This window comes from Anabrus simplex, chromosome 1, assembly GCF_040414725.1.
Source record: "Anabrus simplex isolate iqAnaSimp1 chromosome 1, ASM4041472v1, whole genome shotgun sequence".
Taxonomy (NCBI): Eukaryota; Metazoa; Arthropoda; class Insecta; order Orthoptera; family Tettigoniidae; genus Anabrus; species Anabrus simplex.
This window is the reverse complement of record NC_090265.1, coordinates 881,032,672-881,176,850: the sequence shown is the minus strand read 5'-3', so window position 1 is coordinate 881,176,850 and position 144,179 is coordinate 881,032,672. Positions and strand designations below refer to the sequence as shown.

At 39.8% G+C, this 144,179-nt stretch overlaps 1 protein-coding gene across 2 annotated transcripts; it reads left to right on the top strand.

The window, feature by feature from the left end:
- Window positions 1-61,664: 61,664 nt before the first annotated feature.
- LOC136874376 (transmembrane ascorbate-dependent reductase CYB561) lies at window positions 61,665-140,957 on the top strand. Of its 2 annotated transcripts, none has more exons than XR_010860258.2 (4): window positions 61,665-61,797; window positions 83,211-83,425; window positions 129,988-130,163; window positions 140,755-140,957. XR_010860258.2 is itself a non-coding variant. In XM_067148015.2 (4 exons), exons 1-4 carry the CDS (start codon window positions 61,984-61,986, stop codon window positions 140,933-140,935), a joined length of 606 nt encoding a protein of 201 aa, XP_067004116.2. In that variant the 5' UTR covers window positions 61,957-61,983; the 3' UTR covers window positions 140,936-140,957. The 2 variants fall into 2 exon arrangements, 1 of the variants encoding a protein (XP_067004116.2); XM_067148015.2 differs by lacking the exon at window positions 61,665-61,797 and adding an exon at window positions 61,957-62,017.
- The last annotated feature ends 3,222 nt before the right edge of the window (window positions 140,958-144,179 follow it).

Below are 144,179 nucleotides of genomic sequence, written 5' to 3'. Positions count from 1 at the left end.
GAGAAAGATTTCCTCATAAGGGAAAATTACAGTTGGTTTTTACAATCATCTCTAAGGCAGGTAGTATACAAAGAACTATACAAGACAATAAAAGAAGGTGACTCTCCCTTGAAATGAGTACAGTTAAGCCAAACTCTGTGGCTGTCCATCGAAAGTGCAGTGACAAGAATAATGCAACAGTGGACTGAGTTAAAAACTCACTTTGAAATCCCTCGTCTTAAAGATCGCTGTTATACAGCCAATATTTTATATTTAATTTATAGAGACCCTCAGAATTACTTGTACTTGTCTTTTCTGAAGCCAATTTTGGGTGAAGCGCAGACTGTAAACAAAAAGTTTGAAAGTCGAAACCAAGGTCCTACAAAATTATTAGGTGACCTAATCCTTCTCATTAAGTCATTCCAAGGTTCCACTACCCAGTGTCAAAGTAGATGTCCCAAAAACAGAAATTAATAATCATCTGGACCCAAAGCCCTACTTAGGTTATGATTTTGAAACTAAAGTATCATCACCCTCCCTTTCTGAAGACCAACAGAAACAACTATGTGATAGGTGCATGCAAGTCATTGTTGAACTTATCCAACAATTGAGGCAAAGATTACCTGAAAATATAGGGATCCTTGAAAAAAATCTCTCTTTTCACCTGAAAATTATTTAAGGCCTTTTAAGTTGCAAATTATTGATATAGCACAACTCTTTTATGCTGACAATAATGTTATTGTGGCAGTAGAAAACCAGTGGAGAAATCTGCATCATATCCAGTGGACTGAAATTAAAGACACTGTGAAATTTTGGGCAGAACTTGATTTGTATAGGGATTCAACTGGAGAACTTGCAAATTTAGCTATATCGACTCTCGTACTTCCTCATTCTAATGCGGATGTAGAACGAGCATTCAGCCAAGTCAATATAACTAAAAATAAACTGAGAAATAGAATGTCAATTCAAACTCTCCATTCGGTCATGTGTGTAAAATTTGGATTGATGGGGCAGGGAAATCCCGGTCTAGAAAGCCAAGAATAACGGCCGAGGGGATTTGTCGTGCTGACCACACGTTACCTCGTAATCTGCAGGCCTTTGGGCTAAGCAGCAGTCGCTTGGTAAGCCATGGCCCTTTGGGGCTGTTGCGCCATGGGGTTTGGTTTTGGTTTAGGGCAGAGAAATGCTGTTATACATACGATCTACTGAAGGAAGTACTGCAGAAAATAGGCACATTGAAGTCATACAACTATCCAGGTCAAGTACCCTCAACTTCTACCAACAAGAAAACAGCTGCCAAACCAACTGCTAAGAACACCAATTGTGGCAAACAACGACGATGACGTCAAGAAACAGCTAAAACACAAGCACCGTGGTCCATAGATGGCCCTAACGAAATTAAAAAAAACAAATATAGTACAGCTTTTTAATTTGTGTATATAGTTTCCAATTAAATAGACTTATGTTAGGATTACAATAATTGATAAAACACAGTGAATATTATTATAATAGTGCTAGTGTTTTAGTGTGATTTGTTTTCAATTGATCATATGGCTATAATATAGCTAGACCTATCTTCACAAGATGACACCATTAGGGTTACTAAATTTCAGAGGCAGAACAGCACAACTGAAAGAAGGTAAGTGTAATTTTAATGTCGTATCTTACTAAATCTGGAGAATTTAGAGTTTTCAAATCCAGATCTGGTGATTTCTGGTGTTTTTCAAATCCATATCTGGTGATAATGGGTATCTAGGAGTTGGCAACCCTGGTTGCAACCTCCTGGTCAAAATACAGTATAGAACTCTGAGAATGGACATTATGACAAACTGTCACAGTTTTTATAAAAAAAAAAAAGCATTTAAAATTGGTAGATACTAACACAATTAATTTTCCCACAACCAACCCCTCACTATTTGGTTCATTACATGATTACCTAAACAACCAATAATTTTTAAGTTTTTATGCATGTTTTTAGACAATTTTAGAAAGGCTATGTCTTAATACATTTTATTGTTTTCACTTAAGCAAGGACACTTGTAGCTGATGATGTCTGTATAAAAATGAAACATAATATTGATAAGGTGGAATAAATATTTCATTTTAATTTATCAAATGTCTCCCTAGAAGGCAAAGGCTCTGGGGTAGCTAAGCCCAGCCCAGCCCTGTGTGTGTGTGTGTGTGTTTTTTTTTTTCAAGTTGAGTGTCTGCCATGAAGTTGTGTTCGGTCCCAAGTCTGCCTGCAGTCTGTGAGTGCCCTATGTCAGCATGGAGTCTGATGAAGAAATGAACATAAATTCCAAAGAATTCATTTAAATATTTCATAAATACAAGTGGGAACCACTTACAGAATATAAGTTACCCAAGTTTACGTCACAGAGAAATATCCTATTTTTGGAATGGAAAATCCCCAATAAACAAGATATTATTATTATTATTATTATTATTATTATTATTATTATTATTATTATTATTATTATTATTATTATTTTGCTAGTGGTTTAACATTGCACTAACACATCAAAAGTTTTTGGTGACACAAGAATGGGAAAGAGTTAGGATTGGAAAGGTAGTGGTCATTGCCTTAATTAAGGTACAGCCCCAGCTCCAGCATTTGCCTGGTGTGAAAATTGGGAAACTACAGAAAACTATCTTCAGGGCTGCTGGCATCAGATTCGAACTCACCATCTCCCGAATACAGGCTCACAACTATGTGACCCTAACCGCATGGTCAACTACCTCGGTATTATTATTATTTAGAAAATTCAGTAGCAAACAAGGACCAAGAACCAGATAACAAAGCTGATGAAATGAAATAAAGCTACTGCATATTACCTCACAGCAAGATAACATTACAGTCCAGCCCTAAAACAGTGATCCAATTGAAAATGGGAATGACATATCAAAGTTAGGTACTCAAGAGAACTTTAAAATATATAAAATTACATGATAGATTAAGCTTATACCACCGAGCTCGATAGCTGCAGTCGCTTAAGTGTGGCCAGTATCCAGTATTCGGGAGATATGGGTTTGAATCCCACTGTCGGCAGCCCTGAAGATGCTTTTCCATGGTTTCCCATTTTCACACCAGGCAAATGCTGGGGATGTACCTTAAAACAAGGCCACAGCTGCTTCCTTCCCAGTCCTAGCCCTTTCCTGTCCTATCGTCGCAATAAGACCTATCTGTGTCGGTGCGATGTAAAGCCAATAGAAAAAAAAAAGAAAGAAAGAAACTTATGCCAAGAGATAAAATGATATCCTGTATTTGCATCCCAAACTGAAATTTATGAATGTATCTCCTGAACCAGAGTAAACATAAAGAGCTAGGGCATGCAACACTGAACCACATCGATGAAGCTTACCTCCTCATGGGCTGCCTTCAAACTGTCTCTCACATGCAACCGATTGGAATAAACTTGTGAAGGGAAGTGTCTGCACCTAGAGTACCTTATGGGCGAGCAGACTCAGTGGTGCAATATGACCTGGACAGACATCCTGGATGACAACCTTGTAATAGTAAATTACTTCATAGAGGGTACAGAAAATTCAGATTGCCTTGTCCACATGGCAATATAATCAATTTTATTCCAGTGTGAGGGTACCCAAATACCAGCTTCAGCCAGGCTGAGTGGCTTAGGCAATAGAGTGCTGGCCCTCTGAGACCAAATTGATTTAGAAATTCTCTGCATTGGATTATAAAAAGGCATAATTAGTTCTATACCAGCTGTTTTCAAAATACCAATTAAATCTTATGCTTCTAGGAGAATATAGACAGTGACTTTCTCTAGTAATTCATTTTATTTGTGAGTTAAGAAGTTTATGAATGAAACTAATACCAAAGTGTTCACATCATTCTTGTAGAGATAGAAAGTTCAAAAAGTTATTCAATTTTTTTATATTCTACTTCCTATATTACCCAGTGCTGCCTGGGCACTTTATAGAATGTTTACTTGCCCTCCATGCCGATAGGGTCAGAACATAGACATAAATAGCAACCAGAGTGTCGCTATTCATCTCAGTGATTTAGAAAACTATGGATTTGATGTTAATATCGATTGTTTTTGATTAGTTTTGCATGTTACCCCCTCCCCACCCCTTCATCGAGGATTGTTTCACCCCCTCCCCACAGTATTTCTTCATGATAGTAAGTCGTATGTTTACCAAGTTTCATTGAGAGCTATGCTGGAGCATAACACAAATACATCCATCATATCAGTCATTTTGGACATTTTCTTTTCCATCTCTTCTCACCCCCATGCCAATGGGGGCTAAACTTGGACTTAAACAGCATCTGGATTGTCACTATTCATCTAAATGACCCCAAAAACTGTGGATTCAACACTGTATTGGTAGTATTTTTATTATTTTTACATATCACCCCCATCCCATCCCCTGAACCTAGAGGTGTCTTATCACCTCAGTACTTTTTTGGGATAGTAACTCATATGTGTAACAAGTTCGGTTGAGAGCTAAGCTGGAACATACACGTATACATCCACATTCTTGGTCATTTTGGATATTCCTTTTCACCCCTTCTAACCCCAATTTCATCTGGGGCTGAACTTGGATTTGAACAACATCCGGAATGTCACTGTTCATCTCAGTGATCCTGAAAGCTGTGGATTCAACACTAAATATTGGTTGTTTTTAGTTATTTTCATATTTAACCCCCTCCCCTTGGGGTTCTAGGGGTGTCTCAACCCCACATATATTTCTTCCAGATAGTTAGTCATGTGTGTACCAAGTTTCTGTGAGAGCAATTTCGGAACATACTTACATACATCCATAATCTTGGTCACTTAGGACATTTCCTTTTTTCATCCCTTCGCACCTCCATGCCAATTTGGGCTGAACTTAGACTTAAATGACATCCAGAGTGTCACTATTCATCTCAGCGACACCGAAAACTATGGATTCGACATTCTTTCTGATTGTTTTTATATCTCACCCCCTCCCACCCCACCCCTAGAGGTACCAGGAGTATCTTACCATTTCCTAAAATAAGAACAAACTGTGAAATTTTCAGCAAAATTGGTTGAGTAGTTTTTGAGTATATAAAGCCAGTCATGAGTGAGACAGTGGAGTGAGCAGATGTGCTGAGTAGAGTGCTGAACATGGGCGATTCACTAGTGCAGTACAGGGCAGCTATAGGAAGGTGAAATGGAGGAGTGAAATGTGAAAAAGTGAGAGGAGAGATGAAAAATGGGCAGCAAATGGGTGTATTGGTAACCTTGTTGGTAGCTGCAGTAATAGCAACCTTATTGGAAATAGGTGGAGTTGAGCTAAACCTGGGGCCTGGACCAGTTGGTGCAATCGGATGGGAAGAATTTGAAATAATTAACGAACTGATCAAAGAAGCATGTCAGGACGAGCAAATAAGAGACCTAATTAGAGAACAAGCCAAGGAAATAAATAAAGAAATGCAAGAGTTAAAACAGTGTGTTAAAGAGGAGATGAATGTGATAAAAGAGAGAGTGGCTCATAACACGGAAGAAGTAGAACGACTGAAGACCAAAATCAGGGATTTAGAGGAGGAACTGAGGTAAGTAAAGTGGTCTGAAAACAGGACAAACCAAGAGCTCAGGAGGAAAAACCTTTTTATTTATGGTGTAGCAGAAGGAGACAACGAAAGCAAGGTGGAAATAGTATTTAAAGTGGTAGAAGTGATACAAAGTAAAATGAAGATAAGCTTTAGTGAGGTGGACATAGATGATGCATATAGAGTGGGGAAAGTGAAGGGTAGGAGACCAATCAAGCTTAAGTTAATATCAACCCTGATGGCGGAAATAGTGTTGAGAAATACCAGCAACTTAAAAGGTGAGAAAATTTGGGTGAGAAGGGACATGGACAATGGCGTCATCAAGGAACAAACCATTTTACGCAGGCACCTAGGCAAAGCTAGATTTCAAGGCCTAAAGGCCTACATTAAAGGGCAGTGTTTGATCGTTGGAGACGGTCGCTGGTGGCACACGTGGACACCAGCTCAGCTACAGGAAATAGACGAAAAACACCAACATCAGCAGAGTGTAACGTGTGGAGAAGGAGCAGAAGTGAGCAAGGTAACGCTGACGGAAGTCAGTGATGACGTAGGTGGGAGCGATACGGCTGAAGGAAGAGGAGCGGATACAGGAGACGAGCAGACAGCAGCGCAAGAGGGAGCGGAGGGCAATGCACTGGAAGACAGCCCTATCAAGCAACGCCCAGGGGTCAGCAAGGGGATTGAAGAAAGAAGACGAGAGACAATGGTAAAGGGTAAAAACCTAAGTCTAAAAGATTTATGGGCAAAGAGAAATAAGTTACAGACTGATAAGGGGGGAAAAGAAAATGGCAAAATGCCTAAAACTCCAGAAGAGGATACGGTAGAAATAGAACAATGGAAATATCTAGAATGACCAGAAGTAAATCAGGGAATTTAGACTGTAAAAGTAAAAAATAACTAGAGTTAAAGGTATCATGTGTTAATATTGAAGGAATATGGAAAAAAATAGGTAACAAAGACTTTAAACAGCTACTGGAAGATATGGATATTCTTGGACTTTTAGAAACTTGGGCTGATTACAAGAAAGACTTAAAGATAGAAGGGTGTAGTGTATGGAGTCGATATGGATCAAGGAGATCCAATAGAGGAAGGATATCGGGAGGAATTTCGGTGGTAATCAAAAACAACTTAAAAGACAGGATACAGCTCTTAGAATCTGAGTTTAAGGAATTAATCTGGATAAGAATATTGGATAGGGTCAATAGGAGGAATGAAATATGTATAGCTTTTGTATATAATCCACCTTTGAGCTCCCCATTTGCACAGAATGAGTTTCTTGAGAATTTAGCGACAGAAATTAGACGAATGAGAAGTACGTATGGTCAAGCAAGCATTATTAGGTATTATGGGTGACCTTAACGCGAGGATAGGGGACAAGAAGCCAGTTTATAGTCAACATGAGGATGAGGTATTAGTAGTGTGCCCGTTCGCATCTCGTAGACCGATTGCAAAATGGCGGCGTAGGAAGGTATGGCCCATGCTATCTATCAGATACAATGAACTTCTCGGTAATGTAATGTTATAGAAGGCGATGTACGTCACGGAATGGACCATTTTGGAAGGCACTACGGGACAGTAGAGGGTCAACTGTATTGTTTGAAAAAAATGTAGCAGCGAGGTGATTGTTAAAAAACTTCACTCTTAAAAATTTGCATCGGTAAAGGAAGGACGCAACTGCAAGTCGAGCTTCGTATCGGAAGATAATATAAGGATTAAGAAGAGGATATCAAAGATTTACGATCGTAGTTCAGAAACTGACGAAATAATTCACCCCCAGACGATATAAGAAGAGCCGAGGAATTATTAAAAAAATACGGAGATCTACATCTTAACAGGGTCCCGTAAGCAACGTTTTGGCAAAGGGGGGCCAACTGTAAAAGAGGAGCGACAATTTCAATCGGGAACTAGATTATTCCTGCTCAATTTAAGAAGAACGAGAGTGAATTTGGAGTTCTACAGAGAACGGCAGATACTTAAATTCGCATATACGGAGAACTTAATTCCGACCAAAGCAAAAACTTCATCCCAAAGAACAAAGAAGAGTATATCAACTGAGAAATAAAATTATAAAAATGGAATTTATTATGACTGAATTCTTCGTCGAAATATATATCTTTGCTGCCTACAGAACTGAAGTCATGACTGTTTGCTAAATCTACAAGATGGACCGAACTGGGGAAAGGTACATCCTAACCAGATGACCAACCTATGGTGGAGGAAGGCAACGGCCAACCAGACGACCAGACGATGACGTGGAAGGCGATGTCCAGACCATGACGAGCGAGAATCGCAACCCACCAGGAGCCGATTCCAAACGCGTGGACGGAGGATGACCAGACCCGGATCTCAACCGCGGGTCTAACCACATCCAAGCACTGGAGCGATTACTGGACCACACACATATAACATCTAACGAGCTAAGTCCTTACATTTTTTTCTAGTTACGTAGTTTCTTTTTGATCTGCATCCGCACTCTAACTTCGGCATGTGTCGATTAATTGGAGATATTAACTACTTAATTATGAATGTGAGCGAATTATTCAAGTGAAGTGTGAGATATTTAAGGCTTTGATATAAGATGGCAGTGTAGAATAAGATCTATATTACATTATATACGTGCTACCGTACTTGGTCAGAAATGGTATAAAGTGACATGAGTAAATGAAAGAAGTGTTTTTCTAAGATCCGATAGCAATGAGTTAACACACGTTGTTGGAACTTAAATAGATCTCGTTTTAATTGTACAATGGTTACGTCACGTCTGACCCGTGCGGCAGATATGATTGTATTTGAGTTACGTATTCTTTGGTCTGTTGAATGAGGGCATTGAACTCTGTCTTATGTTAAAATATGCGAGGTTATTGAAATGCGTTTTATAAAAAGGCAATTCTGAGATGCTTAGTGTAGCGGTATAAAAGTAACCGGCAATATGTTTATGGTAAAGAGTATGCAAAGGAAGTGATAGCAGTACATTGAAATGAAGTTGTAATGTGATTATTCGACGGAGTCTAGTAAGGAATATTGAAACACGGATATTTATTTATGTGCTTCGGTGTTGATATGAATTGCTATTTGCTGAGGAAACGCTATGTTACGTTAATATGAGGAGAGATGCCGTGTTGAAATAAAAAGAGTACGTGAAAGAGAGTACATTGCGTGGATAACCTATCTGAGGTAAGATTGATATGTACCATAGTAGAATTGAGATTCGTGACAGTATTTATCTGACAGTTGTAGAGGTTGTGTATTAAATACAAGAGTTCATTGACATGTTATTTAAATGCGCTCATGACCAAGTGTAATTATGATTGATATTCTTTGATGTGGTGACATACTTCGAAACATGAATGCGTGTTACTTTCATTCTAACTGACCATATGAGTTTAGTAGCCCGTAAGGATAATAGATATTGTATAATGTGAGAAAAGGAAGGCACATTGAGCCTGGGGTAGATGTGTGTGTGGATCGGAAACTACGTAAATGGGTAGCTAGGTGATTTATTTCTTTTAAAACAGAGATTATTTTGAGGCGACGTTCGTAGAATATATAATGAGTAGGGAAATGGTAGGCTAGGAGCCGTGTCACACAGGCACTAGGAAGGTATTGCCTTAGCCCGTAAGCTGTTATTCAAGCGTATTAAAGAAGAAGGACTATATAATCAGAGTTCAGATTTATGAATGCCAACTTAGGAGAGCAATTTTATGAGTTCATACTCATGCTAGGGTTTATTTCAGAGGCATATGCCCAAAGATATGCTCGGTTTTATATTTGCAATCTGATTTTAATCTATTTAATTATTATTATTACGCTTCATTGTGGTGAACTATATGTTTTGATTCAGAAGTAATTGACTTGAGTGTGTTGAGAATAGATAATACAATTAACATGACAGTATTTACGTCAAGCTAAAGAAGTATTTTAAGCAAGTCTGTGATTCCTCAATAATCAAGTGTACATATTAAGGGTCATTTTGATCTCATTTCAGAATAATAATATCAAAATAATTATAAATATGGAACATAAAATAGAAATATTGAATATGAATGAACAAAAACATAAATATGAGTATGTGAGTGTATAAATAGTCTGAAATTCAAATTACATTTCTTTTATTTCGAGCCAGCGCTGACTCTGAACTCTTATGCATATATGATATCAAGATACTACTACCCAAATTCACATTAATTTTTTGGAGGCTGATATTTTATTTCAATAAATACTAATATATTATTTTTCTAGAATGTGTCTGTGTAATGAATTCTTCCTCTGAACGCTTAGTTCATAAGTTAGTTGTTAAGTTAAGTGGGCCTAAGCAATTGAATGGATTGACGAATGCTAAGAATTTTTTTCGAGGTTTTCGGTAGTCGGTACTCTCTCATACGAATTAATACTTCGGTGATACGTCTGCGATGGACTGATACTCTTCAGAGCTCACGTTAAGCGCGACCAAATGTAAGATCACAGATTTTACGAGAGACATGGGATACCCTGAGAAGAAATTGAGCTGCTGGGAAAATAATATGCTGACCGTGCTACCACGGGGCACAGTAGTTAATAGAAATAGCCAGGATAAAGAATGTAACAGAAATGGAAAAAACTACTGGAATTATGCGCGGTAGAGGAGCTATATATATTGAATGGATGGTGGTTCGGAGATGAAAGTGGAAAACTAACTTATATAGTAGAAAATGGGGGCAGTACAATTGACCTAGTTGTAGGAGTATATAAAGGACAAACAAACAAACAAACAAACAAACAAAGATTTTTATATAATTAGATGCAGTCAAATGGGATATTCTGCAGGAATAAATACTGTACATAAAAACATATACAGTAGAGTCGCGATTATCCGACGTAAACGGGACCTGGAGTACGTCGGATCACCGAAAATGTCGGATAATACAGAATAACTTTGAAAATGAACTGAAACAAACAGGAAGGTGTTTTACGGTGCTCTATTTATTAAATTACCAATTCAATTGTACAGTACATGCAGTATTAAACGAAAACATTCCAGATGTCTTACGAAAAGACACTTTTGTCCACAGATATTAAGCTACCTAATACCGTACCGTTTTTGCCACCGATCACGCCACCCAGCAATGGCAGGAATGGTGCCAGATATTGCCAGGCCCTTTTCCCGGTGTTGAGATACCAAAGAAATAGTGCTTCACTTACTTTTTCGTAATGACATTTTTCATTGTATTTCTCTGCTCTGGTAGAGCACAACTTTTCAACTTCCTCCCTCTGTTTTTTCCAGTCTCCTACTGTAACACGTCCAACACCATAATCTGAAGCCACATTTTGAAGAGTTTCCCCTTTGTCCAGTCTCTTTAATGCACTCAATTTGTGTTCCATAGAAACAGTCACTTTCTTCCGTTTACTCGCCATACTCACAGAGGATATGAACACTATAACATCCGCACCCAACCAATACTACACTGACTGAAGACTCACTGCACCTGTCCTTGAGAAAAACCCAGTCCTACCGCCGGCGTTCAGGCCAGTGCTTGTCCCATGGTCGCACCCTCCACAGCGGGTGTGTCTGAATTTAGTCTCCACCAAAAGTTGAAATTAAGTCTAACAGTGTCGGATAACACGGAATGTCGGATAAGCGAAGGTCGGATGAGCGAGACTCTACTGTATCTAGCATATGTTCACAGATTCAAACGTCCTCTTCCCTCAATCTTTATCTCTGAGGAATCATGTATTTTTTCTCATGCTATTTTATTACTGAGTGTTTTTCTCCTAAGCATTTATCCTACTGGTGTAGGGTCCGCTTGATGGATCAAGGAACTCCATTTTCCGCGATCGAATTCATCATTACTCTGTAGGTGGAGTGCTCTTATGTTGGCGTTAATAGTGTCTTGCCATCATTGTTTTGGCCTTCCAATTGGTCGAGTTCTGCTGACTTCAAGGTGGTAGGCAGTATTGGCGATGGTGTGAGATGCTGCACCCATGCCTTACCATTGGAGACGTCTCTGATGCATTTTCTCATTTAGTAGGACGTTGCCAATCTTCCTCCAAATAGTGTCATTTGTAATGTGGTCAGGGCGACAGATATCCATCGACCAATGAAACGTATGCATCTCCACAACATGAAGTTTGTGCTCTACTCATCTCATAACTGGCCAGCTCTTGGCGCCATAGATAGGGACTGGATAAACAACTGTACGGTATATTTTCAACTTCATGCATATCAGCATTCTCTTGTCACAGAGCACGGGTTACCTCCCGCCAACGCATCCATCTAGCATTTATCCCTGCTTGCACTTCAGCGTTAATTTTGGTTTTGCTACATAAATGAGATCCTACTTAAGAGAAAGTATCGGTTTTCGGTAGGATTTCACCGTTGACTTCAATATTACCATCACTCTGATTTGAAAGGTTTTCTGTCTTCTTGATGGTAAGATGAAGACAAAATCTGTTGAGGACAACATGCCAGACTAGGGCCTGTGTTGCAGATCATGTTTTGTGGTACTGGCAAGCATCACATCATCTGCAGAGAGTAAGTTCCATGAAATTTCATGCTGTAGGTCTCAAGAGATCCTTTTCCATTAAAAAAATAAAGAGTAGAGATACAAGGCTGAACCTTGATGAAAACCAACTTTGATTGGAAAACTGTCTAATATACTAGTGGCAAATCATACTCTACTACTACCGAGCTCGATAGCTGTAGTCGCTTAAGTGCGGCCAGTATCCAGTATTCGGGAGATAGTAGGTTTGAACCCCACTGTCGGCAGCCCTGAAAATGGTTTTCCGTGGTTTCCCATTTTCACACCAGGCAAATGCTGGGGCTGTACCTTAATCGAGGCCACAGCCGCTTCCTTTCCACTCCTAACCCTTCCCTGTCCCATCGTCGCCATAAGACCTATCTGTGTCGGTGCGACGTAAAGCAACTAGCAAAAAAAAACTCTACTACTGGTGTTAACATAGAGCAATTGAACCTGCTAGTATTTGAGATAAATTGGCTGTTTTTGAAGTAACATCAATTTAATTTGCTTGTTTGTTGACAGGAAGCGCTATGTGCCACCCCCCGTACCACTGGCCTGGGTGCCAAATGTTGAATATTATGTGATCATCATACCTGCTACATTGGCTTTTCTGGTGGCTTATATACATTTTGTTGGTATACTCAGCCTGCATTTTTATGGGATCTCTGATAAAGATTTGCATGATAAGCTCTATGGATCCGATGAACAAAAGCCAGCACAGCAGCAGCAGCAAGGACAGCCAGGACAGCCAGCACAGTCAGGACAGCAGCGATTACAGCAGCCAAGACAGCCACCGACACAGCCACCGCCACAGCCACCGCCACAGCCACCGCCACAGCCACAGCCACAGCCAGGACAGCCAGCATCTAAAGCCTCAAACCAAAATATTGAGTTTAGAGCATATTACACCAATTTACACCCACTCTTAAATGCTATGGTTCCTTTCTTCATTGGAAACGGTAAGTTAAATATAAAATTATCCAATCTATATATGATTGCTTTTGGTTCTTATTTGATAAATAACAATAGCCTACCTTATTTCAGTGTGCTTTCAAGCTGTAACAAGAAAGTGGCGTAAATTATGAATTTCAAATTACTTTTGTGTTTCATGAACTGTTATGAATAATAATAATAATAATAATAATAATAATAATAATAATAATAATAATAATAATAATAATAATAATAACAATAATGATTGTTACGGGATTACCCATGGAATGCAGAGGTGAAAGAAGGTGCGGGCTGGAATGGGTCTACCCACAAAGCCGAGATATGAATTAAAATTGCATTAAAGGTTATATTTTCGAAAATATCAAAACTTAACAATTTTCACATAAAATTTCACCAAATAACAAGAAGTCAAATCAGGTACAAGACCAGGAAAGCCAACATTTAGAGACAATTTAACAATCTGGGCCTCAAGCCTTAATTTTTACCATTTCTGAGCTCTCAGCTCACAACCACATATTTACCAAAGGGCAGAAAACCCCTAATAACATGGAGCACTTTCTCGAACCTTTGAATATCAAGCCTCTCTGAGGCACTTTTACCGCAAATAAAAGAGCTGACCCGCTGTCAATGTCCTAAGCCTATCAAAGGCCACAACAGGGTTTACCATTAACTGCCCTCAAGGCACACTTACAAAGAAACAGGGGTATGTTTTACCAAACCTACTGGGCTTCAGTAGACAAATAACAGGTTAAATTAATGGCCCAAAATGCAAAATGAATGGAGGCGTGAACTTGCACTCGTAAACACACATTTTAAAACCTAAAAGGCACTAGGCCGATGAAACAGGGGCTATTCCCAAGCTATGGAGGTGACTTGTATACAGAATAAATTTAACACCTGAAGGAAGAGTAGAAAAACGGTTACAATAACGTAGTCACCTCAAATCCAAAATGAAGGGGAGCTCGAGAGGGTAAAGCACTCTCTATCCCCGATTTACAGTTAAGATATATGAAGTTTTTACAGAATTCTACATGTTTAAGTTATAGATTACATGGTAAAGGTTTCGGACCTTCCCCGCGGGTTAAACTGCTGAGCTAGCAAGAAATAAAGATGTTACGCGGCCATTACCATACTGAAGACTGCTGCCTAAAGAAAGAGGCGCTTCCTGCCTCCTGCTACACGTCCAGACACGAAGTTAACTGTTGATGATGTGGCGGAGAGACAAGAAAATCAGCAGTTTTTATACCCTCGAGGGAAATTCGAGACCTTTCATGAATAAAACAGCCACACCCACAGGCTTTTATTGGCTGGCTAAAAGTTACACATCAAAATTGAAGAAGAAAGACACGATTGCTTGCTTGCTGATGCTTATGGGCTGTGTCTACGACATTTCACCCAGTCAATACTCGCTTACTCATGTAAACACACTAGTATAAATGAACAACTTCAGTTCAATAATTGATGCTTGAGCTTGCAAGTAGAAAAACACAAAACACTGATCTTCACTATATCACATAACAACCCTAGTTTGCTAGATCAGACTGTTTTCATATAGGAAACTTCCAATCTTGCAATCACACGGCGTCTAAAGCTTCACCCACACGAAGAATCCAAAATAGCACTCGCAAGTATTACACTAATGATATGAAGAATCACTCAAATGGAACCTTCAAAAGCATGAGCAATTCACACCCTATATTACAGACAGAATTATAACACGATATTAGCTTCATCTAGAAACAAATTTAGCACTCGAATAATCTCGACTGTAGGATTACAAAGCAAACAAGAAACACTGGTTGGAAAAACCTGCTTGAGTCGCTTGAGTTTTTTTACGGGGGTTAGCATAGAAAGAACATTCAAATAAAATGTGGTTGGAGTCGCCATTACGAATATTTGTACCACACAAACAGTTGGTATCCTGCGTTAAATGGAAACGTGATCTATATTGTGGTGTAAGGGCATGATTAAAGCGTAACCGAATGATGTTAATAATATGTCGTCTAGAATATGATCCTCGTATAAACCAAGGTTTAACCAAAAGTGTTGGTTGTAAATGATAATAGAAGTTACCTTTGACTTGTGCAGTCTCTCTCCAATAATTCTGCCAGTCCTGACGGCCATCCTGTCGGATAACAACTACATAATCAGAAGCAGGAACAATATTGTTAGTATTCGGAATAGGAAGACGAGAAGCTTGTTTTGCAAGACAATCTACTTTTTCATTGCCCTCAATACCCACATGACCTGGTACCCATACTAAAGTGATGTAAATACCGACGTTGTCAAGCATATAAAGGAGACTCTTGACATTGTATACATACCAATTATAGGATAACTCATACGAAACCAAAGATTGCAATGCACTCAGCGAATCCGTATAGATTGTAACTCGCGTATATTCCTGTCGCTGAACATAAAGTACAGCTTGCTGTATAGCGAATAACTCCGCCGTAAAAATCGAACAGTCAGTAGGCAAACCATATTGTTCTTTAACATTTAGAGAAGGGATATAATAAGCGGACCCAACGCCATTAATGTTCTTTGCCCCATCTGTAAAAATGTTTATGCTTCGTGGAATATTAGAAAATTTCACTCGTTTAACAGGACAAATCTCGGTCCCCTGCAGACAAGTAACGTTAGTAGAGCCATTACGGAGAGGCCATATTATGTGAGGCTTATAATAAGAAACCTGATAGGGTAAGGTATAGGGTATTAAATTAACACTGTGTATTAAGGTACACTGTTTCGACTTCAATGTAGCAAAAGCATGAAACAGTACTGGCAATCTGCGTAAACCCTGACGCCGTACAGAATAATACTCCGAAAGTAACTGTAACTTCGGAATTAAAGGATGACTTGTTAAAGACAACTTTTTAAGTAAATATTTCGTCGCAAGTATTTTTCTACGTACTTGTAAGGGAGCTTCGCAGGATTCGACTAAAAGTGCATTGGTAGGTGTAGACTTTAAAGCTGCAATACAGGAGCGTAATGCTTTATATTGACAAGTGTTAAGAATATTCAAGTTAGTATACGATGCCAAGTCAAAAATATGCGATCCGTAGTCCAATATCGATCGAATAGTGGTTTTGTACAAAGATAGCACCACAACGGGATCTGCCCCCCCATTGCCTACGGGTTACAGCTTGTAGTACCTGAATATACCGTTCACTCTTCGAACGCAAATATAAAAAATGATGTTTCCATGTAAGTTTTTGATCGATAAATAACCCAAGATATTTATGGTGACTAACCACTGGTATTTCATACTGATCAAAAACAAGTGGCGATCGGTCATATGTTCGGTGATGTGTAAATATCATCGCTCGACATTTCGCTATGGAAAGATTTAACCCATGGGCCTCTAACCATGTTCTAGCTTCATGAAGCGTGTAACTAATATGGTGTCTACAGAGCTGTAAATCTTCATGTGTATAATAAAGCAAAAAATCGTCAGCATACGCCTGTAGTCGAGCATGACGTAAAATGACCGTTTCGAAATCTTTCATGAAAAGAGCGAAAAGAATACCACTCAGAATATCTCCCTGTGGCAAACCATTACTTACCTGCCGGGGCTGGATTGTATAAGGTGTCGATTTAAATCTGAGTGTTCGATAAGTCAGAAGTTGTCTGAGAATGATAATCAATCCCGCAGGAATCTGAAGAGTTGCAAGTTTTTCCCATAATATGTTCAAAGGTACGGAATCATAAGCCCGTTGAATATCAAGGAAAACCGCTATGGTACTATGTTTTCGATGACGAGCTAATAATAAATCGATAACAAAACTATTAAATGCATCAGATGTACTGCGTCCCTTAAAAAAGGCATATTGATATCGAGGCGTCAAGTTATAGTATTCTAATACCCATATGATTCTTCGAAGTAAGATCTTTAGAAAGACTTTACGGAGGCACGAACCAAGTACGATACCGCGATAATTACTAACCTCAGTAGGTAACTGCTTATTTTTAAGAATGGGAATTAGAAAAAAGTCATTCCAACTAATAGGTGTAATATGATTGCGAAAAATATCATTATACCTGTGTAATAATGCCTTCTTTGCTCTAATAGGTAATAATTTGAGCATTTGATATGATACATTATCTGGACCTGGTGAGGAATTTGAGCACGATTGGAGTACTGCCTCTAATTCCTGATAATCGCAGGGTTGTAACAATACGGAAAAACGTGCGTCTATTGGGTCTGGGGAATGAACATACTGTGGAACAACAAAATCCGGCGTCTCTTTAACAATAAAATCAGATAATAACTGACCTGGGATGGTCTTGTCAGGGGAGTGCTGCGTAACTCGTGTGATTGCCCTGATGGCATTCCACAAGTCTGCAAGTGGAACCTGACGCGTGAAGGACGATATAAACTCCCTCCAAGCGACACGACGTTTTTGATGGAAAATGCGGCGAGTTTGTGCTATGTGTCGTTTGAGCCGGAAGTGATTTTCAGGTGTTGCGTGCTGCCTATATTGTCGAAAAAGTACTTTGCGGGTTTGAATCAGCAAATGACATTCCTCGTCCCACCATTTAACATGCACAGGTTTCCTAGAAGATAAAGGGGGTGAAACGAGGATGGGGTGGTGAAGATGAATATAATCTGTTAAAATCTGCAGTAAAGTGGGATATGAAAAATCATTTTCCGGTATTTTTTGTAACGCATCTTCAATGTAAGCGGTATATATTTGCGGTTTAAATCTCCTCAAAGATCGAATCATGATATTTTGAAATGTGTGCTGCGGTGGAGAAAAGGGTCTGCCGACACCATAAGAAATAACAATAGGGAAATGATCACTGGAATAAGTATCACTTAAAGTATGCCATGAAGTGATAGACACCATATTTCGCTTACACAGTGTTAAATCTACTGCACTAGGAGGGGCAGAAGGCGAAGTCAAACGCGTAGGAGAGCCATCATTCAAAATAGCAAGAGCATGGTTATTTACTGCATTAAGGAACTGTGTACCTTGAGGTGTATCCAAATTTCCTCCCCACAGTGTGTGATGAAGATTAAAGTCCCCAAAGATAAAAACATATGGCTCGGTAGTAAATTGTTGCAAGAATTGGTTCCATTGTCTCTCAGTAATGTAAATTTCAGGAGGACAGTAGATATTTACAAGTAAAATATGCATATAATATAATCCTATAACATATGTATGGGGTATGGCCTGAATATTCGAATGAGTGCAATATGTCACGGACGAGTGGACCAAAAAGGCAACCCCACCGTAACCGGGTCCATCATTACGTAAAACTTTGTAATTAGGATACTTAATGCGAGTCTCAAGATTAAACCAAGTTTCTTGTATAGCTAAAAAGTGAGGTACTGTTTCCTGAATTAATTTAAATAGTTCATGACGTTTGTTCATGAGACTTCTAGCATTCCATTGAGTGATTCTGATCATAGAATTGAATAAAACTGCAAACCCTGTCCCTTAACTGGAATACATTATGAGCTAACGCGGGGTGATCACCCAATAATTGTACCAATTGCTGAATAGATTGATAAAGACCACTTTGAAGATAATCTCTTTGCCTATGAAATGACGAAAGCGGTTGCGCCATTGAGGCGCTACTCGTGGCAACAGGTTCGTCCAAAGGTGCCCCCATCCGCCGGCTTGCGCCATTGGAAACCGGTGTAACTCTTGAAGCTGCCATCTCCATGCGGGGAATCTCTCGAACCAAATGTTGATAACCTTCCTTATCATAACCTGGGGCTGGTACTGGTCTCGGTGATTTTAAAATTACTTGTGTGAATTTTCGCTTACGGGGATTCGACTGTGTAGGAGTCTGCTCCTCCCCAGTTAAAGGGGGAAAATTCTGGGAATTGTCTACTGCATTATATTCACTAGGTTGGACTTTTTGTACAGCGTCCTTGAACGATAAGTTCTGATGGCTCATGATCTTTTTAATGTGGACTTGCTGTTGGTGAGTGGGACAGTCAACATGTCCAGTTGAATGGGTGCCGCGACAATGCACGCATTGCAGGAAAGTTTCCGTACAGTTCGCCGTAGTATGGTGCAATGCACATTTCCCACACCTGGGACTTGTCGCTCTACAATGCTTATCAACGTGACCGTTCCGTTGGCATTTTTTACAGATGATGGGAGCAAAAATATATGGCTCCACCTCTAAATGCACCTGATATAAGGACATAAACTGGGGAAGTTTCTGCGCACGAAAAACCACTTTTATAGATCCAGTAGGGACATACTGTGTTCCGTCTTCGTTAACAATTCTACGGTTCAAACGCTTTACAGATTTGATAGCAGCAGGAGACTTTAAGTGCTTTAAAATAGCATCCTCTTTCAAGGTCTTCTCTACTCCCCTGATAACTCCTACCCGCAATACATTAGAGCTAGGTATGTATGCCCGTAACTTTAGCTCAACTAATAAAGGGTGTTTCAAAAATAAATTTGCCTGTACGGCATATACAAATTCTATTTGTACCCTATTTCTTCCTTTGCGGGCCACTGATTTTATGCCTGGAATATTTTTCTCATAGAAAATTCTACCCAGGGTCATAGGATGTATGTTACCGACATTGCCTGTTGCTGTGGACTCCACAAAAATAATGAAAGGTCCATAATGAGTACTAGGATAAAGTTCCTGCGACTCAGTCTTCGAAATCGAAGCACCAGTCTCGTTATTCACCACCGCATTTGGTGTATTCGATTTATTCACTGTACCACTATTCTCACTTGGACTATCATCCTCATCCTGGTCCATTTGAACTGTCTCTTCCCTAGCAACTGTGAGGGTGGAAGGATCAGGAGACTCCTCACCACCACTTTGCTCCCCCATAACGTACGAATTACACTCGGAGAATCACTACTCAATACCGTCCACGCTACCTCTTCACAGCGACTGTCCACTCAACTGCACACTAGCACTGCTAAGAGGGAACTGAAGAAAGACACGATTAGTCAAAAATTAATTACATAAATTCTTCTTCTTCTTCTTTTCTTCTTCTTCTTTTGTGTTGTTGGGCGCTGCACACACGCAATTTACCCAGTCACCAAATATACACTCGCTTGAACACTGTAGTCTCTATTTTCTTTATTATATGAATGTTACATGTATGCGTATAGAACGATTAGTTATTATTATCAGAAGAATGTATGTTGAAATTACGAAGAACTAGATACATCACATTGAGTAATTTAAATTGTGTGAGAATATTCAAAGACAAATGTTACATTGATTTAAGTAGTCCGTGATGGCCAGCACAATTTCCGGTGTGAGATTGGATACTAGGCAAGAGACACATGTGGGAAAGGCAACTTGTTGTTCTATTAATCGTTGAAAGAGAATGTTTCGTTGTGAGTTAAATGTTTTACATTGTAGAGTAATGTGATTAGCATCCCCGATAGCGTTACCACAATTACATAGCGGTGAGTCATTTAACTGAAATCGAAATTTATAGGCTGCTGTGAGTGCATGGTTAAAACGAAGGCGAATGATAGTGGTAACATGCCGACGTGTGTATTTCCCTTTAGCAAACCATGGCCGTAAACAGATAGAAGGTTGCACATTAAAATAAAAACCACCCTTTAAAGTCGCAGATCCTTTCCAAATCGTCCTGCCATTCCTGACAAAGTGCATGTTTTATGAGAGGTTGAATAGCGGTAGCGGGAATAGCGGTGTTACAGTTGAACCCATTTCCTAAAGCAGCGTCTTTGGCAAGTAAATCAGCTTTAAAATTGCCATTAATATTAGAATGGCCTGGAATCCAGACCAACGTTATATCCTGATGGTTTTGGTCTAGGTTAAATAATAGTTTTTTAATATTGAGGACATACCACGAACTTGGGCTTTGAGTTGATTGTATGCATTTTAGAACAATCTGTGAATCAGAAAATATGATGGCTTTTGGTATAGCATGAAGTTTGACATATAATAGGGCCTGCCGAATGGCGAATGCTTCAGCAGTGAAGATAGAAGCATGTTTTGGTAGTGTGAATTTACCGGAGGTTTTAGATGAAGGTACACTGACTGACAGAGCAAATGCAACACCAAGAAGGAGTGGTCAGAACTTTATGCCAATTGCAGGGTAGACTGACGTCACTGAGGTATGCTCATGATGTGAAATGCGCCGCTGTGCTGCGCACGTAGCGAACGATAAATGGGACACGGCGTTGGCGAATGGCCCACTTCGTACCGTGATTTCTCAGCCGACAGTCATTGTAGAACGTGTTGTCGTGTGCCACAGGACACGTGTCTAGCTAATAATGCCAGGCCGCCGTCAACGGAGGCATTTCCAGCAGACAGACGACTTTACGAGGGGTATGGTGATCGGGCTGAGAAGGGCAGGTTGGTCGCTTCGTCAAATCGCAGCCGATACCCATAGGGATGTGTCTACGGTGCAGCGCCTGTGGCGAAGATGGTTGGCGCAGGGACATGTGGCACGTGCGAGGGGTCCAGGCGCAGCCCGAGTGACGTCAGCACGCGAGGATCGGCGCATCCGCCGCCAAGCGGTGGCAGCCCCGCACGCCACGTCAACCGCCATTCTTCAGCATGTGCAAGACACCCTGGCTGTTCCAATATCGACGAGAACAATTTCCCGTCGATTGGTTGAAGGAGGCCTGCACTCCCGGCGTCCGCTCAGAAGACTACCATTGACTCCACAGCATAGACGTGCACGCCTGGCATGGTGCCGGGCTAGAGCGACTTGGATGAGGGAATGGCGGAACGTCGTGTTCTCCGATGAGTCACGCTTCTGTTCTGTCAGTGATAATCACCGCAGACGAGTGTGGCGTCGGCGTGGAGAAAGGTCAAATCCGGCAGTAACTGTGGAGCGCCCTACCGCTAGACAACGCGGCATCATGGTTTGGGGCGCTATTGCGTGTGATTCCACGTCACCTCTAGTGCGTATTCAAGGCACGTTAAATGCCCACCGCTACGTGCAGCATGTGCTGCGGCCGGTGGCACTCCCGTACCTTCAGGGGCTGCCCAATGCGCTGTTTCAGCAGGATAATGCCCACCCACACACTGCTCGCATCTCCCAACAGGCTCTACGAGGTGTACAGATGCTTCCGTGGCCAGCGTACTCTCCGGATCTCTCACCAATCGAACACGTGTGGGATCTCATTGGACGCCGTTTGCAAACTCTGCCCCAGCCTCGTACGGACGACCAACTGTGGCAAATGGTTGACAGAGAATGGAGAACCATCCCTCAGGACACCATCCGCACTCTTATTGACTCTGTACCTCGACGTGTTTCTGCGTGCATCGCCGCTTGCGGTGGTCCTACATCCTACTGAGTCGATGCCGTGCGCATTGTGTAACCTGCATATCGGTTTGAAATAAACATCAATTATTCGTCCGTGCCGTCTCTGTTTTTTCCCCAACTTTCATCCCTTTCGAACTACTCCTCCTTGGTGTTGCATTGTCACTGTCAGTCAGTGTATATAGTAGGCTGCTCCGACACCTTGGTCATTTCGAGAACCATCCGTGTAAATACTTAATGTATCCTGATGAGGAGATAGGCATACTGGGAATGGAAAAGAAACAATATGAGAAGATGGTATGCTTTGTTTGATATTGAATCCGAATTGGGATATAATAAGTTGTGGTTTATACAATGATACAGAGTATGGGAAGGAATAATGAGGTAGAGAGGGACATTTAATGACTTGATTGTTATAATCTCTAATGTTTTAAAAGGCTGTTAAGAGGTCAGGCGGTTTTAATTTAGTATTAGGGTATTTTTGAAGATATTCCGAGAGAAGTTGTAATTTAGGAAATAACAAATAGGAGGTAAGCGAGATTTTTCTTAGTAAGAACTTGTTTGCTAGAAACTTTCTCCGTAAGAACAACGGCATTTCTCCAGTTTCAACCAGCAACGCATTAGTGGGGGTTGATTTCAATGCACCAATGCATAGTCGTATCGGTTTGTATTGAATAACGTCTAATTTATGGACAAGGGTGGCAGATGCCATGTTAAAAAAGAAGCATCCGTAATCTAACCTTGATCGTATGGTATTCTTATAGATTGTCAACGCCATGACTGGGTCCGCCCCCCAGTTCCTCCTTACGATAGCTTTGAGAATATTTGAAAAGTTATTTGTTTTATAGTGTAGGGATTCAAAATGATATTTCCAGGTTAACTTATTATCTAAATATATACCTAAATATTTATAGGTCGTACGAATCGGAATGATTAAAGTACTACTTTGTATTGGTGATTCGTTTATTGGTGAATACCATGGCAGCACACTTATTCTGCGAAACTTGGAATCCATGGTCATTGAACCAATTATTTGCGTTGTCTAGTACTTGTGAGATGGTTTGTCTGGCTTCCAATACTGCACTTTTAGTAACGTATATTAGGACATCATCCGCGTACGTAATTATGCGAGCATCACGAGTAATGAGTGTTTCTAGATCCTTGAGGTATAATGCAAATAATATACCACTTAGTACGTCACCTTGGGGTAAGCCCTTTGAACTATAACGAATGTTAGGAAGCTGCCATGCTGATTTAACGTGTAGGCATCGATAGTATAAAAGTTGCCCTATGATAGTGATAAAATTGGGAGGAAATTGCATATCCGTTAATTTTTGGAGTAATACATGAATATTAACATTATCATATGCCTGTTTGATGTCTATGAAAATGGCAAGAGTATCTTGTTTTCGAAATCTAGCAAGAGTAAGATCCGTTAAGAAAATGTTTATAGCGTCAAAAGTACTTCTTCCCTTGATAAAAGCAAATTGGTATTTTGGCAATAAATTATAATATTCCAAGCACCATAGTAGGCGACTGAGCAGTATACGTAGAAAAACCTTCCTAATACAGGATCCCAAGGTTATGCCTCGGTACCGTGGATATACATGTCCTTCAGTTGGTGGTTTTTCTAATGGCACAAGGAGAAATTAATTCCAATCCTGTGGAGTTGTGGCGGACGTTAAAACCGAATTGAAGTACGTGATTAAAATTTTTTGAGCTCTGTGTGGAAGATGTTGTATCATTTTGTAAGTAATGCAATCCGGACCCGGGGAAGTGGAAGTCTTACCTTCAACAGCGGTGAGGAATTCTATTAGGTTAATGGGTTGCATAAGTGTGTCAAATTGAACATTATGTACGGACGAAGACAGCGGAAATTGGGGTATCACGAAATCTGGAGTTAGTTCGTTATAAAATGTCTGTAGATTATCAGGATGAATGGTAACAGTATTGTGTAGTCGTTGAATGCGACCTAGGGATCGAATAGCAGACCAAATAATTTGTGGATTAGTATTTCGATGAATAGTAGAGATGAATTTTTTCCAGGATTCCTTTCGTTTATGATTAAAGGTGCGTTTCATAAGTGCAGTATACTTCTGGTAAAGGATATAGTGATAATGTGTGAAGTTAGTTCGAAGTTGTCGAAAAAGATTTTTGCGGCGTTTGACCATTGCATCACATTGTTTATCCCACCATCTTATTACAATTTGTTCAGGCTTGGACGTGAATGTTTTGGGGTGAATAGGATGATACATATTGAGATATTCGGTAATTGCAGTAAGTAAAGATGAATATTGCATGATAGGGGAAGAACTGAGTTTGAGCTTGGCATGTAAATAGCTATGAAACATATCAAAATCAAAATCATGGAGTGACCTGTCGAGCCGGTGTTGGTTATTTGTAGAAGAATCAAAATTTATAGTGACAATATTCCCACTAAGTGAAAGAAATATGGGAAAATGGTCACTGAGATGGGTATCTTTAATTATTTGCCAAAAACTACGGTGACCCAATGAGATACTACAAATAGAAAGATCGACAACACTTTTAGCTTGCCCCGGTGCTGTGAGTCGTGTAGGAGATCCATCATTTAATATTAGTAGGTCTAGGGTCTGCGGTACATTAAGAATTTTCCTACCCTTAGCAGAAATGTGCTGAGATCCCCATGCGGTGTGATGGGCATTCATATCTTCGGCAATTATAAAATGAGGATAAGGAGTAAACTGAGAGAAAAAATTATACCACTGTGTAGCTCTACCCTGTATACGAGGGGGACAATAAAGATTCACAATGACCAGTTCATTAATTTTCACTGCTACAAAAAGGTGCCTGTTATATGACGGGCAACCTCCAACCGTTGATATGTTATTCCAGTGGCAATAATTGTTAGTACGCCGCCATATCCACCACCATCCATTCGTTCCATTTTATAACCCGCAAATCGAAAAGTATACATGGGTTTCAACCAGGATTCTTGAATTAATATTATATGGGGATGATATTCATTAATAAGTTTAACTAATTCATGTCTCTTACCTAGTATGCTTTTACAATTCCACTGGAGAATCGAAATTGCCATGTTCGATGAGACTATTGACTTTGTCCTTTATACTCTTAACCAAGTGACTCCATTGTGGGTTACCCCCTAATAATTCCATGAGTATTAAAAACTCAGCACGTAGTGCCGATTGTAGTTTACTTGGGTTAAAGGATAATGAATTATCCTTCTGGAAACTACTTCCTGGTTCATTATTAGAGGATGACACTGCAGACCGAATCCCTGAACCACTCGGCGCGTGGGTAGTATTAGTTATGGGAGATGAACGATATTCTGTTCTGGTGGGTCCAAGTATTTGAAGGTAACCGTCCCTATCATAACCAGGGGGAGGTGTGATCCGAGGTTCACGATAGATAACTTCCGTAAATTTTCTTTTTTTAGGAAGCTCGACTGTTTGGTTTGATTCGGAAGAGTGTAATGGGGGAAATTGCTGCGTTACTGAAAGTGGGTTATATGCCTTTGGCTGTACTTGATTTTGTGCCTCTTCGAAAGATATATTTTGAATGCACATAATTTTTTTAATAGTAACTTGTTTGTTATGAACTTCGCATAAATGTGATCCCACTGAATGATTAAGATTGCAGTGTAGACATTTTAACATTGTTTGCTGACATTCCCGTGTTGAATGGGATAGAGAACATCTCCCACAACGAGAATTGCTGGCCCTACAATTTTTAGCAATGTGTCCATATCGCTGACAATTTTGACAGATAATAGGATTATAAATAAATACTTCAACCTCTAAGAGCACATTAAAAATAGATACATGATCCGGTAGGTTTTGAGATCGGAAGGTTACTTTCACGGAACCAGTAGGCACGTAATCTGTTTTATCACCAACACTAATCCTTCTGTTCATTCGCTGCACTTGTTTAACGGGTTCGGTAGAGTCAATGAATTGCATTATGTCTTCGTTGGATACATTTTTATCCACACCACGAATAATTCCGATACGATAAATACTGGATGATGGGATGTAGGCTTTTAGATTCTTTTCTGGTAAGATTGGATGGTGCAAAAAACTATTGGCGTGTTGACCAGACTTAAATGCAATTTGAATCCGGCGAGCACCCTTGCGACTAACAGTTTTTATGCCACTAATTTTATTGTCATAAAAAAGTCGACCTAAGGCCATAGGATGCAAATTGCCTGTATTATTATTACCCACAGGTTCAACATTAATCAAATAAGGACCCCTATGAGTACGTGGATACAATTCTGTAGGTGATGAGCTATTGTCGCTTTTTGAGAGATTTCTGTCAGCCGGAGGCCTTTCATCGTTAGAGTTCACTGCTACCTGTTCATTCTTTGCGGGAATTTCTTCTTCGTGGTCGACCTCCAAATCCATGTCCAGATTCGGGGGACGGTTGGTGCCACCGCCTCCAACTGCTTTCTCCATTTAACACACTCACTCCCTACTAACTATACTACACTGAAGCACACGTCAGCTGAGGAACGATGTTCGCTGCACCGCAGGTACTGACGAACACACCGAAATAATTGATTGGCTAACTTTAAAACTGGCGGAAAGAAAAGATTAATATTGCCAACCCACAAATGAAAGAACGAAATTTAGTTATAGGAAAACTTATGAGTACAAAATATCTTCAAGAAAAGTTCCTTCACTACGCACCAGGGTGCATGATCGTATTCTTTTAGTAGAGACATCTATAAGTGAATGTCCACATTTCTTGATCAATGGAAAACAAAACAAGTGGAACTCCACACAGTATTAACAACTTCGTAATTACAAAATTTACTGTAGTGACATCTTCTGAGACACTAATGAGTTGATCCAGTTTTTAAAGTTCAGAGTTTCTCCTGTAGAGGAGTACTTTAAGGCGGAAAATTCAAATGTGCGGCGTCGAGGTGTACCAGCCGGTACAATAATAATAATAATAATAATAATAATAATAATAATAATAATAATAATAATAATAATAATAATAATAATAATAATAATAATAATAATAATAATAATAATAATAATTGTCTGGGAAATTTTTACCTTTTCTTGTAAATATGTGTGTTGGTACATATATCAAACAGTTGAATGTTAATAAATATGGTGTTCGAAGATACATTCCCAATATTGGTCCTCCGGCCTCTATATGGATTTCAACAGCAAACTCCATGAACCTGGCAAGTTTTGGTATTTACAAGGTATCAAAGGATATAATCTAATGAAATACTATTACTTACTGCATCAATTTCGTGAAACATGTTGATTTTTGTGTGTTTTCAACGCATTGCCTTGGACATTTTGATTACGACATCTACCGCAGTGTTTACAAACTAACCTGTACCAAAGAGAATGAGTGACCTGTTCAAAACAACGGATTGCACATCGTTATAATGACAAGTAGCGTCATCTAGTGTGACATATGATAACTAATATCCATGGCTGGGAAATTCTAACACGGTTACATTCGTGCCGCATGATTTAGAAGGCGGAAATTAGACGGAATTGACACGTAAAGACGACACCAGTCATTCGTATTAATCTCTACAAATGCAACATGGATCCCGATACAAAGAGAGCTCTAATGAAGAAAAGATCCGTTCTTAAAGCCGGTTTAACACGCATACAAAGCTTTGTGAGCTCAGAACTTGATACGGCAGACACAACCAAGGATCATGTAAGAGAAATAGATCCGTCACTCCTGTATAATAAAGTACGCTGAGAAAACAGTTGATGGAAGCTATAGTGGCCTCTGTTTCTCCGCCAACATAAGGAAATAAATACCTACCACGATAGCACCTCGTAATTAACTTCATGACCGTTGTTACTTTATTAAAATTTTAATTGTGATAAGAGATAATGATTGCATTTCGGTAGGAAAGTTGTATCACGAGATTTTGTCGTGTATATTATTTGAAAAGTAAGTTGCAATTACCGTATTTGTATTTGGCAATCCTTTTATTACGCTAGCTTGTAATCGTCGTTTCACCGTTCGCATTTTAATGTAAATTTGCATCTATTAAACAATAAATGCAACATTGATTACTTAAAATGTTAGTGCAATTCATATAAAACCCGAAAACCACCATACTTACCTAAATCACGACATAACATAACCTCATTCTTTTGCTCGTTCGTTGAACCCTTCTTTTATGTATGGGGATGGAAAACAGGAGAAGGAAAGGAAGTAAAACACAGCATAACGCACACAGTTTATATTTTGAGTTTATTTATTCCAAACAACAGGTAAGAAGCACAAACACACACACACGTTTACTCACAACAGCTAGGTAGTTCAGTGTGAGGTATGTTCATGATCATAATACTATTTTTTCACACTAAAACGCGTATAATTCTAATTCACTCCATACTGTCAAAAAACAAGTAAAACTTGAAAAAACTAAACCTGGAATGAAATAAGTTCATCTTGCACAAGCAGTATACTCACATCACATAAAATCACAAAAATAACTCAAAATATATATAACAGCACCAACTGTAAATGTCTGCACTCTACGAACAAACTAGAAGGCGCAACAAACGGGATCAATGAAATGATACTTCAAAACTGAAAATATACAGTACCTAACCTCCATCGAGTTGCCAAATATTGGAAAACACGATAAGACCTCAATTTTTCGGGGAATGTTATATGGTGTTTGAAGTATTGTGTGGGAGTATGTGAAAAGGGGGTTCAATTAATTCCTAAACATCATGTGAGCAAAGCAAAAACTCTGGAGTTTGCCCTGTTTCAATAACCACACTCCAGGTGACACAAGACACAAGGTGATTAGAAGACTATTCAACGATGTATTCATACAACAATCATACGATTACAATACTAATCCTCGAGGTATTATTTTCCTTCTCTTTTTTAAAAGCTTTATAACATAGTGCTAATTATAATTTTACATTCCGCAGCCCAGTACTCACTACGTTCAGCAGCGCGTGGAACAACTGTCGTTTGTGTACATGCTCAGCCGCAAAGCGGCCCTAGGCCCCTAGTTTTGTGTGAAGACACGATTGGTCTGGACTGGTTCTTGCCGGACTGTTAGGATAAGACGTTGACAAGACCAATGGTCTAGACTGGTGCTTACCGTGCGGACGGTTAAGGCCGGTCTCCACTGTTTAACATTTAACACCAACATGTTTAATTTAACATGTTACAGTTGACATGTATATTGTGATTGTGTCTTCCAATTAACTTTGCATGTTAACTCAGAATGTTGAGTTAACACTTTTAACATGTTGGCGTGTTTTCCGCTCCAAGTGGAAAACATGTCAAGTCAATTCGTTGTTCGTGCGTTGTCGGCACAGCTTCGGCAACTTCCATGATGTTTCCATGCCAACACATAACCTAAACGATGCAAACGACGTGCTCCTCATGAAGCAGGATTATAATTACAACACTCCGCAATACTCGTTCTCTTTGTTATAAGCTACAAATACAGTACACGCACGTGTGTCGTTCTCTCTGCACTATACTAAAATGTCAGAAATGGGGTAGAGCAAGGAGATTACTCTGGACTTAATTAGAGATATAATAGAAAGGCCTTATTTGTGGGATGTCTCACCAGAGGAATACAGATATAAAGCGAAGAAAGCCGACAGTTTCCAGGAACTCGAAAATATCTATAATTGTTCCCGCGAGTAAATCGAAAAAAAAAAAACTAGCGTCCCTCCGCTCCCAGTACAGTCGAGAATTGCAGAAAGTTCAGAAAAGTCGGTAGTCGGGAGCGGACGAAGTTTATACCCTGTACTTCAAAGTGGTTTGCTTTTGAAGCTATGAGCAGAGTGAGGGGAGGAAATGTGCCTAATAAAACTGAATTTCTAAATCATAACAAGAAGCAACAGTGGCAATAACAAAGGCCAATTCCTCTTCATCTGATTCCATTGTCCTTATTTAAAAATACTAGACACCATCTAAATGTATTACCATAAATTGATATGATGAACTACCTGTATATAAACAAAGGATGTCAAGTTTAACATGTTTATTAAGTGTGGACACAATGTTAAATGAAACAGTTTTTGACATTTAACATTTAACATGCTGATGGTGTCACCAGTTAACATTTAACACTTTTATCATTTAACATGTTGTTGTTAAATGTTAATCAGTGGAGACCGGCCTTTAGGATAGGATCTGGACAAGACCATTGATCTGGACAGTTACAAGCCACATTGGTATTTTACATGGTGTTTTTTGTTTGTGGTTTTATTCAGCCAGGGTGGGTAACACAATGTATTTATCAGCACTGATGGCAATGACGTCACATTATGTTCACGTTGACCAATAGGAATACAAGAAGCTACTTTAGCCATGGCCGATGGCAGGTGCTGCTCTGTATTAGGTTATAAAAGTAGATGTACTTTTTGGGGCGGAATGGTGGGTTCCTAGACATCGCAATGAACACATCTCTCCTCTAAAAGATATTCCAAGTAAGAATTGCATTATTTTCGCTTCCTTATAATGTTTTAAACTATGGGTTGCGGAAGGTAAAATTATACCTAGTGCTACACTCGCACGTGTTATACTGGTCTACACGAACTTACGTCTGGCAACGATTACAAGATTGATCCTCAAGCTATTTATTCTTCTCCTTTTCAAGATTTAAAAACCTTTACAAAATAGTGCTAACATTCACAGGGGTTATACTCCTCCACATGAAGTTACGTCTGGTAACGATTCCCAGATTGCTTCCTGGAGATATTTATTCATCTCTTCAAGATTATAGAAACTTTTATAACACAGTGTCACAGTCACATACGTTATACTGCTCCACACGAACTTACGTCTGGTGAATAAACTATAGCCTATATTATTGGTTATTAATCTGTGCATTGTTTTTTCTGTTTTTAAGTGATGGGCTGATTATGACCCAGAATTTGGGTCGAAACCAGTACCGTCTATGATCAACTAGTGATGTAACCTTGCATTACTAAGCTTACATGTATTGAAAAGGTGGAACCATTACATAATCTTTATTCATTTTAATTCGCAGCACTGGCCAGACCTTTCTCCGCTTCATCCGTCCCTTGACTTGATCATCTGTAATAGAAACCAAGGAATAAGAATTAATGTTCAGTTTACCAACCCAAAAGACAAGTGTTAAAAAAAGACATACATTCATTTCGTGGTCATGAAGTGAGCCTAGAAATGTTAGTGCATGGATGATCCTTTGGTTATTCTGTTTAGAATTTGTTGATACACCATTATCTGACCTGTAGTGACCTAAGCATCTGTACACCTAGGATAGCAATATTATACAGAAAATGACCTCTGGTCTGGAGACAAATAAGAGCACAGACTCTCCCCGTCAAAAAATTATATAGAAATGGATATAATTAAGAAAAGTTCCAAGCAATAGAGAGTAAAAAGGTTTAGGATCATTATACCCAGTAAGATTTTCACAGGCATTTTGGAAGGGAAGGTGCAATCAGTGGCTGAGAGTAAGATAAACTGGCTTCGTTGGTGGGGTCATGTGAGGCGAATGGAGGATAGGTTACACAGGAGAATAATGGTCTCTGTCATGGAGAGTAAGAGAAGTAGAGGAAGATCGAGACGATTATGGTTACAGTCAGCTTTTTCTTTTTGCTAGTGGCTTTACGTCACACCGACACAGGTCTTATGGTGACGATGGGATAGAAAAGGCCTAGGAGTTGGAAGGAAGCAGCTATGGCCTTAATTAAGGGCAGCCCCATCATTTTCCTGGTGTGAAAGTGGGAAACCACAGAAAACCATCTTCAGGGCTGCCGACAGTGGGATTCAAACCAACTGTCTCATAGATGCAAGCTCACAGCTGTGCGTCTCTAACCCCACGGCCAACTCGAGCGGTGCAGTCAGTTTGTAATGATTTATAAGATGCATGGAAGTAAACGGGGCCACAAATAGAGGAATGTGGAGATGTTTTAAATTAACTGAGGCTTGCAGAATGAGCACTAAAAGGCATAACAGTCTTCTTTTTTTGCTAGAGGCTTTACGTCACACCCGACACAGATAGGTCTTATGGCGATGATGGGATACGAAAGGCCTAGGGGTTGGAAGGAAATGGCTGTTAACTGACAATGGTTCACCATGGTTGGCAGTATAACCAAGTGCAAAAAAGCACTAATCATGGTGTAGTCAAATATTACTGTTAAGTCACAATGTCTCCTAGGTGGCCATAGACCCCCTAATGCCCTCTCCCATGGTTACTGGTAGTGACAGGTGAGATTCTAGTTCATCGGAAATCACTTAATGACAATGTTGGTTTAGGTCGTGCAGCAGTGTACCCTACTCGTTGTCAGTATCAAAATTACTGATAGGGAGGGTTGGATTAATTAATGACAAAATTACTGAGAGTGGCAGGTTCCATTAAAGCACTACAGTCTGGAGCAACTAATGGGCCACACAGGGAGTATCATCACTTGTTGGCAGGGCATATGTTCAGTTAATGTGGCCTTTGTTTCAGCGCAGTGCCAAATTTTGAACTTGAGAACCGATCGTACAGCAGCGCATTCAATGCTGAACAGCGGTGAAAAGGTGAATTAATTTATCGTGCCGGCTAGTGACAAAGCCATTGGTCTGGATTGGTTAGGTCTGGCTAGCGACAAAACTACTGGTCTGGATTGGTTAGGTTACTGTTAGCGACCAAACCATTGGTCTGTGATGTAGTAAACAGGGTGTGAAGGCATAAGCCCCCAGCTGCAGAACAGCTGTCAGGCCTCTATCATTCCATAGGGTTTTACCAACACATTCTATGTTGGACAGTGGCGAAAAGCTGACACTGACATTTTAAAGCACGGCATGTATTCCATTACGAGATTTGGCAGGAAGAAAGCACACTTTGCAGGGTAATTGGCGGAATTCCTCTTCAAGGCATCCTTCCCTGCTAACACGACTGTGTACAAATTTTTCAAGGCTGTGAGTGTGCTATATCCTCCGCTACTGTTCTGTATTGTACATTATTTCGTTAGAGATTGCATTTAGTTTGTTTATATTGTGCGTGGGTTGGTAATGGAATGTATTTGACTTGACTGAATGGAATGATGCCATATCCTGTTGTATCTCAGCCAACGAAAATGGTACTGTGTGCTTGAGCTATGGAGAATCGAGTTTCTCAGTAATAGTCGTACGGTACACTACTCTCCTTGTGCGAGTTAGTGGTGCGCGGTAGTGGTAATCACTTGTGTTTGCGTTCAAGTGTAGTGCGGGAGTGACAAACAATGGAGACCGACAGTGGAGGAACGTCGGCGGTAACCGGGAATTCATTACGAGTGGAGCGTGAAATTGTCGTACCTATGGAAGAGGAACCCATAACCAATCCATCTAGTAATACGACACGACAGCAAGGTTCTCAGTCAACTGAGTCTGATGTACAGAGGCGTAATACAGAAGTGGTAGACCGTTCTAATTCCGAACAATCTAATAATCAATCCGAGGCGTCCCAAGCGGCTTCTACCCCGGAATATTATAATCGCTTTCATCATGGACCTTTCTTTGTATTTGTTGAATCTATAAACGAGCAAAACATCGGCAATTTACACCCTATGGCACTTGGTCGCCGATTTTATGAAACTAAACTCAATGTTAAATCAATCCAACGTAAAGGACGTAATCGACTACAAGTTACCTTCCACACGGCTTCTCAAGCAAACGCATTTTTGAGTAATCCTATGCTTGAAACCCTCAAAATCAAAGCTTACATTCCATCCTCACAAGTGTTAAGAATAGGCATTATTCGTGGAGTTGAAAAAGGTTTATCGAATGATGACATATTACAGTACTTGGAATCCGAGGCACCAGTTAAAAGCGTGCAACGACTTAATCGCCGTGCAATTCAGGATGGAGAAACCCAATACCTTCCTACGGGTTCAGTAAAAAATGTTTTCAGATCACAAACACTACCCTCCCATGTCGCCTTATATAAGGTGTACATGGAAGTTGAACCTTACATCTTTTCACCCATTCGCTGTCGCAAATGCCAGCGCTATGGACATACAATTCGGCAATGTCAAGCGAAAAACGCTCGTTGTGGGAAATGTGCTCAACAACATGAAACACAGGCGTGTACTGAGCAGTTTACACAATGTGCGCACTGTAAGAAAAACCATGTCACAGGTTCCTCAATTTGTCCTGAACATAAGTATCAGGTCACCATTAAAAAACTAATGAGTACTGAACACGTATCTTTTCCCGAAGCTAAAGCCCGAATCGCCCTTCCAATTTATCATTCCGAGCAACAAGAACTTCAGTTCCCTCCTCTATCGTCGAATCCCCCATCCCCTTCGACTCCAAACCCGCGTAAGCGTAAGTTCACCCAAGTAATCATGCCATCTCCCCCTCCTACACCAGAACCCGGTTTCGACCGACAAGCATACATGGCCATTCTACGAAACGAACCTTCCGTTCCAGTACATTCGATCCCGTCAATGAGTGCCATGCAACAACCTCTGCAACTACCATATCCCTCAAGTGCGCCCACATCTGCTAGGCAGCAACCCTCCACAACCCCTCAAGATATGCATTATCCTCCTTCCAAGGAACGCCTTCAACAAGAAATCCATCAATTGCTGGTAATGTTAATCCAAAGTATGGGTCACGAGCCTCAACTTCACCATGTATTATATAAACTACGAGACTCTATCATGAACATACTAGCATGATTACCTTACTCCAATGGAATTGTCGAAGTGCCGCCTCTAAAAGACATGAGTTACAAATATTGTTGAATGAAACACGAGCTAATTTTATCTGCTTGCAAGAAACGTGGTTTCAACCGCATTTCATCTTTCGATTACGAGGTTATCAAGTTTTCCGACATGATGGTAACGGCTTTGATGGAGTTGCCACATGTGTTCATACTTCCTTATCAGTTACACATTTCCCTTTACAATATATCATCCCGCACACTTATGCTGTAGGAATAGTACACCATAATACTTGTTTCATAAACATCTATTGCCCTCCCCACATTTACATTACTCAGAATCAATGGATGCATTTTTTTCAACAATTTGAGACATTTCCACATCTTTTCCTTCTTGGTGATTTTAATTGCCACCACACTGAATGGGGATGTATGGTCGATACAATCAAAGGTTCTAATTTACTTACTACTTCATCTCATCAGAATTTGTTCCTTTTAAATGAGGGCTCCCCGACCCGTTTAACCTCGCCTGGATCTCCACCCAGTGCAGAACACCTTACTTTCTGCCGCACAACTATGGCCCCTGTCACTACCTGGCATACATTATCTGATACTCACACTAGTGACCACTTCCCAATTCTCATCATATACGGTATTCATCCACCACATTCCCAGTTTCAGACACTCTCCTGTATAAGTAACGTCCGATCTTATAAAAATTTCAATGTCTCTAACTATCAATCATACCTCAATTATATTTTCAGCAGAAACACAAGTCCCCTCTTTCCTTTTCCCTCTTACTCCCCTATTTAACCCAATATTGAAACATATTTCATCCGTGTCGACCATTAAATGTGACGACCCATCCACAGTAATATGAACTAAAATGGTGGGACAAAGAATGTAACGACCTTATTCATAAGCGCAAACAATTATTCAAACAATATCGCCAATCAATGACGCAACAGCATTATTTACAATTGCGAAATCATATTGCGAAAACAAAGCTCGTCTTTAATGCAAAAAAACGAAAAGCTTGGCAATCTTTTATTTCTCAATTAACTCCACAACTTCCAGCAACGAAATTTTGGAATGCGATCCGAATGATCACGAGAACTTTCCAATACCAAACTTCTTCTGCTTATCCGCGACAAGTTCTAGAAGATTTTTTATACACCCTTGCCCCTGTTACACTAAATCCATTCTTTCTACCCAACTCACAGAATAATTTTTGTTCTTTTATTTCCCTTTTGAATCCCATTACATATAATGAATTACACTCTGTATTATGTTCCGTTAATAGCTCATCACCAGGACCTGATGCAATTACTTATCAAATGCTCAAGGCCTTACCCTCCCATGTCCAAATTTATTTACTCAAATATTATAATAGTATTTTAGAGACATTACATGTACCAGCATCATGGAACGAGTTTTTCATTACACCCATTTTGAAACCTACAAAACGACCCACCGAACCTGAAAATTTCCGATGCATAGTTCTGGGATCGTGTATACGCAATGTATTTTGTAAAATCCTTATGAAACGAATGCCGTGGGTATTGGAATATCACTCGCTATTACCCAAGTATCAGTTCGCCTTTCGACGTGGTTATAGTACACAAGACCCTATCATTATTTTCTTACTCGACATCTTATTAGCAAAATGGCGGAAACAATCTATCGTGGCAGTGTTTTTGGATATTAAAGGTGCCTATGATGCTGTGTTATTGCATATCCTCTGGGAGAAATTATTTACTGCTGGATTCCCCATCCAATTCCTTTCTGTTTTAAATCAACTATTTACTAACCGCCGGTTAACTATTAAAACCTCCCAACACACAATTGATAGCCGTTACACATCACAAGGTTTACCACAGGGTTCGATACTCAGTGGAATTTTGTTTGCCCTTTACATGAAAGAGCTTGAAACTCTTGTGATTCCACACGCTCGAATTCTAGCTTACGCGGATGATTATGTTATTTATTGTTCTGACTCCCACATTGACCGTTGTAGAGCCACAATATCTCGGGTTTTAAGTTTAGTCTTTCAGTGGCTAACGGCCCATGGACTTTCACTTTCTATACCTAAATGTGCAGCGATGATCTTAACACATAAACGAACCTTTGATAAAAGCCCTATTAACTTTGACACTTATAGCATTCCCTTGGTTTCACAACACTTATATTTAGGAATATATATCGATCAAAAACTCACATGGCAAACTCATATACGGCATCTTATTAGGAAATCTGATCGTTATATCACCATCTTACGAACGGTAACGAAACGTGCATGGGGTGCTGACCCCTTGTCAGCAATAATATCATGCAACCATTCGGTCCATACTTGATTATAGCGCCCACATTATTGATTTAACTTCTAAACATAGTTTATTAACTTTGGATCGTCTCCAATTTTCAGCACTACGTATCTGTGTGGGTGCTCTCCGCACAACACCAACTAACGTCTTATTAGTAGAAACTACGGAAGAACCACTGTATATTCGCAGGATAAAACTTTCCAAAAAATTCCTACTTAAACATATTAGTAGAACGAACTCCTTTATTGCCCCTAAATTACAATTATTATATGAATATTATCAACAGCGTCCTCCTCCCAATCAACGGTATCCCGCCATATATATGGCTTATACTGAAATCCACCATCTTACTGAGACTATACTTCGTACACCACGCGTTAATACGTATTCATACCACTATGATATTCAAACATTCCGTCCTTCTATTATCATTGCCCCTTCTGATGCATCAAACCAATCAATGTCTGCACCTTATCCCACATTATACGCTCATAAGAAATTTAAAAGTCCCATAACCTCATCAGATTATCACCTATTTACCGATGGGTCAAAATCAAATACTGGAGTCGGCGCAGCATTTTACGATCCACAACTACACACTAGCTTTAAATATCCGTTACCTCAAAATTTAACTATCTTTACAGCAGAATTATATGCCATATACCAAGCCCTCGTATATGTTCAACAGTTGCAATCCAAAAAAAAAAATATATTCAGCGATTCTCAAAGTGTTTTACAAGCTCTGCAATCACTCGCCCCTCATACAAATACATATGTCTACGAAGTTAAGTCTCTTCTATTTCGACTTGAAACATCCGGTTTTGTTATAACGCTAATATGGATTAAAGGGCATAATCGGCACGTAGGCAACGATATGGCCGATATAGCAGCGAAAGATGCCAGTGCAGATACCGCGAATATATTACAAATCAAAATTCCGATTCCCGACTTCTTTCCACATATCAAAACTGGAGCTCAACACGCATGGTGCACACAATGGCGATTATCTGCTCGTACGAAAGGCCAACATTATTATCAAATTCAACCGAGTATTCCCAAACTGCCGTGGTTTGCAAATGGTACGTATACACGACGTCACATTACCAATATCATCCGCCTACGTTTTAATCATGCCTTAACCCCAGCATATTTAACTCGATTTCACATTACGAACGACCCAACTTGTTCCTGTGGAGAATCTCAGGGCGATAGTGATCACTTGTTTTTTTCATTGCCCCCAGTATGCACATCACCAGGCCATTTTAATGCAGAAATTACTTAAAGTTCACGTACCTTTCCCTACACGACTTTCGGTTTTGTTACACCAACCTTCGCCTACAATCATTACTATTTTAAACGAATACCTTCATAACACTCACATCAAATTGTAATTATGATCTAGCTTTTCAGCTGTTTTGTTCCGACGTGTTTGTGAGGTAGCACTTCTATATGTTCCTGGTGAGTGGATACTGTATCAGGGTTTTTATTACTTTCCGATCTGGTACAGTGTAACACGTTAGTCCTATTCCAGCTTACTAAGTTATTTGATTCTCTGCTCAGTGTCGAATGTAATACTTCCACGAACCTACTTATACCCGATATAATATTGCTTTTTAAGTGCATCTATCTACGCGTGATCATGCTAAAATCGGGCATTAGTGATGTAATCGTGTGCTTTTGTGATATAAGTGTAATATATTAGTGGTCTCGTGACTGGGAAAGAATTTATTGAATCCCAAATAAATATCCGCAAGACAAGACAAGACAAGACAAGCTATGGAGAATGGCGCATTGTAAATTACATTAGGTTATAAAAGTAAATGTACTTAAGGGGGTTGGCAGGTGGGTCCCTGGCTGTTGCAGTAAACACATCCCTCCTCTACAAGGTATTCCACATAAAATTTGCACTACATATTTCAAATACATTATAATGCTATAAAACATAGGCCACACTTATTTCTACCATCGGCAGCCCTGACAACACTGTGTGCCAAAGGATACGGCGTGTGATGTCAAGGTGGTTACTGCACCAGTTACCGAGAGCAGTTCTATAATTTTTCAAATAGCATCAAGAGCATTACGGGTCAGTGGGTGTTCTATTCAAAAGAGCTCAAGAGGCATTATATGAAATAATGAAACATCTGAGTCATAAAGATGTTCTCTTACAAATAACAAGACTGTCTACTTGACTTTTAATACCTAGACCTGTGCCCTATCCTTTAAATTGAGAACCTCTTCAGGAACAGGTCCTTAAACTGATGCAAATGAAAGGACAACATTCATAATGCTGATTAATTACTTTGCAAATAGCCTAATTCATGTATGAAAAACTTGCAAAACCAGTCGCCACAGATTTGAAGAGAGAGAGGGATATTATAATAATATTATTGTTTTTACGTCCCACTAAGTACTTTTTGGTTTTTGGAGACATTGAGGTGTCGGAATATTGTCCCACAGGAGTTTTTTTACATGCCAGTGACACAAGGCTGACATATTTTAACACCTTGTAATACCAGCAGACTGAGCCAGGATCGAACCTGCCAAGTTGGGCTCAGAAGGCCAGCACTCTACTGTCTGAGCCACTGAGCCCAGCAGGGATATTATATTTTTATAGGGCTATATAAGTTATACAATTGCCCATTAAGTATTTGAAACCCCGGATTCAATTTTCCTCTTCTGATACAAAAAGTTACTCTTAAATACCCCAATGGACCACTGGATGCTGAATTCAATATTTGATATTAATGCAAGGAACTGAGTGGATTTACTTCAGAGAAAAGCCTATTGCTGCCCGTCTAACAGTTCATTTGAATCAAAAATACATTCAGGAATGAGAAAGCTAATCCTGTTAAAACAAAACATCCAGAGCAGTAACACAAGCATCAATAACCCACTAGTCATCTCAACAGTTTTAGACAAGGTACATTACATTCTGTCACCCTTAATAAAATGTTGTCCCTTTAAGTTAATACAGGAAATAACAGTATGGATAACAATCAAATGACCATAGTCCCTGCTCCTCCTGATGTACACTGAAACTTACTCTCAGTGGAAGATAGCTGGGAATCTTCTCCCTGTGTGAAACTGGCATCGAGGATAGCAAATCCAGTAAGATGTTAGACAGATAGGTCTTAAATAAAATAAAGATAACGTCGCATCAGACGAATTCAATACAAAAATAAAGAATCCAGATGTAATTACACTACTGAATTATACATACCCCGCAGCCTTTTCTGCATATCGGAGGGTCCTGGGGTCGATGAAACCACTTCATTGAATGATTTCTCCCTACATTCGGAAGAAAGTTGAAGATGACAATATTGTCCTCTGCTTTCCATAAAGCTTCTTCACAGGGAGCTGCAATAATTCCCTATTTCCACAATTTTGGACCCATGTGTGGCACCTAAGAAAAGTAGACTTCAAGATAGTACATATTGTCTTTAGACAACTTATCAGAATTATTTTCAATTCAATGTACGAAATAATTTGACCCCTGAGTATTGTAACTGACTTCAAAATTCTTCTTAAATAGTATCTTAAATAAAACTCGCTTACCTAGCAGAGTCCTTCGGAAATCTAAAAAGCGTTGTAGTTTTTAACCTGTCAGCGTATTCCTGACATCCTGGAGCAACACACCGTTTATGATGTGGCATACTGGATCAAAAATCTCGTTCAGTGCGAAAGAATCTCAACAATTTTTCGTCTAACAAGCACTGTGAGCACTATCACTTGCCGTACAACCAAGTTCCCAAGGATAACGGTGTTATGTTTTGAATTTCCTGTAGAGATCGGGCCAGCTAGGAAGACATCTGGGAGCGCGTGCGCACTTTGGACTATCTCGCATAGCGTATCCCCTCCTAACAGAGCTCCTGCTACAAGGACAGTTCAGTGCATAAGTTTACACTCAGCTGCCACGCTCTGCTTTCTAATTTCCCGTTGAGTAGTAACTGTGGTTAGTGGTGGTGTGCGTTAGGCCTATCTGTGACACTATGGAAGGCGTTAAATGTAGCCTGCATCGTAAGGTGCTAAAGAGTCAGACTCGTGCAGCAATCTTGAACGTTATAGACTTTATTGAAAGGGAGGCAATGGAAGAAAACTTCGTGATAGATTGTAAAAAAAGTGCAGGAAAGAGTAGCAGCAGCTGTTGGAGTGACAGAAAGTTATTTGGTACGGATTAAGAGCGAAAAACGAAAGAATTAGGAAAACCTATGGATAGTCTGTTTGAAACACCAAACAAAAACAGAATGCGCACAAAGAAAATTACTGGATGGATTGGACGACTTTGACGAAGGTGCCGTATGTCGTATTGTTAGCAAATTTAATTTAGATGAAAAATGTTTACCTACAGTTTCAAAAATTTGTGCAAAGTTAGGTAAAGACTTAAAGTTCAAAGGATCCATAACTAGTGTCAAGCGAATACTTCGATCATAAGGATATCATCAGAAAAAAACTAAGACTAACAAGCGCATCCTAATGGAAAAACATGACATAAAATACAAAAGTTTTGTTTATTAAAAATGCCCAGTATCGGGCTGAGGATAGTTGTACATGCTGGCGGTGAAATGGGTTTCATCGAGAACTGTCTGCTAATCTGGAAGTTTGGTAGCAAGTGTGGCGACTACCACGATGACATGAATAGTGACTTTTTTTAAGAGTAAGAAAGATAACTTCCACCTCGCAGTGCTCTCGTAATTGACTACGCGTCATATCACAACAAGGAAGTAGATCGTGCTCCAAACTCCAGCTCACGGAAAGTGACGATGATCTCCTGGCTAGTGAATAGGAACATTCCACGCCGTGAGACGATGTACAAACACGAGCTTTATGAGCTTATCAAATTGCACAAGCCGGCACACAAAACCTACGTCCTAGATGGACTCATGGAACAGTACGGACACTCGGTAATTCGATTGCCCCCATATCACCCTGAATTAAACAGTATTGAAATAATGTGGGCAAAAGTGAAAAACTGGGTAGCTTCTCACAACGTCACCTTCACTATTGACGACGTAGAGAAACTCACTTGACAGAAATTCGTGTCAATATCCGCCGAAGACTGGAACATATGGGATGGGGAACATTTTAAAGACATTATGGAGTCCTTTGCGATCCAGCTGGGAGCCGACGACACGTCATCCGGTGAGGACGACAGAAGTGATGACGGAGGACTCAGTGGAATTGAAGAGATGTAGTGGACATAATAAAACAAGAATGTGCTCATTTTGTGAATAATTATAGTGTCATTATTTTATTACTTATTACTTCTAGTGTCATTTAAGTTATCTTCGTATACATACGTTGTTACTCAGCATATGTAGACCCTTTATGGTGTTTCCTTTTATGAATTATATTTTGTTTCTGTACCTGAGAACAATTATATAATTATATATGTCATATCGTTAAGTCACATTTCTTATTTTACAACAAAACATTGGCATTAAGGAGCTAGGGACAAACGATCAAATAGCATAACACTGCTTTCTCACCTTAAAGCAAAAGTACTTTATTATTATTATTATTATTATTATTATTATTATTATTATTATTATTATTATTATTATTATTATTGTTGTTGTTGTTGTTGTTTCTTAATCTGCTTACTCTCCAGGGTCGGTTTTTCCCTCGGACTCAGCGAGGGATCCCACCTCTACCGCCTCAAGGGCAGTGTCCTGTAGCGCGAGACATTGGGTCGGGGGATACAACTGGGGAGAATGACTAGTACCTCGCCCAGGTGGCCTCACCTGCTATGCTGAACAGGGGGCTTGGTGGGGGATGGATAGATTGGAAAGGATAAACAAGGAAGAGGGAAGGAAGCAGTCCTGGCCTTATGTTAGGTACCATACCGGCATTTGCCTGGAGGAGAAGTCGGAAACCACGGAAAACCACTTCCAGGATGGCTCAGTTGACCTCCAGGCTGAGTGGACCCCGTTCCAGCCCTCGTACCACTTTTCAAATTTCGTGGCAGAGCCGGGAATCAAACCCGGGCCTCCAGGGGTGACACCTAATCACGCTAACTACTACACCACAGAGGGGGACATTTTATTATTATTATTATTATTATTATTATTATTATTATTATTATTATTATTATTATTATTATTATTATTTCGTTTCACCCTCTTTGGGGTTTGTTGAATCAATTCTTTCTCTGTGTGTTGTTCTTTTCTTAGAGCCCAGTATTTCTTCATTCTTTCTGATCTTCGTTTCTTCTCGTCTTCCGAGATAATAGACGTGTCTTTTAATGTAGATTTGTTTTGGAACGTTATGTTTTCTTCTTTAGTTATTACTTTAGCTGTTCGACCGAACAGTGAATTTTCTGTAATTTTTAATTCTAACAAGTCTTTTTCAGTTTCTTTAAACCAGTTCGGTTTTGTTTTGGGTTACGGAAGAAGTCAAGATTTCTTCGGTTAATCATAGAGTTCATTCCGAGGAGAAATTGACCGTAAAAATTTATCCTCTTTCTTCGCATAGTATCTGAGAGTTTTCAATTTTCTTGTAGCTTATTATTATTATTATTATTATTATTATTATTATTATTATTATTATTATTATTATTATTATTATTATTATTATTATTATTATTATTATCGAGTTATTTTACATGACGTGGCTTATGTTATGAAGCCTGGTGTTATAGCAAACCATATTCTACACTGTACATTTACAGCGTCGTAAAGTTAATTTTAAATCAAATTAGAATTTAAAAATAAGGACTACGCAAATTGATACACGGAAAGGATTTTGACAGCTAACGTAATAAGAGGTTAAATTATGTTCTAACTCCTTCAATCTATCTGTCATCTGTAACACTTCTAAATGCATTCATTTCGGTTAGGTATATCTGTTATTTTCAGCCGGAAGGGAATTCCACTGACTGAAAATCTGCGGAGTGTTACATGTCAGTTAATACAAATATTTCGGGTCAACTGTACGTCGCCACAACACTGAGCGAGAAGGAGAAGTCAGCGTTCTCGCTCCCACGGCTCTACTTTCTCACTCGCACACTTCGCCTCACCGGATGTCTTCCTAACTGGTCCGATCTCTACCGCGCTCAACTGCATGTGTAATGCCAACCACTGCCTTCTAAATTAACCCTCCAAAAGGGAATTTTATTTTTCACTGGTTGGCGGAGATTCAGGCACCCTTATCCGAACTGCTTTAGACGCTCCCTATGAAGTGTCACCACAACTTTAATCGAAGTAAAACTGAATAGGCTACTTTCTCTGAAGGAAGATTTCAAATAATTCAAACTGAACTCGAGCTAAATGATGTCGAAAATATCGATTCACATATCGATTACCACCAGGAATTCGAAAATAATAGCGATCTTCTGGCTGGAAGCTAAGCTTAGAATTTGGCTTAGAAAGGCTATCATTTCCCAGGCAGTTCCTACTTATTCTGTTTGGGCAGTTCGCGCTGGTTCCCGGTGGCGAGTGGACGTTTGACTATCGGTGCTAGTGTATTACTCAGTGTAGTGTGTTAGTAGGTTCGGATTTGGTAACGTGTTTCATCTTTCTTAGCTTCATTGGGAGTGGTACGAGAGTTTGTGAGTACTATATTTATTAATTTCCCAACTCACTCCTAACCTCATGGCGGAGTCGAGTGGGGGACAGAGTATGGAGGAGGAGTCTGTTGAAGTAGTCGTGGGTTCTCTATGGATAACACACTTGTGTTAAATGACCCAACCCCATCTGATAGTAACCGTGCTCCCTCTACTAATGTTGATGTGTATTCTCTAAAACCTGAAACGCAGACATACGATGATACACACACGGGCGCCTATATAGTATTTGTGGAGGCCATTGATGAAAATCAGAAATTGGGCGGCATACATCCCATGGCTTTGAGAAAAAAAAATTATGACCGTAAATTTGAGTGTGTTACTCAAATTGCTAGGCGTGGTCGCCATAGGATTCAAATCGAGTTTCAGACAAGATCAAAAGCTAATCTCTTTCTCACCAACCCTATCTTAAAGGAAAAACATCTTGAAGCGTTTATTCCTTCCGCGTCAATATATAAGATAGGCGTTATTCGAGGGGTTGATAAAGATTTGTCGGTAGATGAAATTTGTACGGTTGCTCGTCGGAGCTCAGAGAATGAAACGACGCTCCGTTCAGGATGGACGGGTCAGTTATATTCCAACTGGCACCATTAAACTCACGTTTCGCAGCCAGACTCTACCTGCCTTCATTTCTATTTATCGGGTTCGTACCCAGGTCGAACCCTTTGTCTTTCAACCGACGATCTGCCGGCGATGTCAACGATATGGCCATACTAGAAAAAAACTGTAGGGCTCAAATCCCTCGATGCGCCAATTGCGCCCACGATCATGAAACTACAGAATGTAAGAATTCTACCAAACTTTGTCTCAATTGTTCAGGGGAACATTCAGTAGGTTCTCTTCAATGCCCAGAACATAAACGACAACAGAAAATAAAAAAAAGCAGGCTTTGGAAGTTTCTTCTTTATCCTCCGAGTCCTTTCTTATTCCGGTAGCCAATCGATTCAACCCCCCTTTTGACCCTACAACAATTTCCTCCTCTTCCGAGTACTTCTCCGTTTACTCAGCCCGCGCCGCCGAGAAAACGAAAATTTACGGTGGTTGTTTCATCGCCTCCACCGAGTCCGAATCGGTCGCCAGGTTACGATGTCCAGGGATATCGTGCACTTCTAAAACAGCCTCCCTCTGTCAAACCTGCTATACATCCTATTCCTTCTGTATCTGGGAAGAACATACCGGACACTTCCAGACAGATAGATTCGACTGTATACTCGAAACAAGACAGTTCCCAGGCCTCGAACACGGCATTGACTAACATTGCAGCTATTGCAGACAAACTCTCTGCTTATGCCAGAGCCGCTGAAAATGATGATAAATTGTCAAAAATGCTCCTCACTATGCAGGAGGAAGTTAAGACTTGACTACACTCATTAACATCATTTATTTCCTTAAATGATAATTCTTCAGTGGAATACACGTAGCGTAGTTCATAACAGACATGAATTATTTTTACTTATTGATTCTTACAAACCTCAAATAATTTTAATTAGTGAAACTTGGTTGGCTCCGGCCAAACGTTTTCATATACCCCATTATACCGTTATTCGTCATGACAATTATGGTTTTGACGGGGCTTGTATTTTGGTAGATAACAGCCTACAATACTCGTCGGTATCTTTGACTTATAGAATACCTGGTACTCAGGCGGTCGCTATAGTGGTCGACAACATCCATTTTATTTCCATCTATTGCCCACCACGAATCCAAGGCACATATGCTGACTGGGCGAACATTTTCGCACAATTGCCGCACCCCTTTCTCCTCGGGGGCGATTTAAACGGGCACCATCAGCGTTGGGGATGTGACGTCTCGTGCCCTAAAGGCAATAAAATAGCTAAAATAGCGACATTACATCATTTTCGAATTTTGAATGATATTTCACCTACTCGCGTTACGCCCCCTTCTGCAAATAAAAGTGCAGTTGATTTAACCATATGTTCGAGCAATCTGGCGCACCGCGTGGAATGGGAGGTCGTTAATGACACTCATCCAGCGACCATTTCCCTATCTTCATTGGGTTGGCTGACAGTCGTCCAGCCGCTCCGACCTCCGTTAAAGCAAGTAGACGAATGCGCCCCTTCAATACCTCACAGTTTCAACAGTTTTTAGTCCACAAGTTTACTGCCTTAGCAGGTCAACCGGTGTCCTATATTTCCTTCACAGCTATTATCACTGAATATTTAGATTTCTACCATCCAATACAACCACATTTCCGACCCCAATCTATCCATTATGCACGTTGGTGGGACGCGGAATGCGCAGCCTTAATAGCACGCCGGAAAGCGGCTCTGCGCTCCTTTCGACGTTTGGGTACGTTTCAATCTTCTTTACACTATAAAGTCACAGTAGCACAATCGAAAAAGGTTTTTAATGATAAACGCCGACGAGCTTGGAAAAACTTTATTGCCTCGTTAAATAGACAGACACCGTCAAAATATATATGGAGAGCAATAGCCGGTCTATCCAACCGCCTAATTAATTCCCCGTCTACAATACATTTCAATATGGATGCGTTGATAACCTTTTTTCATCAACTAACGCTGGATTCGGTCGAACCTCAGCATAGTTTCGTTATCCCTCCTAGCTCTAATAAATTGTCGTCGCTCATGAGCCCAATTGACATCCAAGAATTAAATCTGGTCATCAACACATCACAAAATTCGACACCTGGACGGGATGCGATCTCGTATTCTGTATTAAAGCAGCTCCCTCTTTTAATTAGGCAGCATTTACTACAGATCTTCAATCTTCGCCTTGAGACGGCTCGAACCCCTTCCACTTGGAACGCATTCTATCTAGTCCCTCTGTTGAAACCAGGCAAAAATCCTGTCCTTCCTGATAGTTATAGGGGTATTTACCTGGGACAATGCCTTAGAAAACTCTTCCAAAAATTCTTCTGGAACGCCTAAAATGGTCTCTCGATTTCTATAACTTGCTACCAAAATATCATTTTGCCTTCCTACCGGGTCGTTCTGCCTCTGATGCCATTAACCTTTTGGTTACAGATATCAGTTTAGCACGATGTCGGAAGGAACCCTTGTTGGCAATTTTCTTTGCCTATGATCATGTTGACCTCAAAATTTTACTTCAAAAATTGCTCAATTACAATTTTCCGCCTCTCTTTATTAATCTTCTATTGAACATGCTAAGACACAGATCACTTCAACTCAAACACTTCCCACAGATCTCAGCACGTATGACTTCTACGGGGCTCCCTCAGGGAGATATCCTAAGTCCGATTTTATTCTCAATCTATTCGATGTCCCTCGAGAACGTTATTACACGCAGAGCACGGATGATCCAATTTGCTGACGATCTCGTGATATATTTCAGTCTTCCATCACTTGAAGAGGTTTATAAGTCATTATATATGACGCTTCTAGATTTTGGTATTGGCTCACTGATCATAACTTCGAAGTATCCTTCGACAAATGTCGTGCGGTTGTTTTCTCTTGGGCTCAGCGTACGGAACACCCCCTATTCGATTCCAAGGATTTTCGATCCCGATTGTCCAGTCTACTAAATATCTAGGTATTTACCTTGACCGGAAATTACTATGGCACACCCAAGTCAAATACCTGATGGATAAGTCCCTTCCCAAAAAAAAACAATCTTTCTTGCTCTACGCCAGAGATCTTTGGGATATGATCCCAGTACGATGCTTCTGTTATATCGTAACATTATTTGATCGTCCTTGGATTATGGCTCGGGGTTTATCGACACGGCGGTCAATCAAAAACTTAATCAATTGGATTCACTTCAAGTACAGTTTGTTAAACTTTGCATTGGGGCTCTACAGTCATCCCCCAACAATGCCACACTGGTTGAAGCTGCGGAATTTCCCTTAAAACTGCGACGAAAATTGCTAGCCACCAAGTTTCTTCTACGGACTCTATCTCTCAATTCACACTCTCACATCCCTAAATTATCTTTGCTCGTTCGTTATTATCAAGATATGGGTACACCTTTAAACAGATTCCCCACGCTGGCATGGGCTTTTTGGAAATTTAGTTATCTTCTTAACTCTATTCTTCGTAACCCGTCCACAGCTAACTACATTTTTCCCTTTCAGGCAAATTATTATGTCCCTGACATGATATTGCCAACATCAGGAGGTGTTCAACAATTTGGCCCGGCCCGGACACGAAGTGTTAGGAAATATGTCTATCGCATTTTGTCACAGGATGCTCACGCATTAGCACCAGTATTCTATACTGATGGGTCCAAAACTAACAATCCCCCAGGTATGGGGGCGGCCTTCTTCTCCCCGTTCTTGTTCTATGCAAACAATTCTCCCTCCCATCAGTGTCATCTATTTTTACGGCTGAAACTTTCGCAATCCGTCAAGCCCTACTATATGTTAAGTACTCACACCTCGATAATGTATACATTGCTTCTGATTCCTTGAGTGTGCTTCAGGCTTTAAAAAATCCCAGTTCCCGATCCCATTGGTACATTCAAAATCTTCGAGAAATTTGTTTCGATCTCCACCAACGAGGTAAAAAGATGGCATTAATCTGGGTTTCGGGTCAATCACATATCACTGGTAATGAAGAGGCTGATCTCTTAGCTCAAGCAGCTGCACATGGTCAGGGTGTGACGTTTTCTTTGATGTTACCATTCATGGAGGTTTGGAGCAGTTGTCGCGAGACGATACGACATATTTGGCAGACTGAGTGGAGTAACCCCGCGTGTCGTACAGGACGGCATTTATTCACACTCCTACCGAATGTCCCACGTTTTCCGTGGTTTACAAAACATCCTTATACTCGACGTCATATTACTAATCTTATACGTATGCGTACATATGAGCACGCCGGATCAATTATTTCGGATGAAGTTGGTAACGTCTAACCTCTGTAAGTGTAGTACGTCAATTGCTACCATTAATCATATACTTTTTCAGTGTCCGTTACTTGAAGTTAGCAGGCGTAAATGGTTACAACCTTTTTTTCGAACACAATTCGCGTTACCTACTCAATTGACGTGTTGGATACTCGATCCCACGCCTACTACGGTAGTTGCCCTCTCGAATTTCCTTTATGACACCAACTGTTTACTGCAGGTTATGTTCCTTTTCCTTTCCCTTATGTGTCGACCCGGTCATGTGTGTGATTGGTAGCAAGTCGCCAAGTATCGGTCACTATGGCGTGAAGTCTAGTACCTCGTGTCCTTGTGATTTCCTGTGTGGTAGATTTGTAGTTGAATTCATAACCCCCTGTTTTACGTTTTCTTTTTTGTGGCTCCGCCACCTCCATATTTTGTGTTTGATTATAGGATGCGTGGCTGGGTATACCGTTCCCAAACGAAGCCCATTAAATTATCCCATCAAGACAAGACAAGACGATCATTTCCCAGACTTCACATTTAGCTGACGAAGTACGTTCTCTTTCAACCAATGATGTAGGAAGGCAAATAAAATTGCCAGAAATCAAGCTCACTACATTTAACGGTACATTAACAACTTCACTTCAGGGACACCTTTCAGAACCTGATAGTTAATAACAGTGATCTGTCAAATGTTGAGAAGTTTCATTACATGTTATCCTCGCTTAAAGGAGAAGCCAAGGATGCTATTAGGAATATTGGCATTTCAGACTCCAATTTTACTGTAGATTATGACCTTCTCGTGAGCAGGTATCACTCGCCAAAATTAATAGCTGCTGAATATATTAAGCAGATCCTAGAATCACCGGGTAAAGTATGTTCAACCAAAACAGAGATACGCCAACTCGTAAATAAATTCCGAGGTAGTATTGATGCGCTGAACGCACTAGATACTAAGATAAGCATTCTAGATCTTCTCCTAAACGAGCTCTTACTATCGCGAGTGGATAAGAAACTGAGACTAGAATTCGAAAATAAACATTCTCATCTCATCTCGAAGCTGTAGAGTTTAAAGAACTTGTTAAGTTCTTGGAGAGACGTTGTCAGACATTGCAACTTTGTGCCTCCAACCCCTCTCCCAGTCTATCGCAAAACCATCAGACAAGTTCAAGGTCAAAAAGCGCAGCTCAACAGTCATACATTACAACGTCAAGACAATGTTGCATCTGTTCAGATGAACATCAGCTTTATAGGTGCCCAGATTTTCTTAAATTAGATTGTGATGAAAGGTTCAAAGTAGTAAAGGATAAAAATCTATGCAGCAATTGCCTGAGCTCATCCCACACTTGGAAAGCATGTACCGTACATCAAAAACATCATGTAGATTATGTAACAAATATCACCACACGTTGTTGCATCATGAGACTGACCATATATCATCTCCTGCAAATCAAAACAACAAACCACAACAATCATCTTATCATTCGCTGAGAAACACATCCAAGAATCAGATACTTTTGAGTACGGCTTTAGTAAAGATCAAGGACGGTCAGGGAAGATTCCATTTAGTTTGTGCCATACTCGACAATGGTTCGCAGAGTAACTTTATATCCGAATACATGGTGCAACAACTGAGACTGAAAAAGAAAAAGACCAGCGCCATAACACTGCAAGCTTTTGGTGAACTCTCATCCCAAGCAAACACAGCAGTGAGTATTGAGGTTCACTCAACAATCAACGATTATCACTTCAACATGGAATGTATTGTTCTTCCCAGAATAACTGGCAATATACCTGTCTCACATATCAATTGCAAGGACTGGAACATTCCACAAGACATCACTCTCGCTGATCCTGACTTTCACGTCCCTCAGGCTACCAATTTACTGATTGGCGCACATTTTTTTATAGCTCCTGCAACCCGGAAGAAAAAGCCGACAAGGGTACCCATGCCTACAGAACACACAGCTAGGATGGATTCTCAGCGGAGAATATTCACAACTCATTCGAGAAAGGGAAGAGGAGACACCAATCAAGTCGCTCTTTATCAGGTCTGACCTCAACTTAGAAATACAAATTCAAAAGTTCTGGAGCCTCCAGGAAGTGAACCATGTTACACACTCACCTGAAGAGAAGGAATGTGAAGCCCATTTCAAGGACACCACAAGAAGAGATGAAACTGGGAGATTCGTCGTAGAGTACCCCTTAAGAAAGAGTTGAAACTTGGAAACTCAATGCAGACTGCCAGCCGACGTTTTCATCTATTAGAACGGAAACTACAAACTCAAGACTACCTTCGTCAAAATTACATCACCTTCATGAGAGAGTACCAGACCCTTGGACACATGACGGAACTTCAGTCAGAACCCGTTGAAGGATAAAGATATTATATGCCTCATCACGCTGTTGTCGAGCATTCTAGCAGCACTACAAAAACAAGAGTCGTATTTGATGGATCAGCAAGGACTGACAACGGTACTGCCTTAAACGATATCTTAATGATAGGACCTACAATTCAAGAATATCTTTGCTCAATAGTTATGAGATTCCGCGCTCACAACATTGCTTTCACCGCTGATATTGAAAAGATGTACCGCCAGATAATGGTTCATCCTAAACATGGACACTTACAGTGCATCCTATGGAGAGACATCCTCAAGATAATCTAAAATCTTATGCTCTTAACACTGTCACATACGGCACGTCTGCAGCATTGTTTCTGTCCACAAGATGTCTCCAGCAATTAGCACTCGAAGAAGCGTCTGAATTCCCGAGAGCAGCCGCGATTCCCAAACGTGACTTCTATGTTGATGACTGTCTTTCTGGAGCAGATACCTTAGAATAAGCCCTGGAGCTGCGAATTGAGTTACACCAGCTTCTCAGTCGTGAGTAGTATAATAGGCGGGTTCTGCGGCCACCACCCCCACCGGCTCCCAGAGGCCTCCCAGAGGTCTCCTGCACCACCCGCGGGAAATTTGAATTTGTAAACAAAGCCACGTGCTTTTTGACAGCTATCATCGACAACAACGCATCGCTAACCTCAGTACTGCCATCTTGATGGGCCTAAACCTCAGTAGTACCAACTTAACCTAACTAGCGCGAGATTTGAATTGGTAAACAAATCCACGTGTTTTTTGACAGCCACGTGCTTTTCGACAGACAACAACGCATCGCTAACCTCAATACTGCCATCTTGACAGGCCTAAACCTCAGTAGTACCAACTTAACCTAACTAGCGCGAGATAAACAAAGCCACGTGTTTTTTGACAGCCACGTGCTTTTTTGACAGCTGTCATCCGCCATCTTTAAACTACAGAGCACCGTGCTGCCCTCTTTATTGCAGTAGCTGCAAATTCGTCACCTGTCATCCGCAGTGCTGCCATCTCAACGGGCCTAAACCTTAGTGCTACCAACTTAACCTCACTAGCGCGAGATTTGAATCGGTAAACAAATCCACGTGCTTTACTGACAGCTGTCATCCGCCATCTTTAATCAACAGAACACCATGCTGCCCTCTATATCTTTGAAATGTGGTGGCGGATAATTTGAAAAATGCCTTTTGATAGCAGCCATCTTTAATCAAGAGATTCTAAGTGCCCCTGTTTGGAAACAAACCACGTGCTTTTTTGACAGCTACATCCGCCATCTTTAATCAAGGGAGCACCGTGCCGCACTCTTTAGTTGAAATGTGGTGGCGGCAATTTGAAAAATGCCACGTGCTCTTGTTTGGAAACAATGCTACATGCTTATTTGACAGCTACCGTCCGCCATCTTTAATCCATAGAGCACAGCGCTGCCCTCTTTAGCTACTTACCTTTGAAATGTGGTGGCGGATAATTTGAAAAATGCTTTTTGACAGCAGCCATCTTTAATCTAGAGAGCACCGTGCTGCCCTCTTTAGCTAGATACCTTTGAAATGTAGTGGCAGGCAATTCCACATGACAGCAGCCATCTTTAATCAAGAGAGCACCGTGCTGCCCTCTATGTGGTGGCGGCAATTTAAAAAATTCTACATGCTCTTGTTTGGAAACAAACTCACGCGTTTTTTTGACAGCCGTCATCCGCCATCTTTAATCAACAGAGCACAGTGCTGCCCTCTAGCTAGATACCTTTGAAATGTGGTGGCGGCAAATTCCACGTGCTCTTGTTTGGAAACAAAGCCATGTGCTTTTTGACAGCTGCCATCCACCATCTTTAATCAATAGAGCACTGTGCTGCTATCATGCGGGCAATTTCGTCAGTTGTCATCCGCCATCTTTAATCCACAGAGCACCGTGCTGCCCTCTGTATGACATGTAGTAGCGGGTAATTTGAAAAGTTCTGTTAGCTGTCATCCGCCATCTTTAATCAAGAGAGTACCGTGCTGCCATCTTTAGCTAGATACCTTTGAAATGTGGTGGTGGCAATTTGAAAAATTCTATGTGCTCTTGTTTGGAAACAAAGCCACGTGCTTTTTTGGCAGCTGTCATACGCCATCTTTAATCAATAGAGCACTGTGCTGCTATCATGCGGGCAATTACGTCAGCTGTCATCCACCATCTTTAATCCACAGAGCACGGTGCTGCCCTCTGTAGTAGCGGGCAATTTGAAAAGTTCTGTTAGCTGTCATCCGCCATCTTTAATCAAGAGAGCACCGTGCTGCCATCTTTAGCTAGATACCTTTGAAATGTGGTGGCGGCAAATTGAAAAATTCCACGTGCTCTTGTTTAGTAAACAAACTCACGCGCTCTTTGTCAGCTGTCATCCGCCATCTTACATCGCAAACCTCAGTGCTACACTCTTTTGGTACATACCTTTGAAATATGGTGGCGGATAATTTATAAAGAAAAATTCTACAGCAGCCATCTCTCGACGCTAATTGCACAAGATGGTAGCTATACATGACTCCTTAAAGGTGCTTATGCAAGATGGCTACTGTACATAGGTTCTTATGTGGCCCCCTTGGGATGCTTGCGCAAGATAGCGGTTATACAAGGCTCCTTATGAGACGCCCTAGAGATGCTTGCGCAAGATGGCGGTTGCTCTTATGAGGCGGCTTAAGGGTCTTTGAACAAGATGGCTAGAGACGCCCTAAGGATGCTTGCGCAAGATGGCGGACGCAAGATGGCGGCTATACACGACTCCTTATGAGAAGCCTTAAGGGTGCTTGCGCAAGATGGCTGCTGCTCTTATGAAGAAAGCTGCTAACGTGTCGTGCTAGTTCGATTAATTAAATTTGGGTCTTAAATGCAAAATGTTAAATATCTCGAAAACGGTGCATCGTAGAGCAAAACGGACAAAATTTTTCTACCCAATACCTCGGTTCGCAGTATGGGGAACAAGTAAAACATAGTCTATTGATGAGATCAACGGTTCGGTTCCTACTTAGGCCTTTGGCATTCGCTCTGTTTTAGCTTGTATAGAAGCAAGTCTTCGCAACATGATCAAGTCTAGCTATGGTAGAGAGTATAATGTGCCGTGCAGGTTCGATTCATTAAATTTGGGGCTTAAATGCAAAATGTTAAATATCTCGAAAACGGACAAAATTTTTCTACCTAATACCTAGGTTTGCAGTATCAGGAACAAGAAAAACATAGTCTAATGATGAGATCGACGGTTCGATTCCTACTTAGGCCCCTTGGCATTGACAGCTATCTATTTCTACAAGATGGCTATACATAGCTTCTTTTGAGACAGCTTAAGAGCGCTTGCACAAGATGGCTGCTGCTCTTATGAGACGCCCTAGGGGTGCTTGCGCAAGGTAGCAGCGACAAGACGGTGAGTATACACAGCTGCTTATGATACGGCCTAGAGGTGCTCACACAAGATGTGGCTGCTCTGATGAAGAAAGCTAGCTTTGCATCGCGCAGGTATTTTTACAGCACTAAACCTCATACCTTTGAAATTTGGTGGCAGGCAATTTGAAAAATTCGACGTGCTTTTTCTTCACAGCAGCTATCTTTAGACAATAGCGGCTATACATAAGCTGTTAAGGCCTCCTCTTATGTCAAGGCATAGCTCTATCGAACAAGTTTAAACCTGCATCGGAATAGCTAGAGTAAGCACGTGCTGCAGTGATGACGTCATTATGCATGTTTAGACTTGCAAATCACTAAAGAAACATAACAAGACTAGAATCGAACACTGCACTCTATACCGTGATCATGTGATCGGAACATTGATTGAAGTGTTTAGAACACTAAATAAGTGATCAAGACTATAATAGAACACTGTACTCGATACAACATGTGTTTAGAACATGTCAGGGGATACCTTTGTTCTAAGAAGATTAGATTACCGCACATTCCTTGTAGGGCTAATAAGCTAAAGGGCTAATTGGCTAAAGGGCTAATGGGCTAAAGGGCTAAAGGAGCAACAACCTCATCGATCGCTATCAGCAAGAACGCTTGTACTTTGTTAAGTGTAGAAAATTAATCTTTATTTGTAAATGGTTTCATGTTCAGAACAAGGAATGGAACCTAGGGGTTACATCTTACCTAATAAAATCCCCGAGGTGCGATGAGTTACGTTTTTCGAACTAGTGTTTGGAACACTGAACTTTTCAAGATGATAGCAGAGAGTTTAGCAATGTTCTGTTGTTGGATTATAAATTCCGCGCTACAACATGCATAAGGTAGCAGCCTTGAGGTTTACCGCCGTAAAGATGACAAGAGTGAGGTTAGCAATGTTCTGTTGTTGGATTTTAAATTTCGCGCTATAACATGCATAAGGTGGCAGCCTTGAGGTTTACCGCCTTAAAGATGGCAGCAGTGAGGTTAGCGGCGCTCTATTGTCCTTCAAAGTGAGGTTAGGGTTCGTCAAGAAGACAGCTGTCAAAAAAGCACGTGGCTATGTTTACAAAACGACTATCATACTAAACTTTTCCTATTAGATTGTGCTAAAATCGTGTAAGTGTGCTGCTATCTTAGCATAAACTATCGATTTTACATGCATCGAGTATCGTACTAGGCTTCTTCCGCTAGAGCATGTAGCAATCGCTTTTGTGTATCCCTAACCCATCACCTATCGATAATGTATGTATCGACTATCGTACTAAACTTCTTCTGCTAGAGCGTACGACTATCGCTTGTGTGTGCACGAACTTAAAGCATAAATAATAGTAATGTATAAAAATCTTGTAAACATGACAGCAGCATTAAGTATAGCCATGTTTAAATGCGCGTACACATCATGTATCCATGATGCACGCAGTACTAAACTTATTCCACTAGAATGTACAAAGTTCGCATGTGTTTGTGCTGCTATCTTAGCATAGCCTGTGTGCATGAACTTAAAGTACAAAGAATAGCGATGTTTAAAAATCTTGTGAACATGGCAGCGGTAAGAATAGCAAGGTTTAAAAGCGTGTACACACCACCTTAAGATAATGCATGCAACTTCTACAAGAGCGTGTGACTTTCGCTTGTATCTGCTGCTATCTTAACATAACCTATGTACACGAACGTAAAGCATAAAGAATACTTATGTGTAAAAAATCTTGTGAACATAGCAGAGTGTAGACATTGATCTTTTCATGCTGACGCAGCATACCACGTGACCGTGACGTTTTCAAATTGCCGCTACCACATAGAGTGCAGCACGGTGCTCTCTTGATTAAAGGTGGCTGCTATCAAAAAGCACCACATTTCAAAGATATAGAGGGCAGCATGGTGTTCTGTTGATTAAAGATGGCGGATGACAGCTGTCAGAAAAGCACGTGGATTTGTTTACCGATTCAAATCTCGCGCTAGTGAGGTTAAGTTGGTAGCACTAAGGTTTAGGCCCGTTAAGATGGCAGCACTGCGGATGGCAGGTGACGAATTTGCAGCTACTGCAATAAAGAGGGCAGCACGGTGCTCTGTAGTTTAAAGATGGCGGATGACAGCTGTCAAAAAAGCACGTGGCTGTCAAAAAACACGTGGCTTTGTTTATCTCGCGCTAGTTAGGTTAAGTTGGTACTACTGAGGTTTAGGCCTGTCAAGATGGCAGTACTGAGGTTAGCGATGCGTTGTTGTCTGTCAAAAAGCACGTGGCTGTCAAAATACACGTGGATTTGTTTACCAATTCAAATCTCGCGCTAGTTAGGTTAAGTTGGTACTACTGAGGTTTAGGCCCGTCAAGATGGCAGTACTGAGGTTAGCGATGCGTTGTTGTCGATGATAGCTGTCAAAAAACACGTGGCTTTGTTTACAAATTCAAATTTCCCGCGGGTGGTGGAGGAGACCTCTGGGAGGCAAGCGCATGGGTTTGTTTCCAAACAGGAGCATAAAGAATTTTTCAAATTGCCGCCACTACATTTCAAAGGTATCTAGCTAAAGAGTGCAGCACTGAGGTTTGCGATGCAAGATGGCGGATGACAGCTGTGACATACCACATTTCAAAGGTAAGTAGCTAAAGAGGGCAGCACGGTGCTCTCTGGATTAAAGATGGCGGATGACAGCTGTCAAAAAAGCACGTGGCTTTGTTTCCAAACAAGAGCATAAAGAATTTCTCAAATTACCGCCACTACATTTCAAAGGTATCTAGCTAAAGAGTGCAGCACTGAGGTTTGCGATGCAAGATGGCGGATGACAGCTGTGACGTACCACATTTCAAAGGTAAGTAGCTAAAGAGGGCAGCACTGTGCTCTCTGGATTAAAGATGGCGGATGACAGCTGTCAAAAAAGCACGTGGCTTTGTTTCCAAACAAGAGCATAAAGAATTTTCCAAATCGCCACCACTACATTTCAAAGGTATCTAGCTAAAGAGTGCAGCACTGAGGTTTCGGATGCAAGATGGCGGATGACAGCTGTGACGTACCACATTTCAAAGGTAAGTAGCTAAAGAGGGCAGCACTGTGCTCTATGGATTAAAGATGGCGGATGACAGCTGCACGTGGATTTGTTTATCTCACGCTAGTGAGGTTAAGTTGGTAGCACTAAGGTTTAGGCCCGCCAAGATGGCAGCACTGCGGATGACAGGTGACGAATTTGCAGCTACTGCGATAAAGAGGGCAGCACGGTGCTCTGTAGTTTAAAGATGGCGGATGACAGCTGTCAAAAAAGCACGTGGCTTTGTTTACCACGCGCTAGTTAGGTTAAGTTGGTACTACTGAGGTTTAGGCCTGTCAAGATTGCAGTACTGAGGTTAGCGATGCGTTGTTGTCTGTCAAAAAGCACGTGGCTGTCAAAAACACGTGGATTTGTTTACCTCGCGCTAGTTAATTTAAGTTGGTACTACTGAGGTTTAGGCCCGTCAAGATGGCAGTACTGAGGTTAGCGGTGCGTTGTTGTCGATGATAGCTGTCAAAAGGCACGTGGCTTTGTTTACAAATTCAAATTTCCCGCGGGTGGTGGAGGAGACCTCTGGGAGGCCTCTGGCGGTGGTGGTGGTGGTGGTGGAGGAGGCCTCTGGCTGTGGTGGTGTTGGAGGAGGCATCTGGGAGCCGGTGGGGGTGGTGGCCGCAGAACCCGCCTATTATACTACTGTCGTGCAGGGTTTCCTTTGCGAAAATGGTGTTCCAATAGTCCTGAATTACTGAACTCCATCCCAGAAGGCTTACGAGAAACTAAGCACTCATTAACCGACAACGTTAGTGACATGGTAAAGACCCTCTCTACAACTGCCATTCACTAAGATACAGCTTTGGACTGACTCGACAATTGTACTAGCATGGTTAAATGCGTGCCCCACTAAATGGAAGACGTTCGTAGCAAATAGGGTTGCAGAAATTCAAGAAATTGATTCCTCGAATCACTGGTCTCATGTTAAATCACAGGATAACCCAGCAGATCTCGTCTCGCGAGGCATTGAATCAACAGACATGAAGAACAATATGCTGTGGTGGCACGGTCCAGCCTGGCTATGCTTAGATCCCTCAGCTTGGCCGAAACGAGAAACTATCTCCGACCCTAACAAGATACCAGACAAAAGAATATTAACTTCACTTGTTATTGTGCAACATAACGACTCATTTCTAAACACATTCTCTTCGTTAAACCGACTACTCAGGACGATTAGGTATTGCCTCAGATTTGCTTCAAACTGCAGGAGAAACCCTGATGATCGCGACATGTCCCCATTAAGGCCTCAAGAAATAAGTAATGCCCTCAATGTATGTATCAAGATTGTTCAAGCAATATCCTATTATGAAGAAATTCGTTGCCTCGAGCAAGGAAAGAACATTCACTCAGCTAGCAAAATTAGGAATTTAAGCCCGACTCTGGACCAACATGGCTATCTTCGTGTTGGTGGAAGACTGTACAATGCATCATCCATCTCTTACGAAGCTAAACATCAACTTATATTACCTCCCAAGCATCACCTCACGAAACGTATTATTTTAAGCGAACATCAAAGATTACTCCACGCTGGACCCCAACTCCTAATATCATCATTACGTGAGAGATATTGGATTCCAAGAATTCAACAAGTCGTTAAAGGGTGCATTCATTCATGCTTGCCATGCTACAAATTAAAATTAACAACAAATCAACAGAAGATGGAAAATCTTCCCAAAGAAAGAATCACCCCTGCAAGACCATTCCTGAACGTGGGAGTAGACTATGCTAGTCCATTTTTTATAAGAATTGGAACACTGCGAAGCAAACGAACGGGCAAGGCCTACGTCACCATCTTCACTTGCCTTGCCACAAGAGCTGTACATTTGGAAGTTGTCTCAGACCTTACAACGGATGCATTCATGGCCGCACTGCGACATTTCACGTCACGCAGAGGATGTCCATCAAATATCTATAGCGACAATGGCACTAACTTCATCGGTGCTGCAAAGGAGCTGAAAGAACTGCAAGAATTTCTCCAAGATTCTGATCAAAACAGAAATATTGTCGAAGCTGCAACTACAAAGGGGATCGCCTGGCATTTCATCCCTCCATCAGCACCGCATTTCGGCGGAGTTTGGGAGTCCATGGTGAAATCTTTCAAGTACTATCTGCGAAGAACTATGGGTAGCACGGTGCTTACCTTTGAAGAATTAACTACCCTTTCTTCCCAAATAGAGTCCTGCCTGAATTCTCGTCCTCTAACAAGACTCGGCGATGATCCTACAGACTTATCTTGTTTAACCCCATCTCATTTCCTAATTGGGGAACAAATTACTGCACTTCCTGATCATGACCTTGTTCACTGTTCCATAAACAGACTTTACAGATGCCAACCTCTTCAAAAGATGACCCAGGACTTCTGGAAACAATGGCACAGGGAATATCTTAACACTCTGCAGCAGCGCCACAAGTGGACTGAGAAACATCCTAATCTTCGAATTGGAGATCTTGTGTTCATCAAAGATGACAACCTACCACCTCTGCAATGGTGAATGAGCGTAATAGAGTCGGTTCATCCTGGTGAAGGCAACCTCGTACGGGTCGCCACTGTGAGAACAAACTCCGGTATCATAAAACGACCCATCAAGAAGTTGTGTGTTTTGCCTGAGAATGAGAAAGAATACTAAAAGTTTCGAGTTACACAGTGATGTGATTTATACCTTTATGAACTCCCTGACTATCTGTGTTATGTGTTTATTCCTGGCCTTTTGGTGGCCGGTATGTTTGGGAAATGTTTACCTTTTCTTGTAAATATGTGTGTTGGAACATATATCAAACTGTTGAATGTTAATAAATATGGTGTTCGAAGATACATTCCCAATAATAATAATAATAATAATAATAATAATAATAATAATAATAATAATAATAATAATAATAATAATAATAATAATAATAATAATAATAATAATAATAATAATAATAATAATAATAATAATAATAATAATAATAATAATAATAATAATAATAATAATAATAATAATAATAATAATAATAATAATAATAATAATAATAATAATAATAATAATAATAATAATAATAATAATAATAATAATAATAATAATAATAATAATAATAATAATAATAATAATAATAATAATAATAATAATAATAATAATATTAATAATAATAATAATAATAATAATAATAATAATAATAATAATAATAATAATAATAATAATGTAATCGATTAATCAAACCGATCAAAATTATAGTGTGGTGGAGGAAAAATAACTGTTTCTCGAGGCACAAAACCTGTGTATTGCATTATTATTTGAATGTAATCAATTAATCAAACCGATTAATCAAACCAATTAAAACTGTAGTGTGGCGGAGGAAAAATAACTGATTCTCATGGCATAAAACCTGTGTATTGCATTATTATTTGCCATTTATCTTAGCTACTGTTTGATTGACAGGTCATTAAAGTAAGGTGATGTTCATATCTTTTGTTTAGAAAGTTAAACGCAATAATACCTCCTTAACTGCTTTCTTCTCAGACAAGGTATATGATGATGGCTTTTGCAAACTATTGGAAAGGAAATACCGGACAAGCTATTGTAGTATATTTCCAGACCTTTATAAAACATGGTCAGGTGGCGGTAGGTGTGGGAATGGTACAAGGGACTGTCATTAAGGAATTTCCAGGTATTGTGTAAATGGACAGATACCAATTGCTAGAAAGACACAATAGAAAAAGTGACAACTTAAACATCAGACAGTATATTCACATTCAGTGTTAGTGAATTCCAGTTACAAGTATGGCTTTTGAACTGATGGTAGGGAAAACTTGGTGAAAGTTTTTGGTTTAAACCAGTCGGTGGTATGGTAACAGTCAGAAACAGTGTATTTTTTTTTAAGAGATGCAGAAAATAATTCAGTTATACTGAATGTACAAGTAATCTTCAGAATCATCTTAAACATATTAATCCTTTCCAGAGTGTTTCTGCACCTATCAATGTTGCCAATAGTTCATCATTTCAGTCAACATTGGACCCCCTAATAGTGAAGCCTGTGTCCTCTAATAAAGAAACTGAAATTACTAATAACCTAGTGAAGTGGATTATGCAGGATAGTATGCCGGTCAACATTGCCTCTGATCATGGTCTTGAAGAGGTTTTACTAGAAGATCACAATTCTTAAATTGTCATCTTCCCTCTAGAGACACAGTCACAAAAGATTTTTTTAACAAGTTGTATGGGACAGAAAGATCAAAATGATTAGATGACCTGAACCAAGTAGAATTTGTTAGTCTCGTGGGGGACTTTTGGTTGCTCTTCCACACCTCACCGTAACTACTTGGGGGTTACAGCTTACTGGATAGATTCTCACTGGGATTATTATAATTAAATATTACAAGTTAAACATGTTACAGGAAACCACAGAGCCGTTAAGTGAACAGAAGAGATTGAAGATTTAGTTTGTGAATGGGGGCTGGAAGATAAATTTGTCACTGCTTGCATTGAAAATGCAAGAAATATCGTTCTAGGAGTTGAAAGACCAATGTACGACAATTTTCACTATGCAGCCGACACACTCCAATTAAGTTTAAGTAAAGCTATCAAGGATGTTGCTATCGAAACCTTATTTACAAAATGCAGCGAAATAGTGTGATATTTTAAACACAGCTCATGTATAGAAAATCAGATGGATAAAATCTTAAAGAACAAGGCCTTGATGCATGTAAATTAGAACAGGACATAGTTACTCTATGGAATAGCACATACTTCATGTTCGAAAATCTTATGAAAACTAAAAGGGGTATTATAGATGTCATATCGACCCACTCTTACAATATCAGACCTCTTAACATCAAGTGAATAGATAATAGATAATAGAAAGAAAATGATTGTGTCCCTTAATCCATATTTAGAAATATCAGACCTCCATGGTATTAGCAAATATGTGACAGGTAGTGCTGTATTGTCTGCAGTAACACACTTGAAATTATCTTTACATTGCTCCGATGTAGATTCAGGCTACATAGCTAGTTTTAAAAGGAATCATCATCATAAATGTCCCACTCCAGTTGCCCAAGTGTGGTTAACAAGCCTCCTCCACTCCTTTCTCTCCTTCCACTTTTCCTGCTCCATTACTTCCGCCACATCCAATCCAGGTTCTCTAATGTCCTTCCAGATCTGATCCATCCACCTTCTTCTCGGTCTTCCAACTGGTCTCTTTCCCTTAACTTCTCTTACCAATTTCCTTCTTGCTACCCGTTCCTTTCCCATTCTTTTTACATGTCCGAACGATCCCAGTCTTGCTTTCTGTATGTTCTGTACTAACGGTTCTATATTTAGCTCTTCTCGGATTTTAATATTTTGAATTCTATCTCTTCTTGTCTTTTTAACTGATGTCATAATCTATAAGTTTCATGTCCGTATTGATTTTTGATATTCACAAATATGAAGTTTTGAAGCTTCCACCTAATTTTACAGTGGCGGTTTCTTTTTTTCTTTTTTTCTTTTGCTAGCAGCTTTACATCGCACCAATACAGATAGGTCTTATTGCGACGATGGGATAGGAAAGGCCTAGGAGTTGGAACGAAGCGGCCCTGGCCTTAATTAAGGTACAGCTCCAGCATTTACCTGGTGTGAAATTGGGAAACCAAGGAATACCATCTTCAGGGCTGCCGACAGTGGGATTCGAACCCACTATTTCCCGGTTGCAAGCTCACAACCGCATGCACCTAACCGCATGGCCAACTCGTCCGGTAGTACTGCTTTCGATCTTGTGAAGGTCTTCTTCAGCTGACTAACATACCATGTAATTAAAACATCACTGATGCAATAAGAATGTCACATAGTATAGGTAAAACTTTGTCAATTTGCAAATATTCTTCATCCTAGTTTAAGCAGTTATCTACGCTGAATGATATGAGAGTTAAAACTTAACATTACTGCTATGTACATCGATGATATATGCTTAAAATACAATGTTCTTAAATTATAAATGTTCACTATTCCACATTATAACTTATAGCTAGATTGAATAAAATAGTTTGAGGCACAACTAAGTTCATATGGTGTATAGTACTTAGGTAACTATGTTATATCATGTGATCAGCCGTGCTTGTCTACTGATGGTATAATGGTGTAAGTTTCTTGAAGTAATGAAAACACTTATGCTGAAGTCAAGGTTGTTGTCTGGTATTTGATGATGTGGAACTTCATCGATCTATATTCGAATGCTTGCAGTTCATGTTAAAACATTATTATTTTACCATAAAACTTAGTAGAATTTGTGTAAAATTGTGGATAGGTCGTTAATCTTTTGATGTGCTTCCCTTGAACTTTATGTTATCTAATTTGTAAAAATATCATTATGTGTTGCTTGATTTTGGCATATCACATGTTATATGATTAGTGTGAAAGCTCATTCTTCACTTTGTGTTGTTGGGCGTATTTAGTATTGCTGTTATCAATCAATCAATCAATCAATACTGATCTGCATTTAGGGCAGTCGCACAGGTGGCAGATGCCCTATCTGTTGTTTTCCTAGCCTTTTCCTAAATGATTTCAAAGAAATTGGAAATTTATTGAACATCTCCCTTGGCAAGTTATTCCAATCCCTAACTCCCCTTCCTATAAATTAATATTTGCCCCAGTTTGTCCTCTTGAATTCCAACTTTATCTTCATATTGTGATCTTTCCTACTTTTATAAACGCCATTCAAACTTATTCGTCTACTAATGTCATTCCACGCCATCTCTCCGCTGACAGCTCGGAACATACCACTTAGTCGAGCAGCTCTTCTTCTTTCTCCCAATTCTCCCCAGCCCAAACTTTGCAAAATTTTTGCAATGTTACTCTTTTGTCGAAAATCACCCAGAACAAATCAAGCTGCTTTTCTTTGGATTTTTTCCAGTTCTTGAATCAGGTAATCCTGGTGAGGGTCCCATACACTGGAACCATACTCTAGTTGGGGTCTTACCAGAGACTTATATGCCCTCTCCTTTACATCCTTACTACAACCCCTAAACACCCTCATAACCATGTACAGAGATCTGTACCCTTTATTTACAATCCATTTATGTGATTACCCCAATGAAGATCTTTCCTTACCGGGTGAGTTGGCCGTGCGCGCAGAGGCGCGCGGCTGTGAGCTTGCATCCGGGAGATAGTAGGTTCGAATCCCACTATCGGCAGCCCTGAAGATGGTTTTCCGTGGTTTCCCATTTTCACACCTTAATTAAGGCCACGGCCGCTTCCTTCCAACTCCTAGGCCTTTCCTATCCCATCGTCGTCATAAGACCTATCTGTGTCGGTGCGACGTAAAGCCCCTAGCAAGAAAGATCTTTCCTTATATTAACACCTAGATACTTACAATGATCCCCAAAAGGAACTTTCACTCCATCAACGCAGTAATTAAAACTCGGAGGACTTTTCCTATTTGTGAAACTCATAACCTGACTTTTAACCCCATTTATCAACATACCATTGCCTGCTGTCCATCTCACAACATTATCAAGGTCACGTTGCAGTTGCTCACAATCTTGTAACTTATTTATTACTCTATAGAGAATAACATCATCCGCAAAAAGCCTTACCTCCGATTCCACTTCCTCACTCACATCATTTATATATATATAAGAAAACATAAAGGTCCGATCATACTGCCTTGGGGATTTCTCCTCTTAATTATTACAGGGTCAGATAAAGCTTCCCCTACTCTAATTCTCTGAGATCTATTTTCTAGAAATATAGCACTCTTGGTGTGTGCTACTCGGAAGCACACACGAAACAGTGCATGACGTAAACTCTGTCCTCTACAGTAGGTGAGCCTCACAAGAAGTCGCGGCAGCTTGTAGGTACAGCATGAGTAACAGTTACTACACTCTAAGCTACAAACATTAGTTGAAACTGATGCAAGTTCATTTTCCCATTCATGAACCAATATTTGAGATTTATGTTCTAGCATGGCTCCACAAATATATTCATGCTGACACTTCCACTGGAAAGAACATAATTATATTTGTATTAATTAGGGAATTCTAATTCAGGAATTTAAAAGACAACATTTTTAACATAGTGCCTGATATAACTAAGCTTACTTTTGTCAGTTAAACATTTAAATATGCATCGACATGATTTTAACAGCATTTACAATTTTAAAATTAACCAATTTAAAATCCTTTTATAAAACTGTTAGCTTACCTGGCTTACAGAGGGGTGAATGCAGCAGCAAATGTGGTCATATCTTCAGTGTCACTCTCATCACTGCCACTACCATCACTAATACCACTCCTGTCAGTTTCATTACTGTTTATAATCAGATTGTCTATAATGTCCTCCATAATGCCAACATTTTCCCAGTAGAAAGATTCTATTTCAGTGACCTTATGTCAAAATACAGCCCAGTCATTCAGAGTCATGCTTTGTATACCTTTCTGGACCAGCTCCTGCAGTCTTTTCAATGACATATCACCATTGGTGTTTGTAACCTCTTTTGTTACACACAAACACAATTGAACAAAATGATAATAATAATAATTAAGGCAGACTAAAAATGTTTAGACACAATCAAAAATATTGAAAACAAACACACGTTTTGCACAATAAAACAACAAACAGTAACAATCAGGTTGAGCGACATGACGACTAAGGAAAGGAGGTGGAAAGCAGCTAGGACCATACTTAGGTGGTGAAAGGTATTGGCAGTGCTGATGAAGCGAAATCAATGGTGATTCAAATTAAATACAGTTTACTTAATAATTTTGATGGAAATGACAAAATTTGCAAAGGTGACCAAAATAATATTACACTATGAAATCACAAAATAATAATAACAATGATAATGAAAAATTACACAAAATGTACAAATTTCAGTGATGCTGATTTACATTACTTTAGGAAAGAACATCACACTGAATGTTCAAGTTTCATGGTGCAAAATTTAAGTAACATTACATTGCAAAGAAAGAAAACACACACACACAAGGAAGGGAAAACTCAACATTTAAAATATATCTTAGTACAGAGCTCTTTTAGGAGGCAGCCACATCAAAAAACGCTTCTGAAAAAAGGTGCTTGATCTAAATGAGAATATCCTAAGATGAAGTGGATCTACGAGAGACAGCCCCAAGGGGGGAAATTTACGATTTACATTTAAAGCTAAAAAAGGAATTGAACATTTTACATTTTAACACAATTTAAGAACACTAAAGAAAAAGGTAACTGCCTCTTAACATGATATGACTTGCCGCAAGCACTAAGTCATTTTAAGTTAAATTTGGCAACTGAGAGTAAAGCGGGTAAGCTCCGGCGTTAAAGAGAAATTAAACTGAACACTACATTTGAAGATTATTACCAGAAAAATGAAAAAGCCAAGTGCTTACCTTACAGGGGGGTCAAGAGACCCGTCACCTGGAGAAGGCAACCCCTCCCTTTGGTGGTCAAACAATCAAGACGGCTTGGATGCGCTCGGCTCTCACGAAGAGTGCCACTGCCGGAAATGGTGAAATCGTGAAACAACCAATGAGTGCCCCACATATCTCGAGTTTGCTAATAGCAAGTAGTTTTATTATGGCCAACGACGGCCCAGAAAAATAATGCTTACAAAATACCTCGTGTAGCATCGAGAAATTTCCAAACTGATGCAAACTGATGCAACCAGAAATTCGTCGAAGCATCCTACCCAAACTGGCACGTGTGCAACCATATGACCCACAAGATTTTCATCTTACCTTTAATGTTTCTAAGAAGAATTTCTCACAATAATTACATAATTTTGAAGTAGTGTCACAACCAAATAATTCTAGATATCTTTACACACAGAAAGTATATTTTAAAAAACAATAAATAAACATACGAACATACAAAATTTCCCACGGATTTTTCAAGTTCAAATAAATATTTTACAATCACTACATCCTCCCTGCCCTAAAAATCATGCTCGATTAAAAAAAAAAAAAAAAAGGTTTTATTACACTTTATTTAGCAGTCCATTTTCTGCATTAGGTTTAAAAAAATTAAAATGTCATTTTTGAGTCTACTGAAAAAAAAAAAGAAATGCAACACTGAAAAAGATAATAATGAATTTTAAAAAAATTAAATTTTCACTTTTATGTCCCCTGAAAATAAAATACAACATTGTGGAAAACAAAAATAAAAGTGTCTTCTGCATTGGATTTTCATTCGTACTTTATTTACACACTAGGACCACTAGTTATTTCTGACCATGTGACTGACGACTCGGCCGATGTTGCCAGCCTCCACATTAATTCAGTGCAAACTGTGTTCACAAACAAGTAGTTACGTGGTTCATCCATACTTTGAACCAACAAAATGGCAAAATAGGGCACAGTCTAGCACGACTGGCGTTATTAGGACATTTCGCTACTGGGTAGTGGTGTCGGTTGACATGTCCAAAACATATGATGATGTGCCCCACCAATAGGCACGTCAGGTATTGTCAGGTAAATATGCATCAGTGTTATCTGGATATTTGGTATGGGATGGTGGTCACCAAAATGTAGAAGATGCCCCACAACTAGGCACGTCCGGTTGTCAGGCAGGGAACGGTTGTCGTCACCTGGACATCTGGCAACTGGGTTGCGGAGTAGAATGGCGGAGCCCAAGACATCAAGTACCTCTCCCATAGGCACGACAGGAAAAAACGGGGATTGCAGCCCCCTCTGGCCACTGCAGCATAAATTTACACACAGCAGACAGGGATTTCCAAAAGCTACATCCACCCTGGGGGACAAAAGCCTTGAGGCACCTAACTGGTGTCTCCACAACCTCCATTGGGAGATTCTACCCACACACACACTTGGGACTACCTTAGCCTCACCCCTGAGGCAAGCACTATAAATAATTTCAAATAAGAAAATGGTGAAAAACCAAGGAAAATTATACTGGAGTTTACCCTTATTCCAGAATTTTTAAATTTTTTTTTTACCACAGTCCCTAGTTATGAATATCTTAACTCTACCCAAAAGAAATACTACATTATACCTAACATGATTATAAATGACCATTCTCATTACAACTAAGGCAACACTTAGTTAAATTATTAACTATAAAACCCAGATGATGGCTGGCCAGCCCATTAACTAAAATTTTGCTTACAATTAATTCCTTATAACTACCTAAATGCCCTAAATAGTTTCTAATGTATCATCTCATAACTAGGGGATTTTTACTTGAGACTAATGAACACAACTGATCCTCTTTCTTTCAGGATCACTGACTAACAATGACACAGGGGTTAAAAATTTCAAAATCATGCAGGGACCTCAAAATCTGGGGGATAACTTAGACTATTAATCACATGGTCCGCAGCATTACTAATGGGATGAGTCTTTACATAGACCTGGTCACCCACAGACAGATTGTGCGGTCTTTAATCGTGATTTTAGTTACGTTGAACTTTAGCATAATAAAGCTTCAAATTTTTATGCGCACAGCACCAAGCAGCACAGATCGTTTCTGGATTAGCGACATCAGGCAGAAGATCATTAATGGACCACATATTAGAAAGTGGAGAATTAGGGGCGAACGTGAGCTTCAACGAAGCAGGAGTTTGCTTTTCACTTTCATGAATGGCAGTGTTGAAAGCAAATGATAGCCAATTAAGTGATGGAGTGGTCAAAAGTATGGTAGGCAATAAGAGCAGATCATAGATTCCGATTGACTCTTTCAGCATAATAATAAGAGGTAGTAGTTACATGAGAAACAGATAGGTCAAAACAGAAATTACAGAATTGCACAGATGTAAAAGCTCTAGCATTATCACTAACCAAAAAATTACAAGGTCCAAATGAAGCAACGATCTGTTTCAAGCAAGAAATAGTATTACTAGCATTGGCCATACAAATTGGGAACAGCCTCGTAAAACGCGTGAAAGCATCAACACACACACGTACGAAACAATGGCCGGTCCGTGATCTTGGCAAAAGACCAATGAAATCTATAAACAGTCTCTCCATCAAGTGAGAAGCTTGCTCAAATGACAACAGACCTAGGTGGGTATTAGGAGCAAGTTTACTAATATTACAGGTTTTACAAGATTTGACCATGGTGCAGATTTCACCATCCGTGGATTTCCAAATGAAATGTTTGAGAATTTTCTCTCTAGTTTTGAACACACCAAGGTGTCCACCAGCAGGGGATGCATGGAAATATTTGAAAAGAGCAGGAACTAAATTAGCCGGAACAACAATTTTGGGGTCTCTGCAGCCATGAGCAAGACAACACAGAACACCATTCTTAATGACATATGGTTTGACATGTTCACCATAATCCTGTCAATAATAGCCTTCAATTCAGGATCATCTTCCTGATGATTAGAAATGTCTTTGAAAAGGAAAGAGGAATTGGTCAAAACTACATTAACAAAGGCCGAAACTTGTTCAGGAGAGGGATCTGCAGGCTCTGACTGAGGATCAGAACTGCCAGGATAGAACATCCTACTAAGACTGTCAGCAACAACATTTTGAGTTCCACGAATGTGACGAGCTTCAAATTGAAAAGCCGAAGTATGCACTGCCCAGTGCACAAGACGACCAGTTCTTCTTGGCTTGGACAGTACCCAACTCAACACCTGATTATCTGTTTCAAGATCGAAAGGTAGATGTTCAAGATATATTCTAAATTTTTCCAAAGATAAAGCAACAGCTAAGGCTTCTAACTCATAGACTGAATAGTTGCATTCAGCAGGATTTAGACTACAGGAAGCATGGACGATGTCCATCTTCAAATTCCTGAAGGAGCACACCAGATATACCTGTAGATGAGGCATCGGTTTGAAGAATGAAATGTTTAGAAAAATCTGGCATCGCGAGCACAGGAGCATTACATGAGGTAGATTTCAAGTCATAGAAAGCTCCAAGTTGAGCATCGCCCCACTCAAATTTAGCATTTTTTCTCCTCAAGGCATTTAATGGGGCTGCTCTTTCAGCGATTTGGGGATGAATTTATGGAAGAAATTAACCATGCCAACGAAACTAGCTACAGCCTTGACATCTTTAGGGATTGGAAAATTTTGAATAGCTGCAGTACGAGATTGGTAAATAGAGTCACCTTTCTCTGACACAATATGCCTTAAGAAGGACATCTGGGGCTGTACAAAAATAACTTTGCTAGCCTTAAGGGTTAGTCCTTCTTTACAGAGTCTTTCAAGGACTTCATTGAGAAGAACAAGGTGCTCTTCAAAGGTTTCACTGAAATTAATCAAATTGTCCAAATAATTATAGACAAATTTGAATTTAATGTCTGACAAACCATTATCTAGCAGCCGAGTTAGGACCGCAGCACCTGTGGCCAATACAAACGGCACTCTTTCAAATTCATAGAGGTTCCAATCAGTAGCAAAAGCAGTGAGCTGCTTGGATTCCTCAGCAAGAGGTATCTGATAATACATCTGATTCAAATCGAAAGTGGTAAAAATTTTGGCATTAGCAAACCAAGAGAAACAAGTGTGTAAGTCCCAAAGAGGAACAGATTGAAGCACAACTCTCTTATTCAACATCTGATGATTGATAACAGGCCTAAAGACACCCTGAGGTTTAGGGACGAGAAATATGGGAGAAGAGTAAGCAGATTTAGAGGGACGTATTACACCATCAGCAAGCATTTTGTCGATGATAGCCTTAAGGGCTTTCATCTTGGAAGGCGACAACCAGTACGGAGGAGAACGAACAGGTACATTATCAGTCACTTCAATTTTATACTCCAAAACATTGGTTATACCTAACTTATCTGTAAACACATCAGAAAATTTATCACAAAGATTCCTAAGTTGGTTGGCCTGATCATCATGCAAATGATTAAAGTCAAATTCTTTGGGTTCACCAGTGTTCTCAAAGACAGCATTAACATGATAAGGAAGAATAGGGGAACGATTACACAATGTAAAGATCCTAACAGAAAATTTAAACTGGAACTCATTGTACTGAAGGTCCAATACCATACCAGTTTTGGCAATAAAATTTGCACCCAAAATGAAAGGACAAGATAAATCTTTCGCCACTAACACGGGCATTTTCCACGTAAAATTACGAATTCTAATTTTGACTTTCAGACATCCAATCACATTCAAGGAATCAGAATTAGCCGTATGGCAGGTTAAAGACACAGGTTTTAAGGAAGGGAACTTACAAACAGATTTCATGGAGTTATACCAGTTTTCACTCATCAAGGTGAGGCTACTTCCAGAATCAACTAAAACACAGGCGAGTTCATTGTTCACCTCTAAGCATATGTAAGGTAATTTTCAAGGAGGAATAGCAGAAATATCACAAGATTGTGAGAAATTAACCCTAGGGTCAGACTGAGGCTTACCAACAACTACAGGATTGGGTAAGTCATCATATAACTGACAGCTATAACAGATAAAACATGAAGCTACACTATGAGTTTTGGCACAAGAATTGGTGGTTAGTCATCTGGAATTGCCATTACCAGAACGCCCAGACCTGGAAGAATTGCGAGGACACTGTCTATAAAAATGTCTACTTGACCCACAGTATCTGCAAGAATAAGTGGAGGCGAAACTCTACCTACATTAGGATTTGAAATGCCTAAGGCCCCAGTCTTAGGCCAATTCCTCTGGATATTTTCAAGTTGACCACCCACGGTAGGTTTTGAATTGCCTAAGGGCCCAGTCTTAGGACAATTCTGCTGGAAATGATCAATGGAGCCACAACAATAGCATGCACGCTAATTACATGGCTTGGAAGAAGTAGAAACAGTACTAGTCACCTGAGAAGATATTCTTATAGGAGGAGGAGCTAACGCAATGTGTAGCTGGTCGGCATACCTAATGCCTTCGGCAGAAACAGTGATAGCTTCCAACTGAGTGAACATAGCTGGTCACAGTGACAGAGCAAGATACGACTGATAATTAGGTGCAAGACCCTCAACAATGCTAGCAACCATTTGAGATTCAGAATAGTTGAGCATAAAAAATCCTAGCATTGAACTTAATGTCCTGAATATATTCAGACAATGTTTCATTCAAATGCTGCACACAGAAATAATACCATCACCTGGAGAAGGCAACCTCTCCCTTTGGTGGTCAAACAATCAAGACGGCCTGGATGCGCTCAGCTCTCGCCAAGAGTGTCGCTATGATATACTAACAATTTGTTGGTTATTTTGATCCACCTTTTCAATACAAATTACAGTTTGTGTTGCTAAGTTGTAATGTTACAACAGTAATTTACCGGGACATGTTTCGCTTTTATTCATAAGCATCATCAGCCTATACTATTGCCTCAAGGTTTGTCATTTTTGGGTTGTTGTTGTTACAAATTTCATTACATTGAATGTAAATCTGATTTCAGTGATAACAATATTTAAAACAAGAATAATATACACATTAAAAATTATGACAATATGATTTGAAATGTTGAAATGGATTAACTCTTAATTCTAAAACACATTGACGTCCAAAACACAGTTTTTAATTTGGCTAAAAATTGTTTGCAATGTTAAAATAAAATTTATTCAACTATAATTTGGCATTAAAATTTGAGTCATAAATATAAATATTGGATATTAATATATAGGAGCCATAGTTTCTGAAGTGCGTTGGTTTCTAGATTACAGTAACATTTCAGTATTGAGAATTATAGTTAAGAATTGTGCTCTCTAAATAATGTTATTTAAAAAGACTGTAATTTTGCATTATGCGTGATTAGTCATGATGATAATCTAGAATTGAAGTCTTGAGTTCGTTGGAAAACGGCTTCTAGATTTGATGAGGCTTGCTGCTGCAGTTTGGCTATTTGATCAGAGGAAGTATTGACAATTTAATTCTTGTTTGTAGCGACTTACATCAAAACAATCAACTTCCAACGGAGAGTCTGGTCGCTACAAACAAGAATTAAATTGTCAATACTTCCTCTGATCAAATAGCCAAACTGCAGCAGCAAGCCTCATCAAATCTAGAAGCCGTTTTCCAACGAACTCAAGACTTCAATTCTAGATTATCATCATGACTAATCACGCATAATGCAAAATTACAGTCTTTTTAAATAACATTATTTAGAGAGCACAATTCTTAACTATAATTCTCAATACTGAAATGTTACTGTAATCTAGAAACCAACGCACTTCAGAAACTATGGCTCCTATATATTAACATCCAATATTTATATTTATGACTCAAATTTTAATGCCAAATTATAGTTGAATAAATTTTATTTTAACATTGCAAACAATTTTTAGCCAAATTAAAAACTGTGTTTTGGACGTCAATGTGTTTTAGAATTAAGAGTTAATTCATTTCAACATTTCAAATCATATTGTCATAATTTTTAATGTGTATATTATTCTTGTTTTAAATATTGTTATCACTGAAATCAGATTTACATTCAATGTAATGAAATTTGTAACAACAACAACCCAAAAATGACAAACCTTGAGGCAATAGTATAGGCTGATGATGCTTATAAATAAAAGCGAAACATGTCCTGGTAAATTAGTGTTGTAACATTACAACTTAGCAACACAAACTGTAATTTGTATTGAAAAGGTGGATCAAAATAACCAACAAATTGTTAGTATATCATAGCATAGATCAATACGGGTCTAATAATGAGATTAGTTACATGTAAAGAGTGTCGCTGCCGGAAATGGTGAAATCGTGAAACAAATAATATCTTGAGTTTGCCAATAGCAAATAGTCTTATTATGGCCAATGAGGGCCCAGAAAAATAATGCTTACAAAATACCTCACATAACATCGAGAAATTTCCGAACTGATGCAAAATGATGCAACCAGAAATTCGTCGAAGCATCCTACCCAATCTGGCACGTGTGCCACCGTATGTCCCACAAATTTTTCATCTTACCTTTAACGTTCCTAAGAATAATTTTTCACAATAATTAAATAATTTTGAAGTAGTGTCACAACCAAATAATTCTAGATATCTTTATACACAGAAGATATAAAAAAACAAACCAATAAATAAACACATGAATGTACAAAATTCCTCACAGATTTTTCAAGTTCAAATAAATATTTTACAGTCACTACAGTGTTGTGTGATCACACATAATGCTTAACTTGGAACCAGGCAAGCTCGATTGGAAAGTTCACACATATGTGGTGACTATCTGAATACTGTGTTTGTGTCTAGTGAAGAATGTGTCAATACAATAAACCTTTTACTTCGGACTGATTTGATCTACCAGGGAGAAACATGTGTTTCTAATTTTTCTTGTGACAAAGCACACCATGTCTCCTTAAACAGTCCATCATCTCAACCTTCAGCAATCTTCTTGTTGGTGGTTAGACAGCCTGCTTCCCGTAGTATGGAGCATTATCCATAACCACAACACATGGTTTCTGCAGCTTGGCTAAGCTAGGAATAACTTTCTCCTGAACCCATCTCTGAAAATTTTCAGCATTCATCTGACTGTGGTAGTCACCTGAAGCAGTCCCCACCCTATAAATTGACATCCTTCAACAAGGCCATTATCTCCCCTGAGATGTGCGACAATCAACCTGTTGCTAGCATTTACAGTTGTTGTTACACCCACAACTTCTTTGTGTTGCCAGCACTTCCAAAGTGTTAAGTTTCCATCCACCCAAGTTTCATCCAGAAAAACAGTCAGCCTACATTGATCCCATAATTTCCACATTTTCTGTAGGTAGGCACATCCCCAATGTACAATATTTCCCCCCCCCCTCTATTAAGAGCCTCCTTCCCAAAGCGCATCTTTTCCAATGAAACCCCATCACATCTAGAATATGCCTTAATGTCACCACTCCCCACTGAAAGTTAATTCACTTTTTCAAAACAAGCAGTCCAGTCCTACATGTGGACACTAAATTCTGTTGAACATAAAATTCTTCAATAATATTTTATTATACAACGATCAAAATTGTCATCATTTGCATTTTGCACTACAGGCCGTCTTCTCTTCCTCCAGGTGTCGATAATGAGCCCCATCTTCACACAAGTACATTCCTTCCTAATTTGCTGTATCATCTTTACAGAAATGTCACAGTATTTTCCTGCCCTGCTAGGTGAATTGCTTAGAGGGAAGTTAAGATGTTTCTCAGTGGTTCCTTGTCACAGCACTTAATAACTCGACAATTACATTTCTTTCCCCACTATGTATTGTCTTCCCATGAGCCATTTTTGTCGGCATTATGCAGTAATTACTAACTGGATAACTAAAACACAATTGTGCTACCACTTTTAAACTTCACAACCACGTCAATTCGCAAGTCACTGTGGGCGGAACAGATGTTTACCATCAGGCCTTGATACGTGAGATGGGAGCATGCACGACAGCCACGCTTACTCGTCGCATTCTTTTTCCTGCAAACACACAACTTCTTGTCAGACAACCGTAGTAGCACTTTATATGTTCCTAGTCTTCTTCTTCTTTATGATGAGGTCTGCTAGAGACCAAATGTCAATTTTGATTCATCCTTCCTAGTCTGCTATAGAACTTTACATTGTACACAGTGAGAGTCATCGTTAGTTCCATTTTGTAAAAATGGTTTTCATGATGTCTTCCATGGATTCACAGAAGCTGTTATAATAGCAGCTAGGTTGGCCAAAAAGACAAAACAAGTTCCTGGTGGTGAATAAGTGGACAATATAAAACGATGGTCCACCTCCGTAGCGTAACGGTTAGTGTTATTAGCTGCCGTCCTCGGGGGCCCAGGTTCGATTCCCGGTACTGCCAGAAATTTAAGAATGGCAGGAGGGCTGGTATGTGGTTGAAATGGTACATGCAGTTCACCTCCAATCGGAGTGTGCTTGAAAAGAGCTGCACCACCTCAGGATGAGGACACGAGTTTACTACTTTGAGGGGCTGCCTGGCCGAGGCGGTAAAGGCGTGCTTGGTTCGCCCGGAAGGACGTGGGTTCGAATCTCCATCAGGAAGTCGTAAAATTTAAGAAACGAGATCTCCACTTCCGGAGGCACATATGGCCCTGAGGTTCACTCAGCCTACACCAAAAATGAGTACCAGGTTAATTCCTGGGGGCAAAGGCAGCCGGGCGTAGAGCTCATCACTCTACCCCATCACGTGCCGAGGTTAACAATGGTGGAAGCCTTTACCTTCCACTCTTCCAAGGGCCTTCATGGCCTGTACGGAGATGACTTTTTTTTTTATAAAACGATGACTTGATTGTGACATGTGTGAACCGGTCATTGAGATGCCAAGTGATGGTGACATTGTGCAGCGGCTTTTTGGCAGCAGAGAGGGGAGGGGAGTGTTAATGGTAGCGACAGTGAAGGGGAGGATGAAACTACAGTACCATGAAAAAGGTTTCACATGGAACAGTCCTTAATTATCTTAAGGGCTTGTTAGATTATTTACAAGAGGAAGAAGAGAGTTTAGGTTAAATGATCGGTTGGTTTTACCCAGACTCTGTTCTGATATCCATAAGAAAGAGAACACTGCCAAAAAACCAAAAAAGTGTTAATGTACTATTTTGGAAAATTTTAAAAATCTTTGACAGGGACAAAATAAAATTGTTAGTTTAATGTTTTATAGTTGTGATAAAAAGTTCAAAACATCTCATAGTGAATGATTCTGGAGCTGCAGGGAATTTTCATTGATGTAAGTTTAAATAACCTTCATCATATTTATGACTAATTTTGTATGAACTGTCTTTTGATTTATTCATAGGGTGTTTACTACCCACTACCACAGATAATTGCAAGTTGACTTGTGCTTATTTGGTACATGCATTCAATGAAGGTGGCTGAGTATAATCAATGGACTCTCCACGGGGATGAACAGAATGATAATTCTCAATATAACATTGTGTAACGAGAAGGGAGCATCCAAGTATATCAACATACTTTAGCCGTAAAAGTGACGTGTTGTGATGACAAAGGAAAAGTTTCAATTTTAAGTTCTATTAATATTTAATCAATGCTATTATTCCTGTCATTTGTAATTAATATTGACCTCTTACAGTGAATTATTTAAAGATTATCTGTGGTTGATTTCTGTAAATTAATGAATGCCATTGATGGAAAAAAATTTACATTAAAGAAAATATTGAACAGAAACAATTGTTCAAAAAAATAGTGTTGTTTATTCTCCTGTGCATTTTCTATTATTTATTCTACATCAGAACAAGCCATATACAGACAGATAAGAACATTAAAACGAACACATAATGGGACAAACATAATGGCAGGTCAATATGGAAAAGAGGGAACACATTTTGATAGAGAGGTAAAAGTTCACAGTCTGCCAACTTAAGTCCGCTAATAATAGATTATTTTTGAGATTTTGATTCGATACTATGTATAAGATAAAACATTCACTAAAGGAACAATATTACACATGTATTTCAATTAAATAGAAGTACAGCATGATTATACAATAGAAAAATCCATTTAGTATTTGACTACATACTAACAAAGTAACAGACACTACGTAGAATTACACAGACACATTGACTGAGTGAGTCCTCTTAAAACAACAATCACCACCACCACCTGCCAGACTGAGGAATTTATAGTACGTGAACCTTTTTCTGAAACCCAGTTTTACGGGGGTGTAGAGTAAGGAGGGGGCTTTGCCGGTTCCGGTTATACTGCCAACTGAATGGAAATTAAATCTGAATTGAATCGATAATGTGATTGATTGATATGATTTTACTAAACTTTTATTATCTTAAGCTAACAACTGTGTCACACACACACACGTTATATAACATTTCTCAATGCGAATCTTGTTCCTCGCATAAATTCTATAGTTTGGCTTTGCTGTGTAAACAACAACAGTACTAGTATGTAAAGGGTACGCCAGATGTCTCACGAGGATGCATAAGTGATTCACAGTTTGTGTTCCAAAGGTTGCCAATACGAATCTCGAAGATAACCAAGGTCGATCGATTCAGCACTAGGGAGCTCAGGTATCAAGAAAAGGTTGACGTACTATATGTGGCAAGCAGGTGAGTCATGCCTCAGTGTCCATGACCTTGGCAAAAATGTACCCCTGCTACCCTTTCTCACAGGACATACTACTCATTGCTGCACGAGTCTCCACTGCTTTCTATTGCACTATACAAATTGATTAGTCGCAACAAACTACATTTTGTGCATATTTCCCTCTTTCTTAATTCTTATAGAAATTAAAGCAAAGAATTAGCTGATAAGACAACAGGGTTTATGCAAATTCCTTTTTTAAAAATTATTTCCATAATCCCTACTTTCAGGCAGCAAAAATGAAATAAAAATGTAATGGGGAGGGGGGTTGACTGCCCCCACTAATCACCAACACTGATTGGTAAGAGACCAATTAGAGTATGCCTCCAATGTATGGGACTCTCACCAAGATTACTTTATTCAAGAACTGGAGAAGATCCAAAGGAAAGCAGCATGATTAGTACTGGGTGAATTCAGGCAAATGAGTAGTGTTACAAAAATGTTACAGTCTATTGGCTGGGAAGATCTGGAAGTAAGGAGAAGACCTGTCAGTGGTGAGATGGTGTGAAATGACATTACATAGCTTGAGTGGAGTTTTTAAAAGTAGGGAAGATTGTAATATGAAGATAAAGATGGAACTGAAGAGGACTAATTGGTGCAAGTATTCATTCATAGGAAGAGGAATTAGGGTTTGGAATAATTTACCAAGGTAGATATTCTATAAATTTCCAACCACTGGGTGAGTTGGCCATGCAGTTAGGGGTGCACAGCTGTGAGCTTGCATCCGGGAGATAATGGGTTCGAACCCCTTTGTCGGCACCCCTGAAGATGGTTTTCCGTGGTTTCCCATTTTCACACCAAGCAAATGCTGGGGCTGTACCTTAATTAAGGCCATGGCTGCTTCCTTCCCACTTCTAGGCCTTTCCTTTCCCATTGTCACCATAAGACCTATGTGTGTCGGTGTGACGTAAAACAAATAGCAAAAAAAAAAACAAAAAAAATTTTTCCAACTTCTTTGAAAAGAAAAGGCTAGTTTAAACAATTGATAGAGAATCTGCCACCAAGGAGACAGCCCTAAATGTAGATCAGTAGTAAATTCAATGAAATGAATGGAATGCTCTCAGCCTTAGATTGCCCCACAGAGATTCATTTCTCTACCATTTGGTACTGTAAAACAGAATGTCAAAATTGACATTCAGGCAGCCTAGATGGCATCAAATCAAAATGCACTGCATGGTAATGGAGTTGTTGTTATTATTATTATTATTATTATTATTATTATTATTATTATTATTATTAGTATTATTATTATTATTATTATTTTAAGCCCACTAAGGAGTGCTGATGACTAGTTCTTCCTCGATGCTCTTCTTCATTCCCAATACCTTTTGAGCCCTGCTGATTTCTTCTCTCTCTCCTGTAAAATGGGCTTCCGTCCGACTTCTAGGGACTCTAGGTGGTGGGGTCCAAGAATGTACCATAGCACAAAATGTGGAATGATATTCTATATCAGTGTCTGAAATTCCAGCCGAATCCAAGTCCTTCATTAAGCCACAAGCTTCCAGTCTTAAGATCTTCTTGGTAAGCCTGTTGCTGTCCATTCATGGTAGGTGTCCGTAGAACTTAAGCCTCCTATGTCGCATGCTGATATAGGATGATTATTATCGTGATTATTATTATTATTATTATTATTATTATTATTATTATTATTATTATTATTATTACTAACAACAACAACTTTCCTGTGGAACACAGAGGGAAGAAAGTGTGGGGGGTGAATGGCTGGACATAGCATAAGTCAAAGTTTGAGAAAACCATATAAAATTTGATGAATTTATATTTTCATTCTTTCAACAGCATGAACTCTTAAACAGTAATAAAACTGGTGAATAGACAACATGGAAGCAGAGCAGGAAGCTCAGACAACAAGAAGTTGAGCATTAAGTTTCAGAAATTTTACGATATTGTGACTATAAATCACCAAAAGGAGAGCTCGTCAGCTATGAATTGGTTGCGCCAAAGGAGCTTGAAAGCTAAAGATTATTTACAAGAAAGAGCTTGGAGGCTCAGGATAATTAACACTAGATGAGCACAGAAGCTCAGACACCTTACAATTTATAATCAGAGTTTTCAGACTCTTACAAGTCATTACACATGGGGTCAGGCAATCCTGTACAGTTTGACATAGATAAACCTAATATCACTCACTAGAGGAGCTGTAGCTTCTGATACAATTTATAAATCAGGTCTTGTAACCAGGAGTTACATTTTCAAATTATACGTTCTCGAATCCAGGAATACAGTTTATACGACTCTATAAGATGCCCTCTAATGGGCCAGTAGATCATATTAACATGTGGAAAAAGCAACAACATGTAGCTTGAAAAGCAGTATGTACAGTTATTATTTATATGATAAGGGAGTACACAAGAAAAGGAATCTACAGATCAATGGTAAACAAGGGCAGAAGACCCACACTACTCAGCCACAAAAGAGAAGAAAGAACTAAAAGATTAAATCTGTAAAAGGCTGAAAATCAAAAATGAATGGAGACAAAACCCAAGCATTCCAGAAAGAAAATTACATTACCTAACTGGGCATAAGGCCTAGTGAGGCTAATCCATACCACTCAGTGAGAAAAAATTTAAAAATTTAAAGGCCAAAGGGAAGAGGTTCAAATTTAACTTTGAGAGGAAATTTAACAAAGGCACATCACTCATGCTCCCTTACATTTTACAAAATCCCATTAGGACAAATTTATAAGTCCTTAAGACAAAGAATGGAGGCCTACATTAAGATCACAAGAGAAAACCCTACATTTACATTTAAAGAGACCTCAAACTAAAAATTACACATTAAAACGGGTGTATAAATCTTCCCTAAGTACACACGCAGATAGTTCACATTGTTGGTATTCTGCGTACCTCATAGCCGCTTTCCCACACCGTCCGCTACCCCACCTCCAGCATAATCCCCCTTCAGAGGAACTCTTCTTCCGGTAATACTATTTAGACTCGACTGCTGCAATACAAGACATTAATTTCAGAAAAATCCATTATTATTGTTATTATTATTATTATTATTATTATTATTATTATTATTATTATTATTGTTGTTGTTGTTGTTGTTGTTGTTGTAGAGTTGTAGAGTGTCACCCTTGAAATCTCAAGACTGCAGGTAAAACCCAGCAGAGGTAGTTGGAGTTTTGAAGAGTGGAAGGAAAAATCCATTAGTCACTCCATGCTGTACGATGTTGCCATATAAATGATCTTTGGTGACAAATTTTGTGTTTACCTGACAAAATTATTTAAAAACTCTGGATCACCCATTAGAGGTCTAGTTTACCATGCTATTTGGTAGAGTAAAACAGAATGTGAAATTGATGTGCATGCAGCCTAGATGATGTCAAATCAAAATGGCTGGATATGGTAGCTGAGGCAATACATCTGTTTGTTAGGTTATCAGCCCAGAGGCTGGTTGGATCCTCAAATAGCACCACCAAAGGCAGTTATAGGGAAACCGCAAAAACCAATGGCAGAGCCCAAATGAGGTTACTAGGCAAGATGAGGAATGAGGTAGTTTGCCATTGCTTTCGTCAATGGACCAGAAGGTGCTACTGCAGCACGACTGATCCTATGAGCAACACCTTTCATAACACTCGACACTATTTGCGCTCCAAATGTGATTATTCAGCACCACTCATACCCCCAGCAGCTTCCATATTGTCACAGCCATATATGAGACTGGGACTTCGGTGGAAGCTACACTTTGCTCTGGTGTGTGCCAAGAGGCGGATACAAAAATACTGCATCCATCAAGAAATGGCAACAGGCAGTGACAATACATCATCATAATTTTATAATCTAAAGTTGTTTCAGTTGAATGGAACATCTGATCTATTTATTGTGACTTTTATGGTATCTTCTATCAAATTAGAACACAGCTGTTACATATTAGAATAACTTCTTCTTGTTCTTGCAGGTATCCTCATTTTTCGAGTGGCGTGCTGTTACAACCGCACTGTACTGAAGATATTGCATACCATACTATTGGTACTTCCCATCCCTCAGGTGTTGATGAGCGTGCCATTCATCATGCAGTGGACGAAATATGTGGACAATCCTCTCAAAGATAAACACTTTTGGTCTCTACATTGCTGGATGGGATTCATCTTCATTCTTCTCTTCTTCGTAACGGTACTCAATAACACTACATCTGATAGCCAGGATAGACCCAAGGACAGGGTGATCATATTTTATGTTGTCCCACCCGTCTTGTTGGTTTTCCATATTGTCCTGTTTTCCAAATTATTTTACAATATGTAAATGCACCATATTTGCTCAAATATAAGACCCCTTAGATTGTAAGACCCTCCAAGTTTTGAGGCAGATTTTAGAAAGATAAATATTATGTACATATGATGGACCCATAAATGTACTTATGGGGTGAGCTGTAATTCCTTTACCTGTTGGCAGAGGACAAATTCACCGGGCGAGTTGGTCGTGTGGTTAGGAGTGCGCAGCTGTGAGCTCGCATCCGGGAGATAGTGGGTTCGAACCCCACTGTCGGCAGCCCTGAAGATGGTTTTCCATGGTTTACCATTTTCACAGGAGGCAAATTCTGGGGCTGTACCTTAATTAAGGCCACGGCAGGTTCCTTCTCATTCCTAGGCATTTCCTGTCCCATCGTTGCCGTAAGATCTATCTGTGTCGGTGCGACATAAAGAAAAAAAAAAAAAGGACAAATTCCCTCCTTTCAGGTGTTGCCAAAGGAATGTCATTAGCAGAGAGGGGCTGGGAATATGACCTTCATATATTAGCAGTTTCTACCTTTCTGCCTACAACCTGCTTTATTCTTACTATGAGTAGTAAAGCAAACCCTTCTGGTTAGAACAGCAGCATCTTCATTTGAGTTAGTGTTTCTTTATTTTACCATATTTGTCAATGTTCCCATTAAAATGAAATCATGAAAGAGTTTCACTATTGAGTTTAGGCCAAACATTTTGGAATTTGCTGAACAAATGGTGTGCAGGCTGCAAGCTGAGAGTATCTGGTACAACTGAACATGGTACATTACTGGGGAAAAAAAGAGATAAACTTAAAGCTGCAGCTGAGGCCATGCAATAATAACAGTAATGATATTATTTTTTTTATTTTTTTTATTTTTTTTGCGTTTGTCCCGCCTGGTGGCAGGGTCCGCTGTGTGGATTTGTTGTCTCCATTTAATTCGGTCATGAGCCACGTCAGGATGTAGTCTTACAGCTTTCAGGTCGTTGTGCACTGTATCGATCCATCGCTGTCTTGGTCGTCCCTTGGGCCTCTTTCCAGCGACTTCCAATGTATACGCTGATTTTGCCAGTGTATTGTCTTCTGCACGCAGCACATGTCCAAACCAGCGCAGACGGTTTTCCTGCATTTTCTTCTGGATCGGTGGAACGCCAAAGCATTTCCTAATACTGTCGTTTGAAATATGATCCAGTCTAGTGATGCCAGCTGTCCACCTAAGCATCTTTGTCTCCATGACGCTTAGTCAACGTTCTACCTCCTTCATAGCAGGCCAACACTCAGTGCCGTAGAGAGCGACGGGACGGATAACAGTCCGGTAGATCTTAGATTTCAGATGGTCTTCATCCGACGGTCGCAAGTGACTCCCGTTGTCATTCGCCACTTCAGCCAAGCTGCGTGTATCCTTGTGTTGACCTCATCAGTAAGTCTGCCATCGTTAGAGAGTGTGGAGCCAAGATATTTAAATTTCTCTACTCGTGGTAGATCTTCACCATCAACGTGGATGGTTCCAACTTCTCGAGGATCTAATGTCATGTACTCTGTCTTCTTTTTGTTGAGGCGCAGGCCGTATTGCGCTAGTCGGTTGTTCCACTCTTTTGTATGGCGCTGGAGAACAGACTTATTCTCAGCAGCCAAAATGACATCATCAGCATAGAGAAGTGTCCATGGTATTGGCTTGTGCAGGTCTGATGTAACAGTGTCCATCACAAGAATGAACAGCAGTGGCGATAAGGCAGAGCCTTGATGTACTCCTACAGTGATGCGGAAATCATCGGACGCTCCTGCGGCAGCTTGAACATAACTCCTTGGTTCTACGTAGAGCATCTGTACCCACTTAACAAGGTGCTCTGGAATGCTATGTTCTCGTAGCGCTAACCAGATTAGGTCATGTGGCACGCGATCAAAGGCCTTATCAAGATCCAGAAAAGCGAGATGAAGAGGCTTATGTTTTTCATGGTGTTTCTCAACTAACAGCCCTGCAGCGTGGATTGCATCTGTTGTGCCACAAGTTTTCACGAATCCAGCTTGGTTCATTGTAAGTTTGGGTATCTGGCGAATCCTTTTGTCAAGAATACGTTCGAAGATCTTCATCGCGTGGCTCAGAAGTCTGATCGGGCGATAATTAGAACAATCGGCAGGACTTCCCTTCTTCTTGAAGATTGGTACAGTAATGCTCCGTCGCCAATCTGATGGTATTTGACTTTCTTTGATGATCTGATTGATAAGCTGTGTTAGCCACATTGCCGCATCCCACCGTTCAGAGCACCAGAACTCTGCCGGAAGATCATCGGGGCTGGTGGCTTTCCCTGGTTTCATCTCCTTCAGAACAGCCTTCAATATCAGGCACTGTGGTTTCAAACGCCAAAGTAAAATGGAGAATATACTTACTTTCCCGCAACCAAGGAAAATAACTGGATCGTTAAGATGTGTTGCGCTGATCACCAGGAGCTGGCAAGTTGCTTCAATGAATCTGCTCGTCTTCAACTCCTACACGACCTTCGTATGTGTTTGATTGTGATGTGACTTTATGCCTGACAGTGTTTAAATAACTGGCTTTGAACAGTTCTCCGCTATTCGTAATCATTGTGGGACTTGCCTAGCGCTGCGTGTGCCTTGCTACCGCTAAGAGATTTGCGCACTGTTTTTGTTTTGAATGATTTGTATTTTACTTCTAAGTTTTACAGTGTCTACCCCCGTTCACTTCCTTTTCATATTGCCTCTTCTACTGATCCTATGCATTGTTTTCCATTTCTTAATCGTCTGATGATGACCTGGACTAGGGTCGAAACCGGTACCATTTCTAATTATTATTAAATGAGAATGTAATTCACTACACTTCTTATTCTTTGGTATTGAATAGGTGGAATCTCCTTATCAATTATTTCAATTTTAATTGTGATATTCTTCAATACGGAACAATGAAATTTTTAAACTTTAAACAGACATAGTCCCGACGTTCAGTGATGCTATAGAGAATGTGGTGGCTCGCTTGTTTAGCCGTCGCCGCCCGTGCGACGGTAACCCTTGCATACTTTTCATGCTGGCTGGACCCTGCCATCACGTGTCGCTTTTAGCGGGAGAAGCCCTAGCCGTGGTTCCGATTCTATGAGACAACATTTCCATAAAGATGCGACGATATGTTTTTACAGCCGGCTTGTCACGGAGCCTGTCACCAAGCATTTTAGAGCTGCTGCCAGCAGGTAGTTAGGCCGCTCCTGACCTGGAGAACAGACGCCTTTTGTAGCCACTCCTCTGGAGAACAAATGCTACGTTCCTCTCTGCATTAACTCCCAGAAAGATAGAGTGCCTCATCTGCCAACTACACCGTACCGATGGTCTCCATCTCCGCCGGAGTTGCCATTAAGGACTTTGACACTCTTCCATCACTGATGAAAGTTATTTCTAGTGTGGCCCGAAGACCACGAAAATACAACCAGGATTGTGAGTCCTGGAGGCAGCTCTTCTGCTCTCTCCGCCGTTGGGAATCTGAAACTCCTCTTCCGTCTTTGAGACCGTTGGCCAGGTTTCACCTAGTAACCCTAGGCAGGGGCCCTTACAGGGTACTACCATCCGGAGCCAGATGGACCCAGGTTTTTTAACGAGGTGTTACTCCTCCCCCTCCTCCTACCCCATCACTTGCGAGATGGGGCCCAGGACTTGGGACCGGCAATGGTGGAGTTTTATTATTATTATTATTATTATTATGGAGATACCCGTGGACCAGCAGAGGCGAAAGAAGGTGCCGGGATGAATGGGTCTAACTACAAAATCAAAGTTAAATTAAAATTTTAACAAAGGTTATATTAAAAAAAAAAAACAAAATTTTAACAATTTTTCACTAGGTGACATAACAATGACATACCAGGTACCATGACAAAGTTTATACAAAGCAAATACATCCAAAATTTAGTGACAGTTTAGTAATCCGGGCTTCCAGCCCCTCGCTTTACATTTCCTGAGCTCTTAGCTCGACCTTACAAAAGATTACTATTTTACACAAGGGCAGAAAACCCCTAGTCCCTGCAGCACTTGCTCCCAACTTCAAATATCAAGCCTCCCAAAGGTACAGTTACCACACTTGAAAAGAGCTGACACGCTCTCAATCAATCAGACTACTGATCTGCATTTAGGGCAGTCACCCAGGTGGCAGATTTCCTACTGTTGTTTTCCTAGCCTTTTCTTAAATGATTTCAAAGAAAATTATATTTTTAGAAAAGTAGGTTACATGGTAAAAGTTTAAGATCATTCCCTTGGGTTAAACTGCGGAGCTAGCAAAAGATGAAGATGTTAAGTGGCCATACCTTGTCGGAGTACTGCTGCCTGATGAAAAGAGGCATATCTCTCTCTCTCTCTCTCTCTTAGTTAGTTTTTCAAGCCTATTAAAGGCAATATCAGACTGTACAATTACTTGCCATCAAGGCACAACTTACAAAAATGAAACAGGGATATCTTGTACCCAACCTACTGGGCCTTAGCAGAAAAGAACAGGTTAAGTAAATGGTCCGAAACACCAAATTGAATGGAGGCGTGTACTTGCACTCCTAAATATGCATTCTTAAAACCTAAAAGGCACCAGGCCAATGAAACAGGGACTATTCCCAAACTATGGAGGTGACTCGTATAATAAAGAAATTTAAAACATTACCGGAAGGAAGAAAATCAGTTACAGAACGTAGTCAGCTCAAACCAAAATGAAGAGGAGCTCGAGAGGGTGCATCACTCTCTATCCCCGATTTACAGTTAAAGATTTTATGAAGTTTTAACATAAGCCGGCAGAAAATTACATTTTTAGAAAAGTAGGTTACATGATAAAAGTTTCAGATCCTTCCCTCGGGTTAAACTGCTGAGCTAGCAAAAAGTGAAGATGTTAAGTGGTCATACCTTGTCGGAGTACTGCTGCCTGATGAAAAGAGGCACCTCCCGCCTCCTGCTTCACACACAAACAAACAAACAAACAAACAAACAAACAAACAAACAAACACACACACACACACACACACACACACACACACACACACACACACACACACACACACACACACACACACACACACACACACACACACACACACACACACACACACACACACACACACACACACACACACACACACACACACACACACACACACACACACACACACACACACACACACACACACACACACACACACACACACACACACACACACACACACACACACACACACACACACACACACACACACACACACACACACACACACACACACACACACACACACTTAGTTAGATGTTGATCAAATGGCCAAGAGACTTGAAAATCTGCAGTTTATAAACCCTTGGGGAAAGTTCGAGACCTTTCATGAATAATCAAGACACACCCACAGAAGTTTATTGGTTAAAATCAAAAGTTACATCCAAAATCGAAGAAGAAATATGGGATTGGTTGAAAATAAATTACAGAAATTCTTGATTGGTTGGGTTCAAAACAGGCGGAAAGGAAAGATAAATATTGCCAACCCAAAAATGATGAACGAAATTTAGTAAGGAAAAAACTTATGAATAAAAAATTTCTTCAAAAAAGTTATTTCACTTCGCACCAGGGTGCGTGTGCATAGTTTTTTAGCAGTGACATCTATGAGAGAATGTCCACACTTCTTGATCAATGGAAAACAAAACAGGTTGAAATTCACACAGTATTGGCAACTTCACAATTACAAAATTACGGTAGTGACATCTTCTGAGGAAAAGTTTAAGTAGGTCTAGTTCCAAGTTCAGTGTTTTTCCTGTAGAGGAGTTCTTATTGGCGCAAGATTTAAATGTGCGACGTAGAGGTGTACCTCCCGGTACTATTATTATTATTATTATTATTATTATTATTATTATTATTATTATTATTATTATTATTATTATTATTATTATTATTATTCCGTGGATTCTGTGGAACGCAGAAGGGTAAGAAGGTGTGGGCATGAATGGGTGGATAGAGAAAAGATTGAAGCATAATTTAAAACACTAAAATTTAAAATTTTATTTCTTTCCTTTCTTTTTTTCTAACTTTAAACTCGATAAACCAATAACAGTTGGATAGAATAATGGTGAGTTTGTCAGCTCTTGTAAAAATAGTGATTTGAAAACCTAAAACAATCAGGTACTATGGACATAATAATTCCAAGGAGATAAGTTTTGTCCCTCAAAAGTTACACAATTACACTCTAGGAGACTGAGCTCCAACATTTACAATATGCCAGCCTCTCAAAAACACAGGTTTCTAATCCAAATTTTATATTAGAACCCTTTGACAGCAATGTTGACTGTAATTTCAGCTCAACAATTAGATCCACAATAGACTAGGAGTAATTAAAAATTAACAGAGGCAATAAGTGCCCATTCTAAATGGCCTTAGCGATCAAAAGAAAAGGTATAAAAAAGCGGCCGTAAACAAAATGCTAGGAGGTGAAACACTTGCACTCCTTTTGAAATATAACTTGAAACACTTAAGATCCTATATGGGCTTATGGTCTTAAGTTACAGAGGACAAGCTTATACTAAAGAGGCTGTCTAGATGGAGAGAAATATTAATGTAAATTTCTAAGGTTTAATGTCATCTTTTAAATATCAATTTTCAAGCAAGTGTAAACACTTTATTCAAAATCCTGCTGAGAAATATGAAAGTTAGGGAATAAAGAGTGTTTGTCCTCTTTTAATTCCCATTCAACTTGGTATTGGGATGACTATGATTTTTAAATTTTACCCTTCTTTTGGAACTTGAATTACTTTCCTCAGGTTTTATTGGCTTGTATGTCACGTCTTGTTCTCTACCTTCTCAATGTTCATATAGTACAGACGGTAAAGGAAATCAAAGAGGAATTTGGAAAAGGAACTACAATCCAAGGGGAGCAAATCAAAACTCTGAGATATTTGCTGATGAAATTGTTTTTTTTGTTTTTTATCTGAGTCTGCAGAAAATCTGGAGACATTGCTGAATGGTATGGACACAACAAAACAAAAGAAGTGCAACTGAAGAAAGTCAGGTGATGCAGGAAATAATAGATTAGGAAACAACGTCTTAAAGAATGTAGAAGAATGTAGATGAATATTGTTACTTGGTTAGAAGAATAACTAATGACGACAGAAGTAGGGGGGGGGGGGGGGGGTGGAATAAAATACAGATTAACATGAGCAAGAAAGGCCTTTCTTGTGTTGTTCTTTGAGTCATCAGTCCCTAGACTTGTTTGATGCAGCTCTCCATAAGAAAAGAAATTTGCTCACTTGGGACATTGATATAGGAAATAGAAAGACGTTTTTGAAGAATTTTGTCTGGAGTGTTGCTTTGCATGGAAGTGAATCGTGAACAATAACTAGCTCAGAAAAAATGAGACTAGCATCTTTTGAAATGTGATTTTACAGAAGAATGCAGAAGGTGAAGTCGATAGGTCGAATCATGAATGAAGAAATACTGAATTGGTGAGAGGAGAACGATTTGGCGAAATTTCATGAGAAGAAGAAATATGATAGGATAAGGTACCCAGGATTTGTTTAGTTGGTTTTTGAGGGAAGTGTAGGTGGTAAAAATGGCAGGGGTAGACCAAGGTATGAATAACTAACAGATTAGAGTAGATGTAAGATGTAATAGTTATTTAGAAATGTTTAGCACAGGCGTCTTTCAACATGGCAGAATGTCGTAGCAGCCGGATGTCGCCTGTTGGGATATCATTCCTGGTACAGATGTAATGCCTTCCATGCGTTTTGTCTTGCTTTCCCATAAATGAGGAGCATGTCAATGTACTGCATCAAAACAGTCTATGGACTAATGACCCAAACTACAAAATATTTGCATGTGATTTTACAACATTGTGATAGAAGTTGGCAATTAAAGTTTAATAGCCTTATGTACCGTGTGATTCAGCCACCCCTTCCAATGTAGTTTTATGCAACCTGCAATATCAATTCTGTCCTAAAAACATCTGCCCTTCTGGTATGCTTAGACAACACAACCAGATATCTTGGTATTTACCATCTCACCACGATAGGACGTCATAATATTATGCTCATATCACTGGAATGTATACGTGTGCCATCTAGATCAAATGAACCTTACATGCCGGCGAAACACTAAATTGATATTGTGACCGCAGTAAACCTAATACATGCTATAAGCTGCACAGTGCGCCGTACGGAACCGTAGCGTATCAGTAGTTAGTAAAGGCACAGCAGAGAGGGCTTACGTGTGAGGTGGGAGGTTCGAGTCCAAAGCAAAGATTCCATATATTTTAAATATTTGCTTAATACGTACCATACGTAATGTAAGCTCAATACCCACTTTCATACAAATTGTGTGTAAATGAATGTGTTTGTGGCCCTAAGAAGAGCCAATTAGTTAGCAGGCCGGACATATATGGACCGGAAATAATAGGAACACAACTGCCCTGACAATGTTTTATCACAGCAAATGCTCGATGTGATGACTGTTTTGGTTGATACACATTCGGGCCCAGTCACTAATAGATCGTCTTACGCGTTGAAGCATTCCAGGTGTAATTGCTCGGCAGGCATCTGTGATGAGTTGCTGGAGCTGGTTGGGGTTTTCCGGCGCTTGAGTGTAAACAACGTTCTTCAAATGTCCCCACAAGAAGAAATCTAAAGGCATGAAATTTGGAGATGTGGCAGGGCAAGAAACAGGGCCTCCTCGTCCCATTTCTCTGGCAGTTGAATCTGGCAGAGATCTATCCTGTTGCAACCACATCGTCAAGCGATCATGCAAGGCCACGTCCTCCAGCAGCAGTGGGAGTTCTTGACGTAGAAAGTTCAGGTAGCGTAGGCCCTGTCCAATGGCCCTCAAAGAAATAAGGTCCACTCAGGCGATCCCCCAAGATTCCATACCACACATTCACTCCCAATCGTACTTGATGGGCCGCCTGTCGCACCCAGTGGGGATTGTCTGGACTCCAATAGTTCATATTGTGGCAATTGACGTTCTTATTATTGAGGAAGTGTGATTCATCCGAGAACAAGATGTGTGATACGAATGCTGCATCATTGTCTAGCCTGCCTAACAGCCACTGACAGAACTCCATTCGAGCTTCAAAATCCCGCCCATGGAGCTCTTGGTGTAGCTCAAGATGGTATGGGTGAAATTTATATTCATGCAGGAATTGCCAGATGGATGGCTGGCTGGTTTTTACCTGTTGTGCAATTGCCCTTGTACTGATGTGTGTATTATTACAAGCTGCCTCCAGAATGGCCTCTTCTGTTTCATCTGATGTAATGGGCCTATCGCAGACGGGTGGCTGCTTGGAAATGACGGCTGTTGTCCTTAGGCATCTTTCAACATGGCAGATGTCATAGCAGCCGGATGTCGCCTGTCGGAATATCATTCCTGGTACAGATGTAGTTCATCGCGTGCATTTTGTCTTACTTCCCCATAAATGAGGAGCAAGTCAATGTACTCCTCTGTGGAAAACATGCCGAATGGCAGCAGAGATTACAGTCAGGCCCTAACTAGCAGTGTATGCGCAGGGAACAAGATGAATAAGAGCGTCGCTCTACTGTTTGAATGTGGCAAATGTGGGCTTGTGTTTATGAATTCAAACATCATACCAATGCAAAAATATTTGAACGATGCAGGATTCGAATTGCCGATGACACATTCAGTTGATTGCTAGCCTAACGCCTAACCACATCCGCTATGCTACACTGCTGGGAGCATGCTGGTAGTACAACTAGTGAAGAGTACATACATTATCTGGTTCAGAGTTTAAGATATTAATTACCGCACTGTTACCTAGTTTTATGCATTAATTCCCCTCTTTATTACACCCGGTCATGAGATATGACACATTAACATAGTTACATGGTCAAAGGATGTAGCTACATGATATCAAGGTGTCATGCTTTGTGAGCGGATGATATAACCTGTCGGTAGCATTCAGAATCGTGTGCAAAATGTGCTCACTGGACATTAGTTCATACAGTATGCCTGCAGGGGAATAGCCACCTTATAACCATGATGCACGTTAATTTGGTTGCATAAAACTCCATTGTAAGGGGCGACTGAATCACACAGTATGTAAACTGTGACCAACGTTTGAACTGCCATGAAATTCTTGTCATGTAATATGTTATTTAATTTTGGCCTTGTCATAATTTTAAAATGTTTATGTAAAAGAGCTGTTTGTGAAAACAAAAGGAACATTTAAAGACTTAATCCTGAAGAGCTTTAGGAAAAAAATTTATGTTCTGAAAATTTAGGTTGATTGGAAAATTTTAATTAAAATAAGGTTTTTTGGACTCTCAACAAAATACATTACTGAAGAATATATTGACATTTAAAAAAAATTATTATAGTTGATGTGTTTGAAGAAGAAAAATATTTTGAATCAATGAACTCTTGGAAAACAGAATTGATTAGGTCAGGAGAAACTTTTATAATATTGTATAAAGGTATGTTCATTTTGACATATAACTTTTGAGGCAGCTTGTACTGGCACGTGTAGATTTCTAATAATGAAATTTCTGTTTCACAATGAAACATCCAGAAACTTGCCCATGTAAGGAAGTATATTTTAATTGGTTGGAATAACGACATTTTTCCACTGGTGAATACGGAGATCTGGGGAAATTCCATGTTTTCATTGGTTTACTTGTGATCGCTCAATTTCTGGTTTTGAGCTCCTCGTGAGAGCGAGGCAACTGTCCACGTCTTTTGAATACTGATTACCTAAGCGGGCGGATGCACTGTGTGTCCGTTCTGCCTCCTGACTCGAGCCCCCTAGGTAAGCGCTAAGTTCTTTGGTTTGATTTAATTTTCATTCTTTCTTGTGTCTTGGCCATTTCTTATTTAGTGTAACTTTGGCGATAATGTAAATTTTGTTTTGCATATTGGAGTTTCCTCTAGACTTCCACATTCACCAATTTTGAGTTTTCTGAATGACTGTGCATCAACAGACAGTCATAGCATCTGGTTTTGGAGGCAAATCTCTTTTCTTATTCTGAATTTTTAACCTGTGTAAATTGTAATTAATGTAAATTTAACTGTCTTTGAGTTTACCTCCTGTAATCCAGAGTCAACTTCTATGTTAAAGGTTTATCTTCTATTATCTGAAGAACTGGATTAGACGACGGTTTATTTAAACATCCTTTGGTTTAAGTGTTCTTAATTGTCATCCACTATGTTATTTGTTTTTATTTTATTTGATTTTGAATCCTTTCCTTTTGTTATTAATTAATAGATTGAGGGTGATTATCGAGAACCTTTTCTTCCCCATAACATTATTCATTCCCATGGACTTCAATAGGGCTCCCACCACTTCCACGTCCTTTCTGTAGTTGTCGTTTGAACTACCTGCAAGTTAAGTTTTGTCTCACATATGGTTTTGAATTGCATATGTTTCGTTTGGATTTTCATATATTTATAAAGTTAACTGTTTTATATCCATTATTTTATGTTACCCTATCCTCCTGCCACCACATAAACTAGTACGGAAAAGTGAAGAAATGAGTCGTTCTTAATCTCCGCAGCATCCACTATAAATAGGTCAGATAATGTGCTTCGATATGAAATTGCTCCAAGCGTTACCCAGGTACTACTCTTGTATATTTACTTTTAGGATTTATAATACATGTTAATTTTGAGTGAAGTGAATTTTTATAGATTTCTTTATTGCGACATTGATTGAGAATTTACACACTATTTTATAGTTTTATAGTTATTGCTGTATGTTTAATTTTAAGTTTTAGATTTTTTCACATGGAATTTTGTTCTTGTTGCAGCCCATATTGCCTAAGAAGTAGTTGCTCCTTTAAAATAAGTAACACAAATATGTGGTAATTGTACATATTTATGTGATGCACTATAGGTATGATGTACATGATTAAAACTGTCGTTGGGACTGTCACCAATTAGCATAGTGAACCCAAAAACTGTGGATTCGACACTAATCTTGGTCAGTTTGGGCGTTTCCTTTTTAACCCTTCTGATCCTCATGCTTATAGAGGCTGAACATCAACTTAAACAATTCATCTCAGCAACTCGGAAAAGTATGGATCTGACACTAATATTGGTCATTTCCAATGGATTTTAAATGTCTCTTCTTCCTAACCCCCCAACCCATAGGGGTTCTGTGGTTGTTTTAACCCCCACAGTATTTTTCTCCATATAGTCACAACAGTGACTGTTCAAGATTTGCACCAATGACAAATAGCTTTTCCTCTGTTAAAACTGTTCGTGTGCAAGCATATTTTATATTAAGCATTGAACCAGTGGTTTCAAATTTATTTACAACTAGCTGACCCGACAGACGTCGTTCTGTCAAAAGTAAATGACAATGGAACAAACTGAAATTCAGTCTGTACTGCACGCAAAAATCAGAATAATGCAAATGACTATATTATTAACATCAAATTAGTTAATTTTCTACAGCTACCAAAAGTTAGTAATAAACTACTGGAAAAAAGTGTTTTCATTACCTGCAATATTAATATCTTGATTGTGAATAAGGAAATGCTCAAATAGGTCACAGCATATCACTACCCAGAAATAATCCTGATTGACTGTAATGTAGATGGGAACTGTTCAGCAGGTCTTTAAATCCCTCACAGAGCCATAATCATCCCCTGTTGCAAATCAAGTAATTTGATAAGTTGATGGCATGAAGATAATGTGGCAAAAGTTACTCCTCTTTCTTCGTAGGAAATAACTATCGTAGAAAACACTGATTCCAATGAACACTATGAAGTTATTGTTCATTGTAAAGCTTTAAGGTTCACGATATTTTTTTGTTTGTTTACCTGGCGCGTAAACAAACAAAGTTGATGGTTTTCCAACGCGGGAACAGGCAACATACAATTGGCCATGCGAGAAACATGGGTTTTCAAGATTAATGCTGCAAACACTCTATGAATGCCCCTGGGATTTACCGGTATTTATGGTCATAGCAAAAGCGACCCGCACTGGAAACTGCAGTGGTTTAAATTCAAATGGTATGTCAGTCGGAGTCATAGAGATGCGTGGTATCAAAACGTCTTCTCCTTTATACTTCCCTGTTAGAATGGTTGCTTCGATCACGTTGTTCAGTAATGTTTTCACCGCTAGCCGTGTGCCATCACAAAGACACGGTTGGTTGATATTTTGTAACATTATGACCACTGATCTGACCTTTAATTGAAGAATGTGAGGCGGCAATCCTGGCAAATCCAGTGAGTTCAAAAATCTGTTAATTAAGAAGGACAGGTTTATTATTTTTGTCACAAAAACTATAAAACAAAATAAAATAAACAAAGCAATATGGGGGATAAGTCCCTTTGTTATATGTTAAAAGAAAGCAATGATATATGTTAACTTGAAAGTTGGCATGGAATTGTCCCGAAGTACATTTGTTGCCCCAAATGAAGTAATCTGAAAGCAGTTGTTATATTTTTGGATATTTGTAAGGAAATGTATGGAATCTGTTCCTGAAACCAATGAGTACAATGAATCTGGTGGTGGAATCAATGGCACTAATTTCACTTTGCCATTTGCGCAACACAAGCCAGCTGCTTCATTTTTGTATTTCAATGCCTTACAATTTTGGCGAACTGAGTGCATAGATCCAATAGAAACACATTGGTAGCTACTGTAGTCAATTGAGATATTGTAACTGAAAGCAGCTCGATTCAAACTTGCAAGATTATTAGCTGAACGACGCGCTGCACAGGTTTGTGATATTCGAACTCTTTCAGTTTCATTTCTCTCTTCACGTTGTTGTGTAGTCCAATTAGACTGAAGATTAGCTTGGCTTGTAGTATTTCAAGTTCTCAGACCGAAGTTGCTCCGTGTGCATCTTATAGACGGCATGAGTCTTGAAATGAGTATACTGTATATGGAAGCACACACAAAATAAACCAATCAACCAAAGAAATCGATGAACTTTTGTTGAGAAGCGTTTGTTGAAAAGCGAAGATTTAAAAACAATCAGGGTAGACAAAGGTCTCCAACTATAACAAAACACGACACTGCATGCGACTGTCTGGAGAGCGTATGTTTGGAAGATTTGTACCGGCAGTCGAGGCAGGCAGACAGCCAGCCAGCCAGCCAGTCCGCACGAAACCAAAACCCAAGGAGACATTATTCCTGTCACAAACTGAGAACTAAATGAGATAAGAACTTGGGGTTTGTTTTAAAAATAACTTCCATATCTGAAGACCATTTGACTCACTTTGACCCCCCATGCAAATTCAATAGCAAAGAAGTCTGAAATGAAACACAAATAGTGCATGTTCTTATCACTGAAATTTAAAAACAAACTTATCTCCATTGAGCTGAAATGTTCCTTTACCAGCAGTGAAAAAATTACAAATATAGTGAATATAAAATAGGAGTTATGACATGATAAGTTCTATGCAATGAAGATTTTGCATTTGAGGTAACATTCCATTATATTAACATTTTCACACTCAATTATTTTGTAAACCTTTTTTTGTTAATGGCATCAAATCCAGCTTGAAATTTTGTACATAATCCGATATTCACCCATTTTAACCGATAACACTGAGATTTACGAACATTTGGCAAACGCGCTGGATTAGAGGAGGACAGTGCTAAGCGCAAACGTGGGAGAAGGAAAGAGGGACGAACGGTTTGAATGGAAAAAGAGAAATGGGGCTTTTACATTTTTCCAGTTTTTCTCTTCGTAAAAACCTTACTCGGACTTCGACAAATATTTGAAAAAAAGAATTAACCAAATTGGTCCAGCCGTTGCCGAGTTTTGCACTTAGCAACACATATAGCAATTCATTTTTATTGATATAGATTACATGAATCTGTGCTTGTGAAGATGGCGCTTCACCAGGAAATTGCTGAACAAATGCACCGTGTACCCATCGAGCCGATTCATACTTAAAATAACTTTTACATACGAAAGTACGGTGTTGCAATGAAAACTGTCCCACAATGTTAACAGGTGAGATTCAGACTGGTGACTGATGCTTGCAAGGTCAAGAACTATGCGCGCACCTCCAATACTGAAGCTTATGTATTAGGGAGTAAAAAATGCCACTTGGACGTTCATAGTTTATGTGCGAGACCCTGTATATGCACCAAGTTTGGCTGAGAGCTATGCTGAAACATATACATCCATAATCTCGGTCATTTTGGATGGGTTTTTTTTCATCCCTTTTCACTGCCAATGCCAGTGTTGATTTAAATAGCATCTGGAATATCACTATTCATCTCAGTGACCCCAAAATATATAGATTCAGTACTAATATTGGTTGTATTTGATGTATGTTTTTTATGTCATTCCCACCCAGCTCCCAAACATGTGAGTGCTAGGGTTGTCCTAGGCCCACAGTATTTTCATCCAGACAGTAAATCATATGTGTACCAAGTTTGACTGAGATCTATGCTGAAACATACATCCATATTCCCATTCATTTCGGACATTTTCTTTCTTATCCCTTTTCACCCCAATGCCGATGGAGACTTACACAGCATCCGGAATGTCACTATTCATTGCAGCAACCCTAGAAAGTAAGGGTTCAACACTAATAATTTTCATTTTTTTATTTATTCAGTCCACCTCTCTGGTGTAGTGGTTAGTGTGATTAGTTGCCACCCCCGGAGGCCCGGGTTCCATTCCCGGCTCTGCCATGAAATTTGAAAAGTGTTACGAGGGTTGTAATGGGGTCCACTCAGCCTCGGGAGGTCAACTGAGTAGAGGTGGGTTCGATTCTCACCTCAGCCATCCTGAAAGTGGTTTTCTGTGGTTTCCTACTTCTCCTTCAGGCAAATGCCGGGATGGTCCCTAACATAAGGTCACGGCTGCTTCCTTCCCTCTTCCTTGTCTATCCGTTCCCATCTTCCCATCCCCTCCGCCAGGCTCCTGTTCAGCATAGCAAGTAAGGCCATCTGGGTGAGGTACTGTTCATCCTCCCCAGTTGTATCCCCAACCCAGAGTCTGAAGCTCCAGGACAATGCCCTTGTGACAATACAGGTGGAATCCCTCACTGAGTCCGAGGGGAAAACCAACCTTGGAGGGTAAACAGATTAAAAAGAAGAAAAAGAAAGATTACTTTTTCATGTCACTCCCTCCCAAACCCCAACTGTAGAGGTGATAAGGGTGCCTTACCCCATATAATTTTTTTCCAGATAGTAAATCAAATGTGTACTATGTTTGGTTGAAAGCTACGCTGGAACATATAGTACACATGTACATCCATAGTCTCAGTTATGTAGGACATTTTCTATTTTACCACTTCTCACCCCCCCCCCCTCCCCACCCAAGTTGATGGTGGCTGAACTTGGACTTAAATGTCATCTGGACTGTCATTACTCATCTCAGCAACCTCAAAACTAAGGATTCAACACTAATATAGATCATTTTTAATTATTTCTACATACGACACTCTCTCAACATGTCACCCCTAGGGGTGCTAGGCGTGTCTTACCCGTGCACAGTATTTCTCTCCAGATACTAAATCATATGTGTATAGATGCGAGCTGAAGAGAAGACTAGCGGGACGTGAGGTGGGACACAGGGGAGCAGCTTTCTCTCTCTGTCGTATCGGCTATGGCTCTTCCTAAAAGTATCGTCAGCCAGCAGCCAGTCTCCCTTTGATGATACAAGTACCCAGTCGAACAGTTCGGTAGTGTTGATCTTGTCTTTGTGTTGTAAGTGTTGAACAGCGATTTATATATTGAGGCTTACATAACTGTGGTATAAAACATTTATGTTACATGTGCGAGTTTAATGCCCTTGAACTGGCTTGGGCGAAGGCAAAGAGGATTGTACGGGAAAGCAGTGTTACCGGTGACATTTTCATGACAAAGCTCGAAGCCGTAACGAGAACTGCAATTTCTTCTATTAGCAAAGAAGACTGAAAAAGATATTGTTCCCACGTTCTTAACAGTGAGGAAGAGTACTGGCAGAACGATGGACTGATGGAAGACGCGCTCGAAGAATTCATCACATCTCTGGACAGTGACTCTAATGAATCAAGTGATGACCAGTTTTCTTCGTCCGAATCCGAACTTGCTCATCCCCTAACAGACAGTGAGTGACCCATCGAAGAAACTCTTCAAACACTTCTTCGTAGAGTTTCTGGTAATTCGTTCGTGTAGAAACGTAAATTTAAGTCCGTCTCATCCTTAGGAAATATTGCTTTTAACGTTATTATTATTCATTATTTTGTGTATCATCAAGAAAAGTGGCATAGGGACACAAGGATTGATGAGGCTAATTAGGCCTACTGTCTATTGCATTAAATATTATTTCATTTCATAGTTTTGTGTATCATCAAGAAAAGTGACATAGGGACACAAGGATTGATGAGGCTAATTTAGGCCAACAGTCTATTGTTTTAAATTTTATTTTATTTCATGGTTTTGTGTATCATCAAGAAAAGTGGCATAGGGACACAAGGATTGATGAAGCTAATTAGGTCTACTGTCTATTGCATTAAATATTATTTTATTTCATGGTTTTGTGTATCATCAAGAAAAGTGACATAGGGACACAAGGATTGATGAGGCTAACTTAGGCCTAGAGTCTATTGTTTCAAATGTTATTTTATTTCATAGTTTTGTGTATCAAGAAAATTGACATAGGGACACAAGGATGGATAAAGCTAATTTAGCCCTACACTCTATTGTTTTAAATGTTACTTTATTTCATGGTTTTGTGTATCATCAAGAAAAGTGACATAGGGACACAAGGATTGATGAAGCTAATTAGGCCTACTGTCTATTGCATTAAATATTATTTTATTTCATGGTTTTGTGTATCATCAAGAAAAGTGGCATAGGGACACAAGGATTGGTGAAGCTAATTAGGCCTACAGTATTTTTAAATATTTTGCGATTAAATAAAATTCTTTAAAATTGAGTTCTTCAGTAAACTAACTCGTCGAATAATGAATAAATTCCCTCCTCTCTCACCCTTTTCAGACGGTACAGCACTGGTTTTCTGAGCTCAAGTTGGTGGGTTCGATCTCGGCTAAGTGCAATGGTATTTGAAGGTGCTGAACTACGTCAGCGTCGTGTCGACAGCTTTATCGACATGTAAAATAACCCTTGCGGCATGGAATTCGTGACGCACAAGCGAGATCATTGTTATACAGAATAGTACAATAGAATACTCCCATCCCAGAGTTCCGGATCGCCTGGAACTAGGGACAGAGTAATCATTTATTGCTATTTTTGATATGAATGCTTTTCTTGTATCTATTACTACATTAAACATTATTGAAGCACTCTCTATCCCCGCTTTACAGTAAAAGAGATTTGAAGTTTTTACCTACACAGAAAAGTTAATTTACATTTTAAAGGAATTGGTTACATATTAAAGGTTTTGAACCCTCCCCGAGAGTAAAACTGCTGAGCTAGCAAGAAATACAGATGTTAAAAGGCCATTACCTTGTTGGAGATTTGTTGCCTGAAGAAAGAGGCACTTCCCGCCCCCTGCTACATATCCACACACTAAGAAAGATGTTACTGAAGTGGCCTGGAGACAAGAAAATCAGCAGTTTTTATACCCTTGCGGAAAATTCGAGACGTTTCATGAATGATTATGGCCCGCCCACAAAATTTTATTGGATAACAGCAAAAACTAATACACAAGACGAGGAAAAAAATACCTTATTGGTGGAAAATTAATTACAGAAATTCCTGATTGGCTACATTCAAAACAGGCGGAAAGAAAGGATTAATGTTGCCAACCCACAAACCATAGAACAAAATTTAGTAAAGACAAAACTTATGAATACAAAATTTCTTCAGGAAAGTTCATTCCACTGCACCAATAGTGCGTACTCATAGTTTTTAGTAGAGACATCAGGTAGAGAACGCCCACACTTCTTGATCAATTATAAACAAAAACACATCAAAATTCACACAGAGCCCTCTTCGGAGAAACTGCTGACTTAATACAGTTTTTAAAGTTCAGGCTTTCTCCTGTAGAGGAGTTTCAATTGGCGCACAATTTAAATTTGCGGGGTCGGGGTGTACCAACCGGTACAGACCTCCCCCCTAAAAAGACCTTCCAAGGGTGACACATAAAACAGTTGAAGAAAATTATTTTCCAAAACGAAGTCCCAGATGGTTGTAGATAATGTGACATTAATTAAATTTCAGCCGCATTTGAAATAGATTTGTATAAGAATTTTGGAGGAGACCTTAAGAATTTTCAAAGTCTTTAGTAGAATTTAAGCAAAAACCATTTAAAGCATCAAAAACTCCTTCTTTTTTTTCCCTTTGTTTTGAAGTAATTAGTCAGGAGTAAGTTGAATTCCGGGTTGAGAGTGTCTCTGTTGTAGTTATTCAAATTTTCAAAGTGGTAGTATGCGGAAACCAAAAACATTAATTCTTACAAAGGATATATTGTAAGTCCATCATGGTTGATCTGCAGCTGAAATGCGTTAAATGCAGATATATAATGTCCCTGTAACTTGTTGCATGCTGCTTGATCTTGACGGTAAGTCCTGCCGCCACTGCCGATGAATCACTGAGGCCGCTCGGACCCCTCAAATACTCAGAGATACGCCTCTCCCGCTACTATGAGAGGGGTACTCGTGGCGAAGCACGCCGCACACGCGACGATTGTTCGAGCAGTTTGCAGGTGGTGCGCCGCACATCAGCCTTGGCCGGGAGGGGGACTCCGGCTCGCCGTACACAGGTTGACCTCACTGGAGTGGAGTGGGCCCGTACCCCACCTCAGTGGTGGTACAGCGCCGCACGGCTGCGGGGGCACTGAAACATTAAGATCTCGGCGGCAGAATTTTTGTAGAAGTATAATGTTTTAGGGTATGGTCTTGGAGTTGAGGCTGAGGGGCCAGCGGCGTGGAACTTTTATTTCATTATGCCACTGGTGTGGTTTAGCAGGAGACGGGAGCGTGGTAATGGCCGGATGGAGAGGACAGCAGTGTACCCTAGGAGGGGGTTTTACAAAATTGATACAAAGCAGATTCAACCAAATGAAAAAAATATAAGTGGCAGAAGGCCTTAAAATGAAACCAAAAATATAACCTTCAGAATTCTTACAAAATTTTAAAGACAAGGTTAGCACGGAAATTACACAGGTTTCACCTGCGACAGGTGAACCCTAAATATCCTCTCGGTGGCTGGATTGCTTAGTAACAACGTCACTGGGGTAAGGAAATCTAAAATGATGCACGGCCCATGAAATCTGGGGGCAAGCTTGCCCGCGGGAACAAAATTCTTGACCATAACCTGGTCGCCTACCTTCAAATGGGTGGGTCTCCGTCCACGATCATATCTTTTCCTAACTTTTTCATGAGAAACTTTAAGATTGGCCTTAGCCTTCTTCCAAAGATCTCTAATATTATCTGGATCTATTGTCTCTGGCAGAATGTCACTAAGAGACCAAAGGTTAGAGAGCGGCATGTTGGGTACAAACTTAAACATCAAGGAAGCTGGAGTAAACTTATGAGATTCATGAACTGCCGAATTCAAGGCGAAAGCTAACCAATGCAGGGACATGTCCCACCTAGAATGATCTTCATGATGATAGGCAATAAGAGCCGACCTGAGATTACGATTGACCCGTTCAGCTAGAGATGGTTGAGGATAGTACGCAGAAGTAGTTACATGCGAGATGGCTAGATCAAAACAAAATTTACGGAAAAGATTTGAAGTGAAAGCCTTAGCGTTGTCGGACAAGATATATTGACAAGGACCAAAAGAAGCAAAGATAGAATTTAAACAGGAAATGGTGGACTGAGCGGTAGGCAGCTTAGTCGGAAATAACCATGAGAATCTAGTGAAGCCATCTACACACACAAGGATGAACTTGTTGGCATTCCCCTTTGACTGGGGGAAGGGTCCGACGTAGTTGATATAGAGACGTTCCATTGGGCGCGATGCTTGATGAGACAATAGGCCTACCTTGGTGGAAATGGTGGGTTTACTAAGCAAGCAAGATTTACAAGCCTTTACTAGTTCACGAATTTCACCATCCATACCTTTCCAGATGAACATTTCACGGATCTTTTCACGAGTTTTGAAGATGCCTAAATGCCCCCCCAATGGAGTCTCATGATAGTACTTGAAGATCATGGGCACAAGAACGGCTGGAACCACCACTTTCATCTTATTATCATGCCGCGACGGGCAAGATAAAACACCATTCCTCAGTACATAAGGGACGACATGTTCCCCAGAAGAAAGGGTTTCCATGATTGGGGCCAGCGTTGGATCTTCATGTTGATATTTTTCAAGATCCCTAAACAACATGGGAGCATCTGTTAGAATGGCATTAACCACAGGTAGTATGGACTCGGGAGGTGAAGAACTATCAACCTGTTCGGGGGTCTCTACATCATTAGAAAACATATGGCTTAGTCCGTCAGCAACCACGTTTTCAGTTCCTCTAATATGCCTAACGTCAAACTGGAAGGCAGAAATTCGGATGGCCCACCGGGCTATACAACCAGTACGACGCGGCCTAGCTAGGACCCAGCTTAAGGCTTGGTTATCCGTTTCCAAGTCGAACTTGACATGTTCCAGATAGAGGCGGAACTTTTCTAGAGCAAACAAGACAGCCAAACCCTCAAGTTCATAGACGGAATACTTGGCTTCTTGAGCCGAAAGTGTCCTAGATGCGTAGGCGATGGGTCGCCTCCCTAGTTCAGTCTCTTGAAGAAGAACTGCTGCCACCGCCGCCGCCGACGTGTCGGTTTGGACGATGAATTTCTTAGAGAAATCGGGCATAGCGAGGACAGGGGCATTACAGAGAGCTAATTTGAGGTCTTCGAAAGCGGCTTGTTGAGAAGGCCCCCACTCAAATTTGACACCTTTCCTACGAAGAAGGTTCAAGGGTGCCGCTCTATTAGCGAAGTTAGGAATAAATTTCCTGAAGAAATTCACCATGCCAATGAATCTGGCAATACCTTTTATAACGTGCTCCAAATTTTTCTACTATTCTACGTGATTCTACGTCTGCTACGCTCGACATGCTGCTACTAACCTCTGTGTGTGTGCTCTCTTCGCCCGTCCAGTTCGTACTGTTCCTGCTGTTGCCCTCCCTCCTTTCCTCCCCTACCGCCTCGCTGTGTAATGTGTACCTTCTGCTCTCGTCTTTTCTGGACGTTTCCATCGTAATATAAATAAAGCCTGCTCTGGGCTCGAGCGGCGAGTTGGATGAAGAACACGACTTGTGTGGAGGGAGGACTTTCTTTTATTTACGCTAGCGGCTGGTCCGTGTGCAATATTTCTTTTTAAATGGTGTTTATTGTTCATGATTGAAGCTCAAGGACTGCTGGACGGGTGAGCGAACTTTAAATTTATATTCCCTTTGCCATACTTGAATTTCTTTTTAAAGTTGCACTTCTTTATTTCATCATGCCGAAACGGCTGCTGATGACTGTTCACGCTAAAAATATTGCTAGTCTGAGCTGTTGACAGTGGTGTTTTTCTTGGAACTGCATTACGATCCTTTTTCAAAATTTGGCTTTCTATTACGTGAATAATTACTGTGATATGAACCATTGGATTCTAAAAGACTTGGTGAACAAACGCAAGAATAGGACTAATTGTATTCATATTAACGCCTAGCTTCTGTTCGAAATTTTGAATTCTATTAATGCTTGTAGGTTCTATCTTTCCTAATTCCTGTTGCCAGCCTTAGGTACTGTTCTTTTGCACGTCCTTCCCCTTTTCCCCACGTTCCTGTCCCGGGTTTTTTTCTTTTCTTCTACTTTTGCGATTGTACAGTAACCTAATGCCTTTTTAAATTCTCTTATAATTCTTGTATTAATGGGTAATATCTGTTTACCGTTTTGTAGGATACTCCCAATGGAAACTATTGTAAAATTCATCTTGTTTCGAGTCTAGCTGTTTTTAAATAGCAAATAGTGTTGTTAAATGGTCGTCCCATTTATTTTTTGAAAATCAGAAGTATCTAATCTTTAAAATATTGTTGGTTTCTTTAATTATCTGTTTCACTTTCTTTGGCTTGTAAAAATCCTTCTTGGTGTTTGTGGAAATGTATTATTATTATGAAAAAACTGTTCCTTCTTGTTCCCTGATTTTTATCACACGCATTTCCATGTCCTTTAATTATCTGTACTTACCTCGGGTCCCTCTGAAAAAATGGACACAGTAAAATGCTTCCCCATGCGCTCTGCTAAAACCCTTCACTTTGAAACTGGAATCTGAGTACTTGTATACGTATGGATTTTTCTGGAGAGCTGTAAATCTTTTTCGTGGCATGCCATACTTGCATAGACTGCTGTTTGTTTATGTTACTGCGTTAGTTGGACTAGTGTCCAAGTTCATGACTTAGTTATATTCTTCTATGATCGTGTTTGTTTTGTTTTTATATTGACTTACCATTTCCACTCTGGTGTACTGCGAGATTATTCTGAGTGTACATACTTACCCAAACGACGACATCATACCCATACCCAAGCTACCATAATTAACGTCACAAATGGTAGCAGACCTTTTTCTCTCATTATTACATTTCCTTTAGTAATTTTTCTATTATGGCATGCTTTTCTGATAATTTCCCCTTGGGTGAAGAAAATTCTTCTCCACCTCCTACTTATCATAATCTTTCTTTGCCTAACCCTCCCGTGAGTGACTTAATTTCATTTTCTACTTCTACTCCTCCGAGTTCCTTCTCTTATCCTTCTACTCCTACATCCCATAACCAGTTTTCTGATCGCAAATCTTTCCCATTCTTTCACCACCACAACATGGCTCCGGATCTAGGCCCCCATTCTTCTCCATCCATACCCCAGCTTAATGCTGTTGACAGTTCTTTGAATGTTCATATTGTGAAACAATCTTTACTTCAGGTTCCGCAGTTACTAGCGACTGATCCCCGTAACCTTACTATGTGGCTTTTCTCTGTTCGTAAATTTCTGAATTTCAATTTAGCCTCTTTTCCTCAAATGCTTGGTTTGTTATCCGCTAAGACTACGGGTTTTTTTTTCTAAGTTTTGGTTGGATAACATGTCTCATTTTTCCACCTGGTATGAGTTACGTAATGCTATTCATAATTATTTTTTGCCTTATGAGATACGTTTTAAACTCAGTACCGAGTTCATTCGTCGTCACCAACTTCCGACTGAATCCGCACATGACTATTTAGATTCTATCACTACTTATAGTGATGTACTAAATATTGCCCACAATGTTGCTGAATTAATTTCGATTGTTCAGTTTTATGCTACTCCCTCTTTTCGACAACTTTTTAATGCAATGAACCCTCCAACCTCTATGCTTCAATTGTATAATCTGGCTCAATCTCATGCTCTGTCTGCGTTAAGCGATATTTCTTATTATTCTTCCGTTCCACCACCGCCTGTTCCGTCTTCCTTTTCCTCCACATCATCTTCTGCTCTTGGTCCTTCTAATGTTTGTTCCCCTCGTTCTTTGTTTTCGCTGTAAACGGCCGGGTCACATTTCTAAATTTTGCACCAATCCGCCTGTGGGAAAACGACTTTCCCCCGCGCCGCTAGGCAGTCGGCGTATTCATGGGGAAAACCTGCCTTCCCACACTCTTCCGACGCCTCGCCCTACCTCTGCGATTTCGCCCATTCCATTAACTTCTTCTTATTTTTCGCCTTGCTCTACCTCTTTCCTACCCCAGACCTCTCATGTTCTCATCACTGTAAAGAACCTACCCTCTCTTGCTTTGTTAGATTCTGGTGCTGCTGTTTCTCTTATTAGTTTACCATTTTTTCAATCTCTGCAATCTCTATGTCCTCAGCTCTCTTATTCTCACTCTACTGTTCGTTGTCTCTCTGCCTGCAATCAACCTTTAGAGATCGTTGGTGCTATTTCTTTGAATATTAAGATGCAAGATTTTTCTTGGCCTTTTACCTTTTTGGTTGTTGAAAACTTTTCATCACCTATTATTTTAGGTTTTGATTTTTTTTCCCATACTGGACTCATATTGGTTTCGGTCAACTCTACGGTCTCCTTTCATTTTTCTTCTAAGTCTATTCCATTGGTTCATAGTTTTGACTTCCCCCTTTGTCATCCCTCTACCTGTTTACCTATAAATTCTGTTCATTCTGACTGCGTTCAGTCCTTACTTGAAGAGTTTTCCGATGTCATTACCCCCACCTTGGGCACCGTCAAAAATTTTTCTGCTCACATTGATCTTACTGATCCAACCCCGGTTCGTTCTTCTCCTTATTTTTGAGCCCCCCTCGAATGAAAATTTTGAATGCCTTAGTTGATCAAATGCTTAAAACTGAGACTATTATTCCTTCATCTTCTAATTATGCCTCTCCCGCTTTCATCGTGGATAAACCCGATGGATCTTCTCGTTTTATAGTGGACTATAGAAAATTAAATTCTCGTATCCTGTATGATGCATATCCCATGCCCAAATTGCAATCTGCCTTTCAACATTTTTCAAATGCTCAGTTTTTTACCATCCTTGATTTAAATTCTGCTTATAATCAAATTCCTTTAGATGATATTAGTTCTTGCTATACGGCTTTCATTACCCCGAATGGACTATATCAATTCAAAAAAGTCCCCTTCGGTTTGAAACTTGGCTCACAAATTATGCAGCGGTTCGTGGATTCCTTGTTTGCTGATATAAAATATAAATACTTATTTCCCTTTATTGATGATATTCTTATTTATTCTTCCGATTTTGAAACCCTTTGACTCCATGTCCGTGAAGTATTGACTCGCCTCCGATCTGTCGGCTTAACTGTCAACCCTTCTAAGGTGCTTATCGCCCAGACATCTATTAAATTTTTGGGTCACATCTTAAGTTCACAGGGTGTGGCTGTCGACCCTGAAAGAGTTTCTGCCATTCACAAAATACCTCCTCCCTCTAATCTCAAACAATTGCGTTCCTTTCTTGGTATGATTGGTTTTTATGCTAAATATATTCCCAATTTTTCTCTACTTTCCGAACCCCTCAATCTGCTTAAACGTAAAGGTATCAAATTTCATTGGACTTCCATTCAACAAACCGCCTTTGATACCTTAAAATCTAAGCTTTCTCAGGCTCCTCTTTTGCAAATTCCCGATTTTGATTTACAATTTGAACTTTCCACTGACGCCTCCGATGTTGCCATAGGTGCTGTTCTCCAGCAGACGAAAAACGATCAAACTCTACCTGTTGCTTATTTCAGTCGTATTCTTACCCCCGTTGAACGTAAATATTCTGTGTATGAAAGAGAGGCTTTAGCTCTCATTCTTTCCATTAAGCATTTTGCGGAGTACTTAGACCATCGCGAATTTTTAGTCAGTACTGATAACCAAGCTCTTTCTTGGTTATTACATAATGCCCCCAAAATTGGACGTACCGGTAGATGGTTGCTTCGCCTATCCCGTTTCAAATTTTCTCTTAAGCTTGTTTCCGGATATCATAATTCTGTTGCTGACGCGCTATCTCAACTTTTTGATGACACTTCATCTCATCTTTCTGAGCTTAATCAACTTCCTATTAACTCTGTTACTTCTATTTCTTCTCTTACCAATTTTCCTCTTTCCTTTCAATCATGTCTTGATCATCAAAAACTTGATCCTTATTGTCAACAACTTTGTCAAGATCTTTCTTCTCCCAATTATTCTGGCCCCTTTCGTCTCCAAAATCAACTTCTAATTTTCAAACCTACTCCGCGCGCCACTCCTCGTCTCGTTCTCCCTTCCAGTCTACGACAAATGGTTTTTCAGTATTTTCATGGTTCCCCTGTTGGGGGTCAATTTGGCATGTCTAAAACTTATGCTCGTCTTGCTTCTCAGTTCTTTTGGCCTCAGATGAGGAAAGAGGTATATTCGTGGGTCCGCTTATGTGACTTGTGCCAGAAACATAAGCCCCTCAACCATCAGCCCTATGGTAATTATGCTGCCTCCCCCCCTACATACCCTGCTGAGAAATTCTATGTTGATATCGTTGGACCTCTTGTAAAATCTTCAAAATCTAATTCTTATATTTTCACCTTGCTCGATGGTTTTTCCAAATTTCTTATTCTTCGTCCTTTACGTAGTGTTTCTTCCCAGATAATCATTAACTTATTATCTACCCAAATTTTCCCTATCACTGGTATTCCAAAAATGTTAGTTTCTGATAATGCTACTGTTTTCACTTCTAAACTCTTCTATAATTTTTGTTTTTCTGATGGTATTAAGAAAATCAATATTTCCCCCTATCACCCTCAAGCTAACGTTGTTGAGCGTTATCATCGTAATCTAAAATCCCTTCTATCTATTTTTCATTCGCATGATCACCGGACTTGGGATGCTGAATTGCCTTATTTTGCCTTGGCATCAAACGCTACTATTAATAATTCAACCTCTTACACTCCGGCTAAACTATTCTTAGGCCGTGAATTACACACCCCTCTCTTTGACATGGGATTTATCTTCTTTGTTGAACACACCACCTCATCTTCTCACCGCTGATCACTTGCAAGATGCTCTCAAAAAGTTGTTTCAAGCCAGAGACCTCCATAAAAAAACTTAAAATTCTCGGCTTCGCTCTCCCACCTTCAAACCTTTGGACTTAGTTTTCTTCAAAAATCACCCCATTATTTCTTCCTCTCAACACTTATCTGCTAAGCTTTCTCCCCGTTGGCTTGGGCCCTTTCGCATTCTTTCCTTTCCGTCCCCTGTTACAGCTTTGCTGCAATCCTTAGACAATCCTAATGATATTCGTAAGGCTCATTTTTATCTTTTGAAAAAGTTCTCCGCTTAACCCTTTGGCTTGCCGCAGGGATGGAAAACACATAAATTCATTTCCCCTTTTTCTTTCTTAGTATACTATTGCTTTTTCTTTACTTGCGTTTGTTCACACATGTCCCCCCCCTTTTTTTCTTTATCTTTCTGCGGTTCATATCTTTGCCTCTTTTTTTGCTCACCCAGTCATGCTCCCTCCACACACTTCGTCTGGCTCCCCCATCGATCATTTTCCCCTGATGGGTTTGTTTTTCTTTATGGGACACCATGTTTACGATTAGATCTTTTGTCATTGTAAGTTCATTTATTTATTTAAATTTCCTAGTTTTGTTTAATCCTTTGCACGGCCACTTATATTTTATATTCATTGTAATTTATATTGTAAACTTTTTTTGTATCCCCCCCCCTTTTCCTCCTCTTATACCCCTTTTTGATCCAGATCGTTCTTTCTACTTTTTCCCCTCCCCTCTGTCCCTTTTTTTCCCTCTTACTTGTAACTCATGCCTGTTCTTGCTTTTTGTTTTCGCCTTTTCGACGACGACTCTCTTCATGTTCCGGAGTTCGGCGCCCCTCTGGAGCATCAATGGACTTTCGTCGCTTCAACACTCCATCCTTCGGATTTCTCCGGCTGCTGGGAGTATATAACGTGCTCCAAATTTTTCTACTATTCTACGTGATTCTACGTCTGCTACGCTCGACATGCTGCTACTAACCTCTGTGTGTGTGCTCTCTTTGCCCGTCCAGTTCGTACTGTTCCTGCTGTTGCCCTCCCTCCTTTCCTCTCCTACCGCCTCGCTGTGTAATGTGTACCTTCTGCTCTCGTCTTTTCTGGACGTTTCCATCGTAATATAAATAAAGCCTGCTCTGGGCTCGAGCGGCGAGTTGGATGAAGAACACGACTTGTGTGGAGGGAGGACTTTCTTTTATTTACGCTAGCGGCTGGTCCGTGTGCAATATTTCTTTTTAAATGGTGTTTATTGTTCATGATTGAAGCTCAAGGACTGCTGGACGGGTGAGCGAACTTTAAATTTATATTCCCTTTGCCATACTTGAATTTCTTTTTAAAGTTGCACTTCTTTATTTCATCATGCCGAAACGGCTGCTGATGACTGTTCACGCTAAAAATATTGCTAGTCTGAGCTGTTGACAGTGGTGTTTTTCTTGGAACTGCATTACGATCCTTTTTCAAAATTTGGCTTTCTATTACGTGAATAATTACTGTGATATGAACCATTGGATTCTAAAAGACTTGGTGAACAAACGCAAGAATAGGACTAATTGTATTCATATTAACGCCTAGCTTCTGTTCGAAATTTTGAATTCTATTAATGCTTGTAGGTTCTATCTTTCCTAATTCCTGTTGCCAGCCTTAGGTACTGTTCTTTTGCACGTCCTTCCCCTTTTCCCCACGTTCCTGTCCCGGGTTTTTTTCTTTTCTTCTACTTTTGCGATTGTACAGTAACCTAATGCCTTTTTAAATTCTCTTATAATTCTTGTATTAATGGGTAATATCTGTTTACCGTTTTGTAGGATACTCCCAATGAAAACTATTGTAAAATTCATCTTGTTTCGAGTCTAGCTGTTTTTAAATAGCAAATAGTGTTGTTAAATGGTCGTCCCATTTATTTTTTGAAAATCAGAAGTATCTAATCTTTAAAATATTGTTGGTTTCTTTAATTATCTGTTTCACTTTCTTTGGCTTGTAAAAATCCTTCTTGGTGTTTGTGGAAATGTATTATTATTATGAAAAAACTGTTCCTTCTTGTTCCCTGATTTTTATCACACGCATTTCCATGTCCTTTAATTATCTGTACTTACCTCGGGTCCCTCTGAAAAAATGGACACAGTAAAATGCTTCCCCATGCGCTCTGCTAAAACCCTTCACTTTGAAACTGGAATCTGAGTACTTGTATACGTATGGATTTTTCTGGAGAGCTGTAAATCTTTTTCGTGGCATGCCATACTTGCATAGACTGCTGTTTGTTTATGTTACTGCGTTAGTCGGACTAGTGTCCAAGTTCATGACTTAGTTATATTCTTCTATGATCGTGTTTGTTTTGTTGGTATATTGACTTACCATTTCCACTCTGGTGTATTGCGAGATTATTCTGAGTGTACATGCTTACCGGATAACGACACCACACCCAAACTAGTAACGTCACACTTTGATGTCCTTAGGAGGTTTGAAATCACGGATGGCCTGTGTTCTAGAATGATCCACTGCGACACCATCGGGCGATACAATATGCCCTAGAAATGACATGGAAGGCTTAGCGAAGGCGACCTTGGACAACTTCACAGTTAACCCAGCCTTACGAAGGCGATTGAGAACTTCTTTCAGATGATCTAGTTGTTCTTCGAAGGTCTCCGAAAATACGACGACATCATCAAGATAGTGGTACAAGTACTCAAACTTAATGTCGGAGAAGACCCTGTCTAGTAGCCTCGTAGGCACAGCTGCTCCCGTGGGGAGCCTGAAAGGCACCCGGTTGTACTCATACAAGTTACAATCCATGGCAAAAGCTGTCAAATGTTTGGATTCTTCAGCTAGAGGGATCTGATTATACGCCTGATTGAGGTCCAAGATGGTGAAGAACTTAGCTTTATGAAACCATGAAAAACAAGAATGAAGGTCGGGAAGGGGCCCAGATTGTAACACCACCTTCCGATTGAGAGCCCTATAATCAATCACAGGTATAGAATTTGATATCCTGGATGAAGTCGGCAAGACTTTTATCCAGACGCTGTACACGATAATAGTTCTTTTGAATAAGAGATGACCTAGCTCGAGCCGGAATGAAGTTTGCGAGAAGGTGTGCGTGAAAGTCTTCGATTGATGACTGTTCAGCAATTGCCCTAACTATTTTGTCTGTGAGGACACCTATGGCATACGGATAAATTATTTGAAGAATTTGCGAAGCAGAGAGGGAAAATACTAGAGCATGATCCTGGAACTCGACCAAATATCTCAAAAATGAAATTACATCACTAGTAGAGTTAACCGAAAACTTGGAAATACCCCTAAGTAACATTGCTAATGGATGAGACAAACTACTGAACCCAGGTGACATAGTAGGGAACTGCCTAGAGGATGACGGAGGCTCGGAGGGAGCATTATTCAAAAAGAAGGACGGAATTGAGGGCCGACGATCAGGCTCGGTTTCTAGAGGGGCAGGAGTCTTTTGAGTAACCGCAGCTGTCCCATTTTCTTCCCCTTTGGAAGAAGTTTCCTCGCTAACAGTGTTTACCGCCATGGGCGGGTCAGTTTTGGGAGCCGTTACCCCCGATAACAATTGACCAACAGTACTGGACAATTTAGAAATGTTTTCAATGAGGGCACTGGCCTCCTTATCTTGAATGCCACTCAACTTGAGAGACAATAGATCATTAAGCCTATTATAAAAATGGAATAGTCGAGCTTGCACACGTTTAAGTTGGTTAGGGGATGGGTTCCCTTTCTCTCCCAACGTCGGGGAGGTAATTGCCAAAGTAAGGGAATCTTTAAGTTTATTGGCATCCACCGCAACTGTGCCTCCAGATTGAACGTTTCTAATAGATAATTCATAAAGTAATTCCTCCTTACGCAAATAGAAAGGATGGAGGACATCACGAGGGCCGGACATGATGACAAAAGATATACAAATTTAGAAAAATGGAAAAATTCCAGCGACGGAGAAAATTGTTAGAGTTCAAAAGAAACAATCTTTAGCCGACAAAAGGGGCTAACTAGAGACCCATTCAACCACGCTCTGCTACCACTTGTTCCGAGGTATCTGTGGAACAGCAGAGGTGAAAGAAGGTGCGGGCTGGAATAGGTCTCAACTACAGAATTAAAGGTAATTTAAAACTTTAACAAAGGTTATATTTTCTTTCCAAAATCAACAAATAACAGATAACAACATTCAACAATTTCCACTAGGTGAAATAACAACGTAAGGCAGGTACAAAATAATTTTTCTGGTTTCAGGGTTATTATTATTTTTTTTTACCAGGTTTTGGGCTTCGAGCCCCACACTCACAATCTTTGAGCGATTAGCTCAACTTTACCAAGTTACCAAATGTACAAAGGGGTAGAAATTCCCATCGTGCCAAGGAGCAGTAGCTCCTAATTACAATGTTAAGGAAAAGAGCATACCAGCTCTCAATTTTACAAGCCTCTCAAAGTCTACAACAAACTTCACACTCAACTGCCCTTAAGGCATCCTTATAAATTAACAGGGGTAACTAGTACCCAACCTACCGGGGCCTTCGCAAAGAAAAAAAAAAACACAACAGGGTAAGTTACTGGCCCAAAGTACAGAGAGGACTGGAGGCGTGAAACAGCACTCCTAAATACACATTTTTAAAACCTAAGTGGCTCTAGGCCAATATACAGGGGCTAATCCCAAGCTAGGGATGTGACACGTATGAGAAAACATTAATGCATAAGGAAGAGAAGAAACGGTTATGAAAACGTAGTAACCTCAATTTCAAAATGAAGGGGAGTTCATGAGGGTGAAGCACTCTCTATCCCCGCTTTACAGTAAAAGAGATTTGAAGTTTTTACCTACACAAAAGTTAATTTACATTGTAAAGGAATTGGTTACATATTAAAGGTTTCGAACCCTCCCCGAGAGTAAAACTGCTGAGCTAGCAAGAAATACAGATGTTAAAAGGCCATTACCTTGTTGGAGATCTGTTGCCCGAAGAAAGAGGCGCTTCCCGCCCCCTGCTACATATCCACACACTAAGAAAGATGTTACTGAAGTGGCCCGGAGACAAGAAAATCAGCATTTTTTATACCCTTGCGGAAAATTCGAGACGTTTCATTAATGATTACGGCCCGCCCACAAAATTTTATTGGATAACAGCAAAAACTAATACACAAGATGAGGAAAAAAACACCTTATTGGTGGAAAATTAATTACAGAAATTCCTGATTGGCTACATTCAAAACAGGCGGAAAGAAAGGATTAATGTTGCCAACCCACAAACCACAGAACAAAATTTAGTAAAGACAAAACTTATGAATACAAAATTTCTTCAAGAAAGTTCATTCCATTGCACCAGAGTGCATACTCATATTTTTTAGTAGAGACATCAGGTAGAGAACGCCCACACTTCTTGATCAATTATAAACAAAAACACATCAAAATTCACACAGAGCCCTCTTCGGAGAAACTGCTGACTTAATACAGTTTTTAAAGTTCAGGCTTTCTCCTGTAGAGGAGTTTCAATTGGCGCACAATTTAAATTTGCAGGGTCGGGGTGTACCAACCGGTACAATTATAATTAATCCTAATCGCTAAATTGCAGAATTGAAGTTTTTAAGTTTTATTTATTTTTATTTCTCTTTGTCCTAGACATTAACAGTGTTATATTTTCTAGGACAACATGTATCTTACCGGTAGGCCTACTCCTATTATTAATTAGTGGAAGTTTTTTAAGAGTTCGAACAGATTTCTCCTTAGCTTACAATAGACATTATAAATTAACTGAATGGCTGAATGACTGCATGTCTGGATGAGTTGCATGATTGGATCGTAATCATAAAATTGTTATACGTGCACATATGCAATCTGGATTATTATTATTATTATTTTCTTCGCTAAACGAACACGCCGGGACATGTGCGTGTGAGAGAGAATGCATTCGTAACTCGGCACACTGACGAACGAAATTGACCTGCCTGTAGCTGGCTTCATGTTAACTATTTGAAATATAGGAAATAAATATTGCCTTCTTCGAGCACTGTAACCATCATCGGACGTTGGCGATCATTTTGTAAAAATGTGTAAAAAAATATTATTATAATTAATACAGTATATATATTAATCAGACTGATATGTAATAGCAACTTCTGGCTCGGTGAGGAAAGCAACGGGAAACTACCTCACTCCTCATTTCCCTAGTACGCCTCTTCAGTGATGCCTAGGCCATGTATAACAGCTGATGGCGGAACTGTTGAGGATCCAACCAGCCTCCGGGCTGAGGACTAAACATACATACATATATATTAAAATTAAAATAATAATAATAGAAGCTCTTTCAATTTGCACCTTGAGGAAGGACTCTGCCTGTGATAAAATCTAATGTTGAAGATGGCATAAATTCCCAGTGTCAGTGGAAAATAACCTAGATTACTATTAGTTGGAAACTGCCTTGTCTTAATATTTCGCTGGTCAGATGTAGTCTATTAATAGATGAATAATATTACCCACCTCCGATATACAAAAATACATCGAGTGCCTTGCAGGAAAAGACCACCTGAGGACACTGCGATGGCGAACGTTTTCAGAAACGCAAGTACATACGCTAGCTTGGTGACGAGAAGCCAGGGACGAGGGGAGAAGCGAGGGCTAACGCATTCCCGGCCACATTCCTAGCGAAACTCTTCTCTTGAGCTCCCATCTATACCAAGTTTGATTGAAATTTCAGGCATGCTTATAGTCACCTGTCATTTTTAATCGTTTAGGTTCTCTGCTGCTTAACTGTGTGCAACCCACTAAGTATGGACTATACTGCAGGCTAGGGCCCAGCTTTCGCCAGCAGTTATTGGAGTGGTCATTTGATTTTAGGATTACTCAAAGTTGACCGAACTTAGAGACTTATAAATGCCCTGTGATTCACCGGCAGGTAATTGATGAGATTAAAACAGGAACAAAGCAAATAGGTCCAGTAGACCAGACAGACTGGACAACTTTTCTAATAGGTATATAGATTACTGCCGGCCCCGTGGTGTAGGAGTAGCATGCCGGCCTCTGGCCCGGAGACCCCAGGTTCGATTCCCAGCCAGGCCAGGGATTTTTCTCTCGACCTATGGGCTGGTTCGACGTCCACTCAGCCTACATAATTAGAATTGAGGAGCTATTTGATGGTGAGATGGCGGCCCCGGTCTCGAAAGCCCAGAATAATGGCCGAGAGGATGCGTCGTGCTGATCACACGCCCCTCGTAATCTGCAGGCCTTCGGGCTGAGCAGCAGTCGCTGGGCAGGCCAGGGCCCTTTCAAGGGTGTTAAATGCCATGGGGTTTGGTTTTGGTTATATAGATTACCAAGTTACCAATTATATATTAAAATTGGAAAATACACAGTTAAAAAATTTAGGGGAACATGTTCTTGAATGAATGCCATGCTCCACAAAACAATACCTCACATGCAGGTATATTACCAACTAAACCTTTATTCTTTACCGTTGAAGTATACAAAAGAACATTGATGGATTCACATTCATTTTCAGAACACAAATGGAAATATCCAAATAGGGGCGAAAACAAAGTGATAACAGTCCTCCAGGCTGGATTTTTATCACAGTTGGAGAACTTCAATATCGTCCCTGCTCTGGCAAACTAACGAATCTGAAAATTGTCAAGAGGTTAGGAGAGCTGAAAGAAGTTGTGATTACTCATGTCAAATCAATTTTTACATTTAATTATTGGTTTTATGTGTTAGACATATAGAATGAGCTGCAGATGTGAGACTTTGTCAGAGGGTAGACAGTATATAAATAACAAAATCTAGACCAGAACTTCAGAACTACAGATTCCTTAGTTTGTCAGTTTCGCTAGTTTGCCAGAGCAGGGATGATATGGTGTATGTCTTCCACAAGCATTTATCACAGCTTGGCACCTACGTGGCATGCTCCGTATAAGTTGACAGAGGTCATGTTGCGGTATCAGCTCCCATCCTTCAATAAGAGCCTGTTCGAGATCTTGGAGAGTCTGTTGTGGAACAGGACACCCACGAACACGTCTGTCAAGCCTATCCTACACATGCTCAATGGGATTAAGGTCAGGACTCACTGTTGGCCATTCTGTCTCTTGAATGTCCAGTTCTCACAAGACAGCTCTGGTGATGCGCGCTACATGAGCCCTGGTATTGTCGTGCATGAGTACGAATTCAGGGCTAACACCGTATGCAGCAACAAACATATGCTATAGCAGTATCTGCTCAATGTACCCCACAGCAGTAAGATTACCACGGACTGCCATTAATACTGATGCTACCCCACACCATCACAGAACCTTGTCCGAATTAGTCGCCTTCCTGGACAACATTTGGCATATACTGCTCACCACGGCATCTTCATACACGTTGACGTCCATCACGCTGTGTCAGGAGAAATCTGAACTCGTCTGTGAACAGCACAAGTCTCCATTGGCGAAGTTGTCAGTTGACATGGGTAGGGCAAACAGAAGGCGAGCTGCACGATGTTCCTGCGTTAAACGGGGCACTCAAACAGGTCTGGGTCCTCAGGACACTTCTTTTAACCTGTTTCTTACTGTCTGGTCAGACTTCTTGACTCCAGTGACCCTCCTGAGGTCTTGTTGCAGTTCTCTGGCAGTTGCTGAACGATGCCACAATGCACAGATGTCAGATATCAGTCAGCCTGTGGGGCTCCTACCAGCGGAATTAACCAATTATGGTTAAAATTCCCAACCTTGCTGGGAATCGAACTCGGGCCCACTGTGACCAAAGACCAGCTCGATAACCATTTAGCCATGGAGTCAAACAGGGTTTGAATTTAAGAATGCTTTAGCGTTGGATAACTATAGTGGTATGCTTATTTGTCACCAGGTGGCTCGCTGTATGCTGGCACAGCGCTCCAAGCGGTTGCCGACAACAACATTAAGCTCCAGTTAAGATATATTTTCACACCATATGTGCTAGAGAAGTATCAGACAGGACATCAGACAAATCAGGGATGAGTATGGTAGAAGAAAATAGAAACTAATAAAATAAAATAAATGCAAAGAAAGACTCCAGCATAGAATGTAGAATAGAACAGAGCTGAAGAATGGAAAAAAAGTATTTGGAGAAAACCAGAAGATAATAATAACAATGTGAGACAGTGTGAGATGTGGGGGGTATAACTGGTGTATACACATTATGAAAGTATGACATTAATGCATAATACATACCTTGGAATGAACTAACTGGTGATGATGAATGTACAATTTTGGAAAACACCAAAATGAAATAACAATATAGAAAGGAAAGGGAAGAGAATTCATCATCATCTTCGTTGACCAACTCCAGTTTCCCAGGTGTGGTATATGAGCCCCTTCCATTTTGTTCGGTCCATGAACCATTCTTCGTTCAAAATCTGCTCCCAATCCAGACCTCTCTCCTCTACATCCTTCTTCACTAAGTCTGTCCATTTTTCTCTAGGTCTGCCCACTGGTCTCTCTCCCCTTATTTCTCTTTCATACTCCTTTCTTGCATACCTATTGGCACTCATTCTTTTCACATGACCAAACCACTTCAGTCTTGCCTTTTGGATCTTCTGGAGTAAGGAGTCTTCTAAAAGGGAAGAGAATTACCTATGTAAATCCTTAATGATTGGCAGCCACATATGATAGCCAGTGTCCCTGTTGAAATTGTTAGGATTTGAACATCTTGGAACACAACATCATTACTTGTCTGGCTGGTTGAGATGGATATTTCTTTGGTGTTCCTTGTTGCGAGTCCTAATGGACTGGCATGTTTGGTCAATGCACACCTTACTGCAACTACATTGATGAACTTCGGTGCTAGGATGTCCTTCATGTTGTTGCATTTTTGAACTGTGATCTTGCAAGCTCTTCAGGTAATATTAATTTTTTCAGCCTGTTCTCCTCCATCAAACTTGGGTTACACATTATCCATGCCTGAAACACATTTTTCTTCTCCTAAAACATGTCTTTATACACCCATGCCTCTTTTGCAATATTTAGAGGACCATTGGAAACACAAAGCTTTTCTTTGGCCTTCAGCACACAGCGGGCCTTGTATATGTTCCACAGATGATCTGCCATCAATTCGTTGGTGACCTCAACACAATAGTCTAGGTACTTCACCACTGTGTCAACAAACTGCAGACTTGAACCATTTGCTCTTACTGATTGATCTGTTTGCTTTCTGTGGTGTTGCATGCAGATTTCAGTCAGCAGAAATCTATGTTGGGTTGTAGACAGTTCTCCTAGTATGTTGCAGTGCTCCACAGTGCCTCTGATCTCTTGCAGACATGGGTGGTAATTGATTTGAATCTCCTTTCCACCACTCCTGAAAGTCACCAGGTGTCGAGATTGTTTCTTAAAGCATGAATTCAGAATGACCAAATTGTGAGATTTGGCAAATTGGATGATCTTTTCTCCTTTCCGATTTCTTTTCCCAAAATCATAGCCATGATTTGATTGCCCAGCATGCCCATTCCGGCCCAGACTCTCTCTGGTATTCCCTTTAACAGTGTCTCCACATTAACCTAGAACACCTTCTTCTGATTTGGGGTGTGTATGCAGTGATGATGTTCCATACTTCTTGTTGTATCACTAGCTCGATGCACATTAACTGGTCACTTGTCCTGTGAATGCTCATGATAATTTTCTACATTTCATCATAGTAGTGGAGTTTGAAAGCCTTGGACTTAGAATCCAGGAATCTCACTTTGTTGCCATAACTTTGCCATTTTGTCTCCTGGACACACATTATCAGCTTGTCTGTGTCTCTTGGCAACCTCCAGCTCCAAACTCTTACTAGTCATTGACCCAGTATTCCATGAGACATTGTTTGGGTTGTTGTTTGCTACATTTTGCCATTCCCCAGAAACCTTCTGGCTCTGATGTAGATATTATCCTCCCCAGGATCGGTAAATCGCACTGCAAAATGAGTTCCCAGTGGAATGTTGCCTTTTCTACTGGCTTTCATTTCCATGAAGCTAAGGGCACAAGGAAGGCAGATGTTGCTTGGCACTTCTGTGTGGATTCTATAGACTTAACCTTACATTTAGCCACTCCAGTGGTCTCCAGATGTGGGAACCTGCTACACACGCACTAACCTGAGAGAAGATGTTAAGATGTTAGTGTGCCTCAGGCATGGTATTGGTCTAATCTGAGTTTGGACTTTTTATTTTTTGTTGTCGCTTGCAGGGAATACAGGGGCACTCTCCTATAGCCCAGTATCACACAGAGTATGATAATACTGTAGGTAATGTAAAAATTCTTGTACATGCATGCACTCCACATTTTGTGAAGTCAATCATTAATACTGCTCCAAAATTGGAAGATTTCAATGTAAATACTGGGGTTAAGAGTAACTAAATACTTGATTGTCAGAGGTGAAAGTGATCACGTTGCAGGGACACTTTCAGTATTTGGCAACCGGGGTTGATTGTATTAACAGTGAATTACAAGTTTAATAAGTAGAAGTTGTATGTTAAATGAAGATATTTATAGTAGCCACTAACGATTACTGTATTTTCAATGCAAGGAAATATAATAGCATGGAAGGCAATAAAAGTCGGAGCTCTCTTTAACACTGAACATTAAATGCATATGCCGGTTTTACCATTAAAGAAAGGGCAGACTTAGATCCTTGTTACATAATGAGATACAACTCTTCATAAAATGAATATCAATCAAAATGTCATTTGACTTAGTGCCTTCTAGCAAATACCAATTCAATTATATAACAGCAGGGTCTCATGGCTCATATCTCAATGAGTATAGAAGAAATTTTCCTGGCTTGTAGGTTATGGACCAATTGGTTTTAAACCTCTTAACAGTTCTGTGCCCACCCTTTTACATCACTGAAGTCTGCATGATCTACAAGATCCTGTGCAGCTGCCACCAGGTCTATATATGTACCACAAAACACAGTATCACCACAAGACTTAGGGAACAGAACCAATATAGCCAATTAGGACAGAGTAAGAAGTCATCTGTAAATGAACAGCCATGAACATCCTATCAACCACAGTAAACTACCATGCTCAATTACAACAGGAAGCAATAGAAATTTTCAAAAATACCACTAATTACAATAGGAAAGAAGAAACCGAACACTTAAACAGTGCCTTAATAACCATACACAAAGCAGCAAAGGTTAATGAAGCAAGTGTATCCAGGAGAAGAGGACAATTACGGAAAAGTACAACCAACCAAACCAGTGACCACTAGCTCTTGGCACAGCAAAAGTCCAGAGTGTGCAGAGAACACCACACCACTGCCATATACATTGGGAGCACATGGGCGCAACTTCAGTTGACTACTGACCTTTGGAGAGAGTAGACCCCTCAAAAAATATTGGGCGCACATGCTATTGAAAAACTGGGAGCTAAGAATTCAATTGGACCAAGGCCTACAAGCCTAGAAAAAGTCTTCAGTAACTATCCCCTCCCCAGTATATTTTGTGAATAGTTAGTATTTTATTTTTGAATTGTTCTGTAGTCTAAGGGAGAACCTGAATGATAAAATTGATCATGCAATCCATGTCAGATGTTTGTTGATGGAGAGGCACAGAGAAAAGAAGATCACTCACTTAGCATTTTTGGACCTGGAAAATGATTTCAGTTGGTCCCACATGATCTCATATGGAGAGGACTTTGCAGCCAGGAGTTCCAGAGATATCCAACTTCTGCACTGTATTGTTATAAGTGTGATTCAATGCCTGACTGGGCTCTCACTGCCTTCTAACATCATTGTTGGTATACGTAAACAGATCAGTACTGTAATAGAGCTTGTTCCCCAAATACCTTTTTGAACGAGTCTTATATACAGAGTTTTCAAATATATTCACAGGTAAGCAGAAAAATAGAACTTGATTCGTAAATATATTGAATGAATGTTTAATGTACAAAGCTATCAAAAATAATCACAAGTAAAAAAATTAGAACTTTCTTCATAGATGTAATAAATGGCCTATTACCGGTACTGTATATTATGCATTTCATGATACAAAATGTGAAAAGCTCTGTCACCAGATATACCACTGTTTCATGCCAGATCCTTCTTTGATTCTCATCCAAGGATTGGAGGAGACGAGCTACATTGTCGGAATTAGGATATTCTTCATAATCTCTTAGTAATTCCTGACTCTCTGAACTCCAGCAAGGGATATACTCCTTACGATATTCTCTAGGGATGCATCGTCTGGCTGCACCTTTTATGACCCCTACAAATCTGCTGTAGTTGTTGTATGTTGGTTTGATCCATTTTATATTGGAGTCTGTTAGCTTTGCAAATTCAGTCCAGTTGGCTTTCTAGAAGTTCCACCTCAGTTTAGGATATGATCGAACAACAGGTATAGACATCCCAACCTCCAAGGGAACAGGCCTGTGTTGACTATGTGGGAAATCATTGAGCACTGTACGTCAAACTTGATTGTGTTAATTATGAAGCCAATTTGTAAAAGCTTGGAAAAGCTACAGGATTCCTATAGAGCAAGCAAGTGTAGCCTTGAGGTCAGTGAGCTGATTGAAAGGTAGGCAGGTCCTTAGCATCAAAAAACAGATTCACATTTTCAGTTTCCATCCAGTCCACAAGAACTTCACTGTTAGAGTCATCCTTGTTATATCCCCGAAGTGATGATGACTGTTGAAATCACCAAGATATATAGCAGGATACTGCAGAGAAGGTATATGAGGATTAGGCCAAGTAATATCTGGTGGCTTGTACACATGAACTATTGTTAAGTTTTCAATGTTAACTGTAATAGTAAAAATGTCATTTTCAGCATTTACTGATAGTAATTGGTAATTTGTTATATTATTCCTGAAGTTGCAAGGCCGTAATTTTTATGATAGACACTATCAATTTAAAGCCTGGAATTTTCCCCCTACTGTGTAACTGTATTTTGTCTGCTGTGTGTGTTTCTTGAAGCACGATGACATCAACTGCATATTTCAGTGCAATCCTGGAAAGATACTCACATTTCGCTCAACTAATCCTTTCATATTCAATTGACAAATGCGCAGCAATGGTCCAATTCTACAAACTTGAGGGTCCTGAAAAGGACCACACATCTCCTTGTTTGCTCTTTGAGCGAGCGGTCGTTTCTGACAGTTCGGTCTCATCTTATCACTGTTGGTTTCTTAGCACCACCCGGGGGACATGTGTAGGGCAGTGTAGTGGTTAAACCTACGGATGTGAAGCAATGATTTTGTTAATCATCTAATATCAGTTTCCAAAAACACAAAAGACAAGCAAACCAAAATGGACATCAAATTTAAGTTGAACATCAAGAAAAGAGCAGCGCTGCAGTCTTCTAAATTCTCTACTCCATTCAAAGAAGGGGAAACTAAAGCCACAATAAAAAGTATAAAACTTGGAAAAGCTACAGGATTTGATGGAATTTATCCTGAATTTTTGGCTCATTGCGTACCAGTCACAATAAAATGGTTAACCAGCTTCTTCACTAATATTCTGCAAACTGGAAATATCCCCCCTTTGATGAAGAAAACAAAGATAATAGCCATACTGAAACCAAATAAAGATCCATCTAAAGTGGAAAGCTACCATCCAATAGCATTTCTAAGTGTCGCACATAAACTCCTTGAGCGACTGATCTACAATAGAATTTATGAAAGAATCAACAGCTACATTCCTATAGAGCAAGCAGGATTTAGACCTGGAAGAAGTTGTAATGATCAAGTACTGTCTCTCACCACGTATATCAAAATTGGATATAAGAGGAAATCAGTAAGCGTGGCTGGCTTTTTGGATCTATCAGCTGCCTATGATTCTATCTGGTGAGAAGGACTCCTAAAATTTTTGAGTGTTACCCCGTGTTGTAAACTATGGCCTTACTTCACAATATGCTTAGTAATAGGTACTTCCAGATCTACGTTGATAATTATAGAAGTAGAGTGTTTAAATTAAACGATTGTTTACTTCAAGGATCAGTCCTCACCCCCCTTTTTTTCAGACTGTACATATACGACTTCCCAGACACATCATCAAGAAAATTCATTTATGCTGATGACATTTGTTTGGTGGCTCATTGTTTCAACTTTTATGACACTGAAACTACTTTAGCCACTGATCTGGAAGCCTTGGATGTATACTTCAAGAAATGGAGCCTTCACCTAAATTCTCAAAAAACAGTTATATCTACATTCCAATTACACAACAGACTGTCTAATTACAACCAACAATAAAATTCCAAAGTCAAGTATTGCCATTCTGCAGTACACCAAAATACTAGGGAATACTTGATACTTGACAGAACTTTGACTTTCAAGCAACATCTCTCAAATGTAGCTGCTAAAGTTAAAACTAGAAATGATATTCTTCAGAAACTTGCTGGTACATCATGGGGAGCCAATACTCATGTTCTAAGATTAACAGCATTAGCCTTATCATATTCTGTTGCTGAATACTGCTGCCCCTCTTGAATCAATAGTGTTCACACTAAGAAGATTGATGTACAACTCAATCAGGCCATGCGCATAATCACCAGATGCATTCGAAGCATGGACACGCTATGGCTTCCTGTTCTCAGCAGTATTCCACCTCCAGCCCTAAGATGATCAGAAGCTCTCCTAAAGGTTTGGAAAAACATTCAGCAGAACCCCCAACTACCCATCCATCAAGATATTACAAACACTGAACATCAATGGCTGAAGTCAAGGAAACCACCCTGGCATAGCGCAACAGATCTTGAAAGAACCTCTTTTCATGTTAACAGTTCATGGAAAGCACAGTGGGATTGGTATTCAGTAGTCAACAAACATCTAGTTGAGAATCCTCCTAAATGCATACAAGGATTTGATCGTCCAAGGCGACAGTGGAGAATCATCAATCGGATAAAAACTGGACAAGGCAGATGTGGTTATCTATTGTGCAAATGGGGTTGGACTGGCTCTGCAGATTGTGATTGTGGTGCCTCTTCTCAGTCAATCCACCACATTGTTACTGACTGCCCAATTTGAGCTTTCAAAGGAACTAATTGACATTCACCGCACATCGGATGAAGCAGTTGATTGAGTTGTAGTATTGTATGGACTTGTGACTATGCACATTTATTCTGAAGCAATATATATAAGTACATACATTTATTATTCGATAAATAAATAAACAAATAACCAGATGTACCACCTGAACAGTGCCCATTGGGAAATGCAGTTCTCTGAAAGAATGCCTGCTTTCTAATCTCATTTCTTTGATATAAAACCATCTACCATCTTATCCAGATTTAATGCCTAAGCAGCCTCCGAAGACTACCAAACTCCACGTTTTTGGAAGGGGACAAAGTGGCACTCTGCCCCCCCCCCCCCCAAGATCATTTGGTGGGGGGCAGAAAACACCTTGCCCCCACCCACCCAAAGTCGGCACCACTGCTCCGCATCCCTTGACACTCCTATGTAGGGATGATGTGATACTTTCAAAAGAGTGCAAACTTGCACTTCAGCACCAAGTGGAAAACTGGAAAAAGAGACTCAGTGAGAATTGGTTGTAACTCCAAAAGATGGAATATCTAGAATGTGGTCTCCAAACCAATGGCACCATTACCATTGACAGTCAGACCTTACAAAAAGTCTTCCATATTAAATAACTTGAATCTCTGGTCACATCAAATAATGATGCTACACTCTGACACCCAGATGAGTGTCAGCACAGCATGCTCCAAGCAGAGACAGGTATCTTCTGTGATAATGAAGATGCCCGAATACCTAAAGGTTAAAGTTTACAAGACAGTGATAAGACCAGTTGCTCTCTATGGAGTAGAATGTCACCCATTCCTGAGGAAACATGGGCACATCCTCCATGCTAAGGAGATGAGGATGTTGCAATGGTTGCTGGGACTAACTTTCTTGGACCATGTCAGAAATGAAGATGTGCAATGTAGACTTGGTGTGGCTACAAATGCAGAAAAAGTTAGAGGGGTTCAACTCTGATGGCATGGCCATGTCATGCATAGCAACGATAATTCCATGATAAAAATGGCCCTCCAGCTTGACCCGGTGGATGCTGATCATGAGGGAGGCTGCCAAAGCATTGGATGGACAACATCAAGGAAGACATGCATGCTGTGGATCTCAACCCTCAAGACACCCTAGACAGGGTCAAAGGGCAAAAATCTAGCTGAACAGCAGACCTCATTTGAAGGGGAAAATGCTGGGAAAGAGAGGAAATAGGGATTGGGATAATTTATCAAGGGAGATGTTCGATAAATTTTCAACTTTTTGAAGTTGTTTAAGAAAAGGCTAGGTAAACAACTGATGGGAAATCTGGCACCTGGACAACAGCACTAAATGTAGATCAGTGGTAACTGACTGATAATATCAATTCTCCAAGATGAATTTGTATTGAGAAACATACACTAACCCAGTATGCAAATGCTCTTAAGGGCTGCCTAGCCAAGGTGGTAAGGCACGCTAGGTTTGCTCAGAAGTGCATGGGTTCGATTTTCCATCAGGAAGTCAAAAACTTTACAAACGGGATTTCCACTCATCCTGCAGCAAAAATGAGAACCAGATTAATTCCTGAGGGAAAGGTGGCTGAGGATAGAGCTGTCCACTCTATCCTACTTGGTACTGAGGTTAAAAATAACAGAAGCTTTCCACTTCTCCAGAGGGCTTTCATCACATAGGCATTTATTCGTCAACGAATATGTAGTATATAAATACAATGTCATTTGGACACATTAATTGTGTCGTCTCAGATGGCTGAACAGACCGATTCTGGATGCACAGATTTTATTGCAGTGACAGCACACACTAGGAGTTGTAGCAGATGGTTGTGCAAGAATGCCACCCCTCGCATTCGCTCATTCTTTCCTGCGGTTCCTCCTCTCAGCTTCTAATCTTCTCCTATCTTTTTCTAGATGCTCAACTCCATTGTACACAATGCTACACCATTTGGGCCTATCCTCGGCTGTAGTTTCCCAGTTGATCGTATCAATATGACATCTTTTAAGATTATACTTTAGAACATCCTTATATCGTTTAAGCTGCCCTCCATGGTTACGCTGGCCATTCTTTAGTTGGGAGTACAAGATTTTCTTTGGGAGGCGTGTATCTGGCATGCGGATGATATGACCAGCCCAGCGTAGCTGATGCCTGACTATCATTGCCTCTATGCTTGTAGCGTTGGCTTCCTCGAGGATGCTAATGTTGGTTCGACGATCTTGCCATTTAACTTTCAGTATTAAAAAATGGCAAGTTGTCCAGAGGGCTTTATGACATGTACAAAGGTAGCCTTTATTTTTATATGCAGTCCTCTAAGAAATGAGAAAAGGTTCTTGTACTGGCAACTGTACCTGAAGAAATGGGACAAAACCCAAATGGGTGGCACTAGGTCTGATGGAAAATTGTTTGTATAGTCAGCTGTGAAGAAAAGACTTTGGCATTTCTGATGATGGACAGTTTGACTTTAAACACTATAGTCAATACAGAGATCACCAATGAAATGAACCGTGGTATCAGAAAATCAGTTATTTTGTTACATTGAAGTCATATTCTGAACATGATGGCTCTCACAGCTAGTGGGTTAGGACTGGTTATCATTATGCAAAACACTATCAGAGTTTCTCTAGTTTAGCCTGTGGTAACAAATTGGTGGCATCAGTGTTTTCTGATTCAGAAATTGTCCTGTGACAGAAATAAATCAAAGGTTTTAATTAAAAACATCCTTACCCTATAGAATGTTATGACTTTCTAGACATTTTAAAATGTCATTAAAAAAGCAGTTCATGTTTGCCCTTGCTATTGATGCTTCAAATAAAGGATACAGGAAAATACTTGCTGTTTATGTTAGTACTTAAATCCTAGCAAAGGAGTAGAGTACAAAATATTAAATAACTTATATATTTCTTTGCATATTTTTGACACTTGATGCATTTCCATACTTCGTTATTGGATAGATAATACTCATGTTGTGATTAATGTACGGTACACAAGCAGAATCAGTGAAGTACTAGACTTCAGTTTTAACATTTTTGTGTACAACAGTACTATAAACATTATGGAATTTACTGTATATCCAGTGTGATTTATGTTTTCAACATTTTATGAAATAACCTATTTTGTTTTATGCAGCCTACTTAAGTAGCCTACTTGTTTATTTAGATGTAAAATTTTACATGAAAAAATGTTTGTATTTCTTCAGCTCATTTCAGGAATTTATGTGTACTACTACATGCCAAAGAAGAAACCTTTTGAATCTTGTGAATTTAGAGCCAAATTTACTCCATATCACTCCTTCATGGGAACTGTACTCTTCATCATTTGTGTCTTGCAAGTTATAACTGGTATCACAAGCACTGCCCAACTTCTGACATGGGAGTAAGTAATTTAGTTTAGTTAAAATTAAGTTAATTTTGAAAATTTGGAAAATGTGCCTAACTACCTTTGAGGAAGAATATTTCTCATCATCATCATCATCATCATCATCGTCGTCGTCGTTGTCATCATCATCATCATCATCATTGTCATTGTCATCAGTTTCCCTTTTCCAGCTCCAGCCACCACCACTACTATTGCCGTGTTTGAATCCAGATTCTTACTTATTATGTTGTTGTTGATTGAGTTAAATCACTTTAATCTGGGTCTACCTTTTTTTTCTTCTTCCTTCAGTAGTAGCCTCTATCATCTGCTTCAGTATCCTTCCCTCTTCCATCCTCTTAACATGTCCAAATCATCTCAATTTATTTCTTTCCATTTTGTCTAAAAGCTTACTCCAGTTTCCTTCCTTACATCTCATTTCTTACCCCATCCTCCCTTTCCTATCATAACTCTTAAAAAATTCATCTCACTGGCCTAGATTTTAATCTCTTGTCGTTTCATTAGTAGCCAAGTCTCTGCTGTATATGTCAGTGGTGTATGGTGGGATCAAGGCATGAGCTACCACTAGACTTAAGTTACCTCCCCACCCCTTTTCGGCAGCTGGTTTAGTGAAAGTCAAGTCTCAAGTGTTGTGAGCCATCAGAGTAGCCTGCTGTGTTGTCTCTGATGATGGACACAAGCTACTGCCCTGGCCTCTACCACTGCCAATACTCAATGCCTGATCAGTGGAAATAGTAGCCTAGTGTTTAGCAAATTAAAGCCCAGCTTTGGGCCAATGGCCCCACTTCAATCCTTGGGGTCAACCTTCTTGTACTCTTAATTCCCCTGACTTGGGAATTGGGTATTTGACATCTTCACCATTCATTTCATCCTCATTGGGTCACCACCAACTCTTTCCAAGCCAGGGAAATACAGTATGAGGAGGTTGATTCTGAGGAAGATGTGGGGTATGCTTATAATTATAAACTATCAGCAATTTACCTGCATACTTCAGTTGTGAAAATGGTTTATCCAGTACCTGTTTTATACAGTTCAGCCATTTTACAAAAGTAACCCCAGACAGTCAGTCACATTATGCACTGAAACTTCAAATAAACGAAAATTGTTTTGAGAACAGTATTACTACTGAAGTACAAAAATAATTTTCGCTACGGTAATCAATCTGTAAGATGTCTTGTACGTGCAACAGCAAACATGTGACACTGTAGCAGTGGCAGGGCGAGTGGTGAACTGACGGAGCGAAGTTTTGCCTACCTATTCCCTAGGTCCGCGCACCTATCCGACATACAGCAGCATGCTGCATGAGATGAGTCAAAAGGAGAGGGATGCAGCACTTTAGCTGCAATGTCAGTCTCCGATGCCTTGCATTCAGAAATACGAAGCAACATTTCTTTCTTTCTCATTGCTTTCAAGTTTCGTAAATGGAACGATGTGTCAGAAGCTTACATTATATGTGATTTAGATTTCCATCATTCTCATTTGATGTTTGGGCGTCAGAGATAGCCTTGGTAGACCTCAGTATGCGCCACTGGCATACATCAGTATGGGGAAACAATACATCTTATACATCACCTCTTATCACTTCCTTAGTACCTCCTTCTTCCAGATCAAGTTCTTCATATTCTGGTAAAATGTATTTCCCTATTGTGTCCTTTTACTAATCTCCATAGCTCCCTCTGTGAATCAGTGGTAGAGTGTCAGCCTATGGATTCTAAGATTACTGTTCAAACCCAGCACAGGTAGTTGGAAGGGTGGAAAAAAATGTCCATTTTACACTCCATGTTGTACGATGTCAAAGATGTAAAAGATCACTGGTGACACATTTGTCATCTGCTAATGATATCACCTACAGCTTTCTCTGTCACCAGCGTTCCTTTATCTCCTTCACAGTTTCATCCATTATCATTAAGAATAACAACAGTGACAACACTCTACCCCATCATAGTCCAGTTACATTACCATAAACATAGTTAGTGGGCTGTAAAGCCAATAACATTATTATTATTATTATTATTATTATTATTATTATTATTATTACTAGATTTTAAGACTTTTATAACACTGAGGTGCCAGAATTTAATCTCACAGGAGTTCTTTTACATGCCAGGAACTCTACTGACATGAGCTTGACATATTTGAGCACCTTCAAATACCACCAGACTGAGCCAGACTGAACTTGCCAAGTTGGGGTCAGAAGGCCATCGCCTCAACCTTCTGAGCCACTCAGCCTGGCATTAAAATATAGTTACGTTCTGACGTAAGTCACAGAGAGCATGCTGAAGCATCATGTAGGATCTCAGAATTTCTACTCTTGTCCAGTAGACCAGTAAAGGAATTGCTTTTGCGATTTCTTACAGCATGGACTTCTTTAATGGAATCAGTTAATGCACATATCTCTGGAATGGGAGCACCAGATTTGAGTACTAAGAATTTTCACATTTTCAACTCTTTCTTATTTATCTCAGATAAGTCACTTCAAGAGAAGCTAATCACTGAAGTTCATGTCTTTATAGGTCTATGTTTTTAAATGTATAAATAAAATTAAATGTCAGATATCAGGGTAAAGTGGATATTAAAAACTGTCTGTCAGTTCTGAGTGGCCTGTAAGGAGTCTTATTTTTCCACTGTTTCACCCTTTAGCCCTAGATTGGTAGATGTGACTATCTTGAATAAACGCATCCCTACTGTCCCCCATGTCATCATTAGGAGAATGGAACCAGGGGAATTGATTCATTCTGATATTTGTGGCCCTATGAGGGTTTCCTCAAATGGAAACACACGTTACTTCATCACATTCGTCAACAATGCAACTGGATGGTGCGAAGTGAAGTTTCTTCATCAGAAAAATGAAGTCATTAATGAATTTTAGGACTTCAGAAAATGTCTGGAAACACAGAAAAATGCGAAGATAAAGATTTTGCAGTCTGATAATGGTACGGTCGTGAATTCCCAATTCGACGCATTGTTGAAAAGCTGCGAGATCCTACGACGCCTGACGATTCTGCGTAACCCGGAACAAAATGGAGTAGTGGAAAGGAAAAACCGTACACTCATCAAGATGGCCAGATGTTTATTAATGCAGTCCGGACTTCCTCCTTCTTTCTGGGCAGAGGCTGTTGCAACAGCGAATTACATTAGGAACAGATGTCCTACAAGTAAACTGGGTGAACGAACTCCTTATGAAGCCTGGACTGAAAAGGTTCCAAATGTTTTTAAATTCGAAAAATTTGGATGTGAAACCTACTGCCTAAATCGATCGCTGAACATAGGAAAATTCGATCCTCGGGGGACAAAAGGTCATATTCCTTGGATATGTGGAGCAGTCCAGAGTTTTCAGAATTTGGATAACACAGGAAGGAAAAGTGGAAATCTCACGTTTTGTCAAGTTTTTGAAAGGAGACCGAAAAGAGCAAAAATACGATCTTGATATTTTTTTAAGTCAGCGTCCAAATGTAGAGCACTTTGATGAAGATCATCCCAGGACAGAGCCAGAGCAGGTTAATCCTTTCATCAATGTAAACATAACTCCTAGACAGACAGAACCTAATGTCAAGTTTTTGAAAGGAGACAGAAAAGAGAAAAAATATGGCCTTGATATTTTTCCAAGTCAGCGCCCAAATGTAGAGCACTTTGATGAAGATCATCCCAAGATAGAGCCAGAGCAGGTTGATCCTTTCATCAATGTAAACATAACTCCTAGACAGACAGAACGTACAGAAAGCATCAAAGATCCAGGTAGCTCAGAAGAAGAATTTCTTGGTTTTGAAAATGAACCAGAACCAGAAATACGACAATCTCGACATGCACCAGGAAGACCAAAAATGATTCGTTCAGAAACATGAGGCAGACCTCGAAAGCTTTACCGGGAACACGGTGGAGGACAAATTGATTTGGTATGTCTGGCTGAGGTTCCAATTCAGATGGCATTTTCAGATCCAGAGAAAAATGAGTGGATGCTGGCGATGGCAGATGAATTCTAAGAAATGAGACCTGGGATCTCGTAGACCCCCCAGAAAATAGGACGACAATTGGAAGTCATGTAGTCCTTCAGAATAAGTAAGGAGCAAATGGCGAGATCACAAGAAGGAAGGCTAGAGTCGTGGCCAGGTATAGATTATACTGAAACATTCGCACCAGTAACATGACTCAGCTCAATATGAATGGCTATTGTGCTCGCTGCTCATCATGGAATATATGTCCGACAATTAAGTGTAGCAACTGCAGACTTTAATGAATTTGTTGAAGAGGAAATCTTTATGGAGGTACCAAACTACACCAGGGAAATGCTTAAATTCATCGTACAGGAAAGCAATGCTACATCCGAGATCATAGCTAAAGCCAAGAGGATGCTGAAGATGCTGAACAAGGATTGTATGTGCCATATTAAAAAGGTTCTGTATGGCTTGAAGCAGGCTAGCTGCTGTTGGCACCAACGCTTGAACGAACAACTACTAAAGCTTGGTGTCAAACCAACGTCCGGCGATTCAAGCATCTATGTGAAGGCTACAGGTGCTGATGCTCTCCTAATCATAGTTTATGTTGATGACATTTTAGTTTTGTTACGGAACTCGAGAGAAATTGACGAGGTCCACGAATTTGTATGAAAGTTGTTTGAGGTCAAAGACCTAGGAGACATTAAGTACTGTCTCGGGATTGAGTTTTCTCGAGATGAATCTGGTATCACCTTGAAACAGAAGGGTTACATTATGGACATCTTAGATTGCTTTTGAATGTCTGATTGCAAGCCCGTGGCCACTCCAATTGAAGCTAGAATTAAACTGTCAAGATTAAGTACTTGGTCCAAGGATGATGGCGAGAGGCCCCCCTACAGAGAGCTCATAGGTACTCTTATGTACCTATCAACTGCAACGTGCCCAGACATATCTCATGCAGTGAGTGTCTTAAGCCAATACAATGACTCTTTTTGGCAAAGAACACTGACAAGTGGCAAAGAGGGTACTGAGGTACCTGAAGGGTTCTTCTGATGTGGGAATCACCTTTGGAAGCAATACCAGTAATTTAACTGGCTATGTTGATGCTGATTGGGCTGCATGCATCAACGATCGCAGCTCATACACTGGCTTTGTCTTCACAATGTATGGCAGAGTCGTATATTGGGAATCCAGGAAACAACGGTCAGTGGCATTGTCCTCAACGGAGGCTGAATATATGGCCTTGAGTGAGGCATCAAAAGAAGCAGTGCACTTACTACAACTAGCAAAGGAGATAGGCATTAACAGCGTGTCAACTGTACAGCTACATAACGACAACATTGGAGCTCAGAAGCTTGATGGAAATCCTGTTTTCCACTCTCGGACTAAGCACATTGATGTGCAACATCATTTTGTACGAAAGGTTCTTTCATCTAGGGACATTCACCTTGAATACTTGTCAACTGAGAAGATGCCTGCAGACATATTAACCAAGGAACTTCCAAAGGATAAGCACTGGAAGTGCTTAGAGTGTCTGGGTGTCAGAACACTGAAACGTTGAAGTTGGTTCAGCCTTCGAGAGGGGGTGTTAAGAATATTTATATATATTCGTATGACTCTGGCTGAGCCACCATCAAGTAGCACCACCTACACACTACGGTTTCCTTTTCCATTCTGACACGTCACAATTGTAATCTCCATGTCTATTGTTTTTCACTGCATCCATCTGTGATTTACATATGTAATAAATAGTGTCACTATAAATAAACCGTGCTGACCTTATTACTTTCCGAAACATTGTGCCTTTTCAACATTATTATTATTATTATTACAATGCGGTCGTGAAAATTGAATATTCATTGACTTGGCCCTCAACGGGCTACTTAAACTCACTTTACATTGTGATGGTAGTAGTACCAGACCTGTAGCTCAGATCCTTTCCAACAGAACAAAGATGGCCTAGGCCACCATAACTCAATTGGTAGAGCAACTGACGCGAAATCGGGAGGTTGTGGGTTCGGATCCCACTGGTGTCTGGTTGGCCATTTTTGTTCTGTACTTAACATCTCTTCAACACGTACTAAATGTGCGTAACACGACCTAATAGGTTGAAAGTCAGTTTCGATTACAATGCGGTCGTGAAAATTGAATATTCATTGACTTGGCCATCAACGGGCAACTTAAACGCACTCTACAGTGTGATGGTAGTAGTACCAGACCTGTAGCTCAGATCCTTTCCAACAGAACAAAGATGGCCTAGGCCACCATAGCTCAATTGGTAGAGCAACCGACGCGAAATCGGGAGGTTGTGGGTTCGGATCCCACTGGTGTCTGGTTGGCCATTTTTGTTCTGTACTTAATATCTCTTCAACACGTACTAAATGTACGTAACACGACCTAATAGGTTGAAAGTCGGTTTCGATTACAATGCAGTCGTGAAAATTGAATATTCATCATCATCATTATTATTATTATTATTATTATTATTATTATTATTATTATTATTATTATTATTATTATTATTATTATTATTATTAAAGTGTTTTGCCTGCAGCAATTTTGAAAGAAGGTGCGGGCCAGAATCTGGACTCTAAACTAAACACAGGGGTAAGGTTTAACACATCAATTTTATTCGGATAATAAGACTCATTTGCTTCACTTCGGTTATTTATACTTATGACTAGCAAACACTTTGGATTTGTACTAACATATTGCATCTGGAGTAAAGGGGGCCTTTGACCCATATACATACTACATTATTATTATACTGATGGCTTGGCAAACACTTGGGATTTGTACTAGCATATTACTTCTCAAGAAAAGTGGGGGCTTTGCTTCATATACACACTACATTCAAGGAAGGGGACTAGCCCTCTGGCATAAAACAAACCTTGCCAAACTAACTAGTTTATTTTAAAAAAGTATCCCAGATATTAAGTTTGGGAGGAGTACCAGGAAGTTCTGGGACAGGTCAAATTCAACACCAAACACTAAAGCCTGCTGTAATTGACCTTGAATTGAGAGAGAAGGTTTCCTGATCAAAAGGCGAAAAACTTCAAATCCCGTATTTTCCAGAAAGCTCTGGTACTTTACAGATTCTTATACACATGGAAAACCTCACCGACACTTGGCCAGATCACAGCGGCTCCAAATGCAATAACTAATTTGCCATGTAATTTAGAAAGGCCCAGATACCCATGTAAGTCAGGTAACACAATAAAATAGGGCCAATAGTCCTGCATAACTAGCATCTAGGTAACGACAGCAAACCTACGCTACCAGAGACAGAGAATACAACTCCCAGAAATAACATCCAATTTAGAGAAAACATTATTATTATTATTATTATTATTATTATTATTATTATTATTATTATTATTATTATTAAAATTAAAACTACAAGAAGAATAAAAAGCTCACTTTCACTGGGGGTGTGCCTCAAAAGAGCTGCACCACCTCGAGATGAGGACACAAGTTTACTTTCCTCTTAAAGATACAGATGGAAAGAAGATCCTTTCAATCATCATCATCATCATCATCATCATCATCATTTCCCTTTATCCAGCTGTAGCCGGGTAGGGGCAAATATGGTTCCTCTCCACTTTCTTCGGTCTTTCCACCACTCCTCCTCCAACACTGTGTCCCAGTCCAGGTTTCTTTCTATAATGCTGCGTTGGATGGTATCCTTCCATCTCAATCGTGGTCGTCCACGGCCTCTCCTTCCTTGGATTTGCATTTCCATCACCTTTTTTGGCATTCTTTCATCGCTCATTCGCTTTATGTGCCCAAACCATCTTAGTCGGCTCTTCCCTATTCTATCATTCATTTTTTCCACTCCAATTTCTTCCCGGATTTTCTCATTCCTTATTTTGTCTCTTCTACTCTTCTGTATCATACTGCTCAAGAATTTCATTTCGGCTGCCTGTATTCGACTCTCATCCTTCTTTGTCATTGTCCAAGTTTCTGCTCCGTAAGTTGTTATGGGTACGTAATACATCTTGTACATAGTATCCTTTGCTTCCATTGGCACATCTTTGTCCCATAACATATTTCTTACACTATGATAGAAACAACTTCCAGCTTGAATCCTTTTACTAATCTCAGCATCTAGTCGAGCATTCTCCATTAATTCACTCCCCAGGTATTTAAACGTTTCCACTACTTCCAGGGGCTTGTCTGCAAGTCTAATCTGACCTTTCCCTTCTTTCTTCCCTCTAGTCATAACAAGAGTTTTACTCTTTTCTACACTTATTTTCAATCCACATTCTTCAATCTTCCCACTCACCACATTCATCTGTTCTTGAACCTTCCTGTCGTCTTCTCCCCAAATCACAATATCATCTGCAAATAACATCATGTTAATTTCTCTTACTCCATATGCTGCTTTTGCCATTCACATTATGTCATCCATTACTATTGTAAACAGGATTGGTGATAGAACACTTCCCTGTCTCAGCCCACTAGTTATTTTGAACCAACTTGTCCTGCCAACTTGTGTTTGCACGCAACTACAACATTCCTTATACAATGCCATGATCATTTTTATTAATCCCTGTCCAATTCCTTTTTGCACCAGACTGTCCCAAACTTTCATCCTAGGGACACTGTCATATGCCTTTTCAATATCAATGAATGTCATCACAATATCATTTCCGTACTCCCAATGCTTTTCCATTAGTTGTCTCATAATGAAAATGGGCTCTATTGTTGACCTTCCACTTCTGAAACCAAACTGATTTTCCTGTATCTGCTTCTCAACCCTCAACCTTATTCTACTTTCCAGTATCCTTTCCATTATCTTAGCAACGTGGGATATTAGAGTAATTCCCCTGTAGTTCTTCAAAACTTTCTTTTCACCTTTCTTGAAAATTGGGATGATTATTCCTTTTTGCCAATCCTCAGGGACCTTCTTATTCTCCCAGACATTCCTGAGAACCCGATATGTCCACTGCAGGCCTACAGCTCCAGCTGCCTTTATCATCTCCACTGAAATTTCATCTATTCCAGCAGTTTTTCCATTCTTCATCTTTCTTACTGCCATTTCAATTTCATTCATTGTAATTTCTTTATCCATTTCTTCATCAACTAATTGCCTTTCCTGGTCGTCCATTGAATGACTGTCGTTCTTATGTTCAGCAGCTTCTGAAAATACTCTCTCCATCTATTTCTTATTTCTTCTGGCTTTGTTAAAATTATGCCACCTTCATCCTTCACAAATCTGGTGTTTCCTTGAACTCTCTTTTTGTTTCTTAAGATACCATACAGTAATTTCTTGCTGCCCTGCGTATCATCTCTCAATGTCTGTGTGAATATGGCCCAGCTTTTCCTCTTTTCTTCCTCCACTACTTTCTTGGCCAAATTCTTTGCCTCCACATATTTTCTTCTACTTTCTTCAGTCTTAGATGTTTTCCATGCTTTCCATGCCATTTTCTTTTCCTTCACTTTAATCTTTACCCTATCATTCCAACAGTGTGTTTCTTTGTCTTTCACATTTCCTGATGTTCTACCACACACCTTTTCTGCACATCCAACCAGTGCTTCCTTAAATCTTTTCCATTCCTCTTCAACATTTCCCACCCCTGTCCTGGGTACCAAGGGTATTATTTCCCTTTGAAATTCTTCTTGTATGCTTTTCTCTTTCAACTTCCATACTTTCTTTTCTCTCTTCTTAATTGGGGTTTTTCAATCTTTCCAACTTTCAGTTTTCTTATCACAACTCTATGATCTCCACCAAAGGCTTCTTCAGGCATGGCTGTTACATCTACAAGGTTCTTCCGGTGTTCTTTCTCTATGATTATATAATCAATCATGGTCTTTGTCCGTCTGTCTCCCCAGCCATACCTTGTAATCTTCTGACTGTTCTTCTTCCTAAACCAGGTGTTTCCAACAATCATTTGATTCCTCATGCAAAAATCCACCAACAACTCGCCTTCTGGATTTACATTTCCAAATCCAAAGGGCCCTACAACATCTTCCTTTCCTTGTCTTTCCATTCCAACTTGTGCATTTAGATCTCCCATCAATAGTACTTCCTTATCTTCTATCTGTCTCTCCACTTCCTCTAAGAAGTCCTCTAGATGTTCATCTATGCAACCAGTTTGTGGGGCATACAACTGAATAGATCTTTCACGCCATTTTCAAACTGGAGTCTCATCATCATCATCCTATCACTGGCGTACTTTGTATATTCCAGATACTCTTGGATTTCTCTTCTAAGTATGATGGCCACTCCATTTTTTTTGCTTCAGGTCCTCCGCTGTAATACAGCCTGTATCCTTCTCTCAGAGGGATCTCCCCTGTACCCCTCTTCTTGGTCTCGCACAGTCCAAGTATGTCTATACCTTTTTCTATCATGAAGTCAACCAGTTCTTCTGTCTTTTCCGTCAGTGTCAGTACATTAACTGTTGCAATTTTGATGTAGATCCTTTCAAGTGAAAGCAAAATCAACAGCACATACACAGAAGAAAAGCCTTATGCCAGTCCAAAATGTCTTCTTCTTCTCCTTCTTCTTGTTCTTCACCAGCAAAGATTTTATCAATATTATTTGGAATAATGTTGTGTGTCATCTGTGAAATTAACTGAATTTTTAATTAATTCAGTCAAAGGGCTCTACCTGTTTCTTTAATTTGTTTTAGTAATGTTACTTAATTTTCTTTCAGCACATGGAAAGCTAAGGATGACTTGCACACAAAAATGTTTGGAAGTAGAATGTCATCTTTGAAAGTAAGTGCTTTGTTGTACGCGTTCTCAGGTATGACTGTTATATATGCACTGTACCGGAATGACTTTAGATACCGTGGACGAATAATTCTGACTGCAGATTCACGTGATGTAAATTAATATTAGCTGTAACAAAATGGTAATAAATATCAGCTATTAGACTTAATCTTGTTTTTATTGAATACCTTGAATTTACATTCCTGCAGCTGATGGCAAATATACATCAGTTCTTTAAAGTGAACAAGTGAAAAGGTCCTCCTATTTAACAATGTATTTTTTTCATGTTAGGCTTCTTTAGACAATAAACAAATGTTTTGTTTATTTTCCATAAAAATAATTAAATACTGATATATGATATAAAAAGTGTTGAATAGGTCCACCTTTCCACTTGACACTCAGTAATGTGATAACATTACCTCCACTCCTTATCTTTCAAAATACCGTACTCATAGTTTTGTCTCTCACAAATATTATATTTGTCTAGTTGCAAAACCAGTCATGCCTGTACGAAGTAACTTTCCAGAAACCCAAAAACAAACAAAAAACTGTCATTTGATAATAATTCTTAAAGTTTTTATTTTTTTAAATGATTAAATATTTTCTTTATCATACCATACAATTGTTCGGATGTAATGAGGCTTGCAGCTGTTTTATGGCAATAATGTTTTTTGCATCAGCATCTGTATGTTCAGTTTATGGTGAGATTATTCTGTATTATTTACAAAGAGGAGTTGTTATACTTATGAAAACAGTATGCATGGATATAATATTAACATTTAGACATCTCTATTGATATTTAAATCCTAGTGTTATTAATATCACATTATGAAAGCTGTACTCATTCAAAAGATTCTGTAAGGTTCTCTTCCTTATATTAAGTGTTCCTTACTGTTCTGAGGGTAATCTCCCACATCTGACTCATGGTTTGGCATCTCACAGCTAAAAGTCTTTTGCTGATCGAACAATATCTTGAAGAATATGAGGTTTTCTTTTATCTCCATTCTTTCTCATAATGTTTCATCAATAGTGCATGCAAGTCTGAGATTTTTATTTCATTACTGATGCTGGTGCAATTGCAGACAAGAGTTTACCACATTTCAGGATGCCTTTTCCTTTATCACAGTCACTGTTTGTAATGAATATGCGAGTTAAATCGATTTATTATTAACATGATTGATTCTATTGCAAACATATACCATGAATTAATTCTTTTAATTTTGTATGTGTATCCATAGCACCTAGAGTTTATATGTTGAATAAAACCAACTATTGGTCTAACTAACTAGTGATGCCAGTACAATTTATTCATTATACTGTATATATTACAAAGTTTTAATAAAAGGAAAATGATTTAACTTACAAGCTGAAACTTGTCAGATAAAAGAATGAAACATGGAGGAGTATTTGCATCCAGAATGATTAGATTTGGATCCTGCATTACAATCCTCTTCACTGGAAAGGATATACTAGAAGAAAAATTTTACTAATTTCTTGACAGCTAATTCAGAAGAGTGTAACCCCCCCTTCAAACAGAAAGAAGCACATAATACAAGATACATTTAAAACACGTAATTATTTGATAATGCAACATAACAAACCTTACAGAGCGACATCAGCCGATGATCAAACAGGAAAACATTTTACCTTTTACAAACACGTGGCTTCGCAGGATAACCAACATGACAACTAGAGAAAGGAAGTATGGGAAGCAGGCCGGGAAACCCTAGAGGACGAGACCTTACGCGACGTTGTAGGGAAAGAAACGTGAGAACATTAACCCTTTGTCTAATTTATTTAACATATAGAATTGAATCAAGGTACGAAATGCACAAGGTTAGATAACATTATTAATTTAAAAAAAAAATCAAATGGAACCACGAGGTACCTATCAATGTTTCTCTCAGGAAAGTGAATATTTACACAAAGTTACAATGACATTTAAATAAGTGAGAATAATTTCAATGTTGAAGTTTCCAATGAAAATTTAAAGGGAACTATGACCTAATTACAAACATCATATAAGGCAAGTTGAAAAATGTTACAAGGGAAGGGAACAACAGAAATTAATTTTAGCGCAGAGGCCTATAGAGAAACAGTCCTCTCCTAATACACATCAGTGAGGGACGCAAAGCTCAACAGGTGTGCACTAAATTGATACGGAATTACTGGAGGCAACTCGGAAGAAAAAAAAATTAAGGTTTACATATTCAAAAAAGATTAATAAAATGAATTGCCTCCAAAATAAGGAGTATGCCTAGTTGACGAACTACGGCATTACAGATCAAAAGCGGTGAAAACCAGGGTCTAAGGCAAACTCCGAACGAATGAATTTACATTTTAAGTTAACACTTGAGAATAGAACACATGCTTACCCCGGGATGGCTGGAACGTCCGATCGTTACGACGTACGAAAACCAAAGACGCTGAACAGAGCCTTGCTCTTGCTAAGGAGCCAAAAAGCCAGAAATTGGGAAATACTCAAACAGCCAATCAGGGAAGCTACCTATGTTTGGATCCGAAGTTTGACCAATACCAATTAGTGTTATTTTCACCAATAGAATTATAGCACCAAATATGGTAATGTGGGAAATTCATTCTAGAGATTTCGATTGCGAAACTCAGCGATTTCATGATCGAAGCCTCCACGTGGCACTACAGGGTGATACAAAAAATGGGTTACAAAAAAAACATATTACTGGAGATCTCCAATATCAAGTCAATGATTAAGAAAATAATTGTCTCTTCAGTGAGTCCTGAAAATACTTTAAAATACAACTTCATCAAAAATAAAACATACAAATTTTTACATAATTTTTAAAACAAAAATTTAGTCGAATTCTTCAAAAAATGTTAGATCCTTAGTTTCTTTTGTCAAGTCAAAAATTATTCCGCCGACTATCAACTCACCACTGGTGACATCCTCCACCGCCGAAACTCGAGCTCAGCTCGATAATAAATATTTTTTTTAAAAAGTTGTTACATTAACTGGCGATTTTAATTGGCGGTCTGAATATTGTGAACACACTCTGATACCAACGCGTATCAACCGCATCTTGATGCAACTTTTACAAGTATCTTGTAAGTAGAATTTCCTAAGCTCGACCACAGGTATTGCTGTCCATAGGATCGCTGACATCGCACGCCTGCCAACATGGTTTCCCTTTTCAGTCCAACCAGGATCTCCAATGACGCTTCATATAGTTCACTCGCATAGCGAACTCACAGTGAACATGTAGTAAGGCATGGCGCAGTACTGGACAACTGCCACCACCAGGAATTCTGCGACAATGCACTCCCAGGTTGAATGCAAACAGGTCAGGAGTTTATAATGCCCCTTCCAACAGGCACGACAGGTTCCCTGTCT

Coding starts and splice junctions, on each gene's coding strand:
- LOC136874376 (XM_067148015.2), top strand. CDS start 61,984: ATGGTACAAGGGACTGTCATTAAGGAATTTCCAG. Junction 62,018..83,210: donor TGTCATTAAGGAATTTCCAG/GTATTGTGTAAA, acceptor TTGTTCTTGCAG/GTATCCTCATTTTTCGAGTG. Junction 130,164..140,754: donor GCCCAACTTCTGACATGGGA/GTAAGTAATTTA, acceptor ATTTTCTTTCAG/CACATGGAAAGCTAAGGATG.